The sequence below is a fragment of the Leptidea sinapis genome, chromosome 7 (assembly GCF_905404315.1).
Source record: "Leptidea sinapis chromosome 7, ilLepSina1.1, whole genome shotgun sequence".
Classification (NCBI taxonomy): Eukaryota; Metazoa; Arthropoda; class Insecta; order Lepidoptera; family Pieridae; genus Leptidea; species Leptidea sinapis.
In genome coordinates this window covers 8,654,407-8,798,585 of record NC_066271.1, presented here as the reverse complement: position 1 = coordinate 8,798,585, position 144,179 = coordinate 8,654,407, and the positions used below count along the sequence as shown (strand labels likewise).

Below are 144,179 nucleotides of genomic sequence, written 5' to 3'. Positions count from 1 at the left end.
TAAATTTAAATGTTTTATTAAAAAATGGCTCAGTCGTAAATCCTATTACTCCACAGCTGAATATCTAAGTGATCTAAGTGATGATAAGTGGCCTGGGATTAGATTATGATTATTTTATAACAATAGGAATGACAGTACAATATTGTATATTTCATTAAAAAGAGCGCAATAAAGAGAATGCTGGGAGAGTTTCTTGCGCCGCATCTCTCGGAGCGCCATTTGTTTCCGAAGCGGTAGTAGTATCTAGTATATTAGAAATGACATTAAAAATAATTCTAAAGGAAGCAATTTTGAGATACTAAATGTCTTTTATGTCTTTTTATATACAAACCTGGAAACTGAACGGCTGTGGCAGAGGAGTGTAAGGTGACGGCGGCGACAGTTTCAGAGGATGTGGTTTGTGTGTGTGTGATAGTTGAGGAGGCTGGAGCGAGCTGAGTGAGCTCCCATGCAGTTTTGGCTTCCGCGGTCCTCGCTCGTGTTGAACCGCTAAAAAATTTATTAGAATGTATAAAAAATAATGAACTCTTTAAACTTAAATAGGCCAGTTGTCATCAAAATCTAAAAACTAAACACATACAAGAACACTATTAAGTTTATACAAGAAGTAAGATGTACTCTATATACAAGTGACACCACCACTTGTAACTTCTTGCGAAACCAGAGGAGGTGGGAGTATGTACTTTTCTTCAAAGCTTCCATATCTTCATTGTTTCGCTGAGTACAGCCAAGTATGGAAGGAAGTTCTTGAAAATCACTTTGAAATGCCACACATCTTAATGGTAAGGATGTTATTTAGGTCTATGGAGTGTTGTGCAGTGGTAGATTTTGGTTTTATACCTTAATATGTTAGCAAAAGTAAACCCGTAGACAAAAACTTAAAGGCGTGGAAATGAAATCACAGTTTTACATTTATAAGGATTCACCAGATGAAATCGATTCCCGGTTATTCTATGTCACGTTATAAACTTATGTTAGCAACTCAGAATTTAATAACCGTACAAATATAGATGGAAGAGAGAGATGGAGAGAACGGAACGGAAATGCGAATGGTACTTTGATACTCTCTAATCAAACAGTGATGTCGAGCAACTACGTAAAGTCTTGACAACGACATCGAATTTCTTAGTATGCTTTTTAGAAGGGTGTAGGTAAAATTTAAAATAAAACTTAAATACGGGCTTAGTTAGTTCGTGTAAGCGCACTGAGCGTATATAAAAAGTTAAACAGTTTCGATTGCATCAGCGTGCACCCCCGGTGTAATGACGTCACGCAATCAGCTTACCGAGCCTGAGTCTATGAGAATGTGGCCATTGTGTGTGCACATGGCATTGGCCGTTCATCGCATACGTTGTGTTCCCGCGCCCGGAGCCCGACGCTCGACCGGCTTACTAATAGCTAGGGTTGTCAATAATTCCATTTAGTTTTCACACTCACATTTTTATATGGTAAAGGAGGACAAACGAGCGTACGGGTCACCTGGTGTTACCTACCAGCCTAAATGTTTAAAAGTTTCTTAATAAATGTCAAAATATTATTAGCAGCCATACAAATCATAAATTTTGCATTATTGAAGACTTTAACTTGGGTAATGTTATGTGGTCGAACCAAAAAGACTACCTCTAAGCCACGTGTGTGAAAAGTCTAGTTTTTTTGACATTATTTGACATTATAAGTTCACGATATATGACTGCTTTTTGTTTTTTAAAAAATACTCTTTATAAAACTAGCTAATTAATGCTAAATAATTTCATGTCATCTGGTGTTAAGTGATCACCGCCGCCCACATTCTCCTGCAACACCAGAGGAATCAGTAGATCGTTGCCGGCCCTTAAGGAAGGTGTACGCTGTATATATATACACCTATATATTATTATTGTCCGACTAGTTGCTCTAAGTCATAGCGGGAGCTTGGACTATTTAAATAGTGACTTAGAGTCATTAAACTGTAAACTAAACTTTGCATGTTAGAAGTGTATTGGCTTAAATTACAGGATATTATACTAACATTGAGTCAGTGGTAGGACAGTGTAAATTTGGTATACCATTGTGTATTTGAAACCTAAATTCAACTTTGATTAATATTTAGAATATAGTCTAGAATCTAATTGGTATTTTATACAGTTTATGGATGGTCAATCAATTATGTTTTATTTCATAAGTGTCATTTTTTTAATTAGGTAAAAAAATGACACTTATGAAATTTGTTAACTTATACTTTACCATTTACCACCACTTCGGAAAAGGTTGAGCTTTATGAGAAAATGCGGCAAGAAAGTCATTGCCAATCCAAGAATCAATATTGACAGCTTCAACATTTTACAAATTCATTTCATTACAATATATGTATGAGAATCGATGTAATAAAACCTATTCTACACTTAATCGTGTAAGTTACAATTGACTTGGTTTAAAAAAAAAAAATGAGACAAAGCAACTTGAAGCAGAGTTCTTCATGACAGGATCATCAGCCACCACCTCCCAGTAGCTCCCGTTCACGAGCATGACGTATGGGCCAGCCATCACCTCCCTCGTCTATATTTTTTTTTTGCGCACCAAGACCACGCCGCATCAAGCAACGACGTTCAAGCGGGCATATCTTCATAATATATGGGTTCAAATGTTCAAATAGAAATGTAGCAATAATAAATATAGATAGTGAAACATTTAAGCATGAGTTTTAATCTCGAATCGCATAATTAATGGTGTATCGGAGTCGAAATATAAAAATATGAAATGAATCATGCATCCACTTTCTCGATTTAATGTTTTATGATGTTGACAGCCCTACTGAGGCCCAGATCATGAATAGTGACGGGCAGTACATGAGTAGCAGATTAAACGCTCTAACAAAAGGGGTAGCTAGAGCTACGGAACGGCTTACAGCTTAACAGTTCCTTGACGACGTTAAGATATTAAATGACTCTCAGATATAGATGTAATAGACAATTTCTTAACTTTAGTTTTGTGTTTATTGTACACTACGAGTAGCTACATTCGTCCATGCTCGACTGCGTTTTATATGTGATTCTATTTTTTTTTTCCAAAAAAGGTACGAGACGAGTAGGATATTCAGCTGATGGTAATTGAACAGTGCCGTTCAGGCTTCTTGAAATGCTCCAAAAATTCTGAGCGGCACTACAATTGCGCTCGGCACCTTGAGACATAAGTTGTTAAGTCTCATTTGCCCAGTAATTTCACTAGCTACTGCGCCCATGAGACCGAAACGCAGTAATGATTACACATTACTGCTTTACGGCAGAAATAGGTGCCGTTGTGGTACCCATAAACTAGCCGGCATCCTGTGCAAAGGAGCCTCCCACTGGTATATGACTTGTATATTTCAAATTCTGAAAACAAAATAAAAAATTGTAGCAAATTCTTTTGGTCATTTGTCCGAGCGAAAAACTCTTCTAGTTATATCCCTGATATTATGAATTTAAGCAAATTAACGGCAAGAGATGGAAATGATATTTGTTCCCTTTTTAGTAAATATTTTGAATCCATTTATGAGTCACCTGTCTTAACCTACAATAATAATTGTGTAAGTGCTTCGAGTAAGTATAGCTCTGTTAGCATTGGATCAGTTCCACTTTCTCCTATTATAGTAAAGAGATACCTCAGTAAACTGGATATTAATAAGGGAAGTGGGCCAGATGGCTTGCCTCCTATTTTTTTGAAGACGTGTCGTACCTCTCTATCTCTTTCTCTTTATTTATTATTCCACAAATCTATTTGTAGTGGCGTTATGCCTCAACTGTGGAAACAAAGTTATGTGGTACCAGTTTTTAAATCAGGTGACAAGCACAATGTGAAAAATTACAGACCCATATCCAAATTATGTACTATTGCTAAACTTTTTGAAAAAATTATATTCGATTGTGTTTTTTCCTATTCTACGACCCATTATTATTCCTCAACAGCATGGTTTCGTTAGCAATAAATCTGTGGAGTTCAACTTATGTGAGTTTGTGCATCAGGTAACTACTGCAATGGATCAAGGCTTCCAGGTGGATGTTGTGTATACCGACTATTCAAAAGCTTTTGATAAATTCTGTCATCTTATCTTAATTCGTAAAATTGAAGAACTCGGTATACATGGCGACCTGCGTCGTTGGCTTACTTCATACCTCAGGGATCGAAGCCAGGCTGTTACAGTTAAAGGTTACTGCTCTACGTTCGTGCCTGTTACTTCTGGTGTTCCTCAAGGATCTCATCTTGGACCCCTTTTATTTAACCTATACATAAATGACATTATTGCAGTTTTTAAACATTCTTCAATTCTTCTCTATGCTGATGATATGAAGATATATAAAACAATAAGTAAACCTTCGGATTGTAGCTTATTACAGGATGATTTGAATGAATTGTGTAAATATTGCAATGATAATCTCTTACAACTTAATATTAAAAAATGTAACGTAATATCTTTTTCTCGCAAAAAAAATGCTATTAAATTCAAGTACACTTTAAATAAAAATCTTATTGAACGGGTTTCATGGGTGAGAGATTTGGGCGTTCACCTTGACTCCTCGTTAACCTTTATTCACCACTATAGATGTGTGACTGCAAAAGCCTATCGCATGCTTGGGTTTGTTCTTAGAGTCAGTAAAGATTTTAAACATATTACCACCTTGATTCTTCTATTTAATGCATTTGTTCGTTCTTTACTTGAATTCGGCTCGGTAATTTGGAATCCTCATTACAATGTCCATATTCAAGAAATAGAGAAAATTCAAACGAAATTCTTAAAGCATTTAAAATTTAGGTGTTCCGCTATCGATCAATATGTTCCTAAATTAATCTCTCTGGAAAAACGTCGTAAGGTAAAGGATCAAACATTTCTGCTAAAATTACTTCATAATAGGATTGACTCTCCACTTCTTCTTAATTGCCTTAAATTCCGATGTCCAAGACAATCTTCGCGAATTAAATCTTTATTTAATTTACATACTACACGCACTAACTATGCACAAAATGCCTTCATTCATCGTTCTTGTTTAGTATACAACAAAGAATTCTGTTCAATTGATTACTTTTCAGGGTCGATACAGAAGTTGATTGAACAAATTAAGAAAATGTCTTAGTTTTAATTAATTCTCATTAGTATTATATATAATAAATATTGCATCTCTTTATTAACTTAAAAATGTATGCTATTATTATTAATATTATTACTAAAATCATATATAATTTTCTATAAATATTTTGTTATTTTCAATTCAATATATTTAATTAATATTTATTATTTTCATTACAAATAGGTACTTTTAATTAATGTAATTAATTTGCTCGCATTTTTCTATGTACTATTTAATTGTGGAAACTTTTATTGGTCAGTGATTTATATTTTAAGTTTTATTTTTTAAGTGTATTAAGTTGTACTGTTTGTTTCCCGAATAAAATAAAATAAAATAAATATTCTGGCTTTTGTGGATTGGTTACCGAATTTTTGAGCCATGGTAGGCTACCAATACTACGTCTAGATAGACTGTGACAGAGGCTCTATCTAGTCGTATATATATATATATATATATATTATACCTATAAAAAGTGTGTGTGTACACATTTAAGCGGTTATAATTCTTTGGTATAAAACAGTGTGTGTGTACTTATGTATGCACGCAAGAAGTTATAGTTCTTTGGCCTAACGAATCAAAAACCATTAAAACGGTTTAATCCTCGTGCTATTGTACGTTTTTAGAAAGAACAATTTTGTTAAAAAATTGCAAAGATGGCTTTGACAATTAATTATTAAATAATGAACACGGCTGTATGGGATTAAACCCTTTAAATGTCCTAATAATGGACGAAGAAACCAAGAACACAATTAACAAATGACGCACAAAGGAACTAACTTCAACCTGTTACTTTTGTGTTACAGTGCACGCATCTTAAAATTTCACTCTCATCATTTTTATATAATGCGCCTAAAGGAGTATAGCTTAAAAAAGTCAAAATAACTCAAACTTATCATGATAAGTAATTCTTAAGTTAACGACCAAGCCTTGCTCGGATTTTTAAGAATGTACAAAGCTTGAACAACAAAAAAAAAACTAATTGGACATCTGGATTCGAACCGGTAAAAGAATTAGACCGTTTCTTGGACATAACTTTATTTTTTTTTAATAAAAGAATTTTTCTACAATGAACGTAGCCTATGCTACTCCTTATTACTCAGCTGCCTGCAAATAAAAGTCCCGTCGAAATCGGTCCAGCCATTTCAATGATTAGCCGGAACAAACAGACAGACAGATAGACAGACAAAAATTGTAAAAAATTATATTTCGGTGTATGTACCGTATATATATTCATATACATGTAGTAAAAAACGGTTATTTAAATATTACAAACAGACACTCCAATTTTATTTATACGTATAGATTATGTTTGGATGAAAGTTTTTCCAGAGAACATAATATCAGTCTAATTTTCTGGAAACGATGTAGTGTCCCAAGGATCACAATGTCAAAACAAACGTAGCCGAAACGATGTTGCCTTTTGTTGATGGCTCGCGTGTAATCCCAAATAGAACACGTGCTTTTTTCTCGGCTTTATAACGCGCCGAATTCACCGCTCGCAATCAAAATTTTATTTTATCCACAAGGAGCTAGAGTTGTATTTTGATCGATTGACTTTGAATAAGGGTCGTTCAGATCAGGGGTTTAGTTTCCGCTATCACGCGTTTAAGCGAGATTTTAATTTCTACACGGCGATAAACTTTATTGAAACGTTTTGTGGGTTAAGGTTATAATTTTTTAGAGGATTGACATTCAGACATTTTTTATACACTATTTATTATAATAAACTGAAACATTTTAATTATATATACTTTTGATATTGTTTAAATAATAAAAATGTAAGAGACCACGTATTCACCAGTGTGGATCCTTTGCAAAGGATGCCGACGAGATTATGGGTACCACAACGGCGCCTTTTTCTGCCATGTAACAGTAATGTGTATGCATTATTGCGTTTCAGTCTGAAGGGCACCGTAGCTAGTGTAATTACTGGGCAAATGGGACAACATATTATGTCTCGAGGTGACCAGCGCAATTGTAGTGCCGCTCAGAAATTTTGGGTTTTTCAAGAATCCTAAGCGGCACTGCATTGTAATGCAGGCAGGATGTACTCAGGACGATCAGCTAATGATAATTGATAGGCCCTGCCCATTACAATGCAGTATCACTAAGGATTCTTGTGAAACCCAAAAATTCTGAGCAGCACTACAATTGTGCTCGTAATTTCCAAAGTCTCATTTGCCCAGTAATTTCCCTAGCTACGGTGCCCTTCATGCCGAAACACAGTAATGCTTACACATTACTGCTTCACCCATAATCTAGCCGGCATCCGTGCAAAGGAGCCTCCCACTGGTAACTTTTGTTTTAAGCTTTTTATTTAATTTTTTAACTATTATGTTTATATTAATTACATTAATGTGTAAGAAAGTCAGATCAGCGTGTAAATAATGATCAGATGATTTACTGAAAAGAGCCCAAATTACGAGTATTACTGAAAAGAGTTTTTCTATGAATATGTTATTCGACAGGAAGAAGCTTGGGAAGTATATCAGGAGTGAGAACGTTTGAAAATATAGTATTGTTTTATGTCTGTGGTCTCTCGTGTGTGTCTTGTCACTTGTGTCTTAAATCGAGTCCTCCCTTGAGAAGATCGCGGGATGTGGTAAACTGAACCAATTCAATTTAACCCCAGAACATTCAAGTTTGAGCGTTAAAACTATATTTCAACTATCACTGACCTTCGAAGGAATATATGACCTTTATGTAGGAATTAAGAATCATAATATAGGAACACTGTTTCTTGATTGTCAATACCTCGGTCATTGGGAAGGCATAGCGATATTAGCTTTGAAGACACTGGGCGGCTTTTCTTCAAGCCACATTCTAGTGCTCTACAAGGGACAGGCCCGGCAACATATGGAGTTTGCTGTCACCTTTGGTCTGGTGATATCAGCAAGAAACGTTAGACTACTTGGTACGCAGAGCTGCTCAAGGTTACGGGGATCCAGAGCTCTATGGACGGCGTGATCAATGGCGTTACGTAGACACGTCACCCCATTGTTTATGTTGTTTAAAATATTTAAAAAAGTGGATATCAGCGCACGGTACAGTTCTTAATTAAAATAATGCTTGCGGCAATTACAAACATGCTACAAATAGTAACAGTACCGCCGGTGGCTAAACAAAACATGACCATTTTATAATATGGTTTGCTCCTTTTAAAAAATACAGTTTGTTTGCTTTCGATTCGTGCCAGTGAGGGTATTGTGTTTGTAGACATTTAAAGTTAAATCTCCCTCTAAAAGCCTGGAAAGTGATTTTCGTAATGTTTTTTAAGTCATATTAGTTTGTATATTGAGATCTATGAGTTCGCTATATAGATATTAAGTTAGATATAAGATCTTCAGGACAGCTACGGAAAAGGCTTCGCACGCTATTCAACAGAATATTTATTTAATTGTGAGTTACAAATGTGGTAATGACAAAGTTGCCTATTATAGGAACACCATGTACTGGACTGAACTTACCTCTAATATACAGGATGTCCCAAAGTTATGGGAAATGAAGGGAAAGTACCTTAAATATCGTAGATAGGGTATTTTACTGCAAGAAGACTTTACGTTATTTTTAAAAGTTAGTAATTCTGCATTCAAAGATTTTCTAAAAATTACTTGCCTCGTATGGGAATTGAACCGACTTAAATGTAAAAAAACACCCATACTTTTATGATGTTTATTTTACTATTCATAGTATAAAAGTCGTGCGGCATTTCTATAAAAAGCTGAAGCTAAAAACATTCATTAAAAAGGATCGGAATGAGTGTCTAGCCTCCTCTTCTTTTGTAAAGTGTTTTTAAATGTCTATACCTTTGACATTCATAATTCTCACTTTTTTATTTTTTTTTAACTTTTTGCTACAGGCAGCATTGCCGCGTTAGATTGACTGATCCGTTGACCGAAATAGCTGCCAGCTTTCTAGTAGCCCAGTAGCAGTACTTTGTACATTCGCCGCACGATCCAAGTGTCTCGACACCAAACACAAATATGTTAGACTCCCTGAGACAAATGTATATATAAATCTGTGTTGAAATTTGCAAGAGCGAATACTCAAGTCAATTTCCTAATATGCAAATATTGAGCATGTTATCAACTGTAAAGTAGACCCTGTATATGATAGCCACAACCTGACAGTTGAACGAAGCATACAAGATTTTATAAACGATACGTCACTCGAACGGTTAGCTCAGTTGGAAGAGGACGGAACGCGGGAAGTCGCGGGTTCGAGTCCGTAGGGTTCGAGTCCGCAACGTAGGTACATAATATTTTGTCTTCAAATTTTATTTGTGTAGTAATCCCAGAACAGAGGGTGATCAGTTTAAAAACATAACAAATTGATTATTAGAGATATAAACTGGATGGTTCATTATGTCAAGTGTTAACAAACGCTCTGTTAAGAACAAATAGCCCAGCTATGTAACATAATACAGTGTAACAACTTCAACATGCATGTATTATTTTATACGGGTAAACTTCGTTTGCTGGTGTAGGGATGTGCCCATATTGCCCAAGATTGATATATTAACTAGCGACCCGCCCCGGCTTCGCTCGGTGAATAGAAAAAGTGGTGAAAATTTTGAAGTTTCACACTTACACGCGGATTCAAACAAATTTTGTTTGCAAGTGACGCACAAATATGAATATAACGCACGTTTCAAACGTTATGGAAAAAGGAGGACAAACGAGCGCAAGGATCACCTGGTGTTAAGTGATCACCGCCACCCACATTCTCATGAAACACCAGAGGAATCACAGGAGCGTTGCCGGTCTTGAAGTAAGGTGTACACTGTTTTTTTTAAGGTATCCATGTCGTATCGTCCCGGAAACACCGCGGAGGATGCTCATTCCGCAGCTTTGAAGTACGGGGAAGAAAGCTCCTTGAAAAGTGCACTGTGGAGGACCGCCACACATCCATATGGTTGGGATGATATCCTATTTGTGGCGTGTCGTGCGACGGTGGAATTCGGCGGCAAACCTCCAAGCTGACCGTCCCATATCTTATATTTGATAAATCTTGTCGTGTTTGTTCAACTCTCCACATCTACATTACTGATAAACCTGCTCAATGCAATAAAAAATAACATGGTACGAGCAAAAACATCTATTTGACATTTTTTTATTTTTAGACTTTCTAGTTTGCTAATTCTAAGGCATTAACTTAAAGTTCAGCTAACGAAAAAGTTACACACTTCGTTTAGAAGTTGGTAAAATAATTCCCAAAGTTAGACGATAAAATAAGACATGAGTATTTTATCGAAAGAAGCACTACATCACTAGAGGTAGGTGATGGGTAGTAAGAAGGTGGCGTCCGGTCACACCTCAGGGGGAGGTGATTAATGATCCAATAATCCCGGACTCTCCACCCCGTCTATGAAAGCTTCACGAAGCCGAATTGGTGAGCGGTCAAACTGCTTATTGACCGAAGACAAGATGCATAAGTACTTCTTGTAGTGATACTTAAAACATTATTTTTAATAGGTATATAATGTGACTGATTGTACAGATGATCCAAATATTTTGAGTTTTATTTAGTGTTAATTCCGCCAATTTTTGTTCTTAAACAATTCGACACGTGTTTCGCCTCTAAACGAGGCATCCTCAGGAGATGTTAACTCGACAAACTCATCTCCTGCCGAATTGTTTAAAGACAAAGATTGGCGGAATTAACACCAATGAAAACTCAAAACATTTGGATAATTATGGATTTCCGCAAAGTAACGCTTCCCTCAATACCTTTTTTTGATAGTACAGAGTCAAAGTCAAATAAACTTTATTCAAAATTCACCGTTTTTGGATCGTCACTATAAATATTTATTTTAAATTACTGAATCTACTTAATTTTCAGAAACAGTAGAGCTCGTGAGAAGAACATACAAGAAACTCAACGGCCAGTAGAATATATTACAATAGCAATACAAATTTCAAAAAATTTTCAATACCAAGAGCGTCTAAAAAGATAGTAACTGTATATCTTCAATTTACTCGGGCTAATAATAACGATATGAATATTTTAATTTGAGTTTCCCATAATTTAGCGATGTTTATAACGTTATTATACAGACTACAATACAGGTGAATCGTCATGATTAAATATTTATAATTTGCCGCAATAATTTACAAATTTTAATCCTAAAAAAGAAAAATTTTCATGTTCGATAAATCAATGAAAGAAAAACACACAATATAAGCAAACAGAACGTAAATAAATAAAAATAGTTAAAAAAAACTGAAAAACACTCTTAGAAAAGATAATGATTTAAATTTAAAATTAATATCAATTCCTGCCTTATCGACGATAAATGAGAAAATTTCATAAATCTTATTTTGCAAATTGAAAAATGGAATCATTTTATCAAATTAATGTATTGTCATCGGTCCTCGATAAATCTACGAAGTTTGAACTAAATCTGGCCGCGTAAAGTAGATCAAAATCGCGCCCAAATGAGTCGGTTACAAACAAACACACAAACAGCCAGCCAACAAAGAAATGATATGACATCGAGGGAAATTGCGAATCTCACAAATGTAAGGTTATAGTGTGAGTTATGTTAAATCATTGATATAGTTAGGCTGAATGGAATAAAATTTAACATAAATTTAACTTTTACCTTTATAGTTGACATTAGAATTTTATTAATAGAAGAGGAGGACAAACGAGTGTACGGCTCGCCTATTGTTAAGTGTTTATCACCACCCGCATTCTTTTAATACTCCACAGGAATCACAGGAGCGTAGCTGGCCTTTTAGAAAAATGTACGTCCTGGACAGCACAAGGAAGCTTAGTCTATAGTTTGAATGTTAATAAACCATAGAATTATGGAAAATTTCGCATAAAACTATCAATATTATTATATTTCATACTTTATTCATACCCACTGCCCATATCTACTTTTAACCCCAATCCAACCCTTATACCCTTAAAATGTTCAAAAATCCCTCAGTGCTCACTTAATTATTTAAGGAACCTTCGTTCAAAACTTCAACTTTCAAGTCAGTCAGACAGTTAGTATAACTTATTTTAACTTTACATTATTATCATTACTTTTAGTGGCAATTTAGTTAATTAATTGTAGTTATTTAAAGAACATTCGTACAAAACTTCAGCTTTTAAGTCAGTCAGTCAGTTAGTATAACTTATTTTAACTATAGATGTTTACTTATAGTAGCAATTTCATCCTTGTCCCATTAAAAGTATTGAAATGGGTACTGAAAAATAAAAGTGATTTCCACAGGATTTTTCCAACAACCTATTTCTATTATGTAGCAATTATGAAAGAATTTTAAATATTTTGCTTGTCGAAAACATAGTTAAAAAATTGAAACGTTGTACCGTAGTGATACTTAAAACATTATTTTTAATATGTATATAATGTGACTGATTGTACAGATGATCCAAATGTTTTGAGTTAATTTAATAACAAATATAATTCTTATAAAACGTCTTACGAGAAGGAAGATTTGTAGAAATACAGACATCGTGACTCAGCAAGACGAAGATGACTGAATACACAGCCAACAAGAGATATTATTATTGACTCATATTACGACCATCAAAGATTTTATGAGATTGTTACATTTATTTGTAGTATTATAAAGAATACAACACGGTTTAATTTCATTAAAATATTATACTACAATTTAATTATGTTTTACATTGAAAGGCTGCCTTAATAACAGAGCTAAAATATGTATACATTTAAACTTTTACCCCCTTATTCATAATGGTCTGCTAACTTTAAACAGCCGCTTAGGAGTGTTTTTTCTCATTCTGACTTAGGTCTAAGTAGTCTATTATGAATAAGAGGGTTAATATCTGGACGACAGAGCCTTGCTCGGATATTTAAGAATGTACAATACTTTAACAAAAAAAAAACTAACAGGACATCTGGATTCGAGCCGGGGTCTTCTGATTTCCGGATCACCCAATGTCCCATCTGAGCTATTATAGTCTTGTATACAGTGGCGAAATTTACCTTTGTATTTTAATGTTAATGTAGCTGTTTCTCATTAAAACACAAATAAAACTACATTTTTAAAATTGACCCCGAAACTGCCTCTATACTAAATTTCATTAAAATCGTTGGAGCCGTTTCCGAGATTCAGATAATATATGTACAAGAATTGGTCGATTAAAGATATAAGATTTTCAGAGTGCCATTTTTCTTCCGAGTCATTGGTCCCTTGCTGTCAAAAACAAATTTTGAAGGGATCAATTTTGACAAAATAAATACTTTTATGACTTTTCACTTCAAGTACTGGGTTGGTACATAAATTAATTAGGAAATTTACAATCCATGCTTCACGGCTTCCGGATTGGCGGGCAGGTATAGGTATAGGTACCCTACAGAATATATTTTTCAAAATTTCCTACCACCTGAAATATATTCCATTATTCCAAAACAAACCCAGAAGTGCAGAAATACATAACGTTCACATTATTTTTAATGTTCGTGGTTATGTACAGTTTTTTCAGAAAGCTTGTTCTGTTTTTACGAGAAATAAGGCTTAATATTCGTGTAAAAATGACGTTTCAATTGTATGAATGCGCATCAGAATCATTGTGTGGAAAATATCCGATGAGAGAGCGAGCTGCGACCCCGTGTCCCGACATTCGTTGTGACGTTAATTCCAGCCGCATTTGTTCCATTACATTTCCGACACAAAGTAGAAACGCGTTTGCCGAATTGACTGGGTGGAAGCGGCCAGGCGAACGAAACGGAGAGACACGCCGGGGTTACACCTGAGTGCGACAGGGAGGCTGCATCAAAAGTGAGAAAGATGTATTCAGAAGTGAAATAGTCTGCTGCCTGAGCACATCATCATTAACGAGCCAGAGAGGGTCGGGCAGCGAAGAGGCCGAGGGAGGCGTCACATGTTGGCTCCCACGCTCCTACCGGTTACACCTGCGCGGAAATTTATCCCTACCGCAGTCACGTCTAAAGATCACAATGCTGTAAATACTGAGAGACGAGCCAAAGGTTTTGATCTCGGAAATATTTTCGAGTGCACTAACGTTAATATGAAAAATATTCTCGGTCTTTGTCTTCTGTTTCCATAGACGATTTATCGATTGTAAATTATCATATCAACTTTAAAATTAAACTGCATGATAAAATCAACATAATTTAATTAATCCAAAGTTTTGTCTTCTTTATAGGTCAGTCTTTTATTACCAAAATTAAGATACATACAAAGTAATTAAAGTTAACACAATACACTTAAACTTTATTGTAATTATTTGAGTACATTATACGGCCGTTCCCAATGTTCAGTCTATCTCTTACTTGAGATAACAATAGTAACTATCGTTAACTTTTCTGTCCCAATAAACTTATCGACGGTAACTCACCTTATCCGTACACGCTGTCTGTCAACGACAGATAGCTTACCAGCGATAGAAGTTTATATCGAAATTGTAATTCACGTGTCCCAATATAAGGCGATAAAAGTGATTTATAAGGTATATTGGGATAGCTTCAGATTATTGCCAGCTAATTACTGACAGTAGAAGGTAGTAATTTTTCTTTATCTGTAGAAATTATATTGGGAACGGCCGTAAGCATGCTGCTTGTCACACAAAAGCCGGGAAACAAAGTTACTTAAAAAAGTTACTTTTTAAAAAGTTAGTTTTTAGCGAGACTATTGGGTAAATTTCATTCTGTGTAGTTCCAGTCGTCTAGCTCACACCTGATATTAAATCCTAATTTGTAAAGTTATTTTTATAAGCACAAAAGTGATGAGTTTTTGTGCATTTGTATTTTCAAATAGGAAACAAGTTCGGAAGTGCATTGAAACATTTGCTACAACTTCACCCCCCCACTAACAAACAGCAAACAACTTTGTTTCATGACACCGTTGAGTTCACGAACCGACCAAAACTATTCCCGACAAAATGTTTCCTTTCAAAATCAAACTTTGTTGAAATTCATCTTTACTGAAACTTACCTACATAAATATATCCTACTAAATATTATAAACGTGAAAGTTTGTAAGAATGTATGGATGTTTGTTTGTTACTCTTTCATGCAAAAACTAATGAATGGATATTGATGAAATCTTACAATAATATAGCTTACACATCAGAATAACACATAGGCTATAATTTATTAAGGTAAAGTGCGAATTATTCAAAATAATATCTGCCATCTGCGAGCTATTCTGCCGCCGCTGAAACCCTTGGACTGTTATGTTTATCTTCAGTTGTTCTACAAAAAAGCCCGCGACAGCATATATCCATCTTTAATATGTAAGCATTTATCGCCAGTGAAGCGCGTACACCTTCCTTAAAGGCTTACAACGCTCCTGTGATTCCTCTGGTGTTGCAAGAGAATGTGGGCGGCGGTGATCACTTAACCAGGTGATCCGTACGCTTGTTTCTCCTCCTTTTCCATAAAAAAATATGAACCTATATAAATACAACAAAAATTCATAATTTTTATTTCTAACCCACATTCAAATTCTGCAATTTTAATAAGAGGTCGCGTAAACATACAGCTACATCTGCAGACATCTTTTTTGCTGCTATAAAGGGTCCACGCGGATGACGAAGCATCTAGTAATTTATACTATCTTTTATCTTATCTTTTCGGTGTTTCTTTTTTTTTGAGAACGCCATAAGTTCTTTATCAAATTTAATAATTCAAACACCATTTTAAAACTAATCAGACACATAATAGCTTTAAGGGTAAATGTATACACTTCTATAATAAAGTCCCAGCCACTGTTCAGGCATTATCTATAAATAAATTTAAATGTTTTATAAAAAAAATGGCTCTGTCGTAAATCCTATTACTCCATTGCTGAATATCTAAATGACCGGACAGCCTGGGACTTGATTGTGATCATTTTATAGCGATAGAAATGATTGTACAATATTGTATATTTTTATTGAAAAGAGCGCAAAAAAAGAATGCTGGGAGAGTTTCTTGCGCCGCTTCTTCTCTCTCAGAGCGCCATTTGTTTCCGAAGCGATAGTAGTATCTAGTAGAATAAGAAATGACATCAAAAAGAATTCTAAAGGAATAAATTTTGAGAAAATAAATGCCTTTTATGCCTTTTTATGTTTGCGGCTATTGATGAAAAATAGGCACATGTTGTAAAATTATAATTTTTTTCATAAAATATAAAAAAATAACTGTGTTAATAAAGGATAAAGTGCACGGCGTGTGTTTTAAGGATGTGCAATTTTTTTTTAATTTTTTATCACGATCTATCAATCGATTTTATCGAACTTAAAATAATTCATCAACTTTGGAAACATAGTTCTGCGCGGCGTTCATCTTGGATTTCGACTGAAATAAATTTGTTTAACACCATGGAAATGATTCTCTTTTTATACATAGCTTTCCTGGTAGTGGACCCGACATAAAATTCATATGTGCTCCCTAGGGAACTCTTAAAAACATGTGTAGGTAGATAAGGTTAATTCTGTACGCCTGACAACGTGAGTGCAAAATTTCACGATGATTGGCAGTAGCTATAGTATGATGTGTAAAAAACAAAAAAAAAACAACAACATCCATTAATATTTTTATATATTGAGTTGAACACCTAAATTGAATAATAACTTTATTACAATTTGTTATGTTTTTAAAGTGATAACCCTCACTTCTAGGATTAATACACAAATAAAATATGAAAACAAAATTTCATGAACGATGCGGGACTCGAACCCACGACCTCTGGCTATCCGCGCCAGTGCTCTGCCAACTGAGCTACCCGTTCGAGTGACATATCGTCATAAAATCTTGTATACTTTGTTCAACCCTCAGGTTGTGGCTTCATCTACAGGATCTACTTTACAATTGAAAACCTACTCAGCACTCGCACGGAACCTGAGAGTTCGAGGGTTTGAGTCCCGCATCGTTCATAAGATTTTGTTTTCAAATTTTATTTGTGTAATAACTTCACTATCATTTTTTATTGTTGCACGAAAAAGCCAGAGCAGCAAATTAGAGTTTTTTTTTAATGAAAATCAGGGACGAGACGAGCAGGAGGGCGAGAGAGCTCATTACAATGCAGTGCCGCTCAGAATTCTTGAAAAACCCCAAAAATTCTGAGCGGCACCACAACTGCGCTCGTCACCTTGAGACATAAGATGTTAAGTCTCATTTGCCCAGTAATTTCACTAGCTACGGCGCCCTTCAGGCCAAAATTCAGTAATGCTTACACATTACTGCTTCACGGCAGATATAGGCGCCGTTGTTGTTCCCATCTAGCCGGCATCCTGTGCAAAGGAGCCTCCCACTGGTGAAATTTGAATGAGTTTATTTATAATTTCATCATGATATCGTGTAAACAGCAAAGGGCAAAAACCAATCATAACTAAACCTCAACAAATCCTCTCGAGTTTAATGCAATTACCCCCGACTGCAGCGCGGAAGTTAATTAATTATCATGGAAGCTGACAAAAAACAATTATAACAGCCAGCTGTACGAAGATACTCTGCGTCATTATATATCTCATAAACAATAATCATCGTACAGTAATTTGTTCACGCATCACATTAAAATACAATTTAATATAGAGATCCCTCCCCCTTGAGCTGTTATTGTCAGAATATTTTGGTCGAAAATTCAATACGAGGTAACAATGAACTATATAATCGGATACCGTCCTTTATTCCTATCCTTAAATTAACATACTTCATATGAATACGGGTCACATTCAATGAAATTTTAATCCTTTTGTTTAGTTCAACAGTTCCTTTCAATTATATTATACGATTTCACGTTAAAACAACGGATGTGTACACCCGATTTTTAAAAATCATTAAATTTTCAATTTTTAGTTTCATAACTGTATTAATTTTGAATAATAATAGTCACTTGACGAGTGAATGTTAATGTTTTTAAAGCAATAAATATTATTTTAACCGAAAACAAAACAGAACCCCAGCTACCATAAAACTGTATTTGTGATACATTTTTACAAGAGCAGTAAGCTGTCTGCATCTCTTTATAGTGTATTATAATACAAGTTCAAACAATTTTAAAAATATGCTTTAGTTTAAACTAATTTGCTGTGTATACTTTTATTTTATATCTTTTGTTGAAGTGAAACTTCTTTAGAATCGTTGTAATTTGAAACTCGATGAAACGTAAAAGCGAGACGATAGAGACATAAACAGGTTTCAGCCGGCGAGAGAATGAGATAGGAAACATTATGCGGTGTCTTGTTACCAGGCGATCATAGTTGAATAAGACACTGTTTGACTGTAACTGAATTTTTGAAACATATGTTAGGACGCATCTATATTTATATTTTGTATCTCTTCCTATGTTGTTCAGTTCTTGTGATGTGTTTGTTATGTTTCCTGGTAATAATAAATAAATGAATGATGCGAGTATACCGTAATATATTCTGACATCATCCGCACGACGTATTACTACATAGACACCAGGAGAACACAAATATGGTAGCGGTGATATTAATGTCTTTCATGGCGGTTGAAACTTTGTGTTATCCTAGCAATATGTACCAGGACTTCATATGCAGTTTAGAAATTCATGCACAATGCACTTTTTAAAATTTTTATACAATTGCCAACCATGTTAGAAAAAATTACGTGAAATTACTTTTCAAAAATTTGTACTTCAGTAGCTACAATCAAATTTATGATTTAAATTGCCCGAGGCGGTCGCTTCATTCCCAATCTGTGTTATCACTAAGAAAGTCATATATGTTATAGTAGCCTTTAAACGTCCTTTTTACAATTCTATTGAATTTCGTTATACATTTGTTTTATTAATGGTATTTGTCGATATTTAAAACTGCCACCGTCCAATGGAATCCTTTTTAAAGTATAAGATTACTTATTATACAACAATAATAAGTAATTGTGGCAGCCAGCCCCCAACTTACTCTCCCCTCTGTATCGCGGTCACGGCATGTGAGGTGTCGAACACGTGTTACTCTTCTGAACTCGATACACTGATCTTTTCAATTTGCTACGCTCTCGATAGGTGAGGCCCATCACGCAATACATTTCTCTTGATGAGCAATAAAATTAGGGTAGCAATAAATTTGTTTTACAACCTGATAAATGAGTTTCGAAATAATAAAACAATTTATTTAATAACGGATCCTCCTTAGGCTACAAATATATAATTAGTATGAATATTATTATTAATCCTAAAATTATATACGTTGCTTATTTGATTAAATTAAATCAATTTTACATTAAACCCATGCTGTACCTGAATAACGTTTCCATTTAATTCATTACGAATCTAATAGCCTTTTTGTTCAAATACTGTGGAAAGGTAAAACACGGTCGAATCCGAATCTGGCGCGCGAGCCGTTAAATTAAAAATAAATATTGTGAAACGTCAGTATGTTACCGTAGGGCTGAAAATATCAGAGAAAATTGGAAAAAGGCAGAACGGTCGCCGTGCCGGTTCACGAGGGTGACGTGGGGTAAGGTGAATCTTTTTGTGAAGTGGAGAGAATTAATTTAACCCGCTGCGGGGTTACACGACATCGTGGTAATGAAAAAGTTTGCCCCTTGTGACGGTGGCGCGCCTTCCGCATTGCGCGACTCTAGCCTCTGGCCTCTCAACTCTGTCATTATAATAATATGTATTAATATAACTGATTTGTGTTCACTTTCTGCAAGCTAACGACGGCTGATACCCTGGACCTGGTCGTAGAATGTTCATCTTCTGCCCTTCAATTCAAGATCACATTAATAGTAACAATATTAAATATTTTATCAATAATATAATATTTTATAACTGAGGCAAAAAGTCGTTATTTTGAATTCTATGAATTTTTGTTTGTATGCATATGTATGAATGCAGTTTTCCGTGATGTATTTTGACAGGAATCGTCACATTTATAAACTTATAAAATTTACTGTTAACTGGATAATTGTGTATAAGTTTTTCGGGTACATTTTGACTCGTCTGATTTCCACCCCTTACTTGATTTTACAAAAACATGCATCACATATCAAAGCGTGCCTGCTCAGTGTCATTCTATACCAACAAAAGAGTGTTGTTGATGAAATGTTAAATATAAACGAAATTTGCAGGGTTCGTCGCCACCGCCGTTAGTTGAGAATAAATTATGATGTATACATCTCCCTGTAAATATGATCTGAACAATTATAATATAAAAGGCAAAATGATCTACGAAATTGAAAAGCTTAAACTAGATTACACCCTTTTAACTTTTTCGTCCTCTTTGTTGTAAAAAGGGAGCTGCGTAGCAAAGTGTGCGTAGCGCTACGTTCAGCTCGTAGCAATATCGATTTAAATTAATTTCATAAAGTTAAATTGAGGCTTAGGTTTGTTTGTTCCCGAGAACGAACGCGATAATTTTAATATTGTAGTGCTTTCAATAAGTTTTTGATTTTAATATTAAATTCAGTATTAAAGATTCGAGGTTTATAAGTTTCTCCGTAGCCTTTATAATATGCAAGGTTAGGTATTAACGTCTATTTGACCTCTTAAGCTAAAACAAGGTCATGTAAAAATTTGGTTAACTGACTAAATCATTATAGTACGATCTTCCTAATATTACTATTTTTTATATTACTCCAAAAGAAACAATAATCGTAACTAGAATTATATTAATTAATTAGATTATGTAAAAATACGCAATTATTTCTATACTTTTTAGTTGAGTTATATCTAATGTTTTGGAATGGTGTTTTCGAAGACGGTTGTTTTTCTGTTATTTTTTTATTTTAAGTGAATTTGAAGTACACTAACTAATCATTTGTCTTAATAATATATGTAGATCTACTAAATTTCACAATGCAGCAATGAACGTAAGCGCATTGCAATTTGATTACAGAAAGTTAGAAATTCTGCCACAGATCGAGAGGTAACAAACATAAAAATATATCTTCGACTTGAGAACCTTCTCCTTTTTTGAAGTCGGTTAAAAATCGAATATAGTAACTCTGTATGGAAACGTTCGACAGCCTGTGGTGACTTCGTGTTTCTAGAACAATTAAACTTTGATTGAAATTTAACGAAAAATAAATAAATTTTGTTGTAAGCCCAAGGCAAATAATCACGAAAGTTTTCACTTGCGACCAAAATTGGCATTAATTATGCAATTTTTTTAAAGAGGTTCCAGGACGATGCACCTTATATCCTCTTCCGGCCCTTTTGTTATTTATTATTGTTGATTCACAAAATCATTATTATTATGTTACATACATATATTAATTTCGACAAGACAACGAAAGGATAATCTAGCAGACATTAAGATTGTGGATAATGTCATCCATGAACTTTCCGCACTGCAATGAATTGATCATCTTTACTAAGATTCTAGGAATCTGATGGTATTGCAGCTCCGGTACTCTCCTTCACGAACCACGTCGCACTTATATATAATATCTTGCGCATTTCGTGTCTCCTAAGCACCAAGCTGTGGAATCAGCTTCCTTGGTGCCGTGTTACCAGGGTGATACATGGGTACCTAATACCTATATATGGCAATAAAGTCCTCGCATGGCGACCACGTACCGGAGGACGCAGTGTTGGTGGGCCCCCCACAAGATGGACCGACGATCTGGTCAAGATCGCCGGAATACGTTGAATGAGGGCAGCGCAGGACCGATCGTCGTGGAAATCTTTAGGGGAGACCTTTGTCCAACAGTGGACGTCTTTCGGCTGATGGTGATGATGACACCTTCAAGATATGTGCCTTTCTAAAAGGCCGGGAACGCTCTTGTGATTCCTCTTGTGTTGAAAGAGAATATGGTTTCTCAAAAAAAAATTTCTTGTTCCGACAGTTATCAAAAATGAGAAGAATTTGACTTTATTTTGTTTTGTTTCTTTTATATTTTATTACCTCTTATCTCCGCTGTTTGTTGATCGATTATATAAATGTCTGATTCGATATAAATCCAAGTTTGGGGGTTTTCTTTTTTGTTAAGAGCTTCACTCCCGTCTCTAGCATGGTATCTTGATACACTTGTGCCGATGTTTTGATACCTTTTCCACAAAAGTTCTCATTATGAAGATGGAAGGACTATTACGCCATCAAACCATCATTGAAGTCGGATAGTGCCCACGTTACACTCTGTTGACTAATTGGGAAGTTTCCTTAGAGCTTTGAGCATAAATACAGTCATTTTGCTTGATGTAATGTATGAAAAGTTACAGATTCCAAATTCAAATGTAATATTTTCACACGCTCTCTATGCTGATAAAATACACTATATTATATTAGTAGGTAGACACCTTAAATAGTAGTATACTATATTATATAGTAGGGTTAGGAACCCTAGTACAGACCAATCTTGATTATCAAAAAGTTACAAAAGTATTTATACATGTCGAAGTAAGTTTCAGTATTATTTTTAATGCTGGATATGTTAAATTGTCAGCGCTCGTTGTAGGCTCGTTGTTTATTTTTAATTTTGACAGTATTTATGGCCAGACTATGTATATATACATTAAGGGTACATTAATACGATTGCTGAACTTGAATTTGATTTAGTATAGTTATCGAGAGGTTGTTGGGTACCGCGTCGCGCGCAAGTTTCGTGAGGGGGTATAATTAGGCGAGCAAGTAAACATATAAAGGTAATCCGGGTCGCGGTGGCACAAAGTGATGCTCGTGAATAATTTAGCGACGAAGCACCTGCGGCGAAACCGCACTTCGCACTTTTAAACGTAGGGCTGTCTCGCGGACTACACAAATACTTGAATCTCTAATATCAATAATAAATCAAGTTTAGTGTTTGTTTGCAATCAATTTTTTTTTATGGAAAAGGAGGACAAATGATCGTACGGTCGGTCACCTGGTGTTAAGTGATCACCGCCGGCCACATTCTCTTGCAACATCAGAGGAATCACAGGAGCGTTGCCGGCCTTTAAGGAAGGTGTACGGGCTTTTTTTGATGGAACCCATGTCGTATCGTCCCGGAAACAATTCGGCGGCAGAAATCAGGCGAAACAGCTGTTCGGGTCAAATGGACCGACCTGATACTGGGGTGCGCCAGACTAGAGATGACAGCAATAGGTACTCCATGTGTGACCGGACCTGCGTAGTTGAAGTATTGCCGTGCTCTATTAATGACGCCCAGCTTCTCCGAAGCCAATTTGGCTTTGCCCTCCAGATGGCAACGGAATTGGCAAACGCTCGAGATTGCGAGACCTAGTATTCCGATACTAGGCGAGGCTTTAAAGGAAGTGTTGTAGAAAAGCGGTGATACGACAAATGGGGTTTTTTTTAAAGTGGTAAACGCGGAAACATGCGGCTATGCCTAGTTTGGGGCAAGATAATTTGTGTAAAAGTCTGTCAATATTATATTAAAAAATAATATTATTTACAAAAATATTTAATATTTTTTATGAAAGAAGAGGACAAACGAGGGTACAGTTCACCTTATGTTAAGTGATCACCGCCGCCCTCATACTCTTGCAACACCAGAGGAAGCGTTGCCGACCAATAATAAAATAATTGTTACGAAGTGGAAATAAACCTATGTTGACTGATAAATTGAACTGGTTCAACTCTCGCGGATCCAGTACTCATTATACTACCTACATTATGCCGTTATATCTTTTAAGTTTCTAGTTATAGCTATATATTTAAAAAAAAACACATTTGCTAGGGCCCTAGCAAATGTGTTTTTTTTTAAATATAATTTTTACTATATAATTAAGAAATATCAAGAAATGAACAGTGATTAAAATTAATTTCCTCGCTATTGATTATCGCTTATCAATAATTAATTATTAATTATAATTCGTGTTTCAATACTAAGTAATTGGTATATGTGATGTTAAAATGTATTTTTATTTTATCAAAACGAGGTTTTTATTAGATTGTATTCATTGTATTCATAGTAAATCATTTGTCCTCCTTTTCCATAAAAAAAAATTGATTGCAAACAAACACTAAACTTGATTTATTATTGATATTAGAGATTCAAGTATTTGTGACAAACTGGAGTAATTCTCCATACATGGTACGTAGATTACTCTTCCTCAATTTCGGGTGCTTCGCATACACAGCCTCAAATTATTATGAATATTCGCACTACCTAAGTATATTTATTATTGTTGACGATTAAGAATTAAACATTTTAGAAATAATAATAATTATATTTATTGTATGCGCGTGGCAGCCCTGTACAATAAGTTATTTAGAAGCACAAAGCTTTGTCACATGAGAGTTGAGTATGAGATCACAGCACCCGACTTGAAACCGACGGGAACCATGAATATTCAATCATTCTTAGAATTTTGATTAATAGCTGAGATTTAAATTTATGTAAAGTCATAAACACGAATAGGTTTCAACTATGATTTATGGTGAAAATAAAACAGCTGATGGAAAAACAGTCATGACAATAGTAATGATAATCATTGGTCAATTTAAATATAAATAAGCATAGACATAAAAAAAAATAACAAAATAACAACCGATTTAAAAAAAACTATTCCAAAATAATAGATAGAACTATATAAATACAATGAAAATGGTCTTTGTTTGAGACTCTCTCACGCCTAAACCACTGGTCGTATCGACATGAAACTAACAACATTCAATGCGAAATTTATGTTAGATTATGACTACTTATTTTTTTATTGTATAATTAATTTCCTTTTAAAATTAGTTCTAAATAATTGCGTATTTTTATACAATCTAAATAATTAATGTAATTCTAGTTACGCTTGTTATTTTTTGAATCGGTGTTCTCCCGCCGCGGCTCCGCTCTCGCCTCTCGCCTCGTCACGTACATGTAGTTACAAACCTACTTTGGCTGACACCGATACCAAAAATAACAATAACGATAGCTAGAATAAGATTTATTAGATGAGTATGATGCAATTTATTCTCACTCTCTCGCGCTGTGCGAGTAGACATATTACTTTCTTTCTTGATGGATACATACTTAAATAGACTTAACTATATATAGTTTTACTTAACTTAAAGTAGTATTACTTATTGGCCTAAGTTAAACCGAGATTAAAATGCAAGTTGAGCAAGATTAAAATAATATGCAGAGAGATAGCGACTAATGATTTTCGAAACGGCACCCATTTTTAATATTATATTTTATTGTGATTATTTATCTACATTATCTGTTAAAATTTCACTAGTTATTGTACATTGTATGGTCTTTTAGGTATAGCTTTACGTAGGTCAAATTAAACGTAGTAGTAATTATTGATTGTGTTAGATTATAATATTATAAAACGAAATAACACTAAGATATTTGCATGTCTGTGAGGACGAAACATGTGCCTACTCTTAAATTTGTAACAACTTTAGTTGTGAATGTTTCCGGCAAATACTAGAACTTTGACTTTGAACGTACACTTACTGGCGCACGCTGTGGCCAAAGAGAATTAACACAACCACAGCCTATATAATAATAAAAATAATAAATAAGGAACTTAGTTCCAAGAATCGGTTGAATACCTTTTTAAAAATATTTATTCTACGGTGGAGTGGATTGGCATTGTTAGTTTGTGTTCGTACAGAGAAGCACACGAGTATGCTAACAATTATTATATTACAAATGTATTTATATATATATATGAGTGCCACGTTCCAAGTTCAGAGAGGATATAACCAAATATTTTAGTCAAATTTCAAAATTTAATATACAACGACTATGTAAAGTTTGTCCACAATAACATTATATTAAATAATAACATTGTAAGTTTTAATTGTCTAAAGAATATAAGTTTCAAAACAAAATAATAATAGTAATAATAATAATATTGACACACCTTTGGACTATACAAGACAACGATATATTTAATACAATATACTTACTTAAACATACATACTCAAACATCCATATTCATCATATAAATGATTGTACCTACCGGGATTCGAAATCGGGACCTATTGCTAAGTAGTCAGGATCACTAAATATCTATGAATACTTCATCGGAATAAATGAAATTACAAGTATAGAAGCATGGAAAATGCATTGGCCGCTTGTGTCTAGTTTTATATCACTCAATATTTTAGGAGTGGATGGACAAAACAACCTGCTGTGAGCCTGATGGATAATGGATGGAGGATATGTCTACGACACGAGTATCAGCCTTTGTTGTGCGACTACGTGCAAATTGGATGTGTCACCACAACTATGAGGTATCTGTTCAATTTCATTTTGATAACGATCCGTGCTTTTATCCACATTCGATTGTACTTACATGCCAATATAATGTTTAGGCAAAATCAAATGTATTCTCGAATTATCTTCAATTTTTACTGAAGTTACTTTTTTTAAATTCAATTTAAACTGTTTGTCCTGACTGACAAAAAACAAGACTATATTTATTACATGATATCTGTTTTTTAGAGATAATCTTATATCTTTAAACGAGCAATTCTTGTATATACAATCTGAATCTCAAAAGTAATTTAGTATACAGGTAGTTTTGGGGGCGAGAAATCGATCTAGCTAGGTTTCAATTTAAAAAATGTAGTTTATCCGTGTTTTAATGCCAAACTGCTACAATAACATTATAATACAAAGGTAAATTTCGCCACTATACATAAGACTATTATAGCTCAGATCATTGGCTGACCCAGGTTCGAACCCAGATGTCCTATTAGTTTTTTTATGTTCAAGTTTTGTACATTCTTAAAAATCCAAGCATGGCTTGGTCGTCCGGATATTAATCATTTAAGGGAGGAAATTGGGATGAGTCACTTTTTATAAATATGTTATTTTGATGTTATATTTTATAACATTATGTTGTTATGTAGAAACATAGAAAGAATACGAATTGTAGATAAATTCACATTTTAAAGGAGATAAATGTTAAAGGGGTTAAATTTGATTAGAGTATCGCACTTTAACGGCTAATCACTTCTTGTTCTTAACTTAGACAAGCAAGTCAAAACGTTTGAATAATTTGGGTGCATTACATGATATACATTGTTTAAAATATAATTAAATTATAATAAAAATAAGGGACGAGACGAGCAGGACGTTCAGTTGATGGTAATTAATACGCCCTGCCTATTACTATATTATTGCCTGCCCTCAGGATTCTTAAAGATATAAAAATTCCGAGCGGCAACACAATTGCGCTCGTCACCTTGAGACATAAGATCTTAAGTGTCATTTGCCCAGTAATTATATAGCTCGTATATAATATAACTCGTATTTCATAATTCATTATATATTTCCAACGTAATCAAATATAATATGTATAGCTCTTCTTCGTAAAGTCGATATCTTTGACAATGATTAAACAAAATGTTACAACAAAACTCAAAACGTGACCTAACGAGTAAAACAAGGTATCACATCATATCAATTCATATTTACTGAATAATAAAGGTATGTGCGAGCAACTGTTTATTTATACTTATAATTTTAAATAGTATATTATCAATATAATAATAAATTTTAGTGATAATACTAGTTAAGAAAATTTATTGATTTAGGCGTTACGGAAATTGGAAATCGGAAGTTGCGGAAATCCATAATTATACAAATGATTTAAGTTTTCTTTAGTGTTAATTCCGCCAAAGCACGAGACTCTGAGTCTCGTGCCAGATTTTGGCGAGACAACACGTCCTGAGGATGCCTCGTGTAGAGGCGAGACACGTGTCGAATTGTTTTAAAAACAAATATTGGCGGAATTAACACTAAAGATAACTTAAATCATTTGTATAATACTAGTTAATTAAATTTTATAAAGTATTGTTACGCCTGAGCAACGATCGTAACACTCTCGTCTTTTTTAAGGCGCTCGCCTGCGGCTCATACATCAAGAACGACACTTATGAATGTTAAAATTATATATTTTTGTCGAGTTGAGCTTAAATGAGAAGTAGCAAAAATTCAATGGCACTTTACCAGTGGCAGGCTCCTTTGCACAGGAAGCCGGCTAGATTATGGGTATCACAACGGCGCCTATTTCTGCCGTGAAGCAGTAATGTGTAAGCATTACTGTGTTTCGGTCCGAAGGGCTAGTTAGTGAAATTACTGGGCAAATGAAGCTTAACATCTTATGTCTCAAGGTGACGAGCGCAACTGTAGTGCGACTCAGAATTTTTGGGTTTTTTGAGAATCCTGAGTGGCACTGCATTGTAATGGGCATGGCGTTTCAATTACCATCAGCTGAACGTCCTGCTCGTCTCGTCCCTTATTATCATAATAAAAATAAAAAAAACTCCATGAGTGCTCTACTGATGGAGTGGCAGTAGTTAGGTCGTCAGTTAATTACAGAAATATATTAACCTATTTCTAAAAAAGTAGGAGTGTGCTTCAGAAGTACTTCTTTAGCTAAGCTGAACAAAATTTATCCAAAATCTTTTATATATTACTCAATCATGTCCAGACATATGGCAACAACGCATATGTTTTCTCTTAATGTGGTTGCTGAATAAGACGTTAAAACTCAACATTATCATCATCAACCGGAAGACGTCCACTGCTGGACACAGGCCTCTCCCAAAGATCTCCACGACGATCGATCCTGCGCTGCCCTCATCCAATGTATTACGACGGTCTTGACCAGATCGTCCATCTTGTGTCTACCAACACTGCGTCTTCCGGTACGTGGTCAGCATTCGAGGACTTTTCTGACCCACCGGCCATCTCAGTTTCGCAATCATTTGGGCTATATCGGTGACTTTGGTTCTCCTGCGGATCTCCTCATTCCTGATTCGATCTCGCAGGGAAACACCGACCATAGCCCTCTCCATTGCCTTCTGAGCGACCATGAGATTTCTCATCAGGCCCATAGTTAGCATTATAGAGCTAAAACTATTTTTAATCTACTCAGTTCTCATTACTATCTGTTATGAATTGACAGTGTCACCTCTTAAATAATGATCTTCACTATACATTTCAGCCCGTTTACAATTCATTTCACGTATTAGGAGGAGATCTATTAACTTCATGGTATCCCAAACGCGTCATCAGGAGTATAACTACAAAACTTAGCAACAGAATATGTACTATAACTGACCGTCTTTGTTCATGTTCGCCTGGAAGCACTTGGCGAGCCTGCAGGCGCGGCATTGATTCCTGTGGGTCTTGTCGACAGGACAGCGGCCCTTCATCTCCCCACCAGCCTTGCAAGTGTACACGCGGTTACGATGGATTGAACGTTTGAAGAAACCCGAACAACCTGTATATTAATATTACTTTTAAACTTTTTCTTTTTTTTTCTTTGATAATTAAGGCTTTGTGAACCTAACAGACATGGAACGTAGCATAGTCAATAGACACTCATCAACAGCTGTGCGCAGAATACGGGGCTTTATTAACCGTTATGTACTAAAGCCCATGAAGGCTAGAGTTTTTTTATGGAAAAGGAGGAAAAACGAGCACATGGATCACGTGGTGTTAAGTGATCATCGTCACCCACATTCTCTTGCAACACCAGAGGTATCACAGGAGTGTTGCTGGCCTTTAAGGAAGGTGTACGCGCTTTTTTTAAAGGTATCCATGTCGCATCGTCCCGGAAACACCACACAAGGAAGCTCAAGTTTTCCAAGGCTGTCTCCTATCTTATTATTCTGTATATTAATGATTATATATTGGTCACTTCCACCATTGTTAGCCAATGTTCGTAATGAATGTTCTGTATAATGCAAGTCTCTCTCCGAAAATCGTAAGCCGCCTAAAATTGGAAGTACCTACGGATTCCTCTCAAAATTTCGAGCAATTGTCAATACCGCAGTTATCTGGAAGGCAAACCAAGAGCTTCAGAGCAAAGAAGGATGATGATTAGAGTGATATTGAGATTCAATTGGGTCCCAAATTTAGAGCTGTGTATTGTAGTATTCTGCGGACGGATCGCTAGCTTAGTCTGGAGTAAAGACGTTGATTTATGGTCTGTTTTCTACCATGCATTATCACAGCAGTATATAGTGTTCTTTTATATCGTGGGTTTCCTAGAACATTCTTCCGCATACAACCAAACTGTTATGAACATCTTACGCGATATTTTCAACTCTATTCAAAAAACTGTAAATGCTTTTTGGACTGACCTACCATAAAGGCTGGCAATTGGCTCCTGGGATTACTCTGGTGTTGCTGCGTGAGCGGCAGTGATTACTTACCATCAGGTATACGTTCGTGTGTCGACCATAAAAATATCGGCTTTTTTAACCTACTTCAAAATGGAGGAGGTTCTCAATTCGATTGGTATTTTTTTTTATATATGTACACCGATTGCGCTGAGGTTTATCATCCGATTTACATTATTATCTGACTGATACCTTGAAATTAATAAAACACGACCTATTGATAGGGTTGAAGTCGCTGCTAAGCCAAATGTAATAGCAGGTACCTACACTTGCCATGCGTGACTTTGAGCGAGATAGCTTCGTCTAGAACAAAATACTCCATGGCACAGACTTAAACCCTATTAATAGGTAGTATTTTATTAATAATAAAGGCATCAAGTTTGCATCAGAGGTGTATTAAATTAAATCTTTAGTTATTTTATGCTTTTCAGTTATTGACGTAGTTTTTTTTTATTTTTTTATACATTATTGATTTCTGTGCATACAATGCATCCTTTCATTTAAAATGCATCCTATACATAGAACTTTGTTGGTACAAAACACATGTATATTATCTTATTATATCAAGAGCAAGCTTACCATCGCAACTGTATATCCCGTAATGTTTCCCGGAGCTTCTGTCCCCACAAACATTGCACGGTATGTCAAGCAGTCGGTCCCCTGTTGAATACAAACATAGCAACGTGACAATATATCTCTTTTTAATAACTTCCTATTTCATCATATAGTAATTTGTCTCTACTATTTGTGTTCAATTTTCAATTCTTTGGCTCCTTTGCACAGGATGCCGGCTAGATTATGGGTACCACAACGGCGCCGTTTTCTGCCGTGAAGCAGTAATGTGCTAACATTATTCCGTCTTTTCGGTCTTTAGTTTCCGTCTGAAAAGCGCCGTAGCTCGTGAAATTACTGGGCAAACGAGACTTAACATCTTATTTCTCAAGGTGAAGAGCGCAATGGTAGTGCCGCTCAGAATTTTTGGGTGTTTCAAGAATCCTGAGCGGCACTGCATTGTAATGGTATCAATTACCCTCAGCTGAACGTCCTGCTCGTTTCGTTCCTTATTTTCATAAAAAAAAAAACACAAAAAAAAAGTTCTAGGTAAAAAGTATCAAAGATAAGAATAAGTTAAGTTTATTAAAAGTTTTAGTTGAGATGCCGCGGTAATTCAAGTTCTGTATTCTCTGCGACCCCAGGAAATCATATGTAAAATGAATACTAAAAAGAACTATTTTTGTAAAGAAGATAAATAAGTACAAAAGCATCAGGAAGGGTACGATTATTGATACACTTCGCGGCTTTTCTCTGATGCCTGAAAGACGATCAGTATAAAGTCGTCTAAGCCCTTTTGGTGAAAAAAATAAAGGAGCCCGCCTTGAAAAGGATTCGCTGCATTAAAGATCCTACAGTAACACCGTCGCGCGCTTCACGCAAACAGAAAATAACATAATATAGTTTCTATTAACATTATAATTTAATAATTAGATTGACTGTTATGTTTATAATTGTGGTAATAACATAATTAAAGTTGTAGCACCGAACTAATTTATTTCAAATTTCAGAAAAAGTACGTAGTTTCTAATTAGAATTAATTGATAACATCTATAATAGCTATATTTCTGCTCAAGAAAATATTCGCTGGCTTATTCCACTTGCAGCGACGTTCTCTTATTTGTTGTAATCTACACCTGACCAATAATTCCATTAAAATTCAATTAAAGCACCGCTTCCGAAACAGAAGGCGCTCTGAGAGGGAAAACTACGCAAAAAATTTGTCTACTTGGGTGGTACACAACACATTGACCCACATTCACTTAATAATAATTTGTGCAATCTACTTTTTTTTATGAAAATAAGGGACGAGACGAGCGGGATGTTCAGCTAATAATTGATATACCCTACCCATAACAATGCAGTGCCGCTCAGGGTTCTTGAAAAACCCAAAAATTCTGAGTGGCACTACAATTGCGCTCGTCATCTTTAGACATAAGATGTTAAGTCTTATTCGCAGATGTTAAGTCTTATTCGCCCAGTAATTCCTATATAATGTCTTAATCTTGTTTAAAATTTAAATAGTATTTTTGTAAATTAAAACGAATGTAATAATAGCTATAATTTTTGCTTAAAAATAACATTTTTATAATTTATTATTTAACCTGTGACCTTTGCATGCTTATATTACCTCTAAAATTATTCTATTTAAATAAATATACACCCGCTGTAATGAAAGAATTGATAACAATGATAATGGCCGAAGACGAAACGGTCGCTCACGTAATCCTGGAATGTGCGGGGGTGGCCAACCGACGGGCAAAAACCTTAATCAATACGAGGTTGCTCCAGGAAGTCTGCGAACACCCCAGGAATGTTCTGAATTTCTGGAAGGAGCTGGGCTGGTTGAAGTAACTGGCCAGTACCGCACGCAAAATGGTCTAATTGCGGAGGAGCCCCTATACGATACCATAACAATGATAATTTACGACAACTTATAACCCATCTGTGACATGAACTCCATTTGATGTGTTACAAGACGGTGTAAAGACGGCCACGAATCGTCAAGGAAAAGGGGCAACCAAGGGATGGTTTCAGTGATCGCAACAAAAACACCGACGTTATTAGCGAGATTGGTGTAATCTGACTAATCCGTTTTGGGAAAGGGAGTGCTCAGCTTCATATTTACAGAATCAATTATAGAATAACTTCAGCATTGAGGAACTATTTTATTATATTAATTTTAAGACCAACCCGTCTTATGACAACTACAAAAATAATATTATAGTTGCTTACAACGGACTACAAGGAAAGTAGACTGTTCTCAGTGCAACTGTATTTTTTTTTATGAATTTTACGTCATATGTCTGCATATGAACTTTATTTTGGTTTAAAAGGGTACCTCCCAAAATGAATTGAAAAACTTGAATGTTGAAGAGAAATACGTTTTGCTTTACAGTGTCTGCAAGTTTTTAGTCGGTGTCATTTTATTATTTCGTTGTACCATCACAAATACCAGCGACCTGATGATGATTTTATTTTGTTGTTCAATTTTAAGTAGTACAATTACATTATGACATCATTGAGAAAAGTAGTGAAGAATACTTTCTTTATATATATATTTATTAATAAAAAACAAATTTAACATTGCAGTTTCAAAGCAATAAAAACCGCTGAGGTTTGTACAATTGCTAAATTAAGTCTACACCAACAGAGTTAAATTAATAATAGAAGAAATAGTTCACAATCGTTAGAAATTGGCTAATTTTGGTCTTCCATCCATCCAGACATCCAGAGAAGGTTTAAAAGGTGAATAAATATGAAAATTCTCGAAAAAAAAAATATAAACATATAAATCTTTTTATCTATTTTTTTATGATATTGCATATTTTTACAGACTGGGATACCAGCTAACATCAATTTACATACAGACAATGATAAAAAAATATATTAATGCACAGATACGACACTCTAATGGTTTCTAAAATACTAGCTGTCTTGACAGACGTTGTTCTGTTCATAATAAAAAAAAAACCCTTGCGGGTAGAACTTCGTAAAATCCGTTACTCGGCGAAAGGAATATTCCTACCAAATTTCAAGTCTCTACGTCTTCTGGTTCCAGAGATATCGTGATGAGTCAATATATAAGTGGAAATACTGTAATATACAGGATGTCCCAAAGTTATGGGACATGAAGGGAAAGTACCTTAAATATCGTAGATAGGGTATTTTACTGAAAGAAGACTTTATGTTATTTTTGAAATTCAGTAATTCTGCATTCAAAGATTTTCTAAAAATTACTTAATCGAACCGACTTAAATGTAAAAAAAACACACCTACTTTTATGATATGTAGATATGAGAAGTTAGTCAATTAAGAGGTATTTTTTGTAAATTAATTAATTAAATGCTCAAAATGTGATTCCTCCTGTCTTACTCAAATCTCCAATATTTTAATGAGTCCGCTGCCTTTTGATATTCTTATCATTTTATGGTGAATACTCGATATGATATAGCACAATTCTGTTTGTAACTCGCCCACGTTCTCGTATAACTTTTAAACTAAAAAAAAACTATGCTATAAAGTGTTTTAATTATGACGTCGGTACTTATTTACGAATAATTAATGCTATCTATGGAATGATAATATCTCTACTTTTCGGACTTCGTCGTCGGCAATAAATAACTTTCTTGAAATTTGACTCAAACATTTTACGTTGCTCCTTTCTTTTAAAATACTAAGTTACTTAAGAAGAGTTGTAAGTTTTTGGCCATTCTTTCGATTGGCATCATAAAAGTAGCAGTGTTTTTTTTTTAATTTAAGTCGAGTCCCAGACAAGGCAAGTAATTTTTAGAAAATCTTTGAATGCAGAATTACTAACTTTTAAAAATAACATAAAGTCTTCTTTCAGTAAAATACCCTATCTACGATGTTTAAGGTACTTTCCCTTTATGTCCCAAAACTTTGGGACATCCTGTATATATAAAAAATAAAATCTTATATATATATAGATATATAGATTATGTGCCTTCTGTTATGTCTGGCTCCTAAAGTAACATATCTATTTATTATTACTTAATATAACTAAAGTTAAACTTGACTATACTGAGCGCTCAGGCCCTACTTTATGGGAAAAAATATATAAAAGCAAATGGAAAATAAATGTTAAAAGATTAATGGAATCCAAAAGTCATTTTTATGTTTTACATACATAATGTGATAGACCTGAGTTCAACGGATTTCTCATCACAAAACGGATTGAAACAGTTTCTGTAAAAATATTATCAGATTCTTTGAAGTCACAAGCCTCTCTCCGTGTGTAGCTCGACACAGTTCAAAAGGAAAATCATATGAGGAGATTATTATAGATATATGAATTTAGTAATACATGTTTATAGACAGAGCTATGTGTGTTAGAGCACTCATGCGTAAGGCCCTGCGCATCGAACTTGACGTAATCGTGGCTAATACATGACAATCGTGTGAAATGGAACATCCTGTACTGTCATTATTATTTTTGTTGGATAGCTTTTAATTTAAGTTAGAAATAGCTATTCATTAATAAAGTTATGTTACTTATTACTAATAAGTAACATAACTAATGTACTAACATTGGGCACGTTACACGAAACCAAAACTCCAAGGAACGACTCGTCGTCCAAGGACGAGTGGAAGGCAAGCGGTCACGAGGTCGGTCAACTACGCGTTGGACAGACCTGATAAGGGCTGCGACAGAAACCACCAAAGTCCAATGTTCCCGTAACGCTGAAGATCGTGGCAAGTGGAGGCGCATTGCGAGGGCTGCATCATCCACCACAGATACGTCTTGTATCTATGGTGGTCTATCTACAGTCTCACCGAGCAACCACGACCACTCTGTCAAGAGTGAACGACTAAGGAGAGGAGGAATTACTTATTACATAGCTTAGTTATAAGTCTATGCTCTTTATTGTTGAGTGTAACAGGAAATTATTTAATGTTTTTATGGAGACTGTTTTAAAATAGAATTGTATATTATTAAAATTCGGTTTACGAATTTCAACTAAGTGTTGAAAGAAAGACGAAAGAAGTTGTGGAATGTCATTTGTAAAGAAACTTTTAAAAGCAAATGATTTACAGAAATTTAAAAAGTGCAAGTGCAGTCCTGGTTGTTCAAAATATGAGGTATGTATGTATGTAAAATGATATAAACTACGAAGTTTGTTCGTCTTTACTTTGCTTGAACAACTTTACCTACGCATACATTGTACTATATCACCTATGTTGTATTTATAGTTGTGCAAATTGTTAAAAATTGGTAGATTTTATGATAAATTTTGATATACCATAAAGATTTTTCAATCTCGCAACTACAGTAACTGTCAATTAGTTTTGAATTTTTTTCATATGGTCATATGGTTATTTTAGAAATTCAAATTGCAGAAAAGAAACTGTTGTTGAATTGTGTAGGATACAGTCTTATATTGCCGGGGTAAAGTTACCTCGTCCGGCAACTTTACCTACAACTAGGGCTGTCAATCATGCATTAAGGCGACACTAAATGCCAACGACCTTGAGCGATATGAGTTTACGGCTGCCGGCCCGCCATCTATGTAACAAAACCAATATTTTCAAAATTCTTGCGTAGAAAACAGTTTATATGCTTATAATCCTCGTTATTCACTACTAATCTGAATAAATGAACCTACATAAAAAAAGTACAAGCTATAAGAATAACTTTTCTGAGAGAAGTACCCAAAAAATAAGTCACGTCATGCCAAAAAACTTGTTTAACTTCAAAGAAATGTGGTAGTTCAAAAAGGCTCGACAGTGTTAACTATAACCAACAGTAAGAATTAGTAACCTACAAATAAGACTTAAGGATATGTGTAACAGGATTAAGTAGTGTTCATAGCTCGAAATGCTATACTTTAACCACAAAACTTGTCTAAAAACACCATGTTTGCGTGTTTTCTGCTTACTATTACATGTAGAGTGTTTTTTAATTTTTTTTTATCTTTATCGATTAGTTAATTAATTGTTCAAAACATATAATAATATGTTGATATCAATTTACTTGCACATAATAATATTTTTTTTTTAAATTTCTTGCTGTGATTAATATTCCAAATCATTACAGGTATTTTCAAAATGAATCCAAGAAATCATGCAACGAAAATAAGAAAAAAAATACTTACTGATTACGCTAAAAATTTACTTTCCTCGATTCTTAAAACTTACCAATAATTATTTTTCTAATTAAAAATATATATACCTACTTTTAAAAGGGATAGCTGTTTCATTTTATGTATTTGGAAATTGGCAACCCTGACGACATTCCCCTGTTTGCATGACAATTCTTATAATCGGTGATCAAATACTGATCAACCTTCTACCCCCACTTAGCTCCAAATCTGTGTAAACAGGAGTCAGCTCCAAAGAATTTACAAACACACATCTCAAATTATAACTTATTGGAAAAAAGAGAACTAATGGAAACAGACCATTTTGTAAAAAGTTAAGTATGGTCTATAAGAAGTTAAGTATATCTTTATAAAACAATATATAAGTTCAAATTATGTTAGGTAATTTAAACGCCTCTGTTACACAATGCATTTTATAAGATTTTTTTTTTCATCATATTAAATAATAAGAAATATTATTGACACACTTTTACACAAATTATCTTGCCCCAAACTAGGCGTACCCTCTACTATGGGTACAAGACAACGATATATTTAATCCAATATACTTAGTTCAACATACATACATACATATAAACATCCATGACTCGGAAACAAACATCCATATTCATAATATAAATGATTGCACCTACCGGGATTCGAGCCCAAGACCTCTAGCTTAGTAGTCAGGGCAACTAACCATTCGGCTACGTGTATATGGGTCAAAATTGCTTTTAATAGAATAAAATAATGCGTAATGATGTCTCTAACTAAATTAGGTTGTTTAATTATGTTTTGCTTACAACTTTTCACCTCTTATCTACTATAGAATAAATAGTACTTAACGTTGCAATTAGGTAACTAAGCTACGAGCCTTGATCTAAGTAAGATGTGGGCTGATGACGTCATCGTTGTCTGCGTTCACTTTGAATCACTAAGCGTATAGGGGCCTACGATAGGCAAAGTTAGCTGACGGGTTTGCTTTCCAATCTGCTGCAATTCCGAAAATTGAAACGGTGATCGATGTGGAATGGTCCCTGGTTATAAGGTTTAATAATTTTAACGTCAATATACATAAAAGCGACGTAAAACAAGTTTAATTCGCATCACTATTTCGTCACCCATTTATATTATATTATGTAGGTTTGTTTGTTAAATGACTTAAAAAATTGACTGGAATTTTCTTATCAGTTCTTCTCCACATAGTTATTTTGATAAAGAAAATTTTTGATTGCCGGTCCGCTAGGGTTAAGGTCTTGATATTAAATTTTCAATAAAATACCGGACATTATTAGTATTCTAATTTGAATTAACATCATTTTAAATGATGGCAATGTCGGATATAACACAGACGTCACTGTAAGTCAGTTGTATGTGAACACATAACAGACTGTCCAAACCACGACTAACCAAAAGTATTTGTAAAAGAGAGTAGAGAAATCTATTCTCCCAAGATTGGTACGTCAAGCCATTGAAATTAGGAAACACACAAATTTCAATAGAGAAGACGGTCTAAAATTATCTAACACCTGGGATCCAACAATATCTAAATTAAAACCCACAATGAAGACATACCTAAAGAGAACAATGTCAATAAATTTTGACATAAACCATCTGTCTTAGGGTATGTTCCGATATGCACTGCGACCACTGCACAGTGCTATCACTGTAAAAAATTCGTTCCGTTATGGACTGCCAGTATACTGCCGCAGTACCCTAGGAACCTATATGACGTCATAAATCGCCGCCATATTCTACTGTGAGCACTGGCGTTTTCGAGGTAAGGTACTCGCAGTACTTTGATCACGTGATCAGTCAAAACCACTCGAGTGCCTAACGTTTTATAAACAATACCTTCAGTTTAATCCCAAATATTTTTAATTTGACAGTAACTCAGTCTAACAACAGTTATTTTTTAATGAACTAGAAAACTTGATTACACTAATTTTAATGCTGCGTCAAAAAATGCGGCTGACAGTATACGGGATTGCATTCCGTTTTAAATAGTAACCAATATAACTGGCTATAAAGGAACGGCTTCACAGTATACTAAATTGACGTCACACTGTATAGTGTTCGCAGTTCATATCGGAACATACCTTTAAGCAAATATCACCACCGAGGCAATAAATGGCACTTAACTTCATAATGACAACTATGACAAATACTATCTTGACTCATTTCAACTGCAGTCCACTGAAAACGTGATCTGGAAAGGTCTTGAAACGTCGGGTTGACTAAAATAATATTACAAATGTAACATTTACTCAAAATCTAGTGTAAAGATACGGTTACAACTTTAAATCCTTTAAAAAGTGTTATATTTAAATAATGACAATGTGTTGGACTCACTGAACACATATTAGAGAAATATATTATTAAAGCTTCTATGACGAAGAAGACCTAGTATAGTAAAACTGATTATATTATAAAAGACATGAATGCAATGTTGACTGGTTCTGCGCAGGCCACCTAAATTGTATTTTAAATTAAAAATCATATTTTGCATGTTTTGTACACTTACATAAGACCAAGGCCATTTTTCGGAATATTTGTTTGTGAGCGTTTGAATGTAATTTATGTAATTGAATGAATGTAATTTCACTGATGTATTGTTGCGAATACCCGTAACATTTACCCCCTTATTCATAATGGTCCGCTAACTTTAAACAGCCGCTTAGGAGTGTTTTTTCTCATTCTCACTTAGGTCAATAGAAGAAGACAGAGTGGGAATTAGCAATGCTTTAAGTTTGCAGACTATTATGAATAAGGGGGTTAGTTTTTGTTTCAATCCAATATACATACGATACGCACCTAAGTATCGCTGATCTAAGGACGATGAATACTATCCTTGCGTGATACAGTTTTTACTAGTACGAAACGATAGGGTTAATCAGTTTAATGACAGCCACTAAGTTACCTATAATAATGAAAGTTAACTTTGAATAATAATTGGTTCTATTGTATTTAGTTAATTGTATAGATTAAGAAGTTGTATAATTTTCGTTTTCTTATTTTAATAAAGATTAATTATAATATAAAATACAAACAAAAAAATAAAGTAAACGTTGACATTCGCGAATAAGGACGGAGATGCCCACTCGTCTAATGTGTATACATTTTTTTTATCAAAATAAGGTTCGAGATGAGCAAGACGTTCAGCTCAAGGTAATTGATATGCCCTGCTCATTACAATGCAGTGCCGCTCAGGATTCTTGAAAAACCACAAAAATTCTATGCGGCACTACAATTGCGCTCGTCACCTTGAGACATAAGATGTTAAGTCTCATTTGCATCCCAGTTATTTCACAAGCGACGGTGCCCTTCAGACTGAAACACAGTAATGTTTTCACATTACTGCTTCACGGCAGAAATAGGCGCCGTTGTGGTACCCATAATCTAACCGGCATCCTGTGCAAAGGAGCCTCCCACTGTTTATGCGCATTTGAATGTAAATTTCACTGATGTATTGTTGCAAATTTCCGTAACATTTAGTGTTTGTTTCATTACAATAATAACATAAATTAAGTGTAAGTACGTTGACATTTGCGAGTATGGTCGGGGATGCCCACCCGTCTAATAATATTGATACACTTTTTACACAAATTATCTTGCCCCAAGCTAAGCATATATAGCCTGTGTTATGGGTTACAAGACAATGATATATTTAATAGAATATACTTACTTAAACATACATAAATTCATATAAACATACATAAATACACTTAAACATCCAAATGACTCGGAAACAAACATCCATATTCATCATATAAATGCTTGCACCTACCAGGATTCGAACCCGGCACCTCTAGCTTAATGTGTATACTAAAATTATAAGGCTGAATAGATTTTTATTAGTTTGTTTGACGTGTATATTACATATATACGTGAATATTGAAGCTACAACTTGCCACGTACAAATACAATTTTGTTTTGATCTTTAGTACCTAAATCTAGAAAAAGTTTCCATATTATAATAATGGCTATTTCTTATACATGAGTAAGTAAAGGTATTATAAGTATTTATAATTAATTATCCGTATTCGAAATATTACATATAAGATTATTGTAATTAATTATGTGAGAGTGGTACATACAACCTTATGTTATTTTTAGTATTTTTAACCCAAAAAGATAATATATTTAATAGATTTATGTCTTAATATTACCAAATGAATATTTGTATCGCCATTTTTAGTGAGTTATGGTGTGCAACCTAACATTTAACAACTCTGTAAATAAATTTCATTTCATTTTATTATACGACTTCAACCTACTATAATAGACCTAGAATAAGAACAAGAATAATTTATTTAAATCGATCTTTTTACAAATGTATTGCAAAGTCTAACCTAGGTCACTTTCATACTCTTAATAGAATTGTTCGTACTTAATAGCCTTCCGAAAGTTGATCGAAGTATAGACATGTTTAATGATAAGCTCTCTGATTTCGGTAGGTATAAACTTCGGAAATTGAAATGTTGCAAGACAGGAACATAATTTGTTGCTCAACAAAATTTCATTTAATGTAATATTTAAGTATAATACAAATGATTTAAGTTTTTTTTAGTGTTAATTCCGCCAATATTTGTTTTTAAAACAATTCGACACGTGTTTCGCCTCTACACGAGGCATCCTCACGACGTGTTGTCTCGCCAAAATCTGGCACGAGACTCACTTTGTATAATTATGGATTTCCGCAAAGTACCGCCTAATTCAATAAATTTTCGTAATATTTTAGTTCTGCCGTATTTAAGTAAAATAAGTTTTGTTCATATTTATTTATAATTGTATTGTATCTTATTATTTAATTGTATTATATTGTATCTTAGTATTAGTTCTTTTGTTGTTAAAATTCAAAAATGATGTATGTTTTACTTGCATGTGGTCGTTGCCTGTAAGTGCAATAACACTTAGACTAAGACTTATTTAGAATTATATTTAATGTAATTAGTTAGTGATTCTTGTGTTGGCGATGCTAATAAATTAATAAATAAATTAAATTACATTAAGTTTATATATTTTACAAGCTTATATATATGACTACATTGTGATTGTCATTGAATCGCCAAACTAGTCGGAGACTGTATCGTGGGATCAAATAGATCTATGATTTACAGTAAACCATTCTCTTGGTAGTACTATACTGTGAAATAATAAATTAATTAAATAACTACAAATTTATCAATACTGAATCTAAAAGAAAGTTAAATAAAAAGAAAGTAAAAACCTAATTTATTTTTTAACTATTTACTTCAATACCCTTTCATTTACGGTCCTATGTGAATTGTTTTTCCATTTGAAAGGACATTATTGATAAATTGCGTCGTCGTCTGCAAACAAATTTAATGAATAATGAATTATATTTTACTGACATCTTAATTAACACTTTGTCGTGCATGCAAAGTTGTAACGTGTAAGTCGTAAAGGGAGGGTGGAAGTAGGACCATCGCGAAAAGTTTTGGGTCCGTCCCGAAGTTACATTTCAAGTGGTACGCTTCACTTACTGCTGATTAAAGATCTTTTAATACCACCAACTAAGCACAGGAATATTTACCTACATCAATAATGTCTAACAATATTAGAAATACTTTTCTTTCCATTTATTGTACAAAATAAGCACATACAATAAAAGTTACATATCTAAATACCACGAAAACCCCTAAAGGGTATATCTGGGTATGTTGTCGTGTTGAAGTAATATGATAAACAATTTTTATATATTGCAAATGTTACTTCTAGTTACTTTTATATTAGAAAATTGTTGTACTTCAAATTATTAACTTTGTGCAGGTGAAGTTTTCAGTTCTGTTTTATTGTGTCTCTTTTGAATTAACTTATAATACCTACTTCTGAATTATCCATAAACTATATAAAAAGAGGTTTTCATTTAGTGCGCGCATCACGAAAAAAATACAAGATAGATTTGAATTAAGTCTTATTAGTTTAATTCCTGAGACACTTAGACACAATCTTAAAAATATTGCAATATTATCTTCATTTACTATGTTAAAGTTATTAGTGTTGTGTGTACGCGGACGAAGTCGCGGGTATAGAATAAAAATAATTGTTTTAATTGGCTTTTTTATAGCGAGAAATACATGTAGAATCTTTAAAACTATCATTTTGCTGTCTATCATTCTATCTACTATCATTTGCATTTTGATTATATTGAAGTAATTTCATAGAAAATTTAAATATGAGAATCCTCGAATATTGTCATCTAAGTAATATTTTCAAACTAACTATTTGTTTCGGAGTCATATTATATTATATGAATCTAGGTAAGGAAGGCGTTGTCCAAATTCCTGTGAATTTATTTGATAAGCCATATCAATATTAAAAATATTTTATGTTTTAAATAAATAGATTAACTTGGCCGTCGCATTAAACATTCTAACTTAATGTATTATATAATATTCCTTGTGAGATACATTATGTTTAAAATAAAAAAATTATACATTGTGTTTCCATGCGTAAAATAGTTATATATATATATACTAGCTGACCCAGCAAACGTTGTATTGCCGATATTAAAATCGCGATACAAAAGTAACTGTTGATCGTAGATGGGTGAAAATTTGAAGTTGTATGTATTTTTTTAATGCTGACTCATAATCAAACAATTTAAAAAATAAATAAAAAAAAATAAAAAAAAAATCGTGTGGACCACCCTTAACATTTAGGGGGATGAAAAATGTCCGATTCTCAGACCTACCCAATATGCACTCAAAATATTAATGAGAATCGGTCAAGCCGTTTCTGAGGAGTTCAAAGTTTAACACCATGACACGAGAATTTTATATATTAGAGAGATATATATTATATAGATATATATTATATAGTCACTTTAAGACGATGTTAGATTAGCTAATTACGTAATAACTTAATACAGAGGATCCTTAAGTAGGGACTAAATAAATTGACCGACTTGGTATTACATGGATCTCACAACTTTTTGCGGTAGCTGAGTTGAGAGACTTGGTTTTTTTTACAAGTTATTTTGTTGACATTGATGGCATATTGTTATTATAAATCTAATAATAAACAACACAACGTGTTGAAAAAATTTCTGTAGTTTTCGAAATATTGTAATTAAAGACTTTTGTTAGGAAGGGAGGGAATTGAATTAAATGTGAATATCTATCTCGATATAACTGGTTACATAAGTTTTGTAAATGTAATTCACGATGATTGTACAGTGTGTGTTTTGTTTTTCAATATCGACGTGTTCGATTCGTAGCAAAGGATATAGATTTATCCAAAATACAGAGACTCCTTTGAGTACCTTTTGCTATTCCTCATAGTTTTGGACTTAGCCACCCACGCCTTCTTATAAAATTTCTGTATTAAATCCATTTACATTATAATTTGATAATCGTTAATTTTATTTCTTATCATAAGCAGCGAAACGAATCGGTGATACCAATAGTATAAAAATGCAATTGATTCAAATGTGTTTTTGAATTTTTACGTTGTTTTTTTTTATATATTAGTACATATGTTTCTATTATGCTATAATAGTTAACATATTAGATTATTGTTAAATTTACACGAAAGATTTTAAGAAAAAGCTCATGATGATTATTTAAAAAAAAGTTGCGGAACTAAATAAATCAATGAATGACTACCGCTGCTTCCATATAAACTAAATATATCTAACACTAGTATTTTCTTTAATTAACGCGAGTGTTACACATTTAAATAAAACACTTTTAAAGGATTAAAACGCGTGTAATTGTAACTGTGTTTTTACATTAGATTTTTGCCTTAAAGTTACATTTTTATTATTATTATTATAACCCGACGTTTCAAGACCTTTCCAGATCTCGTTTTCAGGGGGACTAGACGAGATCTGGAGAGGTCTTGAAACGTCAGGTTAACAAAAATAAAAAATGTAACTTTTACGCAATAATCTAATGTAAAAACATAGTCACAATTACACGCGTTTTAATCCTTTAAAAGTGTTTTATTTTGATGTCTAATACTATCATAGGTGCCGACACTGTCTACTGTTTGTGTTGACTGACCTGTCCCCATTCTCCGGAAGGCCGCGAGCGGCGCCCGATGCTTCTCCCAAAACGTAGACAGCTCGACTTTTGACCTTCCAAAAACGACAAACTAAACACCGAACCTTTTTAAAGTTTCATCATTGTTTACCAAGTAAGTGTCCATTGAAAATTTAACATTGAAACATTTCTTATAAATTATAATCAATTTGATGTATAACTTAACAGATTATTCGCTTTATATACAGATTTGGTTTCACCGATTTTTTTTAAAACAATGACTTTTCCGAGTTGGTTATTCAGTCGCGGCTTTCGACAGACTGCTCCGATAATTGTGATCTTTGAAGCCGCCGGAGATCGCGAGTCACATCATCCCCTGATTACATTGAGGTCCACCCCAGAGCAGGAGAACAGATTGGCGCGAGCCGCGAGTGGGAGTGAGATAGAAGAGATCCCATCTTGTGACACGGTCCACAGGCTACATAGTCACGGTATCAATGACGGGGAATCTGACCGTATTACAACCGGACAAAATTAAAAAGCCTATATTTCTACGCCATTTTTTAACTATATTATGTATTATATTAATCAGTTAATTATTTATTTTTAATTTCAATGCGTAAATCTGTTGTTTATTCATTGTGTTTGTAAATTGTAAGTTTTGATAAAAAGAATGTTTATAGTCTTTTGTAATATCGCGTCAAATTTTGATGATGACAAAGGTAAATCCTATAATATAGTAATACGTATTAAAATTCTCGAACTATCTGTAGCGTAAACATTAAAATGTCAAGTAAAATATAGGGGTGAAGCGAGAAGCTTTAATTGACTGGGCGTCGTGGGCGACCAATCGGCGACTGCCTTTTACATAGGGGGCGGTTCGCGATGCTTTAGAATTGAAATCGAGCTAGGAAGCGAAAATGCCACGTGCGACATAGACTTAGGGCACATTACACTTTCTAAAGGAGTTTCTTACCGCAAAATGGTTTAGAGAATACGCTTGTGTTTGTGAAGTTGCTTGATCGACCATAAGTAACCCGATTTATGTTTTCACATCATTCATCGCACTTACACGACCTTTGTTGACTTCGGCGTTACAGAATACAATTATAGAAAATATCGATTTTCAACTGCTAACTAAATTTTCGGAATATTTCTGCCTTACAGTAGTAACTTAGCAACCCACTTTGATATATAAGTTACATTACAAAAACATAACAAATTGTTTAGATTTACAAGAGCGACATCTCAAGTCAATTTCCTAATATGCAAATATTGGGGTTGAGCTGGTTATCAACTGTAAAGTAGATCCTGTAGATGAAGCCACAACCTGAGAGTTGAACAAAGCATACAAGATTTTATGACGGCACCGGCACGGAACGCCTGAGGTCGTGGGTTCGAGTCCCGCATCGTTCATAAAATTATGTTTTTCAACTTTTATTTGTGTGAGTTACATTAATTAATTAATTCATATATTTAAACTTACTTTATTGAAGTGGAAACTTCTTTAGACGCGTTGGGCATTTTTTGGTAGGAGATTATCTGATGGGTTTGCGTCACCGACATGCTCATACATGCCCAACATATATAGTCAGACACTTTTTGGATCGGTGAAATCTCGTGAGTTCGCGTCAACGAAAAGCTTATAGCAGTATATCTGTAGCTATACAGCTGAAGTATTGTGCAACATTAGTATATCTTATAAGTGAAATAGAATGGATTTAGTGAAAAGTTCTATGTGTTTATAATCTGCATTGTTGAAAATAAGTTTAAGAAATAAATTGAAATTAATCAATAGTTTTAAACATTATTTAATTTCAAATTTAAATACTAAAACTTTTAAGTTTTCACTTCTATATTCAGTCTCTACAACTGAGAATTTTATTTAATTTTATGAATGAACATGCTTTACAATAAGTTACTTAAAATATCCTTAGAATACGAAAAAGATGAAAAATGAAAACGATGAGAAAAGATGAAGAAAAGTTCTTCTTTTCCATAAACAAAATCTAGTACTCTTACAATTTACCCTCGTACTCTAGAAAGTTGTGATAAAATGGAACTCTTCATGTGCGAGTCCTACGTGTACTTAACCAGTTTTTTATTCATCACATGATTGTCACCGTACCTATGCCCTAAATAGGTATCTATTCTCGTCATAAATTACTTTTACATATAGACAAAAATAACCAATATTAACCACAATAACCAAAAAATTGAGGAAATCTTTATTGTTTTAATGCCTATAATTTCTAAAGAACATGGGATGGATTTTTTTTTCCTGATGATGTTTTCCATCTATCATATCGTCTCGGTTCGGCTTGACGTTAAATTTTGGACATGGAAGTGTCAGCAATAAAAAAAATGAATTCTATTTGAAATGTCTGGCTTCGGTCAGGTCACGAATCTATGGATTTACGCTACTGTTTTCATGGAAAAACAACACCCTGCTTGATCCAGAGTTTTCTTAGAAAGCGACACGATAAGCACACTAAGCCATGTTGTCTAAAATTGACCTTATTGTCCAGGGGGTTTAGATCTAGGTTAGACGAGGGCCAGACTTCAGCTCTTATAAGGTTTGAGACGTTGACTTCATCCAAACCTGCATAGTTCGTGCCTTCGATCAGGCGCTGAAAAGTCCAAGGAACATATTGAAAAGCGACATCCTAAGAGGTTTTACAACTTGATCTAAGAAAGTCTCTTGATACACTTTAAATCAAATCAAATCATCTTTATTTGCAAGACAAGGTAATAATATGGTGTTGTTGGCTTGTAATTAACAGATGCTCTTATCCTAACCCATAAGACATGCAAACTTATAATACTGAAATAAGAACTCAGTCCACCTTTTAAGTTCTGTTACAATTATTTTATTTTTATTTATTTATCTAGGAAATTAAACAGTTTTTCATAAAATATAGTAAAATTTAAATTAAACACAAACAACTTAAAGTTCCATAAAATTAAACGCAAACTTAAAATTACAAAACAAAAGGACGGTCATTAAATATATTTTACAAATTTTCACTTAAAAACATTAAACATCTTATAAAAAGAAAAGAAAAAATATTTTAAGCAAACATCACTTCACTTACATTTCTTTTATATAAACTAATACTTAGTGAGAACATGTCAATATTTATTACATTTTTATTATAAAAGTTACACGAGCGTCTAAAAAATGTATTTTTAGCATAATTTGTGTTACTTATAGGTTTGAATATAAAAAGTTAACTTTGAACGTTGATGAGTGTCACGAGATATTTTGTACTTTATCCTCTCGACGAGAAGATTGGATTCAATATGGTTATTTAGAATCTTATAATGAAGTGAAGAATCTAGAGAGATACGTCTACATTGCAGGGCTTGCAATTTGTGTCTAGCAGCACTTATTATTTTGTAGTAATTACGGTTGTCCAGCGATTAGAATTAGATTATATACTTCACAGTACTAAAAAAGATAAACACTCAAAATAGCTAAAGTCTTTACTCTTTTTTCACAAAAAACAAAGATAAGAGTGATCACTTCATAAGAAACCACTGTGACCACGTTTCATTTATCCGACCAAACGTGAAGCCGCTTTGGAGGTACGAAAGTAGATTACAATTGTAGTTCACTTTGTAATTTTACTAATTCTCTATCGAGACAGCAATTGACATTAAGATCGAAACACAGTCTCTTATCGTAGGGATTGATTTAGGGCTTGTCCTGACATTTACCCCCTTATTCATAATAGTCTGCTAACTTAAAGCATTGCTAATTCTCACTCTGTGTTCTTCTATTGACCTAAGTTAGAATGAGAAAAAACACTGCTTAGCGGCTGTTTTAAGTTAGCGGACCATTATGAATAAGGGGGTTAGACGATAAACACCAAGCTTCAGCTCTTCTTTGATGATTCGCGAAAGAATCCTAGCGGAAATTACAATTTTTTTCTAATTGGATTTCAGCGAAATCTGGTTTTAAGAACGTTAAGAACTTCCTTAGTTCAAGCAGCTGCTCCGATCTTTTATGGTCTTCGACAGAGAATGAGTTTGTTTGTCTATTTATAGTACGATATACTTACATACGACGGATACGTGTTTTCAAAATGAGCCACGGCTCCAGACCCACATCGTGCAAGGCAATCACTACAATTCTGGTTTCTTTAACACCCCATTCTATTAATGTGAATTAATATTAGCCTCAATATCTTCTCCTTAACGTGCCGTCTCCTTGCGAAGGTTGGCAATCGTTAGGGCAATTTCAACTTTCGACACAGCTGCTCTAAATAAAGATCTTGTGCTCTTCCCAAACCTCAATATAGATATGAAAAATATCGGGAAACTATCGAAGTTTCTAAGATAAAAATGCAAACCAAATTTGAAATAAAAAATTTGTAGTTTTGAGTTTTATATAACAACTAGCGGACCCGACAGACGTCCTGTACACACGTCTTAAAATTTATAAATAGGTCCAGCCGTTAGTAGGTGTTCACTAACATAAACATGGGCAGGAGACTTATATATGGACTGAATTGAGAATCTAAACTACTAAATACTCTGAAAATCATCAAAATTGGTCCACCCTAATCGGAGGTAGTTCAATTGTGAATCTAAACCATCCTCGAATCCATTTGAACACACACAACAAATTCATTCAAAGGGTCCAGCTGTTTAGGAGGAGTTCACTGTCAACACACGTACAGAAGAATTTGAATTATTGTTGGCCAGACTAGTTATAATCCATCTCTCTCTCCATTGAATCTTGGTAGTATGCTACTTAAATCACTCAGGATAAACTATGATTTATAAATATCACAGCCACTAGACACGTCCCGGTATTATCACAAGGTCTAAATAATTACTTGCTAATATTTCTAAGTCGCGAATAATTCCTGGCACGTGTCATACACCCGCCACCTATACTACTACTAGGGTGTACCATTGGTTTGTTTAGACCGATTATTATTAAGCTGATGAAAGATTTACTGTTTTGGCTTAATGGAACGGTCTATGAATTAGGACTATTTTATATACTTTGATTTCAACTCTGTAACAGTGAGTTAACAGCAAAATACGTTCTATAGAAAAAGAACGTTTTTTATTACTGCAGAGTTATTCTGGTCAAATTAATGTCATTTTTGACGGAAATTACAGTATTATCCTGTACACTAACAGTTTTTTTTTTCTATATTCGTTTTTTTTTGTAACGGCAATTCGCAATTTCGCAAAACATTTTGTGTGCATATTATAATGACAATCATGTGGCACATTTTTCGTTTAAGTGGTAATCTGAATTTTAAATTAGATTTGTTTACCATTTGATTGTATTTTAGGGAAACTAAAGAGACATTTACCCTTTCATAACCTCATCATTTCAGTCGGAAGACGTCCACTGCTACCTATAAGCAATCTGCCATTGAAACAACCGACAGAATCGAATCAGACAGACGAACATTCAAATAATTTGTTTTCTGGTATTTAAGTTCCATGCAAACATTTACATGCATTTAATAAAATCTGTTACTTTGAAGTTTGACATAATCAATATACAAATATAAATATATCTAAATAGTATTATGAAAAATTGTCCTCATTTTTGTGCCGGTTTTACATGGTTGGAGATGCTTAAACACATGGTTCTATCTGTAGGTCAGTTAAATCACGGGGCAGTCAATCAGTGTTGGGTAGTCCATTTATCGAGGAAGGCTATAGGCTATGTTTTTTTTTCAAAATTAGGGATCCGTAATAAAATTGCTATTTTGTAACACAAGGTGTAAAATCGAAAACCTATTTTTGCGTGCGCTGCAAAAACTATTGACAATAGAACAAAATGATGTACAGGCTATAATATAGGCAATATTTTATTACTTATAAAACTATCGCGTGAATTATACTTTATACGGCAAAACAAAGTTTGCCGGGTCAGCTAGTTTTAAATAAATTTTATGTAGACTAAGTTGCTGTCTTGTGAAAAAGTTCCACTCTGAAATCGCGTACCGACATTTTATTTAAATCCAAAATAGCCAATAGTAAGGCCGGTAATTTTATTCTTAAATGCGTATAATTTCGTTTTGCAGCTAATTTAATTTAATATTTAGCGTTACAGTTATTATATATTCCCTATATATCAGCTTTGTTATAGACAGTCTTTCAAAGAAAAAATTAAAGAAATAAATATTATGACTGTTCATTGTCAGTACATTTATGAAAATTTAATATACGTTCACAAAAATCATCACCTGTTTGCTCTTAATAGTGATTTTCATTATTATAACACTAGAAATAAGGGATTGCTTGTTAGTAATTCTAGTAGGCTTCATAAGATACATAATAGCTTTAAGGGTAAATGTATACATTTTTATAGTAAGGTTCTTGCGCCGCTTCTTCTCTCTCAGAGCGCCATTTGTTTCCGAAGCGGTAGTAGTATCTAGTATATTAGAAATTACATCAAAAAGAATTCTAAAGGAATCAATTCTGAGAAAATAAATGCCTTTTTTATGTTATTACAAATTTCATTTTTAATTCGAGCATTCGGGCAGTTGACAAACCGATGCAGAAACGTGCTACACCGACCAAAAAACCCATCAAAATATCTACATGAGAACTTCACACGATCTGTCCAACTATAAACTGTTTGAATTTAAATTAATGTTTTTTAAAGAAACACTCGATTTTCAAATAATTTAAAATCAGTCACGGGCTATTGTGTGCGATTGTTCTTATTGTAAAAAATAACATATGCACAGCACAAAGTGTGGTGCGGACACGCGAAGGGTCGGCGAGAGTTGGCCCTCCCTCCACAAACACTCGAACACATCAAATAATAAACGCGTTACCCCGCCATTGTCGAGTGTCGACCGACACACGGCTGAACTCTGTTTGTCTTAATGTGATGAGTAACTAATAACTTACTTGTCTCCTTTTGTTTTTGTTCTTTGCGCAAGTTTTTATTTGATATTTTAATGGTATCAGAACGTGGACCGTAATTGTGATATTTGTGGGTGCAAATGTGCAAATCTATCATCGTGAATGATAATTAAGTTATTGGGCGAAAATGTATGATAGATATTAACAGCTATGGAGGAAAATGGAGGAGCCCTTCAACCTATAACGGGCCCACAATAATAATTAAATAAAAAAAAATCACCCATAATTTAATTATAATTTTTATTCTCGGACGGAAGGCGCGAATTCGAGTTCCGCATTGTCCATTAATTTTGGTACAAATTTAATTTTTAACTTAATTTTTTTTTTAGTTAAAACTACTAACAATATTTATATAATGTTTAATGATTATTTAAACCTGTATGGGTATAAAATACCTTTATATCTATACTAGGTACTGCTTAGGCTATATGTAGATACTATAAATTTCTGGATTTTCATTCATAATGCCACATATTATAATGTTTATGATATATTTTTTGTTTTTTTGTAACCATTGTATAAATCAGTTGTTTCAGTCTTTTTGGGAAGCATTCACTCGCTCTTCTGAGCTTACAAATTGTATACGATTTTTCAATATCCAGAATGTATGTTGGAGGCGGTACTAAATCCGACGTTAACTCAAACTACCCTTAAACTTAGTACTGACCCCAAAGCATCTGGGAGATATTTGTAGATCTTATGAATCAAATGGTTTTGACAAAAATTTACCGATCTTATATGAAAAAAATAAAATAAATCTACATTTTAAAAAACCAACTTCAAAAACTGAAAAGTATCAAATAACTAAAAATTTAATTTAATACACCTTTACCTCCAATATTAATAAAATGCTATTGATAGGTTTTAAGTCGGTGCCAAGCCCTAGGCAAAATAACACTCAATATTATAAACAGAAACTGATAACTTTTCTTACATTCATATTCAACACCATTTCCAGGCTTTGAATTTTTTCCCCCACCACAGAATCTAAGTTGGCCTTATCCAAAAACATCAGCCACAGCCATCCTATCAAAAACATACGAATCAGAAGTACACCAACGTATACTGCCTATCATCATCATCAGCCGGAAGACGTCCACTGCTGCACAAAGGCCACCCCCAAATATTTCCACGACAAACGGTCCTGTGTTACTGAGTTAATTGCTATATTTTTTTTTATATATTATTATTAATTTACGTTTATACTCGTACGTTTGTCTCTGAGCATCAGTTTGTTTTCTGGTCTAATCATGTGACTAATGACCAAGTAGGTTTACAGACTGTATAAAACTTATGGCCTCCGTTAGTCATTGCGCCAATGCTTTTCTGGACATGTCTCATGCGTTTGACCGTGTATGGCACGAGGGGTTACTCTTTTAAACCAAAACCACACTACCCCTACAGTTGTATGGAATTCTGAAATCTTTTCTGCAACAATTAGTGCTTTATTTTGAACTCTGTCCCATGGAATACAATGGAAGCGATTTCAGTCCAAGTAGTCAGAGTACCTACTTTTCACTGCACCTGCCTAAATCAACATCAGTTACCGTACCTTTGCGATGACACCAAAATGCATCTCAAAGCTATCCGATACCGGTTTCACAAATACTACAAGCCTAAATGAAAATTTCACTGGCTCAAAAATAGTTCAAAAATGCGCATGAAACCCGCCTTTATGGCTTACGTATGTGTCTTAACAGGCATAGTATGTCATTGGCATAATCTAAATCCTCTAGGGTATTAGGTACTCCTTACGGCCGTTCCCGATATACTATCTACAGATAGAGATAAATTACTACCTTCTACTGTCAGTAATTAGCAATAAATTGAAGCTGTCCCAATATATCCGATAAGTGTGTCCTTCTAGTATCCTCTGTGGACGGCTGGATCACTTGGTGTTGTGTAGAGATGTCGCTTCATTGTGTGTTGTCTACTGCATTTATCACGGGGAGTGTTCTGAAGAGTTGTTTCACCTGATTCATGCCGCCGAATTCCACCTTCGCACGACAGGCCACAAGTAAGGATATTATCCCCACCATCTGGATGTGTGGCAAGCTGTGGAACGAGCTTCCTTGTGCGGTGTTTCCGGGACGATAGGACATGGGTACCTTCAAAAAAAGCGCGTACACCTTCCTCAAAGGCCGGCAACGCTACTGTGATACCTCTGGTATTGTAAGAGAATGTGGGCGGCGGTGATCACTAACACCAGGTGACCTGTACGCTCGTTTGTCCTCCTTTTCCATAAAAAAAAAGCGGCGGGAAAAAACAAATTAAAAAAGTATCAGACAGTTGACTGTTGTAAATACACCTCTTGCGTGCGACAAACGAGCGTGCGGGTCACCTGTTGTTAAGTGATCACCGCCGCCCACAATCTCTTGCAACACCAGAGGAACCACAGGAGCGTTGCCGGCCTTTAAGGAAGGTGTACGCGCTTTTTTTGAAGGTACCCATGTCGTATCGTCCCGGAAACAAGGAAGCTCATGCCACAGCTTTGTAGTACGTGGAAGAAAGCTCCTTGAAAACCGCACTGTGGAGGACCGCCACACATCCAGATGGTGGGGATGATATCCTTACTTGTGTATAGTATAGTAGATTATACTATTGCACGCTTGTTGTCTAGTTCTGCGCTGACCAACTAAACTTGTATGTATTGTATTAAGCAGGCTAACCAATTTTTTCACACCCCATGATAAATAAATATATTTCTATTCTATTCTAATAAGAAAGAACAAGTGCATTGAAAGCCGAGACTGTAACAGACAAAAATTGAAAATAACAAGAGCACAAAATAAAAATTAGTCCATACAAAAGACAATGTATGTTTTTAACATTTGGAAATGTCAAAATTAACGTTATGAATTTGAATTGATTATTTGATCAATTTGTGTTAATAAAATTAAAGTTTCAGAGTAAATTTTGATCTGGTGAAATTCAGTAGGTAGCTCACATAATAATAATTAATTAATTATGAATTTTATTTATTTAAACTGAGATTTAAACAACGCTATGCAATTAAATATTCATATTAACCTTAGATATCTATTTATTTTTTATATTTATTAATCCATTCAAATTCAAATGTTTTTCAAGTTCAAATATTTTTATTCAAAATAGGATGTGAAATCACTTATTGAAAGTCAAAAAAAAAAAACTACCACCCATTCCAAATTGAATGCCTCAGGCCTGAGAAGAATGGGCGCAACAAACTCAGCGGGCTTTTTTTTTCATCAAAAGTATGTTTTACAATTAAAGTAACATTTACAAAGTAACATTGTACAATTAAACTTATTATTTAATAGCCTGAGGGCGGTCGCTCCATTCCCAACCTGTGGTATCATTAAGAAAGTCATTTATGTTATAGTAACCTTTACCACACAAACGTTTTTTAACAATTCTTTTGAATAACGTAACACCTTTGTTTTGAACATTTTCTGGGATCTTGTTGTAAAAGCATATACATCGCCTCACAAAAGACTTACTAACTCGACTAAGCCGAGTAGTAGGCATCATCAGTTTATGTCTGTTCCTGGTGTTAACATTATGGTTATGACAGTTTCTGGCAAATTCACGTATGTGCCTATGAACATACATAACATTATCAAGAATATATTGAGAAGCAACAGTCAAGATGTTAATTTCTTTGAATTTTGCTCTCAATGATTCTCTAGGACCTAGGTTATAAATAGCGCGAATAGCCCTCTTCTGCAGCACAAATATTGTATTAATATCAGCAGCGTTGCCCCATAGCAATATACCATAGGACATAATACTATGGAAATAACTAAAGTATACTAGTCGCGCCGTATCTATGTCAGTTAATTGTCTAATTTTTTTAACCGCGTATGCTGCAGAACTAAGTCATTGACGTCTAATTTATATAAAATACTAGCTGACCCGACAGCCGTTATTCTATTCATAAAAAAAAACTCTTGTGAGTGTGAAATTTCGTAGAATCCGTTCTTAGCTGACCTCTATTCGGCAAAAGGAATATTCCTACCAAATTTCAAGTCTCTACGCCTTATGGTTCCAGAGATATCGTCATGAGGCAATTGTCGGTGGAAATCTCTTATTTATAAAAAAAAATTACAATGCTCAAGTAGTAAGTATATCTACTCCTTTGCACAGGATGCCGGCTAGATTATGGGTACAACAAGGGTGCCTATTTCTGCAATGAAGCAGTAATGTGTAAACATTTTTGTGTTTTGGTCTGAAGGGCGCCGTATCTAGTGAAACTATTGAGCAAATGTGACGTAGCATCTTATGTCTCAAGGTGACGAGCGCAACGGTAGTGCCATTCAGAATTATTGGGTTTTTCAAAAATCCTGAGCGGCACTGCATTGTAATGGGCAATGCGATATCAATAACCATCAGCTGAACGTCCTGCTCGTCTCGTACCTTATTTTCATTAAAAAAAAAGTATATCTACAAACAGTAATGGAAGTGATGGAGAACAAGTTTTAATTGATGACATGGTGTCGTCATCGTGAAGTCTGATCAATGTTTCGTTGCTGGAGAACCATTTTTATAGTTACCTATGACGGTATGTTTATTGTGCTCACTCAATAGTATTGTGCATTTGTTAAAAACATTTAGAAATAATAAACTAAACTAAATGTAGCAAGTTTTAGCGATAACATTGTTGATAAACGCCCCATTTATAATATTCTTATAATTTTTTTAAATTTATTCGTCCGCGTAAAATTTTTGATTTCCTATGAGATTATTTTTCTGCTGGAGGAGCAATCAAACTTATCGACAAAAGTCCTACTGCTAGTAAAAACCGCACTTAATAGTTTATACCTATAGAGGTCGCAATTTACATTTTTTTTTTGGAATATAGAGCTGACGGTTCTATTTTTATCAAACTTGACCGTACACAAAATTTCAATTTACATATTGTTATAAGCCTCCACGTAGGTACAACTGGTCGTGAAAGAAACAATTTCTGAGATGTACACCGGCTATTTTCAAAGTTTCATTCTGGCTTTATTATTATAATAAGAGTATGGATTATATGTTAACCAGAAATTGTTGCTATGTTTAAATTGCAATTGGTAATCCGATGGTATGGAAAAAAAGTATTGACAGTCCTTTTTTTTTAAACTTCCCTGTTAGCAAAATTTCTAGTTCTTCTTTTGGGTTGAAGAATAACTAAACTATCTGGTGAACTGACTCTGGAGCACGCCACACACATCTGGCCATGCGAGAAACAATCATTTCTGAGATCTAAACCGCCTACTTTCAAAGTTAAGGCCTATGCATAGCTTAACCAGACATTGCAGACGTTTAAATTCAAATTGGTAATCCGATGGTATCAATCCTAGGGATAAAGACTGTTTCCCCTTGGTTGGCGCCAGCGCTTCGATCACATGCAAGATTAAGAATAATAATATTTTGCAAAGTCATGACTGTTCCATTGCAAAGTTTTGGAGGGTTTAGATTCCGCATTAAAATTAATTAATTGAAGCGCCAACTTAGAGGTATATAATGTGAGGTGGTATTCGCGGAGGCTGAAGATGGTGAAGAAACTCTACAGGACAATGCACCTACAATACAATGTCTAAAGATTCTAATAGGACGAAAGATAGTTGTTTTTAGTGTAGCAGGATGATGTCTTAACTATGACAGGACATACTTTATCAACAACTAAGTTTATATCAGACATGCGTAGGAGATTTCTACCAGGTGATTTATTTTAATTCATATTATTAACATCTCCTCGATGCCTCGTGTAGAGCTATCACTTTTTGGACCAGCCGTCGCTTCACTCGCGCATACTCTAGGGAAGGTAACGTCCCGCACCACGATGCGGCCACGAGCAGTGTCATTTAATTAGCGAACATTACAAGCCCTGACCTAGCTAACAGACATATGCTAACATGACAGATATGTCGGTAACTATCTTGCAAACACCAAGCATCATTTTTACCCCCTCGGAAGAACTACGCGCTTAAATTTAAAAGCACCCCTGATGTACAAAAGCGTACACTAAGTGGCTGTACTCACAGTCATGACACATGAGTATAACATCAAACATTATCCCGTCCAATATAATATATTCCCGTGACGTCTGAGGTGAGGTAACTGTGGGAGCCCACAGCACGTCACGTCACCTGCGCCTAATGACAGACGAGCGCCGTACTTACGAACAAAAATCGCGTCGCACACAGTTTGGCTGAATTAATTCGTCTCGTGGTGTCTCTTATTGCGTCATCTTTCAACATAGACTTAACAATTCATAGACAGTTAAGTTCATGAAATTTTTTTAATGTTTTTTCCTGATGGAATGACCATGGATGAATGGTGTGTGACGCGACTTGGCTCCTTATCATGTCCAAGTTACGTCAGATGGTGCTGGGGCTGCTGCTTCGACTACCGAAGACAGCAAGCGTCGCAAATATGTCGGTCTCAGTGAGTCTTACATCTATGTGCTGTTTGGTTACGAGACACTTGGCCCGTGGGGCCCAGAGGCGCGGAGATTATACAAAGTACTATCTTCTCAATAGGGCTACTACTGCTGCCAGTATTATTGGTACGCTTACCTTACGCATGGTAATGATAGTTTTATTTTAATGTAATCAATCATAGTATGGTAAATTTAGTTATAAGAGTTTTTTTATTCAATAAATATAAATATGTAATAACTTGTATTAACTCAGCAAAACTAAAATTTATCCCATGATTTTGTGACACTGTAAATTATTATTATTGAATATTAGAGAATGACAGTCCAGAAGATTTATTACTTTAAGTAAGAGGTAATCAATAGTAACTAAGTTAATTTAACACACGTCGAGAAGAATCTGAAAGAAGATGTTGTGACAAAAATTGAGAAAGGTATGCTGAGATGGTTTGGCCATGTCGAGAGAATGAATGAAGAACGACTGACGCAGAAAGTGTATAAGGACAGTGTGAATGAAAGTATTGGAAGGGGTAGACCTAGGCGGATGTTTCGAGATAAAATTAGGGAGGTCTTCAAAAAAGGCCAGGTCAAGAGTAGCCTAAACCGAAGAGCATGTATTAAAGGAATAATGAAAGTGGACGAAGCGAAACAAGTAGGTAAGGATCGTAGTAAGTGGAAAGAAGTGGTCTCTGCCTAACCCTACGGGAAAGAGACGTGATTGTATCTATGAGAAGAGGCCAACTACATCGGTGACGTAACTTAGGAACTTCTTCCCAACTTCAAGAACCTCCCTTAGGCAATCTTAGGCAATTACCTGTGTATTTACCATTGCAATTTACTTAGATTTTTTGATTAATTCAATAACAATAATAAGATTACTTCTTAAAATTTAGCACTACGGTATTTATGCACAAGAAAAACTTATGCAACAGAGAAGGGGTCCCTTTCATATAGAATATGATATCAATTATTGAAAGTCAAAAACTATCACCCATTCGCAAAAGTATGCCTCAAACCTGAGAAGAACGGACGCAACAAACTCAGCGGGCATTTTTTTATAAAAAATATATAATATATTTAATAGTCTGAGGGTGGTCGCTCCATTCCCAATCTGTGGTTCCTGTCGCAGACAAAACACCTCAACCAGCCGCTCTCTGTAGTACTGTCAGCGCGGCGCCACAGGTTGACTTCTTAGGTTAGGAGTCAACACTCTGCTCAGGCGTTCTACACAGAATATACTTGCACAACAAAAGGATCTCTCCTTCAGAGAGTGTACACCCCAATAGGGAAAAAAATGTTTAATCCATAATAGAGAAGTAATGAAGAAAGAATAGGGCTCTTGGAAATAAAATTTGTCCAAATGGGCTTATATCACAAAAGCTCAAAACGCTGGTCATTCTTGTCAAAATATTTGCGACTTTCGCCAAAAACAATGCCCACACGGCTCCTATTGCCTGTCTGCAGACCCGATCATAGATGATTCGGTCGGTTGCCAGATTAGAAATATATTTGTGGCTATAAGTTTGCAATACATTAATATATATTTTATTAAATATAATAATTTGTTAACTATGTTAAACATAGTTAAATATAGTGTAGTTAATTTATATATAGATATATATTGACATTGTTAGTTTGTCAGTAATATGGTTTCACTATGATTATCATTTACCACATACTACACTTTACATAATATTATATTGTAGTTACTACTTTACATATTATATCGTAACTAAAATGATTTATTAAAAGTTTCATTTCCATGACCTTCATGAATGAAGTGATTTTGATTTGATTTGATTAACAATAGTCTGTAGGGAAAGTGGTATGTAGCGTGACACAGATCTGAGCACAGATCACCCTATTACGTAAAAGATGGATATATAGCTAAAACAACGGCGGTTCCATCTATAGATTGGTAGGTGTTAGCACGCGGCAGCAGGCACTTAGCAGTTAGCCCGCGGCACTGTGATTTATGTCCCGAGTGGCAGCGCCGCGTCGCGCCGCGCTGACAATTTATTTCAATTAGCACTCACCCGCCCCCGAGGCTCCACATCATTAGCACTAATCAAAATATACCCAATAAATTATTTAAATCTTTCTTACAAATCCTTTATATGATACTTAGTTGGTATAACCCTCCAAAAAATATCTCTTCATCTTCCTTGAGAACTACTTCGGAGATCTATAACATAACGTTTGACCAATTTTAGTCATCCTTGGGGGGGTGGCAAATTAGATTTAGAAAGACAACACTTATATTTAAACTACCAAGCTTAAAGTGCAATGCATATTTTCAGCTCAATTTGTTTGAAAATACAAACAATTTAAGACTCATTTACAATTTTTTTGACATGGTCAGAAGAGTTATAGAATAAACAATACAGGATAATATGTTAGGGCAGTATTCTCGAAAATCGAGGAGATAAAGCGAGATGTTTCAGCACTGAACGCTCAAATATGTGTCTCCTGAAGGTTAAATTGCACTGAGTTAAGCCGGCCCAATTCCGAGACTGCAAATCGCAGTGTTGGTTTCAGATACAATTTGGTTCCGGTTCTTTTCGACGCTCTTCCGAGATATGTTGGCATCGTCAGTGTAAGAAGTGTTCTAACATGCGGTTGTCAGTGATGCTGCTAATTTGCAGTATATCATTGATTTTTAAGTCGAAGCATATGCCACCGACAACAACATTGGTGCTCCGATCAGCTATGAAGTTAGCCATTCCAAAACTTAAGTTTTAAACCTTACTTAAGGTTTCCTTAAGTAAGGTTGAAATAAAAAGAACATGCGACTTATGGGGCATGTCTGTGGCTATTATAGCAAAGATTATCAAAAATATTGTTTCCAATTATGTTTAATCTTCAATAAAAGTTGCGATACTGGAATTTTACAGAATATTATCTAATGTACAGTAAAGTTATATCCGTTTTTTAGATTCGAAACATTTTTAAAACCCTTTACGTACCGCGGGGTCATATGGCACGATTGTCATAGAACACCACGGTCACGGTGCCACTGAGTTGACGCCGGTGTGCGTTACGAATTGCCGAATGCGTTTATTCCTGCACTCATACACAAAAGGTGAAGTCCCTGACTCATGGAAGTCATCCCTTGTTCATCCGATCCAAAAAAAAGCAGACAGTTCGGATCCGACAAACTACAGGCCTATAGCTATCACCTTCCTGCTCTCCAAAATCATAGAGAGCATAACTAACCACCAGCTCTTGGTATACCTAGAGGGTCACCAGTTGATCAACGACCGACAGTACGGCTTTCGCCATGGTCGATCGGCTGGTCATCTTCTGGTATAGCACATAGATGTGCGGCGGCTATCGAAAGCAAGGGGGAATAGATCACTGACACTTATGAATGCCAAAAAAAAACTTATTGAATCTACCGCTACTTCGTAAAGGGTTGAGCTAATGAGAAGAAGCAGCAAAAAACTCATTGCCACTCTTTTATATCAAGATTTACATTTCCATCGATTTACAATTCATTTCAATTACAATAAAATATGTAAAATGATGCAACAAACATACTCAAACGTAAAATAGTCAATGTCTTACACGAGTAAGTCAAAAAAGTAAATGTAAATTAATACAAAAGTTATTGAGTACAGTAGCTGCATCATCCACATACACCATAAATAAATAAAGGTATTCTGTGAGCACTTTATAAGCGATTATATATATATACATAAATATATATAAACACAATAACTTTTAAGAATCTGAAACCGAGTCTCCGGCAACAATCATCCTGCCACCACAAGCAGCACCCGTTCACGAGCATGACGCATGAGCCAGCCATCGCATCCCTCAACCATATTTTAGGGAAGGGGACGACCCGTCCCATGTCGCCGCCACAAGCAGTGAAGAGAACTCAAGCAAACAACAATAAAAGAATCCTAATCTACATATCATGCAATACTCGCCAAATACCTCTACTTACAATTTGACAATTCTGCTTAAACTTGTAATTAATATTATATTTTTACTAACAGTGATCAAAAGCTCAATCTTTTAGGGTAATCAAATCAAAATCACCTTATTCAGGCAGGTCAAGGAAATGACTTTTCTTTTTATATCCACCTCCTTTGAGGGTTGAGCTTTAATAAGAAGAAGTGACACGAAACTCTTTGCGACAATCACTCACTCACAAATCATTTCAGTTACAATATATGTAAAGTGATGCAGCAATAATACTCAAACTACAAATACTCAAAAAAAAATGTAAATTAATAAGTAAAAACAAGAGCTATTGAATACAGTCACGGCCGACTACTACTGTGTCAACAATAATAGTAGGCCATGGTACAGTAGATGCATCAATCCACACACACCGTAAATAAATAAAGGTATTTAGTGACCAGTTTATTAGCAATTATAAAAAATATAATTTTTTAATATTAAAACCATGAAGCAGAGTTTCCGGCTAGAGGATCATGCTGCCACCGCAAGTAGCGCCCGTTCACGAGCATGACGCATGGGCCAGCCATCGCCTCCCTCGATCATATTTTAGGGAAGGGGACGACTCGTCGCACGTCGCCGCCTCAAGCAGTGACATTTAAAATAACAAAAAACAAGAATGTTCATCTAAAATATATTCAACAACACTCACTAAACACCTCTACTTATAATTTAACCATTTTGCTTTTAGTATAAATTATTCATTTTTCAAAAATTATTCATAATTATAAATACTTTTATATTTAATTAAGGGTAATTAAAGCTCAAATCTTTTAGAGCAATTCATACTCAAGCTTTCTTATCATCTAAATAATCCTTTAAATTGTAATACGATTTTTCCATAAGTTTATGTTTAATATAGGCTTTGAACTTGTTGAGGGACATTTCCATTATGTTCTCAGGAAACTTATTATAAAATCCAATGTAATTACCGATAAATGACTTGTCGAGTTTACTAAGCCTAGAAGTGGGCATTAACAGTTTATTTTTGTTTCTAGTATTAATATTATATTTTTCATATACCTTTTGAAATTTATTGCCATTTTTATGAACATACACTAAATTTTCATATATATATATTGGTTAGAAACAGTCATAATTTTAAAATCTTTAAATTTAGATCTAAGCGACTCTCTTGGTCCCATACCATAAATTGCCCGAACAGCTCTTTTCTGCAGCACGAAAATAGAATAAATATCAGCAGCATTACCCCATAATAATATACCATATGACATAATGCTGTGAAAGTTACTAAAATAAACCAATCTTGCAAACCAAATTGTATATAGCGAAGGCCTTTGATCGTGTATGGCACAAAGCGCTTCTCTCAAAACTTCCATCAATTGGGCGTCCTGAGAGCTCATGCAAGTGGACCTCCAGCTTCCTCACTTGAATATTGAATTGCATACAGGTTGTTATCGACGGTTATTGAGATGCCGTATACACGGGCCCTGCAGGTCTCTCTAGGGAAATCGTGTCTTCTATCGAGTCCTCTCTTGAGAAGTTCGCGGGGGAAGGTTTAATTTGTTTAAGAAGACTCAAGTTTGCGCGTTTACCATTAAAAAAACCCATTTGTTGTATCACCGCTTCCCGACAACATTTCCCTTACAGCCTCGCCTAGTATTGGAATACTGGGTCTCGAAATCTCGAGCGATTGCCAATTCCGCGGCCATCTGGAGAGCAAAGCCAAATTGGCTTCAAAGAAACTGGGCGTCATAAATAGAGCACGGACATACTTCAAGCCGGCCCACATTCTAGCACTGCACAAAGCGCAGGTCCGGCCACATATTGCCATTACAATATTTATAATGGTACGATATATAGTGTTTGTTCATATAAATTCGATTTCAAATATCGTCCATTTTAATTTAATAAGGACTTGGACTATCGCAAAATAAATTTCAGTAGTTATTTTGTCCAAATATAGTTTCATTTTAAAACATACACAAGCCATCCCGCATTTCAAGGTCGATGAAGCTCAAGGGATTCCTCTTAGCGTTTCGGAATGAATATCTAAATTTTTTACTATGAAAGCTTGTATATTTTACTTTTTTGTTAGAAAGAACATAAGATGATTATAAAACCATAAACACTAATAAATACAATCTCTTTAACCTTAACTAATATTTAAAAAAAGAATAGGATGGTAAAATCGAAACAACTACTGAAGCGGTACGCACAGGGAGGTTACAGAAAAATTTTGTTTACGGATGAGATTTTTTTTACAATTTAGCAACATTTTAACAAATCAAATGGCCGTATGTATGCTCAAAACTCTAAGGAAGCTTCCTAAGTAGTCGACAGAGTGCAACATGGGCACTATCTTTTTTTTTTTTTTTTTTTTTTATGGAATAGGAGGACAAACGAGCGTACGGGTCACCTGGTGTTAAGTGATCACCGCCGCCCACACTCTCCTGCAACACCAGAGGAATCACAAGAGCGTTGCCGGCCTTTAAGGAAGGTGTACGCGCTTTTCTTGAAGGTACCCATGTCGTATCGTCCCGGAAATACCGCACACGGAAGCTCATTCCACAGCTTCGTGGTACGAGGAAGAAAGCTCCTTGAAAACCGCACTGTGGAGGACCGCCACACATCCAGATGGTGGGGATGAAATCCTAACTTGTGGCGTGTCGTGCGAAGGTGGAATTCGGCGGCAGGAATCAGGTTGAACAGCTCTTCGGAACACTCCCCGTGATAGATGCGGTAGAAAACACACAATGAAGCGACGTCTCTACGCAACGCCAAATGATCCAGCCGTTCACAGAGTACTGGGTTCCCGACAATTCGAGCTGCTCTGCGTTGCACGCGGTCAAATGGATCGAGCTGATACTGGGGTGCGCCAGACCAGAGATGACAGCAATACTCCATGTGAGGCCGGACCTGCGCTTTGTAGAGCGCTAGAATGTGGGCCGGCTTGAAGTATTGCCGTGCTCTATTTATGACGCCCAGTTTCTTTGAAGCCAGTTTGGCTTTGCCCTCCAGATGGCCACGGAATTGGCAATTGCTCGAGATTTCGAGACCCAGTATTCCGATACTAGGCGAGGCTTTAAGGGAAGTGTTCTCGAAGAGCGGTGATACGGCAAATGGGGTTTTTTTATTGGTAAATGCGCAAACTTGAGTCTTCTGGGGGTTAAATTGGACAAGGTTCAACTTACCCCATTCCGCGACCTTCTCGAGAGAGGACTCGATAGAAGACACAAGTTTCTCCCGGCACTGGTCGACGTTTTCCCGAGAGAGACCTGCATGGCCCGTGTATACGGCATCACCAGTGCTGTCGTCTGCATAGCAATGCATGTTGGCGGTGTCCAACATATCATTGATATGCAGAAGAAACAGCGTGGGAGATAGCACACAGCCTTGGGGAACTCCAGCGTTCACGGGCTTGGGATTCGAGCAATAACCGTCGATAACGACCTGTATGCTGCGCCCAGTGAGGAAGCTGGAGGTCCACTTGCATAAGCTCTCGGGAAGCCCAAATGATGGAAGTTTTGCGAGGAGCGCCTTGTGCCATACACGATCAAAGGCCTTCGCTATATCCAGACCAACTGCCAGGCCTTCCCCCTTGCTTTCAATGTCATGATGATTGAATTACACTAACACACTGTAAAAGTAATAAATGTTATTTATAATAGAGTTTTTTTTTCTTTATTTCAGTATTAATGGCAAGACTGGGAACATAAGTACAACTGCACCCAGAGACTTAAAATATACTATAGCGTAAAGATGATCTGACAGCCTGATAATTTGTGACCAATTTTGATTTGTCAGTGTATGCGTAGCTATTGTTTCAATATTCAAATTACTAACGGCCGTTCCCAATATTCAGTCTTTCTCTTACTTGAGATAAAAATCGTAACTATCGTTGACTTTTCTGTTCCAATAAACTTATCGACGGTAACTCACCTTATCCGTACACGCTGTCTGTCAATGGGACGACGTATAGCTTACCAGTGATATAGTTTTGTATGGAAATTTCAATTCACGCGTTCCAATATAAGGCGATAAAAATGTCTTATCGGGTAAATTGGGACAGCTTCAGATTATTGATAGCTGATTGCTGACAGTAGAAGGTAGTAATTTATCTCTATCTGTAGATAGTTTATTGGGAACGGCCGTAAGTAAGTAAGCAAACAAATGCTAGGCGTGGTGGTGAGTCACAATAGAATAATTTCCATTTCTATCTTCCTGTATCTGCATTAGAGATATCCGTCTCTCACGTACAGCTTGAGTTTTTCTATGACATAACAACTATTTAATTCTTAAATCAACTCAATTCAGTCAATTTCTATTGTCATGATCTCAACATTCTCGATAGTTTTAGAAAACGAATGATTATGGACGGAAAATGTTTTTGTGCTCGTCTCCATACCACGGGTTTTACTACACCTTTTACATGTTAATATTAGTGGTGTGATAAGTACAATCTGTGAATCTAGGCAAAGATAAAGCTATGTACAAAAGTATAACTTTTGTACATAGGTATAATAATTAACGTAGTGTAGGGGTTGTCATACTCATGGAACGGTTTAAGTTTTTCTATGACACAGCAACAATAATAAATTCATACATCTGGTATTTATGAATTAAGATTGAAATATTATACACAGACAGATTGTTCTTTGATTTATGTTGATAGCATTTTTCCTCATTGGGCTCCTAAACGGTTTACTTTCGTGAATCCCAATTGTTCCAGTGAATTCATTTGTTCGCTAAAAGCGTGACTATTCACAAATCCAACGAAGCTCGGCAAACAGAGAACAACGGCTCGCGAAAAAGTCCTTTTAAAAATGATAGGGCACGTACGGAAGGAGGGACTCCATTACCGCGGAACACCACACTGTTGATTTAGCCATCCAAATCGACGTTGGAATAAATTATTTTTTCTTACAAAGGAAAATATTAATTCGGAGCCAGATTTTAGTTATTGTTCGCAGATGTTTTAATGGCTCTAATTAATGTCAAATTACTATTATTCAAAATAGAATAAGAAATCAATTATTTGAAGGTTAAAAACTACCACCTATTCGAAAATGTATGCCTCGGAATTTAGAAGAACGGACGCAGGAAAGTCAGTGGGCTTCATCTTTTTTTAAAAGTGAAATTTTCAACTTCTTTAGCGGCGTTTAGTTTAGTGCTTTTCTTGGGATGGGTATGAAATGTTAAACTCACGTCGCCTGATCGAAAATTCGTAAGACAGTCGTTGAAAGTATCGATGAAAGAATTGTCATACGGTCATTGGACTTGTAGTTGAATCATTGTGATTGCGAAGCCGAAACACCGCGAGGTCGAGATCTAATCTCAGAAGTGAAATGTTTTTAACCAACTTCAAAAAAGGAGGAGGTTCTCAATTCGTCGGTATGTTTTTTTTACGTTTGTTACCTCAAAACTTTCTACTGGGTGAACAGAATTCGATAATTCTTTTTTTATTTGAAACCTGAGGCTGGTCAATCCATTTCCAATCCGATCATCTAACAATTCTTTTGAATATCGTAATACATTTGTTTTGAACATTTTCTGGGATTGTGTTGTAAAAGTATACTACAAAAGACTTGCGAGTAGTCGGCATAACAAGTTATGTTTACTTCTGGTGTCAAAATTACTGGTAATCATTCAATTATTGCTCTACCTCTTGAGACCTAACACGTCTATCATCTCGATGTGAGGGTAATCGCGATGCCGCTCAGAATGTTGGTTTTTGTAACGAAGTAAATGGTTTTATTATAGCTTTAAAATTAATTATACATGTTTTTTCTTCAAAAAGTATTATTTATTTTTTTCAGAAACCATGTATGGGTTCGAATGCAGCAAACCTTTAAATCCCTTGGACATATGGTTTCCTATGCATACTAAGCAATTATAGTAAGTGATCCGAAAATTATTGATGTAATTGGATTTAACAATTTCTCTTATAATTAAATAACATATAATTCTACCTTACGTTGCCCTTAGTATAGGTTTTCATTGAATAAATTATAAAGACAAATTTGTCGATTGAGTGTCAAATATTGTTAGTCCGCACAGAAGTCAGGGTTAGGTCCTGACGCTTTTCTGGAGCTTTCCTCATTTTTTTCTTCTGAGTTGGTGTCCCAGGGCTTGAACAAACTGATGATGATGAGAAGTCATGGAAGCATGGCGACTCGCAGATGGTGAACCAGTCGTTGAATTGGCAAATGGATGACTCCGTTTACGAGGAAAAGCCTTTCTTGCTTTGCGCAAGTGTTCCGAAATGGAATGGCTTGTTGGAAGACGAACATAGATAAATAAGAGTCTTCGTTTATTAGTCGCTACAAAATTCAATTCTTTACGACGCATAAATCATCAAATATATAAGGCAAGTGTGTGTGGGCAAGTCGGTCGCGGGAGACCTCGTAGAACATTCGTCGACTAAATTGGGGACGTTTTGAGAAAAGGAGAGGTCCGAAGCACCCGCAACCGGCGAGCATGTATGAAAAGAGTAATGAATGTAGAGGAAGCGCGTGAGGTTTGTAAGGATAGAAACAAATGGCATTCTATTGTCTCTGCCTACTCCGACGGGAACAAGGCGTGAGTGTGTGTGTGTGTGTGCATAAATCTATAATATAGAAAATAATCCTTTTTTGACGTGAATCTAAGTGAATACTTAAATAAAATTTGAAAACAAAATTTTATGTACGATGCGGGACTCGACCCCACGACCTCTTGCGTTCAGTGCGAGTGGTCTCCCAACTGAGCTATCCGTTCGAGTGACGTATCATCATAAAATCTTGTGTGCTTTGTTCCTGAACAAGCTCAGTTTGGAGAGCACTCACACGGAACGCGAGAGGTCGTGGGTTCGGGTCCCGCATCGTTCATAAAATTAATTTTCAGTTTTATTTGTGTATTAATCCCAGAAGTGAGGGTTATCACTTTAAAAACATAGCAGATTATTTAAAGTGAATACTTTCAAAGCCTAGCATTGAAAAGAGTAAGCCCACGCCTCCCATATGACGATTGTAGACTTCAACAACTTGTGGGCAGTCTATTTCTTTGTATTGGTCTTTGCGTTCTCTACTAATGAATATTGAAAGCACATTCATATGTTCGTTGTCAAATTAAGTTACCAAACCTAGTTGAATTGCATCCATTGAAAATTACTATACCAATAAATTGTCCTATCTCTTCTTTCGAGCTATGGGCTGGCTTTTTATAATAATAAGTTTCTTTATTGGGGCAATAGAGGCCCATATTTTGTTAGTAATAGGCTTAAAAAACTATGTTAGTATATTACAATTTCTACAATTTGCTTAATATAATATAATTTATTCTTAAAACATAATTAAAACATAGGATAACTTTGATAACAATCTGAGACAGTGTGTTTTTATCGGACAAGAACTTGAACGAATCGTTGCAGTATTGGCTAGTCCAGTTTTCCCGCTATCATATTCAGGTTACTGTTTGAGCTCGAACGCAGCCTTGCCAGGACAGATGATGTCCTTTTCCTTATGATGACATAGAAATCATCCGTTCGTGCTTCAGAAAATATGCCTGATGCCGAACAAAACCGCGGAAAGCCCAGCAGCATCCTGAAACTGTTGTTATACTGCACCCTTAGCGTGTCAATTGTCTTTTGAGTGTAGTTGGTTCACAGCCCCCCGTGTAGAAGGTTTGACAGTAGGCTTTAAACAGCGTAATTTTTGCTTCCTTGCTACATCGGGTGAACCTTCGGGCCAACATATTACACCTTACGGCTAAGGCTCTTCGTTCACGTTCTATGTCCACCTGATCCCTAAGGTCCTCCGTAACATATGACCTAGATATTTGTACTGGGTAACTCGTTTGAGTAAAGTCCCATTGAGTACGATACTAAGCTCGTTCTGCACTTGCTTGTATCTTGAATGGATATTATCGAAACCATATTCTCGTGTTTAATTAGAGCTTTAATTAATCGTGCTTGACTACATACGAAACCACACAATATGTTTAAGCGAAAAAGCGAAGAATGCATCCGAACCCAGATATGGTTTATTAAAAATAAATTTAAATATTTCATTGTGTATCATTCAATATTCATTGCATATTATTTATTATTATTAAATAACAACAGATTAAATGACAGAAGACACATGGGATGATCAAATTGATGAAAACTTTTGAATATACCAACGCAATTCCAAGAAATTATAATAAAAACTATAAGGTGTACCAACATCACATAATTGTACATATTCTTTCTACATACCAAATTTCACAGGGATCGGTTAACCGTATCTGGGGCAACAGACAGAGGACATACAGAAAAACGTAGGAATGGTCAACGAATATTTATCATAAAATTTTGCAATATGCATAGAACGCTTACAGAGATTTACAAAATTTAGATTGTCTCCAACTTCATAATGTTGCAGGGAATGCGTTTTAAATTATCTTGTGTTATAATATTTTTAGGAAAGTATGGGGCAAACAAAATCTTAGACAAATTTTTTCGTCAAATCTACTGTGTTCTTTTATTTACAGAAAATGAGGACAAACGAGCGTACGGGTCACCTGGTGTTAAGTGATCACCGCCGCCCACATTCTCTTGCAACACCAGAGGAATCACAAGAGCGTTGCCGGTCTTTAAGGAAGGTGTACGCGCTTTTTTTGAAGGTACCCATGTCGTATCGTCCCGGAAACACCGCACAAGGAAGCTCATTCCACAGCATTGTAGTACGAGGTAGAAAGCTCCTTGAAAACCGCACTGTGGAGGACCGCCACACATCCAGATGGTGGGGATGATATCCTAACTTGTGGCGTGTCGTGCGAAGGTGGAATTCATCGGCAGGAATCAGGTTAAATAGCTCTTCGGAGCACTCCCCGTGATAAATGCGGTAGAACACCCACAATGAAGCGACATCTGTACGCAACGCCAAGTGATCCAGCCGTTCACAGAACTCTGGGTCCTCGGCAATTCGAGCTGCTCTGCGTTGCACGCGGTCAAATGGATCGAGCTGATTCTGTGGTGTGCCAGACCAGAAATGACAGCAATACTCCATATGTGGCTGGACTTCAACAGAATGCGGGGCGGCTTGAAGTATCACCATGTTCTATTAATGGCGCTCAGCTTCTTCGAAGCCACGACCACGGTCATATCTCAAGCGATTGCATTGGCAATCGAGATTAGATAAGATAAAGATTTCGAGACTCAGTATTCCGATACTAGGCGAGGCTGTAAGGGAAGTGTCGAAAAGCGGTTATACGACATTTTTTTTTTTTGGTAAACGCGCAAACTTGAGTCTTCTGGGGTCAAATTGGACAAGGTTCAATTTACCCCATTCCGCGACCTTCCCAAGAGAGGACTCGATAAAAGACACAAGTTTCTTCCTTTTTTTTTTTTTTTTTGAGAGGAGGAAATACTGTTACGTATTTACGCCCCGGAACGGGGCGTAATATGTCGGACTCGAGTGTCCGTGTAAGCGGACGCCCCATACCGACTAAAACCTCCTCTGTGCTGTTAGCAGCCCTGGCTTTCACAGCGAAGTAGGACGTGGGCCGTGGAGGCCGCAAAGACTACGCAACAACAGTCACGGGGCTCTCCTAAGGAGACTCGAACCTCAGACCGGCTGTGTGCTTGTGGGAAGGAGAGAGAATGAAAATGAAAATGAAAATGAAGATGAAAAGATGAGAAGAACACACTCGCCGGCGAGTGTGGTGATGTTTAGTGTAATGTATGTAAGTCTGTATGTATGTGTTTATGATTGTATGTATGTATGTTTGTATGTGTGTAAGTAGTGTAAATGTTAGTGTGCATGTATGTTTGTGTTTGTGTCTGTTTGTGAAGTGTGTTTGTGGTTGTGTAAGTGGTGTATGTCAGTCCGTCAGTCAGTCCGTGTGTTAGTGAGTGTAGTGAAACGATTACAGGACGAGGACTAACGTCTCGTCGGGTATCAAAACCATGTGTGGTGTATCTAGGGTGCGCCGCTGGCCATCGTCAGAGTGACGAGTGCCAGTGGTTTGCGGTGGTTGACCGCGCCTACGCCTGCGACGGCGGTGTGTGCGTGTCTGTGTCGGTGTTTGTGTGGGTGTCGCGTTCGCGATGGTGATGTCGTCATCCGGGTCTACCGTTACGTGTCTGGGACGTCTTATTGGGTTGAGACTTTGGTGAAGGGGGGTGTACCCGCATGCCTTCCTAACCAAGATGTTGGGATGGTTAGGCGCCTTGTCAAAGAAGCGTCGCGAGATCTCTTTAAAGTGTTGAGCTATCGTCGGAAGCTCTAGGTCGCGGTGAAGGTCAACGTTTCGGATGAACCACGGGGTTCCGGTTGCCATGCGAGTGAATTTATTTTGAACTACTTGCAAACGACGTAAGTAGCTCGGTCGGGTGTGCGCGAAAAAGACGCTTGCGTATGACAGTATGGGCCGTACGATGGTTTTGTACAGCGTCACTTTGTGTTTGAGCGGAAGTTTGCTTCGCCCACACACAAGTGGATAAAGGCGACTGAGGACAAATCGGGCTCTATTGCATACCGTATCAATATGTTTCTTGAAGTTCATATTGCTGTTGAACGTGACTCCTAAGTATTTGTAATCCTTCACCCACGGTATGGGTGTTTCATACAATTTAATGACGTCGGTCGGTCGTTTTTTAGCGCGGATGCTATTCGCGTTACCGAAGAGTACCGCTGCACTCTTGGTGGGGTTCACTTCAATCCGCCATTTTCTGAACCAGTTGCCTAGTTAATCGACGGCGGCTTGAAGCACTTTAAAGTTCCTGCTCAAGGTTGAGCGGTTCAATAGAGCGGAGCCAAAGTAGAGTGCCGTATCGTCAGCGTACTGAGCGAGCTGGACATTCGGAAACTTGGGAATGTCGCTCGTGAAGAGCGAGAAAAGAGTGGGAGAGAGGACTGAACCCTGTGGCACGCCAGACCTGATGGGTCTGGGTGAGGATAGGGTGCCCTCTACTCGATATCGGAAGGAGCGATCAGTAAGGTAGGCTCGTATGATGCGCACGAGCCTGTCTGGCACTCCCAGTTGATACAGCTTGAATACTAAGCCGTTGTGCCATACCTTGTCGAATGCCTTCGCGACATCGAAAAACACGGCTGCCGTGGTAGCGTGAAGTTGACGCCGTACGAGAATGTACTCGGTGAGTCGGTGAGCCTGCTGGGGACACGAGTGAGCGGTTCTGAATCCGAACTGTATGTCGGGTATCAGGTTGAGCTCCGCGATGTAATGATTAAGACGCGCGAGAATTAACCTTTCGTAAAGTTTCCCGATCGAGTTAATTAAGCTAATAGGCCTATAGCTACTCGGATTAGCTTTAGGTTTATTGGGTTTTGGGATACCGATAACAATGGAATCTTTCCATTGTTCGGGGAACGCGCTATTAGACAATAGAATATTAAAAATGGTAACCAATAAAGTAATAAGAGTCGAGGTTGGGATTTTAAGAACCCTATTGTTTATAGTGTCGGGCCCCGGGGCCTTCTTGGAGTGAAGCTCCTTAATAATTAGCTTCACCTTTTCGTAAGAGGTGGGTTTTATTACATCGCCTGAAGGGCTCAGAGCGGAGCGACGTTCAACTTCACGATCAACTTCGTCAACGTGTGTCGGGTCGGCTGCTGCATTTGGAGAGCACTGACTCTCGAGACTATCGGCGAGGCATTCAGCCTTCTCATCGTCATCGAGCGCTGGCTGCAGTCCCGGTCTGTCCAAAGGAGGCATGACAGTGGGCGGCTCCTGTTTGAACGCGCGAGGCAGCTTCCAGAAAGCCACATGTGATGGCTTAAGGTTGCCGAGCAAGCGGTCCCAACGTTCGCCGCGGAGTTCCGCGATACGTTCCCGTACCACCCGCTGTAGGTAGCGGAGGTGGCGCCTATTCTCGACCGACGGATACCTGTCGTAAAGTCTAGTGGCTCTGTGCTTCTGTGTGAGTAAGTTCCTGACCTCTGGAGGCAGGTTTAGGCGATGCGGTTGCATCGTCGGAACCTGCCTGGAGCAGGCCTTGATCCTATTCTGTATATGTGACGTCACATGAGAGATAGCACTGTGAGCCGTGTCGACCGAGTCGATGACGTCCGGTATAAGGTCAAGGTCGTCGGACTTGATAGACTCGAGATCCTTTTCCAGCCGTTGCCAGTCGATCACTGTTTTCGTCGGTGGTTGAAAGTTAACCGGTGGGCCTAGATTTAGGACGACGGGCCGGTGGTCTGACTCTAATTCGTGAAAAACCTCGATTGAATTTACATTGAGCGTTATGTTCTTAAGTAACGCAACGTCTAGAATGTCGGGTCGGTGCGCGACGTTATCCGGATAATGTGTAGGTTCGTCGGGTGCTATTACTGAAAAGTTCAGCGTGTCTGTCAGCGAATCTAATAAGATTCCGTTTCTATTTGTGGCTCTACTGTTCCAGCTGGAGTGTTTGGCATTAAGATCGCCACTCACTATGACTGCAGCCCCGTGGCCGAGTAATGCTTCTATATCTGCGTATAATACTTTTTTGTTGGGCGGAAGATAAGCTGAAATAACAGTGATCGGCTGGTGATTCGCCATACTGACCCGGATGGCAGAGGCCTCGATGTTAGTGAGGACCGGAGGATCTATAGGTATACAGTGTAGAGACCTTTTAAAATAAATGAGGGTGCCGCCCATACGGGTGGTGCGATCATTCCTGACTAAGTTATAATTAGCGATACGCGGATCGCGTATACGTGGTTTTAGAAATGTCTCTTGCACTAAGAATAGGTCTAATTGATGTTCGTGAGCGAACTCCTTCACCAAGTCTAGTTGAGGCTTAAGGCCTTGGGCGTTAAAATACGCTATACGGAGCGTATGTGGTTTAACGCGTCCGCTTACGTAATTAGGCATCGCGAATGTTATTTTTATACTTTAGCCCTATATCGGTGAGGGCACGGAATATTTTGCCGTTGTCTGCCATAACTTGCAGGAGCGACGGCGGGTCTTCCCGGACAGCATCGAGCCTGCTGGCCAGGGCTGTGATTTCATCAATGTCGAACATCTCTGACAGTTCGAACATGAAGGCAAAGGTGCTGCCGCCTTTGTTACCTGTTGCCAAGTTTCTTCCGGCACTAGTCGACGATTTACCGAGAGAGACCTGCATGGCCCGTGTATACGGCATCACCAGTGCTGTCGTCTGCATAGCATGTATATTCCGGATCCGAACTGTCTCCTTCTTTTTTGGATCCGATGGACAAGGGCTGACTTCCTTGAGTCAGGGACTACGCCTTTTGAATAAGAGTGCCGGAATAAGCGCGTTAGCACCGGCGTCAACTCAGGGGCACACGTTCTAAGCACGATTGGAGAAATGCCATCCGGCACACTCGACTTCCTAACGTCCATCGAAAACTGCTCGCCGAAAAGTTTTCTGTCTGAAGTGTACTTCAGGCATAGAGCTCTGACACCGCGGTATGGTTGGCGGTGTTTTTCCGTTGTCGTCAAGAGTCGAGTTGGAGGGGAAAAGAGTGCACAGGAGATCGGCTTTATCTTTTGCCATATGGGCCAGGGTGTCATTCCTCATGTGCAACGGCGTCAGGGACGGCTGGTTAAAGTTACCAAGAGCAGCTTTCGACCAGAACTTGCGTGTTCCAGTCGGGTAACAGGAAAGCTGCACACTGATTTAGACTTTATAAGAGGAAGGCCTCTTTAGGCCACCAAACACTTAAACAGAAACCTGTCCCACAAAACACAAATAAATTTCAACTTAAAGCAATATCCAAAAGTGACTTACATATAATGAAACCAATTCTTTCCACAATACAGTTTATTACAGCCAATAAATTAGAATCACATATTACAATATATTATATACTTAGCCTACAGCAATGTTATACAGCTGTCACATTGCCTATTCTTTTAATAATACCCTCAAATATTTCAATACCGTTTAAAAATCCGTCAAGGGATATATATTCATCTATGTCGTGGATGCGAGATACCATGTTGCGTCTGGGCGCGAACCCAATAGCCGGGATTCCCAGATTTCTTAAATACAACATGTCTGACGTCGCGAAACACACAACTGGCTGGATGTCGATGTCCCTGTAACAATTTATAACGAAATTAAAATAAAACTTTAGAAACTTAGCTAGCGTCCACTAAAAATACGGGACGAGACGAGCAGGACGTTCAGCTGATGGTAATTGAAACGCCCTGCACATTATAATGCAGTGCCGCTCAGGATTCTTAAAAAGCCCAAATATTCTTGATTCTCCTTGAGACATAAGATGTTAGGCACCCTTCAGACCGAAACACAGTAATGTGTATACATTACTGCTTCACGGCAGAAATAGGCGCCGTTATGGTACCCATAATCTAGCCGGCATTCTGTGCAAAGGAGCCTCCCAGTGGTATTTTATTTTATTAGGAAAACAAATAGTATTACATGACATAAATAGGTTAAAAAAGTATACATCTATTTACAATTGACAGTTTTCGCATATAAGAAACTATAAGCGTGTTACAAATAATGAACAAAAAAAAAATCAAGAAGTTATACACTAAAAATATATAGATACTACAGCTAGTATGCTGGCTACAGCTGGGTCAGCACCCAGCAGACGTTCTATTGCCATATAAAGTAATAAATTTTGGGGTATTAAAAATAGATAACGACTGATTCTCAGACTTACCAAATATTAAATCGTTCAAAAACTCTTCCAACTATAGTTGTAGGTAGCTAAAAATAAGTTTTTTTTTTACCTCCGGAGAAAGTTCGAACTTTCTTCGATATAAAGATTCTAATTAGTTTTTAATTTTAACTATTCTCTCGATTCGATTTGTGAACGACGGGGGACCCATCAAAGGAAAAACAGCATTGTTGTTTTTTTTTTAATTCCGAACATTTTCATATTTATTCACCTTTTAAACCTTCTCTGGACTTCCACAAATAATTCAATACCAAAATTAGCCAAGTCGATCCAGCCGTTCTCGAGTTTTAGCGAGACTAATGAACAGCAATTCATTTTTATATATATAGATAGATAATACACGAAGACAAAATGAATTTAGGAAATTATAGTATTCATGTATTCAGCACTCAAGAGAACACGCACTCATCTAACGCCTCGTCAATCTACTAAATAGCCCGTTTGGTGATGTATTGAATAGATCAAAATCAATCAAGTCAATTAGTATCTGATTTATTGCTTGTGGACACCTTATAAAATATGAATGTTGCCTGTAACTAATTACAGGCAACATTCATATTTATTACAGTACTAATACTGCAATGAGGAACGTATATAGTACATTTTGTCCTGGTGTAGTTATTGGGCGCTTTGATACCAATTTGTGATGTTAATTTAGAAGAATCTATGTTAGAGTGAAGTAACTTAGAGTAAAAAACTGTATCAGATATTTGACGTCTTATTTGTAATGTATGTGATGCATTTTACATCTTATTATATAATCTGTATCATATTTATTACACTTATATTGTAAATATATTAAAAAACTTGTTTGATATTTTTCAAGTCTATTAATGTGAACTTCATATTAAGGGTTCCAAACTTGAGAACTATATTCAAGGGTGCTTCGAACATATGAAAAGTATAGTGTTTTAATAAGTTTGACGCTAGTATGAAAAGGAACCTAACACTGGTGGTTTGGGCTACGTTTGCTCCCCCGTTCAACTGGTGAAATTTGCAATAATTGTGAATAGTGATCTGTGTGAATGTGGGGAGTTGGGAGATCTGAACCAGATATTTTTATCAAGCCCAAAATATAAAGGGGATTCGTTTTATCAGGGTCTTATTCAATGTCATATTATCACACTTCCTACTTCCATTGACATCCTCTTGTCCTCTGATGAACCATGAGTATGTCAACGTCTTTCCTCGTTAATCCTCCTACAGTCCCTACAGTTCCTACCCAATATTTAGAAACTCTTTTCAAATTTTTTTTTTTCTATTATGTAAATAAGATTCCTCGTTGGCTCAAACGTGGAGCGCGCGGTGCTATTAAAACATGAAGAAGAAGAAGAGTAAGTATTTAATTTATGCATTTGCCATTAACGATTTGGCAGCAAATTGAAATTTTATGTGTCACGCGAGCATGAATTCAAAGCAAGCAAATTGTCATGTTGGTATTTTTTATGACGATAACGACTCTAAGGCGATGATTATAAGTTACATGCCGCTGACAGACCGGATACTCAATCTCAGGACCAGGGTCCCTGTTGATAAAGGATTCTCGGGGTACAGCACTTTGACTTACATTTCCTCTGCAGCCTTCTGCATTGCGATCCAATATGGATTTGAGTCGTCGATGGAAGTTGCCATAGACTCATCCTCACGCCGAAGATACTCCAGTTCAGTGTGAGGCCCCGTTAGTGACTGCCACTCGTCCACCTAGTTCACAATAAACAGATAATATTAATAAATACCTTTTATTATTACTATATTCGATATTATGAGGTCTGCTGATTTAATATGGTTTTTAGAAATATCATTTTTGAATATGCAGTTTAAAGTTCACCACCCGACATCGCCACAAAATGCGAAATTTCGTCGGGACCAAGTTGATTTCACGCATTCTACAACCGAAGGTTTGATTGAATATTTTTGCCTCGCACAGCCACTTATTGGAATGACACGAGCAGGACGTTCAGTTGATGGTATTTGATACGCCCTTTTGATACGCACAATGCAGTGCCGCTCAGGATTCTTGAAAAATCCAATTCTGAGCGGCAATACCTATAGAGCGTCACCTCGCGACAGGATTTTAAGTCTCATTTGCCCTGTAATTTCACTAGCTACGGCACCCTTCAGACCGAAACACAATCATGCTTACACATTACTGCTTCATGGTAGAAATAGGCGCCGTTTTGGTACTCATAATCTAACCGGCATTCTTTTCAAAGGAGCCTCCCACTGGTCACCTTCTAGAGTTATCCACCAACTGCAGAATTCCCGAACCAATACACCTTGCGGACCTTCAAGCTCAGAGCACTCTGTTGCCCTCTGGTATTACTAGGTCTTCTTATCTTAGAAGAGAATGTCAATTTGTGATTTGAAATGAATTTACACATTTAAAAACCGGACTAACGCACCGTATATTCCGTACTTATAGGTTTGAAGTACCTTATATCAGGGGTGCTCAAGCTTGAACTGCTGGCGATCTACCTCAAAATTGTTAGACTACGATCGATCGGCTCTGAGAGGCTTCAAGTATGTGTGATGAAGGATTGTCGTCTAGGTAGAGTGTCACGATGACATAGATATTAGTTTTGCGCATAACATGCATTTTTTTAGTCAAGGTCTGCTCTTAAATGTCAATGAAAAAATCTCATAATTATTATTCAAAATTGCGAGTTTATTGGTTCTTACATAACAAACGCTTTCTAAAGTCCTAAGCTTAACTAAAGAGTGACTTTGGATGTTGAATCTGCATGACACTGCATGTCCTGAGCATACTTTTCATAAGATGGTACGAAATTACCGATTTTAGTTTATCGTACCGGATTTTTTCTCGAGATCGACTCAAAAAGCACTCGCGATCGACCTGTCGATCCCGTTTGAGCACCCCTGCCTTATATGATTTCGAATTATATGGATATATAATGGCAATCACGCTTAAATAGCTCTTTTTTTCAAGGTACGGCAAACGTACCTACCTAAGTGAAGACGTATTTAATTTTTATTTCATATTGGATCCACGTGTTCTAAGTATGTATGCTGAAATCAGTTTTTATATTTATTTATTGTTATCACGACGTCACCAAACGGCATGGAATCCGAATACGTTAACGGTTAACAGTTTACACTACATTGCCTTCGACATTGAAGCAGTGTGGACGCGTGCGGAGCGGCTCTAACAATACTAAAATTTACCGAGTTTTATATGTTTTATTTGTTTCTGGTTTATATCTATTAGGCCCTACCAACTTTTTTATGTTCGGTACTCTCATTATTCTCTATATCTTTAACTTGTAATGACATAATCGTTAAACATTATTATGTTTATCACACTTGTAAATACTATTTACATTTATAAAGGCATGTCATATAGTTTTATCATTTAAGTACTTACTCACATTATAATGCTATGGTGTGTTGTTTGTGTAACTATCTGAATAAGTTATAAATTGATTTAAATTACCATGCTTTGAATATCTGATATGTTTGCATTGACCGCCAGTCTCATGTCTATCACAGCATTCACTTTGTTGGGAATTACATTTGTTGCTATCCCCGTCTGTAAAGGAGTAATAAATTAAATTACTTAAAGAAGATAAATAAAAAAGTCACATTTGAAGCTGCTGTTTATCATCTTTTTTTTTTATTTATTTATCGAAATACATATTTTACAAAATGTGAACAAATAAGATACACTGTAGAAACCACAGAGGTTTGACCTCAATGCATAATCTTAGTTTACGCCTTATTTTAGTTTTTTACGAAATAACTATCTTAACATGAAATTCTATACCTACATACAATTATTAATATCATTAGAAAGTAATAATCGGCTACAAGTTCATTACGTACATACTAATACCTACAAGAAATCAACTACAGATAATATGTACCTTACTAATTAATGTAGCACGAAGCAACTAAAAAAGAGATATTTCAAACATTTCCTAGGCATCCCATGACCACCTTATTATCTTAAAGTAAAAGATTTTTCAACGTACATGAAGAAATACTGGATCAAACATGAAAGTTTCATTGCAGGCACTCCACATTAAACAATATAATTAACAAAAATTGCGTAATAGTTAATAAACTATTAACTGTCTTAAAAGAGGACCTGGACTTTGACATTGAAAAAAGTTCAAGGAAATAAAGAAAATTTAAAAAGTTAAATTGATTTTTAATACGCAAACGAAACTTATTAATAATAATATTTTTAGGCCATTTTACGGAAATACTACTTTAATTAAGGTGCAGTAAAACCCGTGGTATGAAGACGAGGAAAAAAACATTTTCCGTCCATAGTCATTCGTTATCTAAACTTTGGAGAATGTCGAGATCATGAGAATAGAAATTGACACATCACTTATAATATCAATTACCAACAGGGTGTAGTAAAACCCTTGGTGTGACGACGAGGAAAAAAAATTACTCGTATTCACACTGGTGTGACAAACTAGTGTGACCACAAGTCGGGAATGGATTCGAAAGGGTCCACGTTTGCTTGGAAAATGTTTGATATTTAGCGAGACTGGCTGTCTACACTTTATTATTATAAGCAAACCATCCTTATTATTTTTATCATTTGTATGAGTCATTGCGCTCCTCGGAATATTTTTTCAGGTGATTAAAAGCACATAACATTATTATAACAAATCGGGCCATACGAGGGCGGCACTGAAAATTTCGGGAATCAAGGAAGTGACACAACATTACTATTTAAAAATGTATTTATTGCTTTTCGAAGTATTCTCCGCGAAATTTGACACATTTTTCCATACGATGGAAGCAATCATTGAAGCAACCATTCCATTCGGAAATTCGGGTCTCCAAAATGGCCGTATTGTAGGCGTCCACAGCGTCTTCAGGTGATGAAAATCTCCGACCACGCAATTTATTCTTTATATTAGGGAAAGTATAGAAATCATTAGGGCTTAAGTTAGGGCTGTACGGCGAATGGTCTAATAATTCTATGTTTTCTTGCTCTAAAACCTCTTTTGTTCTGTGCGCGGTGTGAGAACTCGCATTGTCGTGATGGAGGATGATGCGGCGGTTGCAGTTGTCTTTACGAAGTTCAGAAACGACCTGTGGCAAACAAATGCTAGCATACCATTCTGCATTAACCGTTCTTTGTCCCTCAACAGGAGTGGTCGCAACATGGCCGGTTTTGGAGACAAACGTAGCCACCATTTTTTTTGCAACACTCCGTGAACGAACAATTTTTGTTGGCTTTAACTCATTTTTGAACACCCAAACTCGTGACTGGTTTTTTTTTCGGGTTCGTACGCGTATATCCAGGATTCGTCACCTGATACGATGTTGTATACAGCATTTGAGGATCCTGCGTGGAATCTTTCGAGAGTTCTGACGCACCAAGTAACGCGAGCCGCTTTTTGCTCTTCACAGAGCAAATGCGGTATCCATCGGGAAAATATACTATAATACATCCATACGAAATTGATACCTTTAAAAAAATCTCGCACACTATTTTAAAAGGACGGTAACGCTCCTGTGATTCCTATGGTGTTACTGGCGAATGTATGTAGCGGTGATCACTTAACATAACACTAAACTCGATTGTCTTCTCTTCCATAAAAAAACATTACCGTTATCCGTAATATAAGTGTAGATATATCCAGTGTGTGCATTGGTATTCTAGCAAGGCAGGCACTCAGATCTGAGAGATAGTCGTAGTTGAGCTTTGGAATATGCAATGAAGATTGCTTACCGTAGGTATTTAGTATCGAGCGTAAGAAAAAAATTATGAGTAGGTGTTCATAAGATCTTTGGTTATAAAATAACGGAACCAAATTAAACTAAACTAACTTTAATACTATATTCATTTACGTTTATAACGAGGTAGGCACTGCCTAATTGCATATATTATTATAGTATTTTCTTTAATTAACGCGAGTGTTACACATTTAAATAAAACACTTTTAAAGGATTGAAACGCGTGTAATTGTAACGGTATAACTTACGATTTTTGCGTAAATGTTATATTTTTATTTTAGCTTACCTGACGTTTCAAGAGCTTTCCAGATCTCGTTTTCGTGTTCTCTTTAAAAGTGTTTTATTTATATTATTATTATTATTTATTTATTATAGACAACAATAGTTCCATATATAACTGTTAGTGAAATAGTCTTAACCTATGTTAGTAAATACATTAATAAATTACTTATACATGTTAGTAACAAACTTATTCTGTATTAAATGATATTATAATTAATAAACTTACAAACTAAAACAGACATCCAGTGCGCTATGAATCGTCGAAACAGCTGTCCTGTGTATCGGCTATCACCTTCAAAATAATATTGAGACTCCTCTCCAACCTATTTTGGACGGAAGCGATTCTTTCCTGTACGATTGCGGTAAAACCATCGACACGATTCTCCACAAACATACCGGACGCGCTACAGTACCGAGGCAGTTCCAACATTATTCTGAACATGTTGTATATGATATGCATGGATATATCACTTGTTAAAATACCTGTATTATATTCATGTTAATTGTACTAAACGATCCAAAATCGTAAGCCTTAGAGCTGGACATAATCTGCGATTGTTCCCTCCTGAAGTGTATCACCTGGTCGAGTAACAGTTGAAGCTGGAAGTTTTAGAATACAATAAAATATTGACGTAGGAAAATAAATATCAAAGGTATTCGCGAGGTGTCTTTATATTGGACGACTTGTTTGGGGCGTAAAGAAAACTAAAGTATCTGCTTGTGATATAAAATAGCACTGGTATAGAAAGACATATTAAAAGACGGTCTTAAGACCAATTTTTTCGAAATTCCATCAATTTGTCTGTTCGTGATCTCCAAATGGCTGGACTGATTAAGACGGTACTTGCTTATACATACGTGAATAAATGTATAAACCTGTAATATTTTACTGCTTATTTACGAACCTTTTCGACAGCAGTACTTGTTTGAATTGAAGACCCATGGCCACCTTGGCCATAAAACGTCATATTCAATTCTGAAAATGATAAAAATAAAAGATTTGAATCTTGAATAGAAATGCTAAGAATTAAGTAACCTAACTCTTCTCTCCATTGGCAAAGGATTAAGAAAAATCTTCAGATATGAACTTTGTTAGGGACACAAGTAGGCAACATTAAAATTTGATAGAAATTAAATATGAAAACCAAATTTCAAAAAAACCAAAGCGCTCTTCAACTGAGCCAACCATTTGAGTGACGTATCGGTCATAAATCTTGTTCAACTCTCAAGTCTAGACACTCCGTGAACAAAAACAACAATCCTTCCAGATTCCGTTGAATTGGCAATCCCTCAAGAATTCGAGTTTCAATACTAGGCGAGATATAAAGAGGAGAGATATCGAAGAGAGGTGATGAGAGGCGATGAGGGCAACTGTTTTCTTTAGTGGCTCACGCGCTATCATGAGTTGAAAAACATTGTAGGAAATAGCACACAACCTTGGGGAACTGCAGCGTTTAAGGGTTTCGGGTTCCAGAAATATCCATTGAGAACGACCTGTATGCTGAGCCCAACGAGGAAACTGGTGAACCACTGATAGAAACTCTCAGAAAATCCAAAGGTTCGAAGTTTCGAGAGGAGTGCCTGTTGCCATACATGAATGATGACCTCTACTATATCCAGATAAACAGCCAGGTTTTCTGCCTTGTTTTTCGATAGCCGCCAACAATATTTTTGTTAGGTATACTAGAAGATCACCCACTGACCGATCACAGCCAGAGCCGTTATGCTGGTCATTGATCAACTGGTGAAACTCTGATTATACCAAGAGCGGGGGTTAATTATGCTTTTCATAACATAAGAGGGCAGGAAGGTAATAGCAACAGGCCAGCAGTTAGCCCTATCCGAATAGTCACCTTTTTTGGGATCGGATGGACAAGAACTGATTTTCATCACAATAAAAGCGTTTGCACCAGCGTCAACTCAGCGGCACACGTTCTGAGCACGATCAGAGAAATACCATCTAGCCCGCTCGAATTCTTAACGTCTAAGGAAAACAAAGCTCACCGAATGCGAGAAGGTTTTAAATGTTGAGTTAGAGACAAAAAGAGCGCCCAGAAGATCGGCATTATCTTTTACCGTATGGGCCAGGGTGTCATTGAGGTACAGCGATGGCAGAGGCGGCTGGATGAAGTTGCCAAGGCTAGCTTCCTACAACGCCCAGAACTTACGTATTCCATACGGATAACTGTAAGGCAACTCGCAGATTATGACGACATTTTTTTTCAGACAAAACTTTTCAGTTCTTATCTTTTGTGCTGAGTTTCGCAATCCAGGTTCGATATGCGTGTTTTTTGCTGTCAGCTGCTGCTCTAACATAATGCTTCTTCCACCGATCGGTACTTAAATGCTCGGTATGCCTTGTACTGTCATATCAGTTACTGCAGCAGCACATGCACTGGCATTATTCAAAGGGAATCAAACCTTACACATCCTATCCCAATCTGTTGACTTGTAATGCCTAACGCGGTTGGTCGCTGGTGCTCCGCTAAATGGGCAAAGAATAAGCACTCCCTGACGAGGCAATGGTCCGACGTCCCAAAAGTGACGTATGTCGTAAATATGTTTATGCATGGTGCAAGCAAGAGTGAAAGTCTGAGAAGTACATACATATCAGGACCGTGTCCAATGAATATTTCTGATCTCCGCCTCTTATGTAATAAAATAAAATTATACTAACGCCATGGTCGTTTATCCTGATATGTGGCGAACATAGTATTCGTCGGAGATGTTAACCCTTCATCTAAAGCGAAGCCGACATTTAATCTTTTGAAGTACTGCGATTTTAGAAAAGGTTTCATCCCCTCAGAACCTCCTCTTTCCTCATCTGAAAATAAACATTAAGGTATGAAAAGTACAGGTCATAAAATTTTGTGGTAACCTACCAGCGCACGAAATACTACTTTTTTCAGTTTTATATATAAGATTTCATTCTTGCTAGTGAGTGCGAATCAAGACGTTTCTAGATAATTCTAGTTTCTCAATCGCAGTTGGGTTACGCCAAGGTGTCCCTAGCACAATTTCCCATTTCTGCCGCTGCAGAGGTAACGTAACCATGACTTATCGTTCCGCCGCAGTGCGGGCCGTCCCTTCACCGTCATGCCACCTCCGTAGTGCCTTTGCTACCGTCAACGTGCCGGCTAACCTAGCCAGGTGGCGATGGTAAGAGGCCTAATGGTATGACGTTGATTCCGTGGAATCGTGGAAGGTCGCTGGTGTGGGGGTGTGACTTGTCTGGACACGCTATTGCCCTCTCGTATTAAAAAGGCAAAACATCTTAGGCAGGTACACCGGCGGAAACTGTCGAAAACTCAAAGTGGAGGAAATATGCATCACTTGGTGATATTTGCTTCCTTTGGGGTTCATCAGCACAAAAACTTATAAAAAAGTTATCCAGGCGCCTCACCAATTTGATATACTATGATAGGTGACCTAAGATCGGTACCAGACCTCGGTCTCTGTCGAAGGATAAGTTTGGCAATACAGAGAGGTAAGGTTGCCAGATTCATAGGTACCTTAAAAATTAACACCTCATTTTTTTTATAAAATAACTCTGAGAAGAGGTGCTCTATTATCCGCAATTTTTTTAGTTCTCGATTGAAAGCGATACTCATTTAATGCGGAAGAAGTCCCTAATTTAAAATAGAATACGTCACATTTTATAACATTTTACCAATACAAAATGACGAACAATTTTGATACAATTTTCAATTTCCTGTCGAATGTCGAATGAGTCACGACAAAAATATTTAAGTACATAGAGCCGTCCTTTGCAAATTGTTCGTACAAAAAAATACATGTTTTGTAGGTCTTATATGCTATGGTAGAAATAAACTAAATTACAAGGTACCTTTTCTAATAAATAAATAAACTTCCAACATCTTTAAAACAAGAGATAACAATTAAAAATATAAAAGAAAAATTAAAAAAATATTATCTTGATAATTACATAATAAATAGATGAATGCCATAAGTATGAAACACAAACATCCTGTATATGTCTTAATAAACTACCTTACCCTCAACAGAGAACAATAATACACAAACGTAAATGAAACGAAGGGTACATGTAAATAAGTATCTATGCTGTAAGAACTAGCTTGGTTTGTTTGTAATTTAATATAATAAGTTTGTAAAAATTAGAATAAGTAATTATTGTTAATAATTGTAAAACATTTTTGAAGTTTCATTGTAATTAGTTTTACGTACTTATATTATGTCATTTAGTATATTTTTAGTTTTCTCTTAAGTAATTGTTATAACATGGGACGAGTGTAGTACACGGTAAACCCGAATGGGTTTATGTTTCTACTTAAATTTAAGTAAAATTGTAAAATACTTTTTTGTGTGTAAATAAATAAATATATAAATAAAAATATACTGGGTAGGTCTCTTTGGGAAATAAATGCGCCATTTTACGACGTAATTGAATTACCTTGTACCTGAAATCCAAGAGCAGTTGGTTATAATTCAGTTCAAGTCAGCTAACCCCAATGCAAATGTGCTATTGTTCTTGTACGATTAGCATTAATATATCACAACATTTAGCTTCTAGTAATTATGTGAAGTAAAACATAGTAGATAATGTAAACATTAGTAATGTAATAAGCAAATAAATTTACATTATTATCGAAAGTACCTGGAATTATCGAAATATGAATAGTCCTTTCTAAAGTAACCTTGTTGTTAATTAAATTTCTTATCGCCTCTAAATGTTGAATAGAAAGGCTCTTGGTGTCTTGTGTGCCTCGCCCAAACAGGTCCCCGTTTTCATCAATTTCACCAGAAAATGGAGGATGCGACCAGTAAACCTAAAATAATAACAAATGATCATGTTTTATTATTATTATTACGATGTGTTTTTTTACAATTACTGGTTAAGTTAGCTAAATATTTGCGACATTTTGCGGCAGAGTATTGGCACCGGCTTGTTTTTAACAGTTATTATTTTCTCTCGCGACTAAAATGTGCACTTGCTGGATGCTACCTTTCTTGCATTTGCAGACACGGTACCCCTCAGTCGCCTCTTGCGTTCAGGATCGAAAGGATTTTGGTGAATATAAGTATTGGAAGAAAGATCGCGTAGAACACAGAAACCATCTCCAAGAGCGACTATATGCCAGGAGTTAAATAACTCTTCTTTAACTCTTGGCATGTAGTTGGAGCACTTTCTTTATAGTAAAAATTTAATTAACATTAGTAATCTTCTTGCATACCTCACCCATAAATGGGCGCAAGCGGTTGAGTCGAAGGGAGAGGCGTTGGCGGTAAGTTTCGAAATAGCGAAGGTCATCGATCGGGTGTGGCATAAAGGGCTTTTAGCGAAACTGCCATCCGATGGTCTTTCTGAGAGGTTGTGCAAATGGGTCACTAGCTTTGTGTCTAAATGGAACATCAAGGTTGTTATCAACGGTGCATGCATCGACTTAAAAACCAATAAACGCTGGTGTCCTGCAAGGCTGCGCGCTATCCCTTACACTGTTTTGTCTGCATATCAATAATATGCTGCAAATAAGCAGTATTCATTGTTATGCTGACGACAGTCATCGGCCGTGCTAACGTGTCCCGAGATAGCGTCGACGAGAACCGGAACAAACTTGTGTCTGAAATTGAGACTGGGGCATGGAGCCGACAAATTTTAGTCCAATTCAACCCCAAGAAGACACAAGATTGTGCGTTTAACACTAAAAATTCTCCCTTTGTCGTAACCCCTCGATTCGAGATCACTCCTCTAACTGCAATAAAATGTATCGGCATACTTGGTGTCGATATATCAGGCGACGTTCAGTTCCGTGGTCACTTAGAAGAGAAGGCCAAACTAGCCTCTTAAAAGCTTAGGAAGGCAGACAGTAATTCACTAAAAGCCACCGCATATAAGGCGCAAATTCGGCCTCACACAGCTTCTTTCATTTGACGAATGACGAATTCAAGTTATCTCCGGTCGGCTTGATTCTTTGGCGTTGCGTAGAGATGCGAGTTATCTCTGCATCTTCTACCGCATTTATCACGGGGAGTTCTCAAAGGAATTCTGATTGATTCCACCACCAGACACTACGTCAAAATGCAAAATGCCACCCGCATCACGTTGACGTCTGGCATTTCACAACCACCTGCTTTGCAAGAATTTTATTATTTCGCACAGCCACTATGTGGAATCAATTACCGGCTGCTATTTTCCCGAACCAATACGACTTAGAGACCTTCAAGAAAAGAGCATACTATGTAGGACTTAAAGGCTGGCAACGCATCTTTTGACACCTGTTGTTGCCGTTGTCCATGGGCTGTTGCCTCACCACTCCCCATCCCATGAGCTTATTACCCGTTTTCCCCCTCTTATATAAAAAAATATATATCAGTTCTAACATATAATTTCCGGAAATAATTTTGTGATACGTCTGGTGTTGCAAGAGACCACGGCCCTGCTAACTTACCATCAGGAATCCACATGATATTATAGAGATACAATTACAAACTTTAAAATGTATTTTGCAGAATGTTTAGGTGCAGCGTGGATGCACTTCATGAAAGAAGACAGTGAGAGGATCCTTGGCACAGGATGCCAGCTAGATTATGGGTGCCACAACGGCGCCTTTTCTGCCGCGAAGCAGTAATGTATTCTTGTGTTTCGGTCTGAATGGCGCCGTAGCTAGTGAAATTACTGAGCAAATGAGACTTAATATCTTATGTCTCAATGTGACGAGCGAAATTGTAGTGCCGCTCAGAATTGTTAGGTTTTTTAAGAATTCTGAGCGGCACTGCATTGTAATGGGCACGCCCTTTCAATTAACATCAGCTGAACGTCTTGCTCGTTTGTTTCTTTTTCGCATAAAAAAAGACAGGCTGTGTTAAATTTAATAATGACATCGAATTTTGAGGAAAGAAACGCCCCAAGAAGGACGATATTGATTTACGTGAGCCCGCTAATAACCTTTTTGCTCCTTAATATTATGCCAAAGCCTTATTTCGTAAAAAAAATACTTACTTCCTCAGCGGTGACGACATCTGAATGAGAATTAAGCATTATACTTGGTAATTCCGGACAAGAGCCTTGCCAAGTTATAATACACACTGGATATCTTCCTGGTCTGTATACTGATATTGGCAGCCCTATTTCTGCAGCCTGCTGTTTCCAAAATTGTACAACTAAATCTGGAATCAAGTACATAATACATTATAAGTGAATCTGATTTTAACCCCCTTATTCATAATAGTCTGCTAACTTAAAGCATTGCTAATTCTCACTCTGTCTTCTTCTATTGACCTAAGTCAGATTGAGAAAAAAAATACTCCTAAGCGGCTGTTTAAAGTTAGCGGACCATTATGAATAAGGGGGTAAATCTGAACGTTTTAGTATTATTTATAGATTATTCTCGCACTATTGAAATTCTCTTACATGAGTTACTTGATGATGATTCTTAGTTTCTCATGTCAAGTTTGACAATTTAAGCTATTTTACAAACCTCAGTGGTTAATTGCTAGGAAACCTTAGCATAAAATTTGTAATTTACTAATAGAATAAAAAATCTGTCAGCGTACACTTATATTTGTATGTATGTAAGTACTGTTTGTGACGTATCCCTACATTATTTAAGAGTTGTTTCTACTGTGACCTTCGCTACCCTTACCTTCAAATCCTACATAATTTTAGACTTTGGTATGGATAAAAATACAATAGAGGTAAATATAAATTTCTCTAACATAGTTTACAATTTTTTTCAAAATTTATAATTTTTTACTAATGCTAATAAAATTCTCCACGATATTTATTAAGTTATTGCTACCCACCTATATTTACAGGGGATTCAATTCTTATTTTTACTCAATAGACCAATCTATTAATGGTCCCAACAACTCCATAATACTCTCAGGTTCTAAAAGTTGCCTACAACAATTCTCTCAATTCATGTTACTCAATAAGTAAGCTTCCAATTATAGTAAAAATAAGAAAATCACTACAATGTTTAAACCGCCGATCAACATATTATTAACAAGGAAACCAGGAGTATCGGGTATCTTAAATTGTGTGTAGTAATCTTTAATTGTGAGTAGATGCATTGTAATCAGCATCACAAACAGGATCCCTCCAATATTTCTGAATATTTTCTCACTGGTTGAGCACAACTCCGAAGCACAAGAATGTATGATTTGAACTTCGAGGAAAATTCTGTGGAGAACTTTAGCCTGCAATCCCTCTAAAACTACTTTTCTCGAAATTTACGATTACGCTTAAAACTAGTAATTTCAACAATTTACCCCTTCCTAATCATGCCTGCACTCCAGTATTCCTGGCTAAACACAGATAAGGGGATCGCGCTCTTTGTGTGGCCTAGATGATGACCATAATATTCTTTACTTGACCTCTAATGCATACTTCTTAATTTCTGATCATATTATTGTAAAGGCATATACGTCGCTGAATAAAACATTTACTAAATCGATATAACCGAGTAGTAGAAATAACAGGTTCCGTGGGTTACCAACCTTGCTATTTCTAGGAACACTCGATGTCAGCGTGTCGTTTAGAGCAAGCTATATCTTCTAAAACTGATTATAATTTATAGCAAGTGGTTCGAATCTGGAACTAGATAAGGGGCAGTTTTCAGCTCCTATTATGTCCGGAATGTTGACATTTAGCCAAGCTTGAGTACTTCGTTGCTTTTTGACCAGGGGTCTTGTTGCAAAATGTAAGATAATTTTTTAACATTTTACTGTAAGAAGTTTCACGACACAATCTTAGACAATATATTGATACACTCCTTTTACAGTAAAATGAAGCTTTGTGACTCCTTGATCAGATCTCCTACCAAAACGTGATTCTGATTCTGAGTCTGGCATTCGATTACTACACATTTTGCAATACCGATACGACTTAGGAACCTTCAATAAAAGAGCATGAGCCCACTGTAAAGGCTGGCAAAGCATCTATTGACCCCTGGTCAAAGTCATTGTCAATTAAACTTTATTAAATAAGGCTTAAACTAAGCGCTTTTGAATAGTCATTATAAATATTTCATTTCAATTACCATATGTTCGGAAAAGTTGATCTCGTGAGAAGAACATACAAGAAACTCAACGGCCACACTTTTAATTAGTTTGTAAGGTGCTGCATCCAATATATAAGTCGTGTTTAAATAATATAAATTATTTCAGGAAAAGTAATAAAGAATAAACTGTATAAATATAAATTAGCGTCTTTAGGATGCACCAGCCTTTCGAGCTTGAATTCATTGTTTGTGTAAAAATAAAAAAAAAATAAAAAACTGCACATTGAGACAAACAAACGAATTTTGTATTTTACCGAGTCTCGTTTTTGGAATAGCCGTTTTATTTTTAGCTCCTCTATTGATGGTATGCTTGTATCATTATTTTGAATTATTATAATTATTATACACTTTACATATATTATTATAAATGAATTGGCTAGGGTCAGAATTCCTATGTGTTTAAAGTGATTTCTAAGGGATTCTCTTTTTTGCAAAAACAATTAATATTATATTGATATTAGCTGCTTTCCCCCATAGCAAAATTCCATATGACATAATGCTATAGAAATAACTGAAATAAATCAATCTCGCTGTGTTAGTATCAGTAAGATTTTAATTCTTCGGATAGCAAAAGTACTAGAACTGAGTTTATTTGAGATTGCCTCAATATGAGCACCCCATTGTAGTTTTTCATTTAATACTATTCCAAGAAACGAAGTAAAATCTACAAGTTTTAAAGGTTCCCCATTTTATATTATACTTCTTGTTTTTAACGTTTGGTATGCAGAATTCAATACATTTTTTTTTGTTTGCGTTGAAGTGACAAATTATTCACCCATTTAGATATGTTTTCCAAAGACAGGTATATTTTATCTAAATTCTGCAAATGTCTATCAATCTTATAAACTAATGAAGTATCGTCTAGGTAAAGAACAATCTCACATTCTTTCAAGGCTACAAATGGCAAATCATTAATGTAGACGAGGAATAAGAAAGATCCTAGGATTGAACCTTGAGGCATGCACGCATAATTGCAGCTCCTGATGAATGTTCATTATTAATTACTACTTTCTGAGTTCTATTAGATAAGTATGACGTAATAAGATTCATTTGCTTTTTATACCAAAATAATTGAGTTTACGGATAAGAGTGCAATAGTCTACGCAATCAAATGCTTTCAGAAGATCACAGAATATTCCTACGTCGTTATCTGATTTTTCCCAAGCATTAAATATATGTCGAATCAACGCAATACTGGTGTTGTGGTTGTGGTTGCCTCACCACTTCCCTTCATGTGAGCCTCTTGCCCGTATCTCTTATAGAAAAAACCGAACACCTCCTCTGAGCACTCTCCGTGATGTATGCGGTAGAAGATACAGAATGAACCCGAACCTCTATGCGACGCCAAGAATTAGGCTGATTGGATATAACTTGATCGTCGTTGATTCGAGCCGCTCCACGTACACCAAGGTTTTCTCTGCCAAGTGACCGCGAAGCTAAACTTCGCCCGTTATATCATAGCTGAGTATCCCAATACTAGCTGTGACAGTTAGAGTGATCTTAAGTTGAGGGGATACGACAAAAGGAGACTTTTTAGCGCTGAACGCACAAACTTGTGACTTTAAGGTGAACGTGAACTAAATTTTGTCGGCCCCAATTCCGAGACTTTGCATAGTATAGTTTCAGATTTCAGACACAAGTTTGTAACGGTTCGCCTCGACACTATCCTGAGAGAGTTGTCTACAAGTTTTGAGACAGACCTGTTTGAGTTAATACCGGACTGTGGATGTAAATACACATGGCGATGTAGCCTTATTCAGAATGATTATATTCACATTCTATTATGGCATATTAATTTCTGATTTATGACAATATTTATAGCCAAAATGTTTAATATGGCTGAACTGTATAACATCCAGATTAATTACTATAGCTGTACATAAATTACACATTCATTTTCGTATATTAAACTATCCAGTTATTCTAAGTCAAGTGAATATAATAAAAGATACTTTTGTAAATAGAAGTAAATAAGTAATAAAACAAGGTGAACGGTCAAATTTCCCTAATCAAGAAAATAGTTTAAAATGGTGCGCGACAAAAGAAAATGCTTCTTGATATAGTGTTGCTACATTCTAATACTTTGTTAATCGGAAAAATATTTTTATGGGTCCATTTTGGGTGTATATGTGCCATTTCCATTAAAAAGCATCTCGTCATCACCCAGTTGAGCCCCTGATTCCATCACCGAATATTAAAAGATTGAGAAATTTAGAACCTCCTCCATTTTTTAAATCAGTTAAAAAGATATTCATAGTTTTCGTTAAGTTTTATCAAACTTGGGAACAATCTTTCCTCCGTATTTCCTTTTCCAGGCCACGAACCTAAAGGATCGAAAATCCACCGGTATTGTGTTACTGTATTTTCTGCGGTATTTTACTCTCTACAACGCATATCTGGACCCTTGGTTTGCGGATGCCCATGGACGGTTGCACTACTTCCTATAGCGTGAGCCTCATGTAAACCAGGAATAGAAATCATGTAAATGTTATGAATTATCGTTTTCAAGATGTTTTTCTGGAAATAGCTAACACTAGAAATAAGGGATTGCTTGTAACTAATTCTAGTAGGCTTCATAAGATACATACTAGCTTTAAGGGTAAATGTATATGTGTGTTTTATAAAAAAATGGCTCTGTCGTAAATCCTATTACTCCACTGCTGAATATCTAAATGATCGGACAGCCTGGGACTAGATTGTGATTATTTTATAGCGATAGAAATGACTGTACAATATTGTATATTTTTATTGAAAAGAGCGCAAAAAAAGAATGCTGGGAGAGTTTCTTACACCGCTTCTTCTCTCTCAGACTGCCATTTGTTTCCGAAGCGGTAGTAGTATATAGTAGTTATTAGAAAAGACATCAAAAAGAATTCTAAAGGAATCAATTTTGAGAAAATAAATGCCTTTTATGCAAAGGCATAAAGATGCCTCTTATTTCAACACGTGTATCCTACACGAGGCATTTTGGAGATTTTGGCTCGGTGAATTTTGGAACACAGCTCTATTACATATTAAAATATAATTATCCCGTGACTTTTTCGTGTTAATCGGGTTTTCAAACTTAATCGAAGAAAACCGATGGGTCGAAAATACTTTTTACGAACGCTGCCTTAACTAAGCCGATGAAAGATATACTATGATAGTTTTCTATAGCATACCACATACAAGTGGCAGTGGTCAAACACATAAATAGGGACGGAATCGCGAGTAACAGCTAGTTTAACTGATAAAATCACTTTTATCTTTCAGTTTACAGTAGACGTAAGATAAGAAATGTGTATGACATTCACGTCAACCGTCAAACACGCAGAAACACGTGTAGCTAATTAACCATCCCAATAACCCTAATTATATGACCCTAACCTGAATATATGTCTTGTGACGCCAGACTTTCATGGTGTGTTGATATTGATAGGCTGATTATATTATCCACTGCCTGAATAAAGCAAGAAATGTAAGTACTAGCGTTTAGTTAATCCCTTTGATACCTACCTTTACAAATTAATAACAATGGGAAGACTAATGCAACTGTCTGCTCCAAATGTCACAAGGGGCTGCTGAAAACCAGTGTTGTGTTGGTGTCTTCTGCACTGACCAACAATATACTGAGACAGCTCCTTTTAGCAGGGAATCACGCTCACACTGTTATTTTTATTTCTTTATTTTTAATCTTTATAATTTAATTTAGTATTTTAAGATTTTAATTAATATTGTAAATTGTTGTGTTTTTGTGTGAGTGTTTTTTGTATGCTAATAAAGTGTTTCTATTTCTATTTCTAATAAAATTTTCAATGTTCTATTTTTTTGTATGAAAATTTCATCAAAATTGGTTTAGTAGCTTAATCTAAATGTGAATCTGTGACGTGCAAAGAATACATTTACGTTAGTAATTTTCGTGGGCGAGCAAACTAAAAATTTTACGTTTATTTATACCTGGTACTGTAATATATATATTCGCCGGTTTTACTCACGTGAAAGCACTTAAATATATTTTCAGACATCATATATTTTGAAATGCACAGCATGATCATGAGCGAGTTCATATTCCGACTCACACATGGCCTTTTCTCAGATGGCTGTGACCGCAACTTATTTGGAGGATCAGTCCGCGCCTGCCGTACTTAACCAAATAGCTAAAGTAGAGAAATAAACATATGATACCATTTTATCAATTCACCACGTGTGTATTATATCGTGAGTAGGTAGTAGGACAGTAAAACTGGACGTATGTATGTCATGATGTCATTTAAAGAGTGACAGTAGGGCTGCCATTTTTTGTCAGTCCGTTAATATGAATCGCGTGTCCAGTTTTGTGTTCTTAACTCAATTTCGCCATGATTGTGGTTTGGAACGTTTTTCAGGAACTACATCCAACTGTAAACTAGCATCTAACTGATAAAGTAGCAATAACTTATGTAAGGTATATATATATATGATCTACTAAACAATTCGATACCTAACTTCCATAAATTTAAAAATTTCTTACAGAATGCTATCCTCATGCAACTTATACTACAACTAAAACATTTCACAGATAACAGCGAAATTCTCCTTGACATATCTAGTAATCACCCGTAACAAATAATAATAATACACTGAAATCACCAATCGCACGCGTGATTCACAAAGCACCCTAAATATCCGCGTAGATCATACCATTCCTTCATCAGCACCACAAAAAAACACACCAGCAAGAAGTGTTTTACAGGAGATGTTACCTGCAACCAACCCTCGCTGGAAAGAATAGACAACGGATGAAATGGACGGATCAAATTAACAGAGAACTCCTCCGTTGTTACTACTTAGTTACACATAACGAGACTAACCTTACCGCCTGGCGATCAGCGAAACTCATTGTTTCAACTTATTCTGAACTAATTCACCTATCTGAACAACGCCTGGCAAATCAAATTCGTATAGTACATAAAAATAACAGAGTATCAGTTAGCGAAAGAGAAAATCTAAAACGTACAGTTTCACTATTTCCACAATAATACATCAAATCATTACATACAAACAAATAATTTACACAATCAATCTCCCATAAACAACGCGCACACAATTCAAGATAGTACAACTCAAACAATTATAAACACAAATCGCCACACACTCAATATCTCACACACGTTAGTTAGCAAACGACAAATTAATGAAACACAGACATACGTAGACATAGATCACTTAGACGCACAAAGTTCTGAAATAACAAACACTCAATAGGTACCAATAGGTAACGGCGTTATAGAAAATACACTAACAGAGGTGCTCATAAAATATAAAGACACTGATCCGTTACTTAGACCTACAATACCCATATATCCCGTAGAGCTATTATAACCGTACAAAACACTAACAAAATAGTAGAAGAGCACCTAAAAATTTTGGAAACAGTAACTCTAGAAGATATTCAAGATATCATTTACTGTGCAGCACAAACCATTACAAAGATATATAACAAATACTCGAAACAAACAAATACTAAAAGAAGTAAAGTAAACATAAACGACACGATTCCTAAACAAAATAAACCGCAATGGGAAAAACGAATAGAAAATAATAAAACAACATTACGACAAGAGATAGGACAACTCACTCAATTAATTAAAGGAAACCATTCATACAAAAAGCAGAAGAAACTTAACCCAAATAATAAAAATTTTGATGAATTAACAGAGCACTTAGATACATATAAACAAAAACTCAAAACGATTCCGTAGATAAGCAACCAAAGAAAATCTGACAGTAAATTATTTAAAACAAATCAAAAACTCCAAACAGAACAAATTCATATAACACAACCACCAAAGCCAGATGACATTCAAAATTATTGGAAGAATTTATGGTCTAATCCAGTCCAACATAACATACATATACCATGGAATGAAATTGTAGAAAAGGCAACAACAACGATAGATCCGATGACCGAAATCGAAATAAATAAACACGACGTAACACAAGGTGTAAGAAAAACATTAAACTGGAAAGCACCTGGAGCAGACAAAATACAAAATTATTGGATAAAGTATCTTACGGCGACACACGGCTACCTTGCTAATATATATAATATATATTTAACCACCTCATTCAAAACCCGCAAGACACTCCCTCTTTTCTTACTCGAGGTGTAACTTATCTTAAGCCTAAAGCTCACGACACAACTAACCCAGCTAAATATCGACCGATCACTTGTCTGCTGACCATCTATAAATTACTAACATCCATCAAATCACACAAACTTAACATACATATCACCCAAAACAATATCATAACAGAAGAACAAAGAAGTTGTAGCAAAGGATCTAGGGGTTGTAAAGAAGAATTAGTTATAGATTCAGCAGTGCATATCCAAGTAAAACAGAAACATAGAAATTTATTTTATTCATATATAGACTATCTAAAAGCATTTGATAGTGTGCCTCACTCCTGGTTATTACATATCTTAAAACTTTACAAGGTTAATAATAAGCTAATTGAATTCTTAAAACACATAATATAACTGGACCACCACATTAAGTTTACGAGCACATAACACGTTACTCTCTACACATCCAATTAAAATTCTACGTGGTATTTTACAAGGAGACTGCCTTAGCCCATTGTGGTTTTGTTTAGCACTTAACCCCCTCTCTAAAATACTTAATAAAATTGGTCATGGATACGTAATTGATAGTGATAAAAATATCAAACTCACCCATTTACTATGCAGATATAAAGATGACATTGGGAACTGATAAATGCAAAATCAATAGCATAGTGAGAGGTAGACATAATGAGACTGAAGTATTTGGCCTATGTCAACAAGAAGGGACAATAGATAGCATGAAGAAGACGCAAAAGAAGCATACAAATACCTAGGATACGCACACGGTAATTCTATCGGTGTGGTTACATAAAGTAAGTAAGTGACATAAAAACCACACTTAAAAGTAAATACAAACGTATGCTCCATATTATACGAGTACTATACACCAAGCTCTCCGCTAGAAATAAAGTTAAAGCTATAAACGGTTATGCCAATATTAACGTATTCTTTCGGAATAATAAAATGGACTGACACCAAAATTTGCAACAAACATAATATTCACCACATACATTCTGCATTACAAAGGTTTACGCTCAAGAGAAAACTAGGTGGACGTGAATTCATAAATATTAAAAATTTACATTACACACAAATACATAACCTTCGAACATACTTCATCGCCAAAGCCAACGATAGCGCCCTGCATAATGTAATTGTAAATTTACATTAATCCGGAACACCACCACAGCTAAATAATCATCAATACGATCCTACACTTTAAATTCTTAGTGACGATAAATAAATAGGAAATTGGAAAAATAAAGCCCTACATGGGAAATATCCCCACCAAATTCACAAGATCACATAGACCAAAGTGCGTCAAGCACATGGCTAACTAAGGGAAACCTTTTTGGCGAAACAGAAGGTTTCCTCGTAGCAATACAGGACTAAGTCATAAAAATTCGAAATTATACTAAATACAAACTCACTCACAACTCATCAACACCACGTCATCTTCATACGCAAACGCTTGAACCAAGTTACTTGGCATATGCCCGTGCTTAGGTTTCTTACCGACCTAAAGTCGAGAACAAAAATCTGTTGTAAAATAATAATAACAATAATAAATCGACACACTTTTACACAAATTATCTTGCCCCAAATTAGGCATATAGCCTGTTTTATGGGTTGCAACGATATATTTAATACAATATACTTACTGAAACATACATAAATACATATAAACATCTATGACTCGGAAACAAACATCCATATTCATTATATAAATGCTTGCACCTACCGGGATTCGAACCCGGGACGTCTAGCTTAGTAGGTAGGATCGCTAACCACTCGGCTATACAGGTCTTAATAGACCACATTAACGACCTACGTAAACACGCGTTTATTACATATAATAACATGAAGGATAATTAATATAAACCCAAATGGATCTCTTTTAACCTTTAAAGAATATTAAATTAGAAAATTTCAGTTACTCGGTTTTGGCTACCCCATTCGACACATTAAATCATTTAGAGGATTTTAACCAAATGGTAGTTGTTTTCACATCGTACATTACAAACTTGTCTGACTTTTATGCACTGTAACTGTTTTATAACCGTAAGCATGCCCCTAAAATGCTTTAATATGATATTCCCGTCTTGCAGAAGCAGTTTATGTCCCCAGAGTTCTACCGCAAACGCATAAGTGACCTTCCCGTGAGATAGATGGTGACAAATTATTTAATTAATTGATTCAATTAGTACAAAACGCCAAATTCATACATTAACCACCAATATTTGGCGGCATCTAGTGATTAATTTAATTAAAGTTGATGTCCGCAGATTTAGATATTTATTGTAGTTAATATTATAAAAACCTGTTTCTCACGAGAAAAAGTGTATCGACAGACAGAAGTTGACATGATTTTAGAGTTATAACATCGTAAAAATACTTGTATGTTCTCCTAATCTGATCATATTATAATTTTCGCTCGCTGTTGTGCATGCATTGTATGTTAGTGTTGTGCATGCATGGTATGTATTGTTACATTTTCAGAATCAGGGGGCCTACCATGAACTCTTATTGCGATTCAATTGACAACCTAAAATGAATTGCTTTGCTATTTCGTACCACGACGTGATTAGAGCTATCTATTTTAGGTTGACGTCAAATCAACTGATTAAATGGCAATGATGTCTATTAAATGTCAAAAATTATGTCAATTGAATAGCAAACTGATTTAGTTCGTTCATTCATTCATACCATGAGATAATATTTCAACAACAATTTGACGCTATAAAGCGCAATTTTAAAATGTATTTTTAGAATTTTCTACGCAAAAAAACCGCCAAAATCATATCATTTTAGGTTTCGAAACGCAACGCATATGGTACGAGTAAGAGAGACTTATGCGCGTCATTTCTTTCTTACACCGCGGACCACAGACGAATTTATTTCGTTCATTCTTCTTAAGCGATCCAAACGCCATTCAGTAACAGGCACTCCAGGTTACGAATTTTAGCGATTCAGTTTAGGTACCTAAACTAAACTGCATCGGAATCGCATCGTTTATTAAAAGTTGATGGTAGGCCCTCAGTTACAAACTTGTTTCCTGTTGCCTTAATATTTATCTAACATCATTATAATTCTTTGTTGTAATTGTAAATCCGTTTCGTGCTAGTTTAAAACTATAAGAGATAAAATATTTATGTGAATGTCATGATACATGATATGACGAGTACTTACACAGTAATGCTTAAATGTAAATAATTTGCCTCAACATATCTTCCACTTTTTACTGTCGTTATCTATCTAATAAAAGATCAAAGAGATAGCTAACACTCGAGATACGACTTCAACTTGAGACATATGTATCTAGGATATCTATCTTGATGTTAGACATAGATTCAAATAGGTTTTACCATTCTGATTTAAACGTGTATGGCTTACCTATATCCGAAAGATATTAACAAACAAGATTTCTTTCACCCCATTGCGCGACCTTCTCCAGATTTTTTTTATTCCCCACTCGTCCACAAGACGGAGAGATCTGTAGCTATCCGGATCGAAGCTGCGGCATTTTTGAGAAAGAATAGATATGGCCGACTTGCATGACTTCGGGAACCATTTAAAGTGGGAGTGTCAAACAGGTGATGCTGACCTAGATAGGTGAAAAAAACCCAGTCCAGCCTCCTCGACATATGCTTAAACTGTATGTCAGATATTGATCTCCTTAGCCGCGAAATATAGTCTTTCCAAGGTTGTCTAAGAAGGAGATGAAGCCAAAAACTGCCCTGAAGTTTGGACTTTTTGCCGTAACGGTCGGGCCAAGTGTAATTCTCCATGCACAGGTGCCGAGTGGTGGCGGGCAGAACTTGAGAGCTTCTTTTGACAATTCCAAGGACTGGTATCTACACAAGTAGGCCACTAGAAAGCTGCATGTCAATTTTAACCAAAATGGTAAAAAGGCCCTATGACCTTATTCTATCTATGTGAAAAACATTACAAGGCATAGATATAGAGGCAATGAACCTACGTCCACGTTCATGGTATATGAAAATAAAGTATTCTTATTTCTCTCAAAAATATTGGAACAGTTCCTTACATCATTCATATGGTGTCTGGCCTTCTATTCTTCTCTTAAGGTTAAAACTCACCGAAAAACTAGTACCTAATAAATATTTAACTTGATATAATACTCCTATCATAATAACGCGACGTGCACTCAGCTTAGTAGATATGTCATTATTATAATTCAAGTTTATATGTATTTATTCAAGCAAAACAAATCATAAAACTATATTTACAATACTATGATTACATATATTTAAAACTATCACTACGGAGAAGCGTTCCAAGAATACTGGATTGTAGGATAGCCAGGCTGATCCGTTGACAAAAATAGCTGCCTGCGCTTGGGTTGCCAGTAGCCCTATTGAGGCGAGAAGATAGTACTTTGTTCATTCTCCGCACCTCTGGGCCCAAGGTCTCTGGGCCAAGTGTCTTGACACCAAACGGCACAATTGAGACCGACGTATTTGCGACCCTTGCTGTCTTCGGCAGTTGTAACGTGGACATGGGAAGGAGCCAGAGTGTCGACGCAAGTCACGTCCCAGACCAGCGCCCTTCCCCGTACCCAAGCTTCCAGAGTCAAAAATTTATGTTTCTTAACATAAATTACTTTTTTAATAATACCACAGATTGAGAATGAAGCGACCGCCCTCAGACTATTAAATTAACAACGAAATCATTTTAAAAAAGAAGCCCGCTGAAAAATCTAGCGCCTGTCCTTTTAGATCTGAGGCATATATTTTCGAATCGTTGACAGTTTTTAACGTTCAATAAACAGATTTAAAACCCTATTTTGTATAAAAATATATTTTGAACATTTCTGCTTTTTTCATATTGACTTTTTAACCGACTTCAAAAAGTAGGAGGCTATCAATTCGATCGGTATTTTTTTATGTATGTACACCGATTACTCTGAGATTTATGATCCGATTTACGTAATTCTTCTTTGGCATCCAAATGGCATCTGTTTGATGCAAAATAGATGCCATTTGGCCTCATACAATTTTTAAATCGTTTGACCCAGTAGTTTCCATGTTATGAACATTTATATGAAAATTTTCGTCAACCTGGATGGCATAATTGTTTTCTGTGCACGGCTTTTTTGGAGTTTTCCTTCAGGTTGATTATATATTATTATTAACTGACACTAAAACATAAAAATAAAAAAAAACAACGTTTAAGAAAACCGACTTCAAAAACTGAAACGTATCAAATAACTAAATTTTAATTTAATACACCCCTTAAGCAAACCTTTACCTTTAATATTAATAAAATACTATTATTTGAATGTGCCAGACAACCTTAATAAATACAGTAAGTAAGCTGCTTATAATATTAAGTTTTATTTTGTTTAGAGCTTGGCACTGACTTAACACCTATCAACAGGTAGCACATATAAATAATAGTATTTTATTAATATTAAAGGTAAAGGTTACCATAAGAGATGTATTAAATTAAAAATTAGTTATTTGATACTTTTCAGTTTATGAAGTTGATTTTTAAACGTAGTTTATTTGTGTAATATAATGGGATAATTTGAAGGGGTCAAATAATTTCGATTGCTTCAAATCTTGTATGACAAAAGGGTGACAATGAAATTTAGCCGGAGTAATAAGCTGTAAATTGATCATATTAAATTAAAACTTGATTTTAACATGATTTTTGGTAAAAAAAAATACAATCTATGGCTCTGCACCTAACAGTATCGAAATGAAATAAATGCACGATTGCTTCATGAGTTGAATACATACTATCATGACCTTGGATTATTATATGAATTATTTGGAAGATTAGGTTCAAAATTGATGTATAAAAAGATATTCATTAGAATAGTGTGCAGACGACGCGACAGTCGGATAACTAGTTTAATATTCAAAATGCTAATAATAATAGCTTTTTTACTACCTTACCTTTTCAATCTTGATGTTTTTGCGATATGGATGTATCTCTCTCGTAGGCTTTGTTTGTCTATCCGCTAATATATAGCAAATCTATGGTTTGATTCAAATGCAAGGAACGACAACAAATGAAAGAGGTTTCTTCTCCTCTGCACACACACATACATACACACACACAATCTCAACACATTCTTATTCTTTTTCGCTTCATATAGCTATTTTTCAACGTTTTCCTTATAATGTGGACCCAGACTATTACAGTTCTCTATTCATCAGGTCCTTTAAATGCCACCAAAAACAAAACTTGTTTAAAAACTAAGTCTCGCAACTCAGTTCTTCTTCCGCAAAAAGTTGTAAGATTCATGTAATACCATGTAAGTCAATTTATTCAGTCCCTTCTGTAATAAGTTATTACGTAATTAGCAAACCTAGTATCAGCTTATAGTCACTATATCAATATTAAAAATCCTTTACGTTTTAAATAAATAGTTAGCCCTCCAATGAAAACACAATGAATATATTTTTTTTAAATTAAAAAACTGTGTCATCAGACGTAATACACATTATATTCAATTAGATTGTCTAGTTATTCTTAAACTACTGGTTCAAACTGGATGATATTTGAAATACACCGTGTATTAATATACTATATTATATAATACAATGTCTGCTTTCCTAGTGAAAATTCAGACTTCTAATATTATCCACATATTTTTAAGGGGTCGAAAATGGCTAGGGGCCTACTCCTAAAATCGATATTCGATGTTTGTTGCATCATTTTACATATTATATTGTAATTGAAATGATTTGTAAATCGATGGAAATGTAAATCTTGATATACTACTTCTTCTCATTAGCTCAACCCTTTACGAAGTAGCGGTAGATTCAATAAGAAAAATTTTTTTTTTGACATCCATAAGTGTCATTTCCGTGAACTGCATGAATGAAGTGATTTTGATTTGATTTGATATATCGTATAATTAGTCGTGTCGAATTCTACTCTTAGTTACATCGTATTCTATTCTATTCTTTCTAGTGGCTTCTGTGGAATGAGCACCACAACTCGCCAATGTCACGTTTAAGTAGACCAACAAGCTTAGAGTGTGTCATTTGATCGGTGTAAACGAATTTACAAGTGATTATAGTAATGACCGGTGCCCAGAATCAAAACAGATTTATTTTCTTATTATACCTGAAACAAATATACATGCTGTTAGATTATAATGGACAAACACTGATAATATTACTTATATAAAACATTTATTGTTTTAGTTATAACTTAATATTATTTTGTTTAATATATTTACATAAAGTATTTACAAAAGGAGTGAAAACAAAGGTGAGGTATAAAGTTGTACAAGAAAGACTTCATTAAAGGGCAATTAAAGAATAAATGGTCTACATTTCCCTCATCAAGTCCACAGTCACATAGAGAATGGTCTCTAATTCTTAATTTGGCTAAGAATACTGGAGTGCAAGAGTGGTTTAAGCGTAACCGGCAAACTGTTGATATTATTGATTTATTGGGGAATCAAAATTTCGAGAACCACGGTTTTAAAGGGATTACAGGTTGTATATCACCATAAAAGACGCCTTTAGAAGTTTTGGAAACCTGCCAGATGTTTGACCACCTCTCAAACATATTTATTTTCAAGGTGGAGCACAAGAGAGAAGATTTGAGAATGTTGTTGGGAACCTGTATGAGCAGCTGACCTGGCACAAGCATCAGCATTTTCATTGCCGATTATACCTGCATGGCCTGGTATCCATGCTAGAACTATGTTGATGTTGAGATCATAGCACTCTTTCAAGTTTTCTCTTATCTTAAGTATATGGAATGGAATCCTACTTTTTGAGCGAAATGGATTTGAGAGGATGGATTGAAGGCAGCTTTTGGAGTCTGATAATATAATAGAATTGTTTAGGCCATGGGACTTAATAAATAAAATAGCTTCAAGCATAGCAATTGCTTCCCCTGTGAATACCGAAGTGACAGTTGGGCAGCTATAACTTAATACAATTCTTGTGGAGGGGATCCATTCTGCAACACCAACTGGGCTCATGTGTGTTTTAGAAGCATCAGTGAAAATCTTATGCCAATTTTGGAAATCTGAATTCATAACATGAGAAAATGTTTTGTTAGCTTCTATGGTGAAATTATTAATGCCCAGATCTAAAATTATTAAGGGTTGGAAGGTGAGTGCATTGAAAGGCATTGAGAATAGGGGTAATTTCGAAAGTTGAAAAAAGGGGTAAGGGAGTTGAGAGTACAATAGGTAACTATGGGCAAGACATGATCTCTTATCTTGAGAAATTTGGTTATTGTTGTATAGGCCAACTAATTGATCTAATTTATGCAGCAAAGGGTGATCCCGGAATTCCGCTAATTTAAAAAATAGTTTATTAGCGAGGAACTGTCGACGAAGCGAGAGGGGAGGTTCTACACACTCGACCTGCATAGCATTAATAGGACTAGATTTCATAGCTCCTAATATAATGCGCAAACATTTTGCCTGTAATTTGTCTAACTTATCGAAACCTGCCTTATTGCCTGGAATCAAAAGTAACGTGCCATAATCCATGTGGCTACGAATTATGGCATTGTAAAGCAATCTTTGGGTGAAGGGGTGAGCCCCCCACCAAACGCCAGATAATGAGCGAAGGATATTAATATTTTTTTTTCACTTTTGGGAGATGTAGTTAAAGTGCTTTACACCTGTCAATTTTTGATCCAACCATACACCCAAGAACTTAACATTATCGACAAAAGGAACTTCAATATTGTAAATTTTGTCTTTTATTACAGGGAGACGTCTTTTGTTGGTGAATAGAACTACCCTTCTTTTGGAAGGTGATAGTGTTAGCCCATGTTGTAAGAGGTATGATGAGAGATATTCTAGAGCATGACTCAAACGATTAGAAGTATCCTGTATAGACTTATCAGAAGTATATAGAACAATATCATCTACATATTGCAAGATTTGGCAAAAGGGGGTAACTGTGCTAGAAATATCAGAGGTATACAGGTTGTATAGTAAAGGACTGAGAACAGAACCTTGAGGTAAACCTTTCCAAACTGATTTTGGAGGTAGGTATGAGGATGCGCCTTTAATGGTAATTGTTCGCTCCATTAGCATATTGCATATGAATCGAGTTAACTTCGCTGGAATACTCAGCTGAATGAGTTTGCTCCTGAGCAGAGGAAGAGACACGTTATCATACGCGGATTTTATATCTAGAAAAACTGCCAAAAGAGGTTCTTTTGGGAAAAGTGCTAATCTTATATCAGTGGTAAGGATACCCAAGCTATCTAATGAGCTCTTCCCTTTCTGAATCCATACTGGGAATCGGAAATGAGGTTATTGTATTCAACAAACCACTCAAGTCGATGTTTGATCGTAGGTTCACATATTTTTGCAAGAGCAGATGATAGGGCAATTGGTCTATAACTGGTGGCTTTAGATGGACTTTGACCTGGTTTGAGTATAGGAATGATTTTTCCAAGATGGAGGTATGGCACCGACATCAAATAGGTTATTGATAATTTTGAGATAGTATTCTTGAAATCTGATTGAAGATTGTTTAAGGAAAGAATAGGGGATGCCATTTGCCCCGGGAGAAGTGTCAACTAAGCCATCCAATGCCAGAAGAAGTTCTGAAAAAGAGAAAGGGGAGTCTAAACTATGAGTTGATGAGAGAGGGATTGGGGGTGAAGGGAGATAGTCTTCATTAGGAACTGAAGGGGGTGACAACCTATCTGCAAAGGAATCAAGCCATACAGATGGATCCACACTTGAGTCATGCTCCAAAGGATTGTAAGAACCCCTAAATTTTTTAACTTGTTTCCATACAATTGTAGATGGAGTACAGGGAGATAAGCTCTGGCAAAAATTGATCCAACCTTGTTTTTTCTTTTTGGCAAATATATTAGTGGCCTTGGCGGCAGTTTTTTTATAATTAATGAAGTTGGTCAAAGTCATGCTCCTATTATATGTCTTTTTTTGCTAATTTTCTATCCTTAGCAGCCTTGGTGCACTTTTTGGATTTTGAGAAGGAGCAACCCTGCGGGTTGGAGAGCCATCATTTATTATGCAGAGATTACATTCATCAAAAATATCAAGAAGGGAAAGAGAAAAATAATCAGTAGTGCTAGAGCCCCAAGACATGTGATGTGCATTAAAATCTCCCATTAGAATCATAGGAGAGGGAATAGACGAGATTAAATGGAGGATGTCTGCAATCATGGTTGAATGAGGTTGAGGGATGTATATAGAGACCATGGAGATGTTCAAAACTTTTGCAGCAACAATATTTATACCAGGATGTTGGTTTGGAAGGATTATTGGGGAAAAGGGAAGGGTGCGTCTTATAAATAAGGCACAGCCTGCGCCAACACCATCTGCTCGATCATCCCTGAGGCATGCATAGCCCGGGACCCTGAAGTGTGATCCAGGGGCCAGCCATGTCTCAGATATGGCGATGGCAGAGGGAAGGTATTTATTTATAAGATGAATAAGGCTTGGTTTCCTAGGACGTAGGCTTCTGGTGTTCCATTGAAGAATGGACACTGGGGCCATGATTGTTACAAAGGGATAAGATGTGAGATAGTTTATGGGCAACGTTGGACGGTATGTTAAGAGTCTTACTTGATATGAGAGTTAGAATGAGTGAAAGGAGAACCTCCAGGAGGTTTTCATTCTGTACTGTAGAGGAGGGAATAGAATGATGCATTAATGCTGAGCCATTGGGGAACACTGAAGGTACCTCAGCAATAATGGCCTGATGAGAAGCTTTATCATAGGACTTGCTTAATGGGGCTCTAGAGTGTGGAAGAGAAGTAACAGTTTTCCTATAGGAGGTAGTGGGAGCAGAAGGAATACTAGTCTGGCTCATGTGGGTTGTAGGGGCATTATGGGATGAGGAAGGATTACTGAAAACTTCTGTGAATGGCCTTGTAGATTTTGGGCAACGCTTTGCTGCCTCTTCATAAGAGATGTTCTCTTGGGACATTATTATTTTAATTGTTCCTTGCCTACCATGTTCAGGACAAACTTTATTGGTGGAAAAATGTTGTCCAGAACAATTAATACAATTTACTTCTTTTTCAAGTATATTACATGAGTCACCAGAGTGGGATTGGGCACATTTATAACACCTTGAGTTGGATCTGCATGTAGTTTTAATGTGTCCAAGAAACTTTATTATCCTCAATGACCTTTCTATTGAGTCTGCGAGCTTTTAAAATCTTTCCACAATCTGTGGGAAGATCAACTGACTCGACAAGCTCATTCATGGATAAGTCCACCGGAATCTGGCGGACAATACCCATCTTTGTAATATTATAATTAGGTATATTTGCTTCATATTTGTTTGCAGTTAAAAGTGGGTTATTTAAAAATTTGTTGGCATCTGAAGCTGATTTGAAGATTACTGCTATTTTATTCCTACCAACTTTTTTAATACCATCCGGGCATATATTGGCAACTTTATGTCTGTGTAAAAGTTGAACAAATTTCATAGGTCTTATAGTTAAACCTGAAGAGGGATCTTCTTCAGTGCGGGAAACATGAATAATAAATGGACCTTTATCTAATGAAGTGTATTCTTTAATCCCCACAACTAAAGTTGGGTGATTATATATATTCTGTATGGATGCAGAAGCCATATCGGTATCAATAATTGTCTTTTTAGAGACTGCATTTGCGTTATGTGTTGCGCTGTCCTGTAAACGACGTTTCGATCCAGGTAATCGAATATCCGGAGGATCCGGAGTTTCCGGGGGGGTTATATCCATAATGGATAAGTTGGTAGTAAGTCTAAGTTAGTAAGCACGCAATTAGATATCTATGTTAAATTGTTAATAAATACTTACTAGTAAAAAATACTCCACCACCAACAAGATAATAAAAACTGCTATACACAAGTTATTAATAGGCACTGTAAGAAAATGTAATTATAAACTGTAATAACACTCGACTCACGCGTGTTAGCTACCCAACGATCTGTCAGTAGTGCCTAGTTACATCGTATTCAATGTCGTTAGTTGAAAATGTCAGTGACAAATATTCGAATTTGACAAATAATCAAATGTCACTTTTACGATAATCTCAACGACACCTTCTACGCTGTCGTTGCTATTATCGTTTCAACTTTCAAGTTGAAGTTGTGGTTTTATTGTGATTGTGAAGTCAATTTATTGAGTATTTTGGTGTATATTAATCCATCTGGATTAAATCCGGATTTCTTCGGAAGTCTTCAATCTTTACGAGAAACGAAATCTACACGAGATCAACTAAAAAGTCCGGCCTTGTAACTAAATGCAAGGCCATACAAAGAAAATAAAAGGCAGTGTACTTATCAAAGATGATAAATGATGGCATGGACATTTATGACGTTTCCTTTCACAATTGTGCGAAGCAATGTTTTATTTGCCATACAAAATACATCTATATATATATAAAAATGAATTGCTGTTCGTTAGTCTCGCTAAAACTCGAGAACGGCTTGACCGATTTGGCTAATTTTGGTCTTGAATTATTTGTGGCAGTCCAGAGAAGGTTTAAAAGGTGAATAATTAGGAAAATGCTGCTAAATTAAATAAAAACAATAAATTTGTTTTTCCTTTGATGTGTCCATACATAATTTCTATGAGAGAATTAATTGACGCACGGTTTGACAGTTCTGCTGTGAAACAATTTCATTACGACAACAGTGTGTATATTTTACGAAATAATTTTTGATGTTATGATATATTATTGACAAATTCATATAAAAACATTATTTTATTTATTATATACAGAACAACGTCCGTCGGGTCAGCTGGTACTGAATAAATACTTTAGCAATTACATGTTTTAATACTAACTAAATAAAGCCGAAACTATGAATTTTTGAGCTTGGATTTTAAGAAACGAACATTTTTTACAATTCGATGTAGAATTGTTCTAGTACGCAGTATTTTCGAATCTACTTTTGAGATACTGCATTCACTCTGAAAAGTGTTAAATTTATAATAAAAGTGTATAATTATCTCCTAATAGCATACTCAAGGAAACTATATAAGATTTGTGCACTCGTACGCACTACCGTGCATTCTCATATTATGTCATATTTTTTTTAATTGAAGAGGAGAACAAACGAGCGTACCCGAGAATAACTGATGTTAGTTGATCACCGCCGCCCATCTTGCAACACCAGAGGAATCACAGGAGCATTGCCGGCCATTTAGGAAAGTGTACGCGTTTATTTTGTGTCCAACGTCTGCGCTAATGTCGTATCATGACATATTATATATCATATCCTGTTACCATGACGGATAACTACCATTTAATATTATTATTACTATTTACCAGTAACCTTCCGGATCCGGCAAATGGGCACTAGATTTTTCAGATACACCAAAATCGAAAGTGCTGTACGGCACACTAGTCCCGTATCAAGTTCTGAGCTTAATTTGTTTATAAGATGGTTATTTTGCATGGTCTTATAGCTTGTTTCAATAGCTTTCTGATACATTCACTCAAATCATCCTAATTATAAGCAATCTATTGTTATACGTAAAATAATACGCGTTGACAGAACGCTGCGCGCGCGAAAGATAAATTACCGATGTCTTAGAATGTCATATTTACTTATTTATACAGATGTTTTATTAAATAGCGGCTACACCTACATTTAAATAATCTATTCCGTGGAAATCCTTTAACACAAATTGCTCGTCAAGCCAGACCATAAGGTGCGGAAATCAGAGAGGTCAATTTATATTATGGGTCCATCTTTCTATAACAGGCTGCCGAACTCGATCAAAATAGACCAATCTCCACAACGGTGTACAAGACACTTATATATTACTCAGTAGAAGAGTTTGTGAAGATGTCATTTATGTGAACATATATTTTATTTTTTACAACACGTAAAAAATACTAAAGAATTCATAACAGTGATTTAAAATCTATATATGTTATCGCCTTAACTTTCTGTATAAAATAACAATTAACTCAAAAATATATATTTTTAAACGTTTAAATAATTAACGATTAAGAAATTATTTGATCTTATATTTAGTTAATTTCCACTGATAAAATTAGATTTGATAATTGGGTATTTCTAATATATTATATCAAATTAAATATCGGTTCCGAATTCCACTTTCGCGTGACACGCCACAAACTACGATATTATCCTCACCATCTGGATGTGTGGCGTTCCACACTGGAGTTTTCTTCCACGTACAATCAAGCTGTGGAAAGAGTTCGGTTTTTCCAGGACGATACGAGATGGATACATTTAATAAAATCACGTACCTGCACTCTTCTAAGAATGTTGTAACACGTATGTAAAATTCATAGTAAGGTATTTAATTCATATTTGGGCGGGAACGATCACTTAACTCGTTTGTCATATAATAAAAATATAATATTAATAATAAATAAAGTATAGTAGAGAAGTTAATATTCTAATCCAAATGAATTATTTTTAAAATTAAGCGTTATTAAGAATATATATTTACTTAATTAAGTTCATTGAATCACTAACCATAATTCTCAGGATTGCTGGTATCAATTCGTATATAATCCTGAAGCCGCATAACTGATGTATTCAATTCATACTGCATTCTTTTACTTATTGGCTTACACACCGTAAACGGTATTAGCAACAAACAAAACACAAATTGTACTTTAACCATTGTATAATATTCAAACAGCACTGTGCCGCCGCCGGAAACCAGATAGATACTAAGTATTAAAATATAAGACATGAGTTACGTCGAGTGAGAAACATTTACATAGATATTATAGGTGACAGAGGATATCAAATATACAGTTCAAACCCGTTAATTGTTTCCATTAAAGTAATTATTATCAAATCATAAATAAACTAATGGAAATGTGTGAACCAGATTTTTTTTTCATTTTTGTGCCGTTTGGTGTCGAGACACTTGGCCCGTGGAGCCCAGAGGCGTGGAGAATGTACAAAGTACTATATTCTCACCTCAAAAGGGCTACTGGCAAGCCAAGCATCACAAGTGGAAGGCTCCTTTGCACAGGATGCCGGCTAGATTATGGGTACCACAACGGCGCCTATTTCTGCCGTGAAGCAGTAATGTGTAAACATAACTGTGTTTCGGTCTGAAGGGCGCCGTAGGTAGTGAAATTACTGGGCAAATGAGACTTCATATCTTATGTCGTAGTGCGCGCTATTGTAGTTGCGGTCAGAATTTTAGGGTTTTTTCAAGAATCCTGAGTGGCACTGCACTGTAATGGACAGGGCGTTTCCATTACCATCAGCTGAACGTCCTGCTCGTCTCGTCCCTTATTTTCATTAATTCTTTTAATGAAAGCTGGCAGCTATTTCGGTCAACGGATCAGCCTAGCTATCCAACGTGGAAATGCTGCCAGTATTCTTGGTACACTTCCCCGTAATGATAGTTTTAATTTTGTGTAATCATAATATTGTAAATATAGTTATACGATTTGTTTTATTAATTCTTTATTATTATATTGAAATGGTAACACTATTATTTATTATCTTGAGAATCATTTTATTATATTTGGTGTGTAGGTTTTTTAACGATTTATCTATTCATAACAATATATTGTGTAAAGCAATGTAACAAAACTTAAAAAAAATGTAAATTAACTAAAACAATAAAGTCATTACTTTAATCCACATTAACCGCAAATAAATAAAGGTATTATGGGAGTATGATAAATCCTGCCTCAAGAAGTCGACCAAATAAAAAAAATGAATATAATATAGAATATAATACTAAGAAATGCCCTCTAAATAACTCTACTTACAATACAAGTTGACAATATATGATTTGTTTTGTTTGAATAAATTCAGTTTACAATTTTCAATTTTTCTATTATCTATTTTTGAAAGTACAAATCATTTTAATTCAGTTGTATCCATTACATGTCCATCACACGCATTTCCTGGTGGTGAACAATAGCCGGGAATAACCGATATCATCCTCACATCTGGATGTCTGACGAACCTCTACAGTGCAATTTTCTTCCTCACCTCTACGGTGGTACTTTCTTCTACGTACAACCAACCTGTGTTTTCAGCATAATACGACATGGGTACCCCAAGTTTGTCGGAAATAATTCTCGTGTTTCGCCATCGTATAAATATTTCTTTCCAAACCAATAACATGTCTTAAGGTGTGACAAATATAATAGTCCCTACTAATATTTCCTATGTTTATTTATATATATCCGCTGGGATTATTTTTGTATGAGCCGTAAACGGCTCTTTCATACCCTCGTCGCATGAAATGGTGCGCTGTGATTGGTCGGTTGTTGTGACGTATTACCAGAAGAGATACGTAACAATGGTGTAGAGACAAAATTTGTTTGTTCATTCAACAATTTAAACACGTTATTTTTGTGTTTTATTATTTCGAATTGTTCCAACACATTTAAGCGGAATCCTTTTTCACATGTATGTAAATATTAAAATTATTGTTGTTTCCGAGTGAGTGGCTGGTGTCAATTAAATGTGATTTGTCGGGATGATTTTTTTCTAAATGCGGCAATATGTTTAACACTTGGATAATTTTTGATTTCCACAAAATAACGCAGAATTCAATAAGCTTTCAAGAATAATATATCACACCGGATCGAACATCGAGCCAGTTGGAACAACATATAATACTGTACCTGGATCACTCTCTGCCCCAATAACGTTTACTTTAAGTTACCTGTTTTTGAAATAGTTTTAGAAACAAATATTCATAGGATCTCTTATCATCTTACTCATCCATAAAGTGCAATAAAGCGACGTGCTCAAGCGTGTCAAAAGCCTTTTTAAAATCTATGAAAATGGCTACCACCAATTGTTTTTTGTTTTGATGAGTATTCACATCATTGGTAAATGAGGTCAGCGCTGTTGTTGTACTTCTATTACTGACTTCAAAAAAGGAGGAGGTTCTCAATTCGTAACTAGAGTTAAATTAAGTTAATTAGATTGTGTAAAAATACGCAATTATTTTTTTGCTCTTTAGAGCATATTATATCTATTGTTTTGGAATAGTTTTCTTTTGAGTCGGTTGTTTTTTTGTTATTTTTTTAAATTAATTTAATGTCCCCAACCCTAATATCATCGGACCCTGGCGCCTTATTGCAATCTAGTCGGTAATAATTTTCTCTATTCTAAACGGTATCTTTTTAGTATCTAAAACTATTGTCGGATTGCTTTATATATGTTTGCCTGACATTTATGTTTTATCTTATCTATCTCATTCGTGAATGTATCGCAGAATTTATTAAATACACTTTTGGGTGTTTCTTTTTTGCTCATATATTTTTCTATTACACTATCTACTCATAAATTGTTCTTACCTAGCCAGCTGTTTCTTTCCATATTTTACGCATTGACTTTTTGCTTTGATTAGTTTTAGCAACATTTATGACTTTCTGTACTTTATTTCTATATTTATTGTACTTAAGTCTAAGTAGATTGTTATCTTTATTTTTATGAAAATAAGGTACGAGACGAGCAGGACGGTCAGCTGATGGTAATTGATACGCCCTATAAATTACAATGCAGTGCCGCTCAGGATTCTTGAAAAACCCAAAAATTCTAAGCGGGACTACAATCGCGCTCGCCACCTTGAGACATAAGATGATAAGACTCATTTGCCTAGTAATTTCACTAGCTACGGCGCCCTTCAGACCGAAACACAGTAATGCTTACACATTACTGCTTCACGGCAGAAATAGGCGCCGTTGTGGTACCCTTATGCACAGGAAGCTGGCTAAATTATTTTAGCCAGCTTCCTGTGCAAAGAGCCTCCCACTGGTAAATCTGGTTGGGCTTTGCATAAAAAGTATATCAGTATGTTGCATCATATTTTTCAGCTCCTTGGTAACCTTGCTTTCACATTTTGTGTACTATTTGTTTGTTATTGTAAACAAGATAAGGAACTGTCGTGTTGCAAAACTGTTTCGTATGAGTCAATCATTAGTTCAGTTAAATAGTGATCAGCCACCTTACTCATGAGTGCAATGCAAGCGCCTGTTGTATTCCTTACACTCATACACACATCACAAATTACACACCAGCAATAACACTTCACACAAAAGCTCACACACCTATACACACATACATATATAATTACAAACACACATAACATATCACCGCACTCGCCAGCGAAGTATCTTCAAACCTAGAGTCCATTGGACTAACAGATATATTAGAACGTTAGTGATCTTCTCTCCATCCAGCTCAGCGAGCAGTCGGTCTGAGGTTAGAGTCTCCTTCCGAGACCCCCCGCGCCTGTGAGCTACATTTTCGACCTTCAAGGCCCCGCCCGGCTTCGCTGTAAAAGGGCTGATAGCACAGGGGCTGACACCACAGAGGAGGTTTTTAGTCAGTAAAGGGTGTTTACACTGGAGCCCGACATATGGGCCCCGTTTTGGTGTCTTTTTTTTATATTTTTTATGAAAATAAGGGACGAGACGAGCAGGACGTTCAGCTGATGGTAATTGATACGCCCTAACCATTACAATGCAGTGCCGCTCAGGATTCTTGAAAAACTTAAAAAAATCTGAGCGGCCCTACAATTACACTCGTCACCTTGAGACATAAGATGTTGAGTCTCGTTTGCCCAGTTATTTCACTAGCTACGGCGCCCTTCAGACCAAAACACAGTTATATTTACACATTACTGCTTCACGGCAGAAATAGGCGCCTAAATAATAAATATAATAATTGTGGTACCCATAATCTAGCTGGCTTCCTGTACAAAGGAGCCTCCCACTAGTCTTCAATACGTGATGTATTTTCCTCCTCTCAAAAAAAATCTGACGCATTCCGCACAAATATGTGGTTGATGCAATAGCTTCTCGCTAAGTATGAGCTATTGTATGGCACAGCCTAATTCCGATAATGTGTTTAAGTATTCATTCGCGGTTAAGTTTAACTGGCTTTGATAGATGCAATCATTAATATTGCAGTCACCAATTTAAAAAAAAATTTTTAGACATGAATTTGTTTTAGTTAATGTTCCGTGTTCCGTGGACTACATGACCATTAACTTTGTAGTTTAACAAAATTCGTTAACAGTTATTTGACCGTATATAATTTCAAACGATGAACAACGCACGGTTTCAGGTAGGAATTGAATACTATTTTTGATATTTATGAAAATACCCCCTCCTCTTTCTTATGTTCGAATACATTATATTACTAATAGCGACATGTTTTATCTTTTCTAATATTTACCTCCGATAAACCGTCTAGGCTAGATAGGCAAGGGTTTAATATAATTAATAGCTCGTTGAAATGTAACGTAGGGAGCACACATTTATATGAACAATATGTAGTGACGATTTCGCTTTTTTATATTTTCATGCCAATTTTGTAATTTTGTGTAATCTTTATATTCAATATCCATTGTGATCATTTTTTCAACATTTATAACGTAAATAATATAATAACCTTACATTTGTGAATTTTCCAACAAGTATTAATATCACTTTCACAACGCACTTGGAATATTTTCTTATCATTTCCATCTTTTCTTATCAATATACGACCTTTCTGAATCCATACAAACTTGTACCTCAGATTATGGATTAGATTTTATCGATGCGATTTTAAAGATGCTTTTGATAGATCAAATGCTCGTTTATGTAAATTCGTGTGTCATCACTATTGTTGTACAAAGTGCGCATAGTTATCGATGTTTTACGGCATTATAGCCACTCACTACGGGCAGCTACATGGGGCACACTAAAAGTTTTGCACTTCTAGCTAATCGGAACTATTTGAAATTCGAATGTTATATTTTTTGAATCGTTGCAAACTTCTTAGTAATAAAAAAAAAACAATTGTCGGAACATCATTTGTCAATTGTTTTTTATCACACATCAAAGTTCTACGTACGCAACGAAAATGGAATAAAGTCGAAAAAAGATTTTAGAGAGATGATTTTTTTATGATTTTAAAAGTTCTCTCTCTCCGCAAGACTGTGCCGCTTGTCTTCAAAATGCTTTTGGGAGAGAAGCACCTTGCTTGAGCACCGTGAGGCGATAGTTTGTTGAATTTGAGAGAAGTCGGGTTTCTTTACATGACGAATTTCGTGAAGGGCGGCCTACAACTGCCGTCAACGAAAATAACGTGACTGTTAAGCGGCTAATTGAAGAAAACCCGCGAATTACCTATGAGACAATTCGAGGACTCTTGGGGATTGGTATGAGCCAAATTCAGAAATTTTACACGAAGAATTGAAGGTTCGGAAACTTTATTATCGTTGGATCCCTCATGAACTGACAGCGGAGCAGCAGCGGGCTCGCGTGGAATGGTGCTCACGCATGCTAATGAAGTACGACCACGGACATTCTAATGCTGTTTATGACATTGTCACAGGAGGCGAAACGTGCTTTTATTGTTTTGAACCAAAAAACAAACAGCAATGTTTGTTTGAAAATGAGAACAGGCCAACAAAAGTGAGGCAACCGAGAAAGGTTGTTAAAAAAATTATCGCATTTTTTTTCTCAGCTAGGGGCCCATCTGCATAATTCCACTTTAACATCAAAAGAGTGTTAATGTCGAGTGGTATTCTACCATTAATTTACCCAGGGTGTTAAAAAAGAGTTCGCGAAAGAACACCAATAAGCCACGTTCTCCTACATCATGTCAACGGTTCTTCACACACGGCCAACAAAACTAAGTCATTTTTAGCTTCCGAAAAAGTACAACTCGTCACCCATCCTGCACATAGCCCCGACCTAGCACACTGTGATTTCTGTGTTTTCCCCAAAATCAAAGAATTTATGAGAGGTTTTACTTTTACCAATTCCGAAAGGCAGTGATAGTGTTCAATCAGCACGTAGAAAACATACCTTCAGATCTGTGGTCCTCCTCTTTGAAAAAATGTTTAAAATGTAAAGCAATTAACATAATATTTTGGTTATAACATGTTGTTTTTTTAAGTTACGCAAAACTTTTAGTGTGACCTAAGTATAACCCCTTTTCCCCCCCTTTAAATTTCAATTTCGAAAATAATTCTTATTAGTGCGAATTCATCAACTATTATCAATCTAGGTACCAAATTTCAGACCTAAACGACTTATAGTTGTAGAGTTTTCTCCAAAAGAGTGGCATTGCTTGCGGGTGCGTCGTGTCGCCGCGGCCGGGTCGTGTCCGTACCTCAGATATGTGCAAACGAACGATAGCTGGTCCATGCGTCAACTCGTGAACGGGTGCTGCTTGTGGTGCCAGGTCGAACTGTTATAGTTAATGAATCATTGTATTTGTTGGATTCAATAACTAATTGTGACAATAATCACGACCATCATGAATACGAAGCATCCTTACACAAACAATGAATTCAAGCTCTAACAGTTGATGCATCCAATATACGATAATTTATATTTATACATTTAGTTCTTTATTACCTTTCATGAAATAATTTTTATGAGTTAAACACGACTCATATATTGGATGCAGCACCTTACAAACTAATTTGTTATGTATATTACAGCCATTGTTCAATTCTCTATTTGATTGAAAAGAGTGACCGTTGAGTTTCTTTATATGTTCTTCTCACGAGCTCAACTATTTACGAACATATGGTAAATTCAGTAATTTAAAAGAAATATTTGTAGTGACGATTCATAAGCGCTTAGTTAAAGCCTACTTGAATAAAGTTTATTTGACTTATGTCCTTTCCCAGGCTCTAGTCTATGGCTGTACCAAATTTCATCAAAATCGATTCAGTAGCTGCGGCGTAAAAGCGTAACAAACAAACTTACATTCACATTTATAATAAAAGTAGGGATAAATATTAAACCTTACTTTTATCTCTTTGGCAAAAATAAATTAAACCTCGCTCAACCCAACTCGCTGCGCAAAAGCAGTACTTACCTATATATTTAATACCATTAAGAACTAACTAATTTTAATAATAATTATGGTAAAACACCATAATTAATTACTGTGCTTACAGCACTTAGTGCTGTCGTAATAAGAGTACTTAATAATGTTTTAAAAGAAAATTTTCACTGATTATAAATTATGACAATGCACACTTAAAATCAGTAGATATGCCTATCGGTTCCAAACAAATAAGAATTTCAAATTAAATAATTTTGACGTCGACGTACGGCAAAAATCTAGCATAAGATATACAGGCCAAACGGGTTAAATAATCGCATATATTATAATACGGAACTAGGTATTACATTTCTAATTAGTTCATTATAATATTAATTAAGATTCCTGAGATTGTTTTTCCTGAAATTTCTTGTGTTTATTTACCGACATTTGTGGCAGGTCCAGTGTCCATTTGTCCAGGTGAAGAATTTCCTTTAAATCTCTGGGGCGAGCTCCTATGCAAAATTATTCAAAAAAGGTTCTATCTCAGAAGTGTCAAAATTTTTAAGGTCTAGTGACCAAGCAAGCAAGTTCAATCAATTCGTTCGTCTAACATCGGCACCATTTGGGAATCTCTTAAATGGTTTCCGATTTGTGCCGATGTAGCGTTACACCGTTACACCGGGCCGTCTCTTTCACCATGCAGCATAACTGGGGTGGAACATTTTGTACAGCTATGCTAGCGCGCTACCATATCATTATAGACTACAGGTTCAGCGGCAGAAGCAGCTGAAAATTTAAAGCAGTTTTCGGAGACTATCATATTTTGATGATGTACCTATCATCATCAGCCGGAAGACGTCCATTACTGGGCAAAGCCATTCCCATTCCCATTACCAAAAAATGTAGCTGTCATTATGCATACTTAAACTTAATCTGGCCATAAATACTGTTACAATTAAAAATAAATAAAATATTTTAATTTGGAATCTGTAATTTTTATATGATTGTTCATTGAGTTTTCTCATTTTGGCGCCAATACATTGTACAATATTTTGCGATATTAAAATGGAGTGGGGTGATAAAGAGAACCGAATCGCTGTGATTGCATTACACAAAGTAGGTATGGGGCCAATTGCAATTTTTAAAACTGTCCATTCGCTTGGTATTAGTAAAATGTTTGTGTACCGGGCTTAATAGATACAATGAGACCTCCTCTGTTTGTGACAGAAAAAGATCTGGCCGTCCACGTAGTGCTGGTACGAAAAAGGTGGTCAAAGCAGTAAGGGAAAGAATTTGAAAAAATCCTGTCAACAAAAAAAATTATGTTATTCCTATTATTATGCTCGCCATGATAAATCTTTTGCTTCTGTCTTAATTTCAACTTCGCACGACACGCCACAAATCATGATATCATCCACACCATCTGGATGGGTGGTGTTCCTCCAAAGTGCGGTTTCCAAGGAAATTTCTTCCAAGCTGTGGAATGAGCTTCCTTGTGCTGATACGCTATGGGCACCTTCAAAAAAGCACGTACATCTTCCGAAAAGGCTCTTGTGATTCCTCCGGTATTGCAACAGAATGTGGACACGGAGATCACTTAACATTAGGCGACTTTTACGCTTGCTTGTCCTCTTCGTCCATAAAAAAAAAAAAACACACATCGCATTCAGCAAAATTCAGCATAATTTTATCTGTCAAAATTGGTTTTCAACATCAAAAATTTTTATTCACAATAGTATTTAAAATCACTTTTTGAACGTAAAAACTACTATCCATTGGAAAAAGTATGCGCCAGACCTGAGAACGAGCGCAAGAAACTCAGCGGTCTTCTTTTTTTTTCATAAAATATCGTTACAATTGTATTTCGTCATATTAACGTAGGAACAATAAATTTATTATTTAATAGCCTGAGGGCTATCATGTCGTTACTCCATTCCCAATATGTGGTATCTTAAAGAAAGTCATTAATGTTACAGCAACCTTTACCACACAAACGTTTTCTAACAGTTCTTTTGAATTTCATAACATATTTGTTTTGTACCTACATTGTCTGGGAACACACTGATGTTGTAAAAGCATATACAAATTATCCACAAAAGACATACTAATTCGACTCAACCGAGTAGTAGACATAACCTATGGTACTAATAAACGCGAAGCCAGTTTTTTATCAAATCTTTTTGACCGCATATGCTGCAGAACTACGTCTGTTAGCCAATCCTTCATTATGGGAGCCCATTGTAATTTTGAATTAAGAGTAGAGCCAAGAAATACAGCAGATCGACCGGTTATACCAGCTATCCGTTTAAAAAAACATTCGAATCTACATTCTTGAAATTTGGCGCGGTAAATTTAATATACATATCTACTTTTGTGCCTATTTAACAATAGGTTATTGGCGCTATACCATATCAGATGATGTCAGATAGAGCATTGTATACTTCGTCATATGAATCTTGGCTTCTATAAGGTATGTAAATAATTTATGTAAATAAGAAAGAGGACGGTCAAAAAATAGACCCTTGTGGTACCCCCATAATATCTTTTGCCATGAGAGGAGCCCCAGAATATCTTCTGCCATTCATATCAACCTTCTGAATCCTGTAATTTGAATATGAAATCAAACGATCGAACGCAGTTTCTTTTATACCATAGTGACATAGATAACATCCTGAACAGAGTTGAATGAAATTGAAAGCCTTAGATAAATCACAGAAGATATCAAGTGCATTCTGTGATTCATGCGTAGTTGGAGCAGTGGGCGTTAAAATGAGTAAGTATTTGGCTTAAATTTATTTTTCCAAACATTTTACTAAGGTTACCTTAGACCGACGAACACCGAAACAGTACAATCGTTGTTCGAGTCAGTGCAACCCGATTTAGAAAATGGTGTAATTTTACTATATTTCAAAAGTTCAGGAAATACGCCATGTTTAATACAACTATTAAAAACAAATGGAAGATATGCTATGACATCAATTACTGAACTTATTATTTTTCATATGTAGAGATCTGAAAGTTTTGGTTATTCTTTAGCATTTTCCAGAAGAAGCGTTTCAACAACGCTAATGGAGTAGAGAGTGTTTTTGATTGAAACTGGAATGTCAGAACAGAACAGAACAGGTTAAGGTGCTAACGCGTCTACCAGACGGATCTTCTGTTGACTACACATCCCGATAAAAGTTACCAAGACCTGCAAACATTATAATGATACTGATTATTTATTGTTGACAGTGACAGGTTGAAGATGTCTATAAAAGGCGATGTCTCCTTGGCGTCGACACACTTTCGTTCCAACCGTTGACGAGTTAGGGCGTTACTCTGCCCAATTTCTCTTTGAATATTAGTCATTGTTTTATTCGTCATTTATTCTTAGAAGTAGGTGGTATTAAAATTTGTTATACAAAAAAACCCAGTCATGTAATCAGGATCGCATGTGATGTAGTAATAGTAATAGGAATAAAATGAAACAATGAAATTAATTTCATAATCTATTCACCCAGCTCATCATTAGATTTGTCTCCAAGGTCAGTTTCAATGTATTCAGCGTCACAATTGTCTGATTCTTCCTGTTTCTTCCTCTCCCTTTCTTGATATGCTTCTAATTCATTAAGTGCTGAATACACAGAATTGCTTTTTATCTTTGCTAAGATTTTCTTATCATGGAATGAGTGACAATGGGGATTTCCTCTGCAATAGAAAAGATAAAAATAATAACATATTACTATTAAGGTACAGAGAACGATAGTATATTCATATGTATCAAGTAAGTTTTACTCTTATTTGACCCGAGACATATATAATATATACTGGTGGATAGTTAAGTCGAGGTGTTTTTTTGGTGGAGTTATATACTCTGCTTTTCACTTTGATTACGAAAGAATAAAACAAACTTAAAAAATGTTAATTTGTTTGAAGTTGAAATTTAAATTACAGCACTTTTGTGCATATAATACATTAACGATACGATAAACAACTAGATTCGCGCTCAAAAATTGTCTGATACAAAACTCTGCCTACGCGTCTATCATCAGCGTTTCGACCGCGCTTCGGATACAACGCCATGCCAAAGCGTTCAGTGAAAAACTGTCCAAATAACAGCATATCTAAACTGGATGAGTTTTCAATCATTTTGCTAAATAATTACATTTCAATTGCTAAAACAAAATGTTCTTGGCTTGTGTTCGTGTTCGTTTCTTTCGACTACAATAGACTTTGAATGAGTATTTTAATGTTATCTGTATAAGTTAATGTGTAGGTTCATACAATGCCGCTTGGACATTTTTTACGACCTTTTAAAGGCGATTGGGACTCTAATTTATTTATTGTACGACAATGATGTAACGTCATACTTTAAAAGAAGAAATTATTTTAAGCTCAAGTACATAATAAGGCCCGGAGAGGAGAGGCGATGCATAGCAGGGAGGAGATGTGAATTCTGCATAGCGGAGATGTGAGCTGCAAGAGCTCGAAATCAATCAACTGATGTCTACGAAAGGGTCTTCCTCATGTCAAATAGGGCCTAAGTCATTCGATGCAGCCTTCTCTCGACATAAAGGACTACTTAACAAGCATGTAAATTGAAATAGAAAAACAGTTATGACAATAGCCACAGTACTTGACACTGTGTTTGTAAGTTTTAAGTGGAGTTAGTTACCTGTTCAACACCACATTCCCTTTGGTAACGAGAAATGCCATACATTTCATATTACGATAGTCCGCACACCTCCATCGTTTTACGCCAGACATCTTCGACGAGTGCATGTTGTAAATGTACCGATTTAATATCACTTGTAGGGAACCACGTATTGAAACTGTGTATTGCATGGTCGTTGTCTTAACTGAAATAGATATTTAAAAAATAAATAATTAACTTTATCTTCAACCATACTTTAAATCCTCTATTTAAGATTCTAAAACAGTTAGCTTATTGCCAACATTAAAACACCCAATGTCCTAATAACCATTACATCATCCAAACGAGTGTTGTGATGAAATTCAGTACAACATTATATCATCCGTTTTCATAACAACACTCCTTTGGATGTGATATTTTGGTTACCAGGACTGGTTTTTTTATTCTTTTATAGAGGATTCATATTATGGGTGTACATATGTCGATCTTGTATGCAACTGTTGATAATTAGGTATTAAAAAAATATTTTATTAAAACGCACATTCCTGTTTTAATACTCTTTATTACACAACAGTTGCATAAATAACTATTATATGCTTATGTTTCTAGCGATATCCAAGTGGTTACGGTAGCGTGCCAAAGGCTAAATGTTCTAGATTGTTGCGAAAAAAACCAAATAAATGTTTGACTTCTGAGGTTGAGTTGAGTGCAAATCGATAATATTTTGAAATCGGTTGAAAACTCGTTTCATAATAAACCATATCACCAGTGGGAGGTTCCTTTGTACAGAGGCTAGATTATGGGTACCACAACAGCGTCTCTTTCTGCTGAGAAGCAGTAATGTGTTTCAGTTTGAAGGGTGCCGTAATGAGACTTGACATCTTATGTGTCAAGGTAACGAGCGCAATTGTAGTGCCACTCAGAATATTTGTAACTCGTCTCAATTGTAGCTCATCTCGTCGCTTACTTTCATAAAAAAATACTTTTTGTGTAATCCTACAATCATATTTTTTTAATTATTGTATTCTTAATTTTTATGTATATAGAGTTATATTATTATCTGTTCAATTTTTAAAGTAATATATTTGGAGTTAAATTTACTTTTATCAAAAATATAACCACACCTATTATGGTAAAGAACAGCAGCGCACGTACGTATGCGTAAAAGCCAATTATGTTTATATATTCCAGTTTAACGAGTTTAGTTGCTGGGTTAATGCAGAATATCACTAAGTCCATATTAAAAAAAACTCCGTCAAACCACTTGCCACTTGAATTGCAGCTATACACTGACCTGTATAAATACCACTGGACAGGCTTGTTCCATATGACAGCAATTTTTTTGTGCCTATTTGAAGCGCCCTTCGCGGGCGTCCAGAGAACTAATTTTGACGTATAATACAAATGGCTGCGAAGGAACGTACAATACTCTGAAGTAGTTTAGCATTTTGAATTAATATCGTACGTTTTTCGTGTTATTTATACTTCTAGAATCAACGTCCTAAAGTACACATTTTTAGTGTTTTATAGTTTCCCACCATCTATCGATGTTTGCTGAGGTTGTCATCACTAGTTTTAGTACCGCAGACTCTCGCTACATGGCCAACAGCGCCAAAATGGCGAATATGAAACAGGCACAAAAGCACTTTGACAGCCGCCTGTCCAGTGGTATATAGCAGAAGTCAGTGCAGTTATATGACTAGAAATACGCTAGTTACGCCTTAAACAAAATCAAGCTGGTAGTTTTGTAGTTATTATAATTTTTACTTACACATTATTAAGATCAAATTCAAATATTTTATTCAATGTAGGATTTTAAATCACGGCGCAAGAAACTGAGCTGGTATAATTTTTTGTATAATTATATATATTATTATATTTTTTAAACAATACAATATTTTATTATATTATTGGATTATAGCTTTGTAAAATGTTTTAATGACGTATAAATATAATAATTCGAATATTGACAATCAAATATTTGAATGCCATGTATTGTTGTTCTAAAATTGGTAGCGGACTCGAATTTCCAGAGTACAGAGGGCCTACCATCAACTTTTAATAAGCGATGCGAATCCGATGCAGTTGAGTTTAGGTACCTAAACTGAATCACTAAATTTCGTACCATGAAGTGCCTTTTACTGATAGGCGGTTGGATCGCTTATGAAGAATGAACGAAATAAAATTGCGTTTCGAAATCTAAAATGATATGATTTTAGCGTTTTTTTTTTGCGTAGAAAATACTAAAAATAAATTTTAAAATTGCGGAATTGCGTCAAATTATAAACCATTAAGCCCTTTTTTATACTTATTAAATAATAGTAATATAAATAAATATAGTTCTCTGAATTACAAATTAAATGTTTGCTTATGTGTTTTCTTAAATTTAACGAGTTATGAACGCACCTCCATTGATGTTTGATTTGACAGGACCACAGAGTACATTTTTTTTAATTCGTTCTTGTGAACAGGCTATAGCCCGGCCCTTACTGTCTCGTCTTTAGCATTTTCATTTTTGGTATTTATTTTCAGTATTTTGTTTTACAAAAAAGACCAATAAAGTATTTTCATCTCATCTTTAATCAATAAAAATTTTCTTTTCTATGTTTTCACTATTTTTTAATTGTTATTAACAACACGATTCACTTTCCTCTAAGGAAGTAGCAACTTTTTTCGAATCGGTCACTTTGACAAATAAGCTATCCAGTTTAGGTTGAAATAACACCTCATGGTACGAATGAATGAACGAACTAAATCAGTTAGCGATTCAGTTGATATCATTTTTGACATTCAATTGACATCATTGCGATTTAATCAGTTGATTTGACGTCAACCTAAATAAGATAGCTCTAATCACGTCGTGGTACGAAATAGCAATGCAGTTCATTTTAGGTTGTCAATTGAATCGCAATAAGAGTTCATGGTTGGCCCGCAGGACTCGACTCAACTCAAAAACTTGAGCACTGGGCTCGAACCGCGGATTCGAGTCATCATTCGAAAACCGTATAAATCAACTCGAGTCGACTCGATCTACCAAAACAGCGAGTCGGCACATCACTAAAGTGTAGTGTAATGACGTCACAGTTGTCAGCAGCCCCGCTCCGCAGCTTAATAATAACGTAATATCTCTGAAACCTATACGTCGCATCCAAAATATTTTATTATCATTCATTTTGTTTTTAATATAGCATCAGGCACAGACATTGCGTTCTGTTATGTACTCCCAAAGAACTAGGTAATGTCGTAATGCAAAATTACTACATACTCTGTAAGACTTACGTTTCTCCAAAGCTTTGGCTGTATCGATTTGAGTCTCAACCTCTGTCACAGTCATATCGGAATCATTCTGAAAATCATTGTCATCGTCCGCTTCGGCTTCGGCTTCATTGTTTGTGTAGCTCTGCCTGTAAGGATTTAAAAATATATATTATATGTTGGACCTAACATTAATTATTTCTGTGTATGCTGTGTTTATTAGTAAGTAATCACTACATTTAGTTCCTAGTTTTTAGTTCAACCGTTTCTATTTGTGTGTATTATTGTAAGTGATTGTAAATAAACCTAATAAAAAAAATGACAATGAGCAAACACAAGTGATCAGATGTACCTATTTATATATATAGGATGGTTTTTTGAGAAAGGCGTTAATTTCTCATTTCTATCAGTCTTTAAGTAAGTAATCTAATGTGACGAATAAAATATTAATATTTTGGCATATATATGTATTTCTTTAGTACAATTTTTTTAATGAAAATACAGGACAAGACGAGCAGGACGTACAGCTGATGTACAGGTACAGCCCTGCCCATTACAATACAGTGCCGCTCAGGATTCTTGAAAAGCCCAAGAATTCTGAGCGGCACTACAATTGCACCCAACAATTTGACTAGCTACGGCGCCCTTCAGACCGAAACACAGTAGTCTTTATATATTACTACTTCACAGCCGAAATAGGCGCCGTTGTGGTGCCCATAATCTAGCCGGCATCCTATGCAAAGGAGCCTCCCACTGGTACTTAAATTACTTCCTGACCACGGCAAAGCCTCGTCAAACACCGCCAGGCGAGCGATCGACTATTTTGCGACATCACAATTAGTGAAATTACTCGTTCACCCGCAGGAAGCCCCGACTTCGCACCTTGCGATTTTTATTATGTTCGAGGAAAATGCTTTATGGATGCAGATGTGGCTGTGTTTCAAAAAGCCATCAAAGAGATTCATAAATACGAGTGGGCTAAGTGCTTTTCTCAGTAGGTCTATCGGATGCAGCGATGATGTGAATGGACACTTTTTTGATAATATAATAAAACGAAGTGACAATTTATACGGGAACTAGACGAATAAATTATATTCTTTCGTACATGTATTAAACTTTTTTTTATTACGATATAATATTTCGCAAGTACATTGTCAAACCGTGATAGTATAATTTTACTAGTGATATTATAATTAATCTGTAGATTTTCAATCGACTTAATTTTTTACAATTTAACGGCCTGGTTTTAGTCACATTTTAATTTCACGGGTACACTAACTACAGCGATATTGTAAGACAATGATATTTTGACAATTTTACTGGTCTTTAGTTTATGATGCCGACGCTGAATGTTGTTTCTTGTATTTATTGCATAGTCATATGTTTTTTGTTATGCATTAAATCAAGGTAATTGTTAGCCTTTGTTCACTAGGTCCCAAAAACAAATTTAAATAATAATAAATTGACCATATCCGTATTAATAATTACAAATTACAGTATTAATAGACTCAGCCATAACAGGCCTGTCTCACTTCCCGTCTAGGTATCCAAATCGTAGGTACGTGCGGCGGCCTCTATAGAGTAGGCCAGCCAGTAGGGACTCACGAGCAGAGGTGGGCTAAACTGTTATAATTTTTCAATGAAATATACTGTTGTGTTATATTTTTCTAACTGTTGTTGTAAACTATTATAATATAAATTTTAAACGAAATTATTTACGCTGATAGTTGTTGTTGCGATTTTGTTATGAAGTGTTATAATATAACATATTTGCAGAGGAATAATTACTTTAACACTAAGTAGGTACTAGGTAGATGGTTTTGTTGTGCTTTTAAGAAAGCATTTTTTTACCTGTGTTACCTACACAGAACAATCTTATCGACTAATGAGTTAAAAAAAACTATTAACTAAACGTATATTTACACTATTCACAAAACTTTCATTTTAACACTAACACTTGTCTATTTATATAAAAAAATAAAAACAACTCAAGACGTATTATATATTACACATATCCATTTAATTTACAAATCATATCTTCTACAGTTTTTACAAATATTTTAATTTAAAAATTATAATAATATTTTCGAAACAAAACTAGCAGTTTGTCAATTTAAAAACTCGCAAATATTCTCATTGGAAATATAATGAATGAAAGTGTTGTTTTATCCAAAATGTTATTAATTATCTTCTTCTCATCGCAAGTAGGAATAGATCTAATGTTTATAGCAAGAGTGTTTACAATACTTTTCAATATAAAACAAGAGTGTTATAATTTTATATTTGTTCGTCGCAAGTAAAAATAGCTTTTATTGTGATATACGAAGTGTTCACATTACTTTGAAGCACTTACTAAAGCGAATTAGAAAAAGTGCCATCTGTTAAAAATATTTAATTTACAAAATTTTAATTTCATTAAAGAAACGCACCACTTTCCGCTCGTTGTGCATAGATGGCGCTGTAATTAAATTTCAAACGAATTATAACACTACGGAAATAATTTATATTATAACAGTCTAGTGGCAAATTTTATAATGTGTTATACTGTTGTAAAAATATATTGTAATATATAATGTGTTGTGTGTTATAACGCCCACCTCTACTCACTAGCGCGCAGTAACGCACGCGCGAGATTTGTTGTCACCTACTTAACAGATCCGACCGATATTTCAAAATGGAGACACATAAATAAAGCAAGCATATTAAAGGTCATTGCGATCCAAATTAAAAAAAAAATCTTCCTAAAGAAGCTGAAACAATCTAATTTAAAGTGTAATAAGTAATAAGTTCGACTATGTCGTGGTCTTTCAACGCATACATTACTATCTGCAACTAATGTAGGTTTGACAACGAAACAATATTGATTTAAAATTACTATTAAACTGAGCTATTTTTTATGACGATGATGACCTTCTACTAGGCAGGTACAGTACAGATAAATAAGTCAACCCTAATGTTATCAGAAGAGGTTAGAGTCACGCGATAAAAAGACAGGCAAGTTCTAGGTGAATAAAAATGTGGGTTGGTAGCGCTGTGCGATCCGAATTACACCTTATTGTATGACCGCTAAAGCCCCTATTTCTTTAATTGATTTTGCGGAGTGAGACTTCCGTACTTGTACTATTATATATTCTTTGGCCATAATAATATTAATAACTTGTCAGTTTAAATCACTTTTTTTATTTTCTAAGAACTTTCAGATACACTCGTAACAGATGTTAGTTTATCGTATTAATAGTAATATCCGGACGACCGAGCCTTGCTCGGATTTTTAAGAATGTACAAAACTTGAACAAAAAAAAACTAATAGGACATCTGGATTCGAACCGGGGTCTTCTGCTTTCCGGATCACCCAATGTCCCATCTGAGCTATAATAGTCTTGTATATAGTGGCGAAATTTACCTTTGTATTCTAATGTTATTGTAGCTGTTTCTCATTCAAACATGGATAAAACCATTTTTTTAAAATTGGAACCTAGCTAGATCGATTTATCACCCCCGAAATCCCCTGCATACTTAATTTTATGAAAATCGTTGGAGCCGTTTCCGAGATTCAGATTATATATATATATATATACAAGAATTGCTCGTTTAAAGATATAAGATTAACTGTTAATTTCATCTTCATGTTTTAAACCATTATGAATTTGATTGAATATTTTCACATGTATGTTATTAACACATTAATTACTAATGGTGTATTTCATTATTCAGAATTTGGTTATGCTTGTTCACACTGTTGTGGAAGATTTTCAGTGTCCGAACCTTTATATAAGTAAATGTACACCAAAATATTGTTGATAGTTAAGTTTTAACTTCTCTCTTATAAATTGGGAAGTTGTTGGTTTTACCAACTTTTTTGAAAATCGAGATTTCATCAGATCTCGACGTTTTAAGGTCCTAGGAAGCTTCCCTGACTATTCCTACGATGGTGACCGTACGTCTGTATGTATGTATGTGTGTGTGAGTGTTTATATGTATGGATGTATGTAAACCTCTTATAGCTTTTTAACGGCTCGACCGACTTCATCACGGTTGGCACCATTCGAAAGGGCTTGACCAAACTTAGATTTTGGATAGAATTAGGACCGATTCGTACTTTAAGAAATCTTAAAAAAATGATTTATTTTTATTCAGATGTGGTTTTTTTGGAATAACTTTTGAAATAAAACCATCATAAGTACAATTTGAAGCGGGAACTTGCAGGGATGGACTTTAGGGTCAACCGTTTTCCTATTTTTTTTTTTATTTTTTGAGAATGTAGGTAATATTGTATGGTAACATAAGCACCCTTATCATGTAAGTTTATACTTACGGTTGTAGGTATGACTTATGGTCTTCTTGCTTTAACGATATCTTCTTAACTGGTGGCAGTAAATTTATAGACTAAAACAAAATTTATAAATAAATAAATAGGTAAGTAATAAATGTCTTTGACTTTTGATTTTATTTATGACAATATGGGACGAGACGAGCAGTACGCTCAGCTGATTGATACGCCCTGCCCATTACAATACAGTGCCGCTCAGGATTCTTAAAAATCCCCAAAGTTCTGAGCGGCGCCAGTTGTAGTGCCGCTCTGAATTTTTGTTTTTTTTTTTAAGAATCCTGAGCGGCGCTGCATTGTAATTGGCAGGGCTTATCAATTACCATCAGCTCGTCTCGTCCCTTACATTCATAAAAAAAAGACGTAGAGGTAGCTAGTGGTTTAAAATTCAAAATACTAAGGAGCTACTTCCAAGTGAAACTGATTGTTTACGACTTGTCTTTAAAAAACGGTTACAGTTACAATAATATATTGATCGCTTTCCTTTTCTATCGGCTGGTGCTGTATCTTCATTAAAGATGTCCTTCTCTGTAGCACACTTTGTTCGTCTACACATTAGTATATTGTAGTGACCGTGTCGGTTGGCAAATTTTTTTAAGAAGACAATATAATTATATACTTATTACTTTATATAATAATTTATCTTAATTATATAGTGATGTGGTCGCTAACTATGGGCCTGATGAGAAAGCTCATGGTCGCTCAGAGGGCACTGGAGAGGGCTATGGTCGTAGTTTCCCTGCGAGATTGAATCAGAAATGAGGAGATCCGTAAGAGAACCAAAGTTACCAAAGCTCAAATGATTGCGAAACTGTAGTGGCAGTGGCCAAGGCACATAGTTCAACGGACAGATGGCCGTTGGGGCAGTAATGTCCTCGAATGGCAACCACGTACCGGAAGTGTTGGTAGGCCCCCCACAAGATGAACCGACGATCTCGTCAAGATCGCCGGAATACGTTGAATGAGGGCAGTGCAGGCCCGATCGTCGTGGAAATCTTTGGGGGAGGCCTTTGTCCAGCAGTGGACGTCTTCCGGCTGATGATGATTATAAACTAAAGTTGTAAATTGTGGGAAAGAAATCTGGGTTCTCTCTTTAATTCTGGCGCCATTCAGTTTTCTTAAATTGATGTAAATCCATAGACAGTTGTGATCACATTTCACAAGAGTTCACATAAAATGTTATTTTGTCCACATTCAATAAAGCAATATTGATATCTCACCTCTTCTAATGTGCTTCTTTTTGATGATATAAAAGATGAGGAAATGCTTCCGGAATTAGGACCAGAAACTTCTCTATCTGCCTGCTGAAATTATTAAAATTAAACATTTTCTTAATCCAATAAGACAAATGCGAGATATTCCCAATACAAGTGTCCTAAGACAAGTTAGTGGGAAGTCTCAATCTTTGAAATAAACGAAATTTATTTATAAGAAAAAAAAAATATTTATAAGAACAAATATTGCGTAAAAAATTATCATTGAAAACATTTATCATGAATTTATTATGAAGACAATATCAAATATTTTTACTCAAGAAGGTCGTAGAATCGGTTTTTATTCATTGCCCACAGATTTGTAATGCTGCTTAAAATATGTTAGGAGGCAAACGGGCTAGAGGCTCATGTGATAGGGAGTAGGGCAATAACCGCCCAGGGATACCCGCAACACTGGGTCAAGAAATGTGTTGCTGGCCTTTTTTATGGAAAAGGAGAACAAACGAGCGTACGGGTCACCTGGTGTTAAGTGATCACCACCGCCCACATTCTCTTGCAACAAAAGAAGGAATCACAGGAGCGTTGCTGGCCTTTAAGGAAGGTGTACACACTTATTTTGAAGGGTACCATCGTCACGGAAAACCGCACAAGAAAGCTCATTCCACAGCTTTGTTGTATGTGGAAGAAAGCTCCTTGAAAACCGCACCGTGGACCGCCACACATCCAGATGGTGGGGATGATATCCTAATTAGTGGCGTGTCGTGCGAAGGTGGAATTCGGCAGCAGGAATCAGGTGAAACAGCTCTTCGAAACCCTCCCCGTGATAAATGCAGCAGAAGACACACAATGAAGCGACATCTCTACACAACACCAAGTGATCCAGTTGTTCACAGAGCCTTTAAGGTGGGAGTATGCTCCTTTCTTAAAGATACCTAAGTCGTATCAATTCGGGAAAACAGCAGCCGGTAATTGATTCAACAAAGTGAGTGTGCGATTCAAGAAATTACTTGCAAAACGCGAAAATTAGTGAAACACAAAATAACAATTAAAATGTACTTATAGTAAAACTAGCTGACCCAGCAAACGTTGTATTGCCGATATTAAAATCGCGATACAAAAGTAACTGTTGATCGTAGATGGGTGAAAATTTGAAGTTGTATGTATTTTTTAATGCTGACTCATAATCAAACAAATTTAAAAAAAATGTCAAAAAAATTTTCGTTTGGACCACCCTTAACATTTAGGGGGATAAAAATAGATGTTGCCCGATTCTCAGACCTACCTAATATGCACTCACAATTTCATGAGAATCGGTCAAGCCGTTTCGGAGGAGTTCAAAGACACGAGAATTTAATATATTAGATAATACATTACATGATCAACTAAAAATATAGCAATGTACAAAGAATTTCAAACTTACATATAATATTTGTAATAAGCACAGAAGAACTTACAATATTTTCAAGTCCTTTTATATGAAGTGATTTTGCAGCTTCAATAAACAAAGATAAGCTGTTCGGAGGAACCAACACTTCCCCTGTATATATGTACTCCAACAGTAGTGTGAGAGTTGAATGAGATACATTCTGAAAATAACAAGTACTTACATTGCTTTTTGCATAGATTTATACTTAGATAATTTTAATATGTCTAGATAGTTTCTTGCTGTTAGATAACCGATAAAAACAGGCCAGGTTTATTACTTTAGTGTATGTGACAAGCTATGTCCTACACTTTTTGTTTGTGTGTGTATAGCCCAAAGTAGAGGTTAATTGTTAACTCATTTAATTTCGATGTTTTCACAGCTGTCATAGTCTATCTAGACGTATAAAATATCTAAGGATATTAATAATAAAAGAGAGGGCAAACCCACAAGAGACTTATGTGATGGGTAATAGTGAGGCATCCACCCATGGACATCCAGAAAACCAGGGGTTAAGAGATGTGTCACCAGTATTAGTATAGGAGTATGGTTGAACGTCTTTGAGTCGTATTGGGTTGGAAAGCTGCAGCTAGTAATTGATTCCACAAAATGTCTGTGTGAGGAAAGAAATTCCTTATATCCTTTATGTATAACAACTCTAGATACTAGTCGCAATTGTTTGCACCAAGATAATAATAATCCATTTAATGCAATTTATACCTTCACACTTTAACTTTAAATGACTAATCTTCTCCTTCCAACAATGATATCACCCCATTTTTGTGCTCTTCATTCGAAATTAATAGACACAAATACTAAATGATAATTCCTTGGCTAAATATTCACAATTACAATACAGATATAAATTAATAATTCTTAATTACCGAAAATAAGATACTCTGAACTTTAAATGAAGAAGAAGTCCTAAGTTAAATTGCATAATTTTTAAAGTACTGTTATAGTCCGAACTGAACAAATCATCATAATTTCAGGATAACATCCACTCGACAAAGGCCTCCCCCAAAGATCGGCATGACAATCGATACTGCGCTGCCCTACTTGACCAGATCAGTCAACACTATGCCTTCCGGTATATGGTCGCAATTCAATGACCTTACTGCCCCAATGGCCATCTGTCCATTAACTGAACAAATATGGTAGGCTGGTTTTGTACATTATTGACTGAATACTTTTGTACAATATTAATTATTTTCTTTATTGAAGATTTAAAATGAATTATTGGTACTCACATTTAAAAATATTACCGGATGTTGACAGGGTGCAGAACTTATAAGTGATTTCAAGTACGGGCTTGCTAATGCTATTAATACTTGATGAACTTTAACAAAGTGACCATCAGCTGCCAATGTCATGTCCACAAATTCTCCATTCTAAATCCAATTAAATATTATAAATAATATGTAACAAGGGATTAACACATCAAATCAATATCATTTATTTAGGTCAAACAAATGACACTTATGAATGTCAAAATTCAATTTACCATTTACCACCACCTGGGAAAGAGGCTGAGGGTAAATGAGAAGAAGTAGCAAGAAAACCAGGTGTCTCTTGGTTGAATTCCTCTTCTAAAAATGACGCATAGGCCAGGCGTCACTTCCCTCATCCATATTATGTTGTTTTGTAAATTTATATTAATTTCATAACCTTATTATATTCATTTCATAACTTTATTATTATTTCACCACCATATCACTAACACTTTTGTTAAAAATAACACATTGCTGAAATGGAAGAGCGGAGACACCTGGTACAGGCATTATTTGCCTAAAAGGTGACTCCGGCCACTAGCTGCTGTAAGCTATGTTTGTAAGAGAAATAAATTATTATATTATTATTATATATTATAGTGAAGAGAAAGACCCTCCCCACAACACCACCACAATCAATGTCATGACAGGTGTGCCACAAGAACTCAACTAAATAACAAGATAGAATGTGTATCTACTTCTGCAATAGTTACTAAATAATGGTGTTTACAGTTCAACCATTTTGTTGCAATTTGTATATAATTTATTATTGATTTAATACATTTTGTTGACTTTATTCTTATTTCCAGTATATTAAATACTAATGTGAGTTTGATTGCTTCTTACATCTTGGCCTAAATGCTGGGTATAAAGAAAATGGTATAGGGTACAATTTATGGCCAATTTGTAAATTTCCCCAAAATGTTATTTGAATTTAACTTGATGATTATAGGTTTACCCTCTTATTCATAATAGTCTGCTAACTTAAAGCATTACTAATTCACACTGTCTTTTTCTATTGACCTAAGTCAGAATGAGAAAAAAACACTCCTTAGCGGCTGTTTTAAGTTAAGACCATTATGAATAAGGGGGATATTCTTTAATTTTTGTTTAGTTACTCTCTGTATATGTCACTGGTAATGTTTCTAATCTGGTACTCTATAGAAAACCAATGCATGCAATACCTTTCATTTCAGAATTTGCTTGTGTTTATGTATATATATATAATATCAATACTTAGCCGGTAGGACCACAAACATGAAATTCGTTTTCATGAATGTAGGTACAATGTCAGACCATGTACCCCTGAAATATTAATCAAACTAGAAACTGTTGAAGCAAATAGAAGACTAGATGAAAAAATGGAACACTAAGCTACTAATGCAGTATACTTAAGATACTCATAAATTTCATATTAAAAACAAAGTTTTTATTACACTCTTAACTTTACCTGCTGCAAAGAGCAGAATCCGCTGCAAATAGTAGGCTTGTGAGAATCCCATTTTAAGGAAAATTGGGACAGCACCATGATTTATTACCGCTAGAAGCTCTTATTCTGTTCAAAATATCTAGTAATGCAAGAACCAAAAATAAAATAAGATTAAGAAGAGATTAGAGAGAATAACAATGTATTGTTATATACGTTTACTGTCATTAGGTTGATAAAGTGTCAAAGTGATAAGCTCAGACTTAGACAGAGAACTTGTCAAGATTTCTAGCAAAGAGTATAGTAATATATAGGGAAAAGAGAAGTGAACTCTCGACGCATTATGAGCTGTCTATTTGAAAACTAGCGCCATCTGGAGATTGGCCCCGAAAATAACTAATATAAGCTCCAAATTATAAAATTCATTTTGAATGTTGTGACGCAATTAAATAACTAACTCTACTTATTAATGTAGCTATTGCAATTTTTTACCATGTTGAAATTGTGTGTAGAGTTAGTTATTCAATTTTGTCACAACATAGAACATAAAGGATAGATTTTGTAGTGCAAATATGCAAAATGGAACACGAGAGCTACATAAATGCGCAAACGCTAGAACTAGCCGTCATTTTATGACCAGTGGGCAGTGACACAATTAAAGGAAAGTTGAAAGGTTTCAAAGCGAGTGACAGCTGACAAAGCTTTCATTTTCGGGCCAACTAACAGATGGCACTACAATCTTCTGAAAACATCACTTTAAGGGCTCGTCAAACTTAGCCCCCCAAAAAAATTTTTTTTTTCTATTTTTGAATTTTCAATATCGCATATCGTTAGTTCGTAGTTTGTTAAGAACAATTGTTCGCTATAAATAATTGTTTGTTCTTTTGTTGTTTATTTAAAAACAATTAATTAAAAATGGGGGGAAACGCCTACTATTTGGTTCTGGTTGTTTTAACTGTTCTAACATAACCTAACCTAATCAATTTTAATGAATTGCAAATTTAAAATCGAGAACAAACAAATGTTTATAGAGAACAATCAAGAACAAATGGCGAACTAACGATGTAATAAAAAAAAATTAAAAAAAAATCTGAGAGGCTAACTTTCTTGAGCTCACTTTAAGGCGTCTGTCCCACCCCAGATTTCTAGACTACTTAGAATATTAACGCTATTTCTATAGCGTAAATATTCGCGGTAACTTCATTAAAAAAAGAAAGGATAAGAGATATACAACTAAGGCTGAGACAGAATGGGACAAAGCTATTGATTGCTTGAAAGCTTGCATCTCTATCGCCTAACCCATTTATTTGTTTGGGCCAATGTCAACTTTGGGACAAATAAACAAAGAGTCATGTAATTTCATCGAGCTTGCGAATACTATTTTTGTTATTTTATTGTTTTGAAACATATTTGGTGTGAGATACGGATACCTTTCAACATTTAAAAGTTAAGGCCATTTGTTGTGTTGTGTATTGGTTGCCAAAGCCATAGTGAATGTATGAGCTTTCACACGTAAGTATTGCTTTTTATCTAACTAAATTTGCAACAAGGTCGAATAAAATAAATTTGATATGAAATATTCTTTCCAAAAGTAATAAGTTTTGATCTGTTGTCATATATTTTTTGTAAATTTATCGTAATCAAAATAAACATTACATAAAACAGTGGCAACTAAAATGTTACCATAATATCGATATAGTTTTACCCAAGTTATAGGGTAATGATTTATTTTATACCATATTTTATTAAATTTTATTATGATCACATATAGCAGGTATTAATAATAGTGTTAATAATTTACAAAGGAATATTTTTATAGAGTAAGGACATTAGAAGGACACATGTTTCCCGTGATTAAATGGGTTTTGGACACTATTATTTACACATCAATTAAAAATGAAGGCGAAAATCGGAGCAATATTTTGTTCTAAAGACTCAACGCTCAACGGCCTTATCAGACAGTAATAATATAAGTCTTTCTTACCTTTCAATATATATTTTTTATATTGTCGCAAATATAAGCAAATTTAAAATTAAATGCGGACAAATTGAGTTAAATACTCTCTAAAATTAAATGAAGTTGAATTAAATTTAATGAAAGATACATATATAGTGGCTTAGATATTCTTTTAAGTATATGTAAAAGCACTTTAAGATTATTCTATAACAACTGTATAATTTGTTTGCCGGCCATAGAAAACTATTATTGGATGATTCCAATAATAGTTTTCTATGGCTATATATAGATATATATAGTTGGATATAAAAGCTGTGCCACTACCGAACTACTTAATCCTCGTCACGCCCGTGTTCATTATCATTGACAATCGATTGACTTTTAAAGTTGTATTGACATTTTAGGAAAACTGAAAAGTCAATAATAGTTTAGAACGAAAAACGGCGAAGTCGTTTTGTTTTTATTTTATATTTATCATAAATACATATTATATCTTAACCACTAATACAAATATTATTGGCACAATATATTTAAATTTTTCTTATGTAAATGTTTTCATTCTTGAAACCGTGATATTTCGTGTTATTTGTTCTTGCAGCTACACATAATAATGATTACTGATGTTCATTGTTCACAAATATTTAAAATATTACGACAAAAGTAGTACTCTGTTAGCATAATGTTGTAGAAATTGTAAACTCAGTTAAGATGAATTTAATGCGCAAATTGCGTGGGTCGTCGGCTTCGACATCATCGGAGCCAACGGAGGCCGCAAACTCCTCGTCTCATGTACAATTAGGCTTGATGCATTTGAAGAAGCTCTTTTCTGAATATACTCACCCGCCCCAACCACTCACAGAGCCTGAAAAAGATGATAAGCTGTATAATATGCTACCACTATTTTGTAAGGTAATGTATATGAGTGAATTCCTAATAAAATGACAAAACAGAAATAATCCCAAAAAAAAATAATTATTCTATAAAATGTTAAGTTGTATTTTATAACCATATATAAAATTTTAGACTTGTTAAAATATAATCTTCAAATAAGGATTACAATCTACTGTAAATTCACTATTCTGTGGCCATTACAGTAGATTCCTAATTAGTAATTTCTATATAGTAAATTAGTGCTAATATATTATGTAGTCATTTCAACCTGCACATTGCCTCTTAAATGGTCAATTGCCCAGCAAGTTGATTTGAGTGCTTCATTAGTTTGTTTTTATTATATGAAATAATATTTTTCATTGTTCTTTCTTTTACACTGTTCCTAGTCATATTATAGTAATATAGATTTCAGAAACTCATAGAAAACAGGGTGTTGAAGCACTGTTTAATTAAAAAAATAATGTATTAACCATAATTTACTATAAAAATTATTAATCTATTCAGAATATAGAAAATATGTCCCGTTTTAAGTGATGTCTGACAGACTCCACATCAGTGAAATATTTCCACCAAAGTCACCTCAGTTGCAGAAGGTTAAGGATGTTAGGTTTGACTTTTTTGCTAGAAACTAATTTTGGGCTTACATGCAGAGCCCCACAGCTGAACTTCATTTCATAATTTTTTCTTTGAGAATAAAAAAATGGATCACCTGATGTTAACAAGATCACTACCACCCACATTCTCATACAAACCCAGAGTGGTGCCATCCTTTAATAAAAGTGTATGCACTTTTTTGAATTCTGGAAACACATTATATGGAAGATCATTCCATAGTTTGGTTGCATGTGGAAAAAAAGTTCCTTGGCACACAGAACACCAGTCATCCAGACAAAATTAACACCAAGTGCTCTAACTATACATAGGATCTCCATAAATTTGAAGAGCTCTTCCATCCACATGGTCTGATGGTTTGAGCTGATTCCATATGTAGCTGGACCTGTGTGTACCGCAAGATTGTAGGCTTGATGTATATCCTATGTATGTATGTGAGCCTAACTTTATTTATGACCCCCAACTTCGTCAAAGCCAATTGTGCTTTGCCTTCCAGATGACAGCGGGATTGGCAATCACTCGAAATTTCGGGACCCAGTATTCCAACACTAAGAGAGGCAATTAAGTGTTGTCAATGAGAAATGATAATATGACAAATGGGGTTTATTTGGTGGTTAAATTGATCAGAGTTCATCTTACTCCATTCTGCGACCATCTTGAGAGAAGACTCAATAGAATACATTGGTTGAAAATTTTGAGAGAGCATGGGCCTCGAATCTGGAGCTTTCAGCACTACCCTGTGTCTTCAAAATCTGTGTGCAGCCAGAAAGTACACAGGATCATTAAAATGAACAAGACGGTGACAGAAGAAGCCTCCATAATAAGCTTTCATATCCCAGCATGATATATTTTATATTATTTTTATCCATATTTGAGAGGACACTCTGATTGAATGAACAATAAAAAGAAAATATGTTTCAGTCTTCTTGAAACTGTTCTTTGCTTCATTATGGCTTTTGCTAGTATGTAAGGATGATTTAGAAAATTTTGTTATCTCATCTTTGACGCTTTGGTATTCCGAGGTCATGGTGTACTAGTTCATTTCCAATCATGGAGCATTGGCCATTATCTGTGATGTTTTGTTGTGAAATCATTGCAATATTTCAATATTTGGCTGTGATCCATAAATGTATAAAGTATGTGAAGATTGGTTTCAGAATTGGCACTGCATTGTAATGGGCAGGCCGTATCACTTACAGTCAGCTAAACATCCTAATAGTCTCGACCCTCACTGTCATAAAAAAAACATGACTAGGGTCTACATGATGTCAATCATTTCCTTATTTATTGCTATTCAGGTTGTGTGGCTGTCGCCTGGTATTCGTTTGACACCACCCAAGACATTTTAGGTGCATCTGAGAATAGATTGTAAATCATACGGAGGTGAATAACTACATCTTCTGAATTAAAAAAAATATGGCAAATGATTGACATATTTACATTAAACTAATCGTTTACGGAAAGATATACACACACATCAGAATGAGTATTTCTATGTCATAACGTAATTCATAAAACATCGCGTTTGTAGCCTCCCCTCACTACAATTGTTAGTTAGAAATTAAATTTGTAACAAAAATTTATGAACAATGCTAGCTCTCTTCCTTGCCAAACTTGTGGTATACCTTCCACAGGAGCCATAGAAGGAAAAAATAATAGAATAGAATACGATCATTTAACAGTTATTCTACCTTACCCAATATTTTTTTAGATAGTGTAACATCAAATTCATTTTTATTGTTACCGTATTAGGCACTGCAGGTTCAACTGTGTAGACTTTGAACTGTGCTTAGAGCTACATAGTCTTGTAGCTATGGTTTGTGTCCTTTATTTACAGCCTATTATATTTTCTATACAGGTATTTGGATCCAGTCCGTCAACAGATATGAACGAAAAATTTTGGGACATCTTGTCATTTTGTCAGCAAGTCTCCAAGTTGATGGTATCCGAAATACGCAAGAGAGCCAGCAATCAGAGCACAGAGGCAGCTAGCTGTGCGATTGCCAAGTTTCTAGAGATTGAAAATTCTGAAGAGTCAAGTAACGGATGGATGTTATTGTCAACACTCAATCTCTTAGCGACTGGCGATCAGTCGCTTATTCAAGTAAGTTGGACTGGTCATAATAAGAATTCGGTAACAAATGAAGCATTTTCAGAATGAACAAAAAAAATATTTTTATATTTTAGTTAAGTACCTTACTTTGTAGTAGGTACGTCAGTATTTTTATACAATCTTTTTACATTTTGAACTGTCCGGTCATTTATCGGTACGAATCAGTCCGAATTCTATTCAAAACCTAAGTTTGGTCAAGCCTTTTCGAATAGCGCCAACCGCCATGAAATCGGTCGCGCCGTTCAAAAGTTATACAAGGTTTACATATATACATACAGACGTACGGACACATCGCGCGAATAGTCAGGGAAGCTTCCTAGGACCTTAAAACGTCGAGAACAGGGTAAATCCCGAATTTTTGAAAATTTTAAATTTTCTTAGCAGTAAGTTAATAACTAAGTTAGTGCATAAATAATTTGAAACTGACAGCCACTATAATGTTTGCTAAATATTTATTTCTTATTTTATTAAAAGAAAAATTATATTTTATATCTGTGGCATTTAAATTGTAAGAAATGAAGTCAATTAATAATCTACCGGTATACCTACCTATATATGACATATATAGACATATCTTGATTTCTAATGATTGCACATAATAGTGTCAGTTGGTTACATATAGGTATGTATCTTATTGAATGACCTTATATCTATATGTATGTACAGTGACTTGATGAGGTGATAACAACTATGTAAATTAAGTTATGAAATGTCTCCATATATGAATATATAAAATTTTCATACCACAGTAACCTTTATAATCATTATAGGAACATAGTAGTAGTGTAATCTCTTCTAAGCGAAGATAATTCCCATCCTTGTGATTCGCCCGGCGCTACCTAATCTTTTATTTTGTGTTTTTATTATTTCCCAGTTATTTTTACGTTTTCTTGTAGATTTTGTAATAGGTACTATAAATTTGTATTTGATCATGTACTAGCTGACCTGACAGACGTTATTCTGTTCAAAATATCTGCGGGATGCTTTTATCTCTTTTACTGCCAAATAAGTCACAGTTATTTCACATAACGCTGATGCTAAGGTTACATTAAAAAAGGGCATAATAACGAACCCGCGAACTCTCGCGTTCCGTGCGAGAGAAATAAACAAAATATTGCATTTGAATCTGGAATCTGTCATTTTTATATGATTGTTCACTAATTTTTCTCATTTTGGCGCCAATACATTGTACAATATTTTGCGATATTAAAATAGAGTGGGGTAATAAAGAGAAAGAATCGTCGTGATTGCACTACACAAAGTAGGTATGGAGCCAATAGGAATTTTTAAAACTTTCCTCCGTACGTTTGATATTAGTAAAATGTTAATGTGTACGGGGCCATTAATAGGTACAATTCGACCTCCTCTGTTTGTGGCAGAAAAAGATCTGGCCGTCCACGTAGTGTTCGTACGAAAAACGTGGTCAAAGCAGTAAGGGAAAGAATTCTAAGAAATCCTGTCGGAAAGCAAAAGATGTTATCGCGGGAGATGAAGATAGCACCTAGAACCTTGTTGCGTTATTTTAAAAGATGATTTAGGACTTGCAGCCTGTAACAGACGTACCT

The 144,179-nt window shown here is 35.6% G+C and overlaps 4 protein-coding genes across 6 annotated transcripts in view; 1 reads left to right on the top strand and 3 right to left on the bottom strand.

Annotated features, from left to right (window-relative positions):
• Window positions 1–44,764, bottom strand: part of LOC126965487 (protein dissatisfaction) — a 54,566-nt gene extending 9,802 nt beyond the window's left edge. Inside the window, 4 exon segments of the mRNA XM_050809121.1 lie at window positions 332–489; window positions 29,006–29,167; window positions 30,651–30,731; window positions 44,755–44,764. Coding sequence (XP_050665078.1) covers window positions 332–489; window positions 29,006–29,167; window positions 30,651–30,731; window positions 44,755–44,764 — 411 coding nt within the window.
• A 30,949-nt stretch (window positions 44,765–75,713) lies between these two features.
• LOC126965367 (aminoacylase-1-like) lies at window positions 75,714–112,395 on the bottom strand. 3 transcript variants are annotated; one of them, XM_050808915.1, is made up of 9 exons: window positions 112,194–112,395; window positions 89,600–89,766; window positions 87,257–87,428; window positions 85,298–85,444; window positions 83,526–83,596; window positions 83,104–83,220; window positions 80,069–80,164; window positions 78,185–78,318; window positions 75,714–76,009 (listed from the first exon to the last, which is right to left on the bottom strand). In XM_050808915.1, the coding sequence occupies exons 1-9, from the start codon at window positions 112,342–112,344 to the stop codon at window positions 75,796–75,798; spliced, it is 1,269 nt and encodes a 422-aa protein (XP_050664872.1). In that variant the 5' UTR covers window positions 112,345–112,395; the 3' UTR covers window positions 75,714–75,795. The 3 variants fall into 3 exon arrangements, with proteins under 3 accessions (XP_050664872.1, XP_050664874.1, XP_050664873.1); XM_050808917.1 differs by lacking the exon at window positions 112,194–112,395 and adding an exon at window positions 109,531–109,658; XM_050808916.1 differs by lacking the exon at window positions 112,194–112,395 and adding an exon at window positions 103,671–104,119.
• A 10,572-nt stretch (window positions 112,396–122,967) lies between these two features.
• Window positions 122,968–137,269, bottom strand: LOC126965371 (protein abrupt-like). The gene is made up of 8 exons (XM_050808923.1): window positions 137,066–137,269; window positions 135,595–135,735; window positions 134,376–134,507; window positions 132,928–133,011; window positions 131,696–131,766; window positions 127,405–127,529; window positions 124,147–124,330; window positions 122,968–123,179 (listed from the first exon to the last, which is right to left on the bottom strand). The coding sequence occupies exons 1-8, from the start codon at window positions 137,141–137,143 to the stop codon at window positions 122,981–122,983; spliced, it is 1,014 nt and encodes a 337-aa protein (XP_050664880.1). The 5' UTR covers window positions 137,144–137,269; the 3' UTR covers window positions 122,968–122,980.
• A 2,309-nt stretch (window positions 137,270–139,578) lies between these two features.
• Window positions 139,579–144,179, top strand: part of LOC126965356 (WD repeat and FYVE domain-containing protein 3) — an 11,908-nt gene continuing 7,307 nt past the window's right edge. Inside the window, exons 1-2 of the mRNA XM_050808892.1 lie at window positions 139,579–139,907; window positions 142,360–142,605. Coding sequence (XP_050664849.1) covers window positions 139,707–139,907; window positions 142,360–142,605 — 447 coding nt within the window. The 5' untranslated portion in view covers window positions 139,579–139,706. The remainder of the gene's footprint in view (window positions 139,908–142,359; window positions 142,606–144,179) is intronic.

Coding starts and splice junctions, on each gene's coding strand:
- LOC126965367 (XM_050808915.1), bottom strand. CDS start 112,344: ATGGTTAAAGTACAATTTGTGTTTTGTTTGTTGCTAATACCGTTTACG. Junction 89,767..112,193: donor CAGCAATCCTGAGAATTATG/GTTAGTGATTCA, acceptor ACTTGATTCCAG/ATTTAGTTGTACAATTTTGG. Junction 76,010..78,184: donor CAGAAGGCTGCAGAGGAAAT/GTAAGTCAAAGT, acceptor AAATTGTTACAG/GGACATCGACATCCAGCCAG.
- LOC126965371 (XM_050808923.1), bottom strand. CDS start 137,143: ATGGTGCTGTCCCAATTTTCCTTAAAATGGGATTCTCACAAGCCTACT. Junction 134,508..135,594: donor ATCCGGTAATATTTTTAAAT/GTGAGTACCAAT, acceptor TGTTATTTTCAG/AATGTATCTCATTCAACTCT. Junction 123,180..124,146: donor GGGAATGTGGTGTTGAACAG/GTAACTAACTCC, acceptor TTTCTATTGCAG/AGGAAATCCCCATTGTCACT.